Here is a 144,179-nt window from a genome sequence, read left to right as displayed (position 1 = left end):
TGAGATACTATCAAAAGAGAAATGTTAGACTTCCCAGATTTGTGACACATATCTCAAAATGATAAATCACATGAGATTATAAGACATTATTTGAAAATCAACTTTTAAAAAAAGAAAAAATTAAGATGTATAGCATTTTCCCTACCAAAAACTTACCCCAAAGGCCCAAACACAAGACATTTTCTTGAAGTAGTGTTATTATAGAACATAGAGCCTTCAATGCTGTATGTTTACGTTGAGAAGCTTAGGTCAATTTACTTCATAGGTAGTCTTGATATATATAGAGAGTAAATCTATGTGAGATACTTATACTTCTTCTGCTGCATTAATATTATATATCCATTGGTTTTGTTCTTTGTTAATTCCATGTAAATGAACATTGAACAGTCTTTTACTATCTAGTTGAGCTCTAGAGTTAATAGCATACACGTGCTATACATCCTACTCTGATCTTTTTCACATTCTTTAACTTTTTAAAATCACCATTAAATCTATGAAATTATGTGTGAGATCCATATAATTAAACCCTACATATATATCTAATGGTGATTTTGAAAAGTAAAAATATAAGAAAATAATTATGGAAGAAGATAAATCATTTCTCTACAGAAAATATGGCAGGTTAGCATACGTTGAAGTTCTGCCAGTCCCACCTTTGCCTGCAATTATGCTCGTGGAAATATCTTTTGATCCTGGTGTATATGTAATATCTCGTACATATATAAAGAATTTAACATATTTTAGCATTGAATCCCTCTTTCGATCTTTCTACTTACAAGAAAAATAGCCAATCTTTTTCTCTTTTTTATAACAATTTCTCATCTGCCATCAATTTTATCCCATGATTATAAATATAACTTTCTAAAAAACTAGCTAATTCAAGAAAATGAAGCTCAACCAAAGACTTTGTTCAAGTTTCGCTCATGCAAACTAGCGGTTTAAACGGCTATTGGGTTAGTCAATCTATTTGTTGGAGAGTGATGAACGGCCAATTAAGGTGGCTATTAAGTGGAATAGGATGGTTATGATACTTGTTCGCCATATCAAATCAATTTGGACCGTCAATATTAAGTCTGTTATATAAATGATCACCTACAGAAAACATGGCAGTTGTTCTTTTTAATGGCTTATTCTACACATTTTGCTTAAGTTTTGAGACAAGAGACTAAAGAGTTGGCTTCGTGAGGAGTGGCCCTGTTGAATACAAAAAGATCGTTCGGTAAAGGTAACAAATATGCCTGTTTAATTTTAAATTTTGCACATATCATTAGTCTCATTACTTCACTTATCATCCATATATCTCATTTAAGATGCTTTTATATATGTAATAACGATAAATGATACGATTAAAATTAGCTTATATACAATTCTAAAAGAGAACATATATATAAGATTTCAATGATATCCAACATTTAAATAACCATTGTGTAACTAAATTCAAGCTTTTGATTTAGTGACTCATAAATAAGCCACATCATTGATCATTAACTTTTTGTTAAACTCTTAGGGATATTCTCGAGGACTCCTTTAATAGTACCACCACATGTCACTCCCTCTATCCCATCACCAAACATATCTTTGTTACTTTCATAGACATCATCATCATTTTCGATGTACACCTGAGCAGATATTAAGAGCGTGCATTCATGGATGGAGTTAAAAACTCTTATGTGCATGAGCTAAGAGACAAAAAAACAAATTATTAGTAGGGGTCAGTAGGCTAAATTTTATTTTTTTTACCGTATAATTTTATTTTTTACCTAATATATATCTTTTTGTTGTTTTTTGGAATTGAGGGGGGGTCATTGCCCCTGCCAGCCCCCCTTAGATTCGTCCCTGCGTGCATTCACTATCTACACATGCGAATGCGATTACGGTTAACAAAAATTATTATCCGCACATGTGGATAGCGGTTTTAAGATATGCGGTTGCGGTTAATATATATATATATATATTGTATTTAATAAATTTATCAAAACGACGTCGTTTTTGTGTTTAATATCAAAATAACGTCATTTTGGATTAGGTATAGGTTATGTTTACATTGGTTTGATTGACTGTGTTTCTTTCTGGTGTAACATTTGTGTAAAAAGAAAAAAGTAATATGAAATTAATATATTTTCAAAAGCTTATGGCTTTAAAAAAATTAAAACATGCCCAAAACGCTAAAAATTATTTAAATTATTTTTAAAATCATTTAAAATATGTCTTAATAGACACAAAGAAGGTTCAAAAGTATTATTACCTAACATACATATATCGGATAACAACTACAATTATCACACAAATGCGATTAGTAAAAATATGAAATTAATATAAATACAAATACCTAAAAAGAATATTTATATTTTATAAATATCGTAAATGATCACACCCGGTTTCCATGAAAAACCATACTTTTCACTGCCATAATTCCAACACTTAGGCGGTGGCAGTCGCAATTTTGAAATAGACAACGTGTTATTAGAACTGACTTATTAAGGCTGTCATGTCTTTGGGAATAATATCGTGTTTTGCGGATGGTTGACAACATAGAGAATGATGATAATAAGTGAGGTCGACAAAGATATATGGGTAGTGGTGGTTAGAGAGAGGGAGGGAGCGGATCATGTTGGAACTTGGAAGAGATGATGCTGACGGAGATAGATAGATAGAGTTGATGAGGTAGTGGAATATTGGTGGTTGTGGAAAGCAAGCAAAAAGAGACAACAAAACAAAAGAGCCTAGAAAACCTCGCTCATTTTTACACGCTTTAAGAGATATATATATATATATATATATAAACCAAAATATAAGAAATATAAACTATAAACAAAATAACGCAAGAAATAAGCAAGAATGACACCAACAAAGTGTTTATTTATTTATTTTTTTAAAAAATGGCCTAAATATATAAAATCATACAAAAGAAAAGGCGATCGAGAAATATAAAGATATAAAAACTAAACATTCTGAACTAATAACAAACTTACAAAGAAAATTTTAATCTTTTCCATTTTCCATATGGGTTTAGAGATAGTAAAGGTAAATTATATACTACCTCCATAAACTCTCACCCTTGTGTCACTAACTTTAATACTTAAAAATAAAAAAATAAAAAATAAAAAAATCAAGTGGGCTTTTGCACAAGAGAAAAGCGCGGTTTGGAGAAAAAGCCTAACGAAAGAGAAATGAACTCAAAATGGGCTAATAAAATTCATCAAATTTGGAAAAGAGAAATAAATTGGGTCTAGCTTTTGGATTTAAGTTCCATCAGGCCCAAAAAGAAAAATATGTTTTTAAGAATAAATCAAATTGACCTTAGAAACTTTAAATGAACTCTTAAAGAAAATGAGTTGTAAATTCTCTAAAATTAAAGAGAATTGTTTATTCCAATTTAAAATTAGAAAGGATTATAGAAATTGGACTTTGGCCCATTTAAAGAAAATATTTTACCAAAGTAAAGGATATTTTGGCCCATTGAAATTTTTTTTTGGACTTTGGGCTAAGGAAAAATTGTGTAGAACTAGGATTGGGCCTAACCAAAAGTTTTGGCCCATTGAGACTTATTGCAAAGAGAGATAATTCAAGTGGATAGGAGAGTGACACATGGGTTGACATGTGTCACCCCATCAAGCCACCTATGCAACCAATTACCATGGTTACATGAAATACTGACCTAGCTTGTGGTGCTTGTATAATCATAGGCCAGGCTTAAGGTTGTGATGGCCTTAAAGTTATAGATGTATAATTTTTTGTCACTCTAAAACATAATTATTGACCACATTTTTCATGTGGTAAGATGCTCTCCTAGCTAATTTTACGGTTTTTTTTTTTTTTTTTTTTTTAATAATAATAAAAAAGAGTAAAAGTAAAAGTTGTCACGTGGACAAAGATGGCCAAAAATTGTGTCTTAAAATGTCAATGTTTCATACCTCAAAGCCATAAGACATTATAAATAAGGGATTAAGATCCCTTCCTTTTTCAAGCGAAATGGAGTAGAGACATTTTATGGCCTAGACTATATTTTATAGATCTAAGAGCACTCCCAATGGATTATCTATTTGTAACTTTAAGCTAGAATAGATAATAAAAGTGTTAAAAAGAGACTCCATCAACTTATGTATTCCAACTCTATAATAGATTTTTCTTAATTCCATAAATAGTGAAACTCTACATGTAGAGTTATACTATTCACTTATCTATTTTTTTTATTCTTTATCTCCACTTTTTTAGCTTTGCTTTTTTCCTTTTTCCTTCCACCACTCAAAGTTTTTTTTTTTTTTTTTTTTTCTTCCTTTATAGTGGAGATTTAAGAGAAAGTGTGCAAAGTAGTGGAGTTATAAAGCGGGACCCACGTGAAAAAAATACTATAATGAAATAAATAAATTAAAAATAATAAAAAAATAATATAGAGTTAAGAATAGATAATCGGATGTATAGTATATTTAAATTCATTAGCTAAACTAGATAAAATAGATTTTGATTAGCTATTCTAGATTGAAAAATACACAAACCATTGGGAATGCTCTAATAGTGTATATGTTATGTTATTTAAAAGTTTAAATAACATTACATCATCTATGCCGTTAGATGTAACAAAACAGAATCTTGACTGAAAATTGATCCTTCAATCACTTGAAATTGAGAGAATCCTATTCCTACAAGTAAGAGGGGGTGTCGGCTAACATGAATAGAGAGAGAGAGAGAGAGACGAGAAAGAAAATGAAAAGATGAGATAAAAAGAAATAAGAAGGAAATAAAGAAAGGAAAAAGAGAGTTTCAGCCTATCCAAGAAGCGGAAGATATAGCTCTGATCCAATTAAAATCACATGATTTAGTTTTGATTTTACTAAATTGTCAGTTTGAAATTGTTGAATTGTTTGTTCATTTATGCTCTGGTCTTCGAAATCGAGGATCAGTTATTAGGTTTTTGGTTTCATGAATCAATGTTCTTAATAAATTTAAGAAAATAAACAAATTTATTAATAAAATAAAAATGTCATATAAATGAAATTGGCTTTTAGAGCACATATCCTAATAAAAATGGGCTTGATATTTGCATGGAAAGTGAGCTTGTTCATTTATGCTCTAGTCTTCGAAATGAAGGATCAGCTTGTTCAAATGTGTACGGATAATCCCAAAAATTATTCTCACGTAATCGTAGTTACTTATACTTGTTGGACACAGAGCTCTAGCTCGTTCCCCGTTCTAAAATAAGTTGTTCACGTAACAGAACCCCATCCGCCAAAAAAACTAATCCTCGCCCAATCACAACGTGAAACCTGTCAGAAATCGACCTTTTATTCTGCGTGTCGATAAGCAATTGGATGAAAAAAAATAGAACCAAAGTTATTACCCGTAGGTGATTGTTGCCATTGCCTAGATATATAAACGGAACACAGTCTACTTTCCCGTTCTTTGAAGTGACTTTCTGCTTTGGCTTTCTCTTTCTTTCACGTTCTCTTCCACCGTCCCTGTGCGTGTGAAAGGTATCGCCGGCGGTGACGTCGGAGACTCAGCGGAGGACCGGAGACTGTACGGAAGGGCGTCCTTGAGGAAGATGAAGATCTTCGTGAAGACTCTCAAGGGTACTCACTTCGAGATCGAAGTGAAACCCGAAGAAACAGTACCGATACATCTCTTAATCTCTTAATTATTGGATTTTATTTATAGTTTTATCATCAGTATACTGACAATAGATTACTGTTGTGTAATTAGGGCTTTATGTTGTTTTGCCGTTGGAATTAATTATGACTTAGGGTTTCTTTTCCTCGTGAATTATCTATGCAGATGAAGCTTAGGTTCTTATATTTTTTCTAGTAGTTGATTTTGTGTGATCTAGAATTTGATTAGGACTTTTGCGAATTGTGCTTGAATTCCGCAACTTGTACTCTTGGCGTGAATTGCAGATAATTGTTTTAGTTTAATTTAGTTCAACTTCGGACATTTTGTATTTAAAGAGTTTCAAGTAGGGAAATTTGTGTATTATCATGTTAGGGCGTGTTAGTAGTGCTTCTCTGATTATCGGCGTCCATATTAAACTGGATTTATTACGGAAGGGGAAACATTCAAATTTACCTACTTCAAATCTCTACTCAACAAAAATATTGTATAACGTGCCAAATGTATAATTAAGTGTTTTTCAGGTGCTAGCTCTTAGCTATTTTGTACCTGAAACGACTATGAGTGTTGGCTTTGTTAGGATTTGACATCTCTCTTTGGATGCTCTGTGCATATACATTATTGAAGTTTATTTAAGGATGGAATGTGATGTAGTGCTCTAGTTATGCAGAGTGAATGCACATTTTTGTTAACATTGTGAACTACCACTATCCAGGACAGTGTCTATGTTCTTTGATATTCGTTCTGGATCCTATTGTTTTTTACCGCATTTAATAACCTACTAGTAAGTTTTATACGAAGATATCTCTATCGTGCAGGTTTTAATTATTGTATTATTAGTTTGTGTAGTATCATGTGGCAGTCCTTGGGCATTGCTTATTTGATGTTTGACCTACCTTAAAGGAAGGGGCATTGCTGCTTTGATGTTTAGAGCTACAACAATGTTTGTTTGTCTTGATCATTGACTCTGTCAAAATACCCAAGCAGCAAGGGGATACCCAAAAGACCTGTACTTTTTCTTGTGAGCATAGGTTAGATGCAGCCTGGACATACAGAAGAGCCTGTTGAAAATATAGAAGGAAAACAATTGACAAGCGTTTAAACAGTGACGTAGATAGAAATACAATCATGAAATAGATGAAAGTGGTTTTTGCTGGGTTTTTTGGGTTTTCTGTTGTGGTTGGGTCTTTGTGGATTTTTTTTCTTGTTTCTTTGCCCTTTCTGTTCTTGTGTCCTTTTGTATACTTCCTGTATGTTTAGGGGCGCCTCCGCTTTTTATAAAATTTATTTGATTACCAATAAAAAAAAATAAAAAATGACAGCTGTCTCTCCCTCTCTCTAGCTGGATAGAGTTGCTCGATATTAAAATATAAAATTAAATGAGTAAATTAAACATTTTCTATTAGCTTAAGTTTTTAAAACAAATGGTGATTTAACATGATATCAGAGCCAAAAGTATTGATTTCGAACATTGATTTTTTCTTTCACCTCACATTTCAATTAAATATTACACGTATTGGGCCTCACTAATTAAGAGAGAGTTTGAGCCTACACGTGAGTGAGAGCATTAGAATATAACTTAAAATGATTAAATTAACCATTTCTTATCGGCTTAAGCTTTTGGGATGAGTAGTGATTTAACACTTGGATCATATCTTTGCCGCATTTTATTGGCCAAATTTTACATAAGCATGTCTTTTTCACAGTTTAAAGCATTATTAATCCCGTTGTAAAGTTATCAAATGATAGTTTCTTTTTGTGCACATAAAATTACACTGTTCAATTTATTATGAATCTCACTAACTTTTACAAAGTGGTCAATTGTTAGTTTCTTCTTGTGGAATTCGTTTCCTCTGCTAGTTTCTTTCTTTCTTTCTTTGTTTATTTATTTTATTTTTCTTCCTCGTCATGAGTTTCAGTTATTGCTCCAATTTTTTTTTTTCACGACATTTTCAGGTTGCTGGTGTCAAGAAAAGTATAGAGACACTGCAGGGTTCTGATGTTTACCCTGCCTCACAACAGATGCTTATTCATCAGGGGAAAGTTCTGCAGGACGCCACAACTCTGGAAGAAAATAAAGTTGCTGAGAATAGTTTTGTTGTCGTCATGTTGACCAAGGTGAATTTGGTTATCTCCTATGGAGTTTATTTTTCGTATTTTAGAAATGAGAGGAAGGAAAGGAATGTGGAGAGCTATAATTTAACTTATTGAGAAAGCATTTATCTTATATTTTGTAATAATTTGTTATTAAGGGGGACAAAAGTAAGTATATGACTTTAAAGTTGGAAACAGAGCAAATTCTTCTGGCTTCCATTAAAAGTTTGTAAACTAAAAACCTTTATTCCCTACTATCTCACCTCTCTTCATTTTTTTTTTTTTTGGGGGGGGGGGGGGGGGGGGGGGTAAGAAATCACATTAAAAGATGGAGGTAAAAGGAATAGAAAATGGTAGTAAGACAATCGTTTTCATTTAGGATCCACTCGATGTAGGTGAAATGATTTTCATGAAAGTATCTTCCTCAAATCTTCTCTCGGATTTGCATGTCAATTCGTCTACTAGTAAGCCTATCTATGAATTTGTTATATGCGTTTCGAAGGAACCAACCAATATGATCCTATGCTACTTTATTGAACTTTTCAACTCAACAGAACCTTGTACGATAGAATCAAACTTTGGAATTTGGTTAGGGGGTAACTCTTAGGCTCCAATTTTTCTATGAAAAATATGAAAAAGAAAAAGATTACTTGTGGTTGGATTTAGTTTTTGCTAGATCCATGTGCTTTTGTTATTAGGTGTACAGATTTTTCACTTTTATTCTTATGTTGGTGCCTACCTCATTACAGCCTTCTTTTTCATTTGGGATGGGACTGTTCTGCAACAGACATGAGCTCTGAACCCAACACTTGCTTTAGTCTCTGTTTGTAGTGACATAAGTCCCACCCTACGAATCATGATATAACAATTCTCGCAACAAGGTGTACTGGACATGAATTAGGAGTTAATAAAACCTTGGAATCCTTTCACAAAATAATTAACTATTGTATTTAAAGTACGTATAGTTTATGTCCATAAATAGATAGTCATTATCCGGTGCTGATCTCTCTTAGGTGGGATTTTGGGCGGGCTTAGATGTGGTCTTATGCATCAACATCTCTTTGCATGGAGTGGTTAATCTCAGGTTTCCCACTCCCGAACTTGTGCTTGAAAACCATTTGTACCCCTTGATTCACAAATTTTTAGTCTCTAAAACTGGAAACATCACTTTTGTGGAGAAATTTCTTATTTATTCACTTGTCCTCTTGTTTTTCTTTTTACTTTGATGATGGTGGTTTTCTATATTGCAAGAGATGATGTACAAAAAGTTCTGCAGGTCTCTTATAGGCTCTTAAAGTTTAGTTTTTAAAGTTGCTTCCTTTTAGAGACATTAAGCATGTTAGTTTTTTTTTTAATTAGTAATCGAGATATCATTAAAAGCATAAGGCGGCCCCTGGTACACATTAAGCATGGTAGTTGAATTTGTGTTTGCACTAATGTATCTAATGTATGCAATATTGAAATAATTGTAGAATAAGGTCTCATCAAGCGGAGCCTCAAGTACAACAGCTGCTCCCACAAGCCAGGTAAGTATGGATGATTTCTGCTTAGTGGTTGTGGTTATGATTGCCATTTGAAGTTTATCTAATACATGTGTAGGCCAAACCTGCAAGTTCTTCGCCTCCTACCTCGACACAACCAACACCAACATCTCAACCTCCTCCCCCAACTGCACCAACTCCAACATCTCAACCTCCTCCCTCAACTGTAGCTCTGTGAGTTCATATCCACCCTCTTCTCAGAGGCTTGATATCAGTTTGAAGTTCTTGTACTGTATGTACACTTCTGACTGCTTAACTAACTTTTCTGCTTCTCATATTTTTGTATTGTGCAGGCCCCAGTCTTCCCCTGAGCCCACTACTGTTGCAGTCCCTCTTGCTTCGTGAGTACTGATGATCACATTTTTGAATATAAGTCCCATGCTTGAAAGTTAAGACCATGTGTTTTAACCTTCTGTTCTTTCTAGATTGTATGTCTAGAAAATGTTACTTGTATGATTTTTATGTAATTAAAGTGAGGTTGAATTATGTGATATTTCTCTGACTATATTCTTTTAGTTATTTTTCTTATTTTGGGTTTATGCAGTTCAGAATCAGATGTCTATGGCCAAGCAGCATCAAATCTTGTTGCAGGAACTAATTTAGAGGCTACTGTTCAGCAGATTCTAGACATGGGTGGGGGGAGCTGGGACCGGGACACCGTTATACGTGCTTTACGTGCTGCCTTTAATAACCCTGAAAGAGCTGTTGAATATCTGTATTCTGTAAGGCTTTTTCCAGTCTTTGGCTTCATTATTCATATTAGTCCACCATTTGAGTGGACTTAGCTCGTCAACTGGAAATGATTTTTTTCCCTCAAGCTATACATGTTTTTCAACCCATTTAACTATAGGCTTATGGCAGTTTCAGTATACAAATTTTAGGATTGGTCAATTTACAATGCATAGTTTTAACGGTGTAACTTGCATGTAATGGAAGTGAAATAGACGTTGACTTGGAATGTCCTGTGTCATGACCCTCCCTCATATATAAAGTTAGGTGAATGATATTTTCTCATAAGATTTTCTCCTTTTAGTTATCTAGGTGTTTTCTTTTGTATACTTCTTGTATACCTGTGAGCGCCTTACGCTTTTAATGACATTTCAGTTACTTATAAAAATAATAAGACTATCAAGCTCGTAAGATTAAGCCTTAGATAAGCATGATTAACTTACAATTCACCAAATGATAAACCTCAAAATATAATAGAACTCCAAACAAATAAACTTACCTTATAAATATCTTACAATTTTTAAAATATCCTTAAATGAAAACCTGTGAAATATCATAGCCCAACATTTAAAAACAAACGAAGTCTTACGAGCAACTCCAATGTTGAGGTTTTCTTAGAAGCGGAAGGATGCGCAGCTTAACAAGAGTTTGATTGCTAAGTCTTTGGCGGCGATCACCGCCTCTCCTTCTCTGTTGGGTCCTCATTCTTCGCCTCCTATGGAGACCATGGCATTTAGGGAGCCTCCGGTCAGCTTTGTTAGGCATGGGTTCCTTCTTCCATGCAGTCCTCCTTCTTCACCAATTGAGGTGGGAGAATCTTCAAGGGGAGGTGATTCTGAAGAGGCAATTGGTTCTCTTGAGGCAGTGTTCGATGCTACTTTGTGCCTTCAAGCTGTGGGTATTTCCTTTGAGGGGAACAAGAAGGTTTTTTTGGATTTATGGCTCAAATGGTTGAGGGGCAACATCTTGAGGTCCCATTTTCCCCTCCTAAGATTAAAGGGAATAGAGAACTACATAACCTTGAGTGCAATATCAATTATGATGCTAGGAGTCTTGGTTCTACTCGGGACAAAAGCAATAGGGCTTTGCTGTGATGTAATATTGTCGAGGGTTTTTGGGCTGGTTTTTGCTGGGGTGTTTTGGGATTTCTGTTGTGGTTAGGTCTTTGCGGGTTTTTTCTTGTTTCTATGCCTTTTCTGTTTTTGTGTCTTTTTGTATACTTCTTGTATGCTCAGGGGCATCTACACTTTTTATAAAATTTCTTTGATTATATATATATATATATATATATATATATATATATATATAATTATAAACATAAGCGGTTCAAACTCCCGTGTACTTGGGTTACTACAGAATATGCAGATTACTACATCCTCCAATGTAGGTTGAGATTGCTTAATAATATTGAATACTGATAGAATCTTTGAGGCCACCTTTTTGTGGGGTAGTTTGTCCCAAACAGTGGTGCATAGATGTTATACGAGTAGAAGAGGAAAAAATTTTAGGAGATGATTTTGCAAATGGTAATTTAAACAGTCGAATTTTAATTGAGATACATATGAGCTTTGGTCAAGGTAGTGAACGGATGGCAAAGGAACTTAAGGATTTCTTCTTTAAGACTATCACTGGACGGCCGCTGTGGACTTAAACATTTCTAGCTTTCATGTTTTTCTTGATGTTTTTTCTTCTACAGCGAGGGGTTTCTCTTGTATACTTCCCGTATACTTGGGTTACTACAGAATATGCAGATTATTACATCCTCCAGTGTAGGTTGAGATTGCTTAATGATATTGAATACTGATAGAATCTTCGAGGCTACCTTTTTGTGGGGTAGTTTGTCCCAAACAGTGGTGCATAAATGTTATTCGAGTAGAAGAGGAAAAAATTTTAGGAGAGGATTTTGCAAATGGTAAATTTAAACAGCCGAATTTACATATGAGATTTGGACAAGTGGATGGAAACTGGGGAACTTAAGCTTTGGCTGTTCAAAGCCAAACAATCCTGCCAACTGGGGAACTCTCTGGATTTCAGTTTGTATTTTGTACCTGTTCGTATCCAACCAGACCAGCGCATTGTCTTCTGTGGAGTTTTGCTGATCCTAAATAATAACTATGTTGCTCATGTGAAAAATATGGTCTTTACAATCAGTTAAGCATGATCATATGGAAACTATTTTCATGTTGAGATAAACATGATGTTCATTTTGCTATTCTCTTTCTATGTTGCTGTAAGTTGGATTTAAGCACGTCTATCTGTGGGTCATATCATTAGATTGAGATGAAAATTAAATTATTTCAGGGCATTCCTGAGCAAGCAGATGTTCCGCCAGTTGCTCGAGCTCCTTCTAGTGGGCAGGCAGTAAACCCTCCAGCCCAGGCTCCACTGCCAGCAGCGCCTGCTAGTGGGCCCAATTCAAACCCCCTAAATCTGTTTCCACAGGTAGATAACTTTTGATCAATAGCTTATGAACTTTATTATAATTGTGTAGTAATGGATTTCAAATCTTCCTGAATCAGGGCCTTCCTACTATGGGTTCAAATGCCGGTGCAGGCACCTTGGATTTCTTGCGTGACAGTCAACAGGTATTTTATCTGAGACTTTCGTATTTTTTAATCTTGGGTTGGGGCAACACAGCAATGAGTAGTTCGCCCCAGGACTCCACCCCCTCGAGAGCCGAGATGGAGCTGGAAGCCAACCTGTACTTTTCTGGGACTTGCTTTGCCCCAACATCTAAATGAAAGGCAGGCGTTGAAAAGGAACAGCCCAGCCTCTTCAAGAAAGCTCTTTTTGGCTTATTGTTTACTAACTTACTTGAGGTTTCTAAAGCGTTTTATTCTATATTTCAGTTCCAAGTTTTGCGAGCTATGGTGCAAGCAAACCCCCAAATATTGCAGGTACTCTAAATCCTGTCTGCTTCTTTTTGTTGTCAATTTGGTCATTCCAATAACTTGTGGGTTAACATTGCTGACATCCTTTTCCACTGCAGCCTATGCTTCAGGAGCTAGGAAAGCAAAATCCACACCTAATGCGCCTGATTCAAGAGCATCAGGCTGACTTCTTACGCCTGATAAATGAACCTGTTGAAGGGGAAGGGTGAGATGAATATGATGCATTATCACTTGCTGTCTGTATATATATTGTTGAATGCACGGATGCTTATGTGCATATTAATGTATATTCAGGAACCTACTGGGTCAGGGGGCTTCAGCAATGCCGCAGTCTGTGACTGTCACCCCTGAGGAGCGTCAGGCCATTGAACGTGTAAGTTTGTCAGCTCGTGTTACTTATTTAGCTTTTCAATTTAATTGTCAATTGTCTTTGTACTTGAAGAGTGGAATCAGTAAGGGAAGGATAGGCCTCATGCCTTGAAACTCTTGTCAAATTTTAGCTTATGTATTCCTTCTCTAATAAATGTGTTATATAATCATGATAAAACCTGTTTACTATATCATTCTTTATCAACATTATGAAATTATCCTATACGCACTTGAAGGGTTTCCCACACACTATAGTTTGAACTTTTTTGTTTTGTTGAATATGAACTTTTTCTACACCAAAATTTCTGGATGAACTGATATGGTTGATTTCCTTGGTACCTTTAGCCTTGAAATCTTCAAGAAAACTTGACTAGATTATATGTGAGCAATGTGGGACAAAATGTGACAAATGTGTTGTCTCCAATGTTTTTCCCGTGAATGATTTTCATTAGTTCATCTTTTTGTTTTTGTAGTAAGACTGTTTAGTTTAAATAAGCCAAGTTGTGTGAGGAATTCATGTGAAGCTTGGACTATTCATGTAGGTCTTTCCTAACATTGCAATATTTTTTGGCAGCTTGAAGCAATGGGCTTTGATCGAGCCCTAGTATTGGAGGTCTTCTTTGCATGCAACAAGAACGAGGAGCTGGCAGCCAACTATCTTTTAGATCACATGCATGAGTTTGAGGACTGATCAAAAGTGGTCGTTATTTTATATTTCTCCTAATCTTTTTATGTCAGACTTCTCTGCCTTGTTGGTTGGACATTGTTTTATCTTTCGATGTCTATTCCACTTATTTGTCCTGTGGAGTCTTTGGAGCAGAGACGCTGTCAAGATGTTCATGTCCCTCTTTTCATCCTTTGAATTCCATAGCATTGCCAAATATCTTATTAATATATTCATTTCCATATTACATAATTTTGTGTTGGAATATGGGAATAATTGTTTCTTTTTTCGTGGCCAGATTTGTCTATCTTTTAGGTAGCGACAAGACATCTAGACCTCCATGCACAGATGATCAGCATTGTAACAGCAAGAAATTTAACTGAGGAAGTTCTTAACGTAGTTGGAACGGCAGTCGTTCTAAATTTCTCTAATAGGTTGAGAGAAATCTCAATCGAAGCTACGAAAGCTTGTGATTGGCTCTTTTGGTAATCTATATATGTTAATATTTTCTGTAAGAAAAGAAGAAAAAAATAAACATAAACAAAAAGTTGAGCTTTTAGATAGAGTAACGCTCTATATGTAGGACGATCTTCTCATGTGGAAACCCTTTCTAAATCCATGGGAGCTCTGTTGTGTTGATGTCACACAAATCCTGGGACTCTATCTATACTTCTAAATATGTCGGAGGTCTACACATGAAGAAAATGTATGATATCAACAGAGCTCCCATAACAAAGCTTGGCCCCGAATATTCAACAGAATTCCAATAATTTGTGGATTCAGGCTTGGAAGAGGTAAATACCTTGCTAAGAACTCTTTTCATAAAGCTCGGACTGTGATTTTGGCCTTCTGGATTTGGAATGGTTTCCTGAAAATTAGATGCTTAAAAATCAACAATGGTAGGAGTATTAGAATATGAGATGATCCTTGGATCCATAAATTAGGAAATCTTAATCCATCCCCAAACGAAGGATTTGACTCACAACTCTACAACCTAAAGGTGTCAGATTTACTTCTCCCTAACCTCAATTCATTGGATGAAAAGGAGGATTAATCATCTCTTTGACCGAAGCTCGGTGGAAAAAAAATAAAAATTCAATACTCATGTCTCTCAAAGCAATTGAGGATATGATCATTTGGATTCCGGACATAGAGGGAGTTTTATAGTTAAATCAGCCTACAATCTCATTCTCCAGGAGAACCCATCCCCGAATAATTCTTTGGACTCTAAAGCTCGGGAGAAGCTGTGGAAGGCGAGGATTTATGATAGACTTAAGCTTCTATCATTTGATCTAGCTGGTGGAACAAGCTAATAGACTTTATAGAGAACATCTAATGGCTTGGAGCTCAATCCATATTAAGAGGTTAAAGAATGAAAAATGGTTGCCCCTTACAGAAAATTGTCTTAAAATCAACTTTGATGTGGCGATTCAATGTGGTGATTCGTGAGTATTCCTCCTTCGGAGCAGCTACCTATCAGGACTAGCTTCTTTGGAAACTATCTTTTTGCTAGGACAAAAAAGCTCTCCCAGGAGATCCTTTAGGGGGCAAGGTTAGGATTGATTTACTTATGATCAGACAGGCAATGTCGAAATGCCTCAACAATATTATATTTAAGAGTGATTCTCAAATTGTAGTATCATCGTAATGCCAATTGACCTATGTAAAACCTCACTAAATGGGCCGCCTCTACTGATCTAAGTAAAAGCATTCTTATTTTTGCTATGCCTCTTGTTATTGTGGTCCCAATTAGTGACATCAACCCTTCTTAGGTTGTATATTCCCCGATTCTTCTGTTTTTCTTTGTTTCTTGAGTTAAGTACTTTTTGCCCCCATGAACTATCACGCATTTATAAGTTACCCCATGAATTAACACACTTAGCCGCATTGAATTAGTTTCAAATTTTTTCAGGTTTATCCAAACTGATTCTATCATAGAGGCCAACGACAGACAATAACTCGCCATAACACGACTTACATTAGTGAAACAAAAATACTTGTACAAACCAACAAAGTAACACCATCACCAACGGCCCAAAGATTAATAAGGATTCCAATAAGGGAAATGCTAAAGATGAGACTCTCATCCTTCCTTCATCACCCTTTTTTTTTTATTAAAAAGTTGTCTCTGATGTCACTTCAGAGACAACTTTTTAATAAAAATCAATTTTTTTATTATCAAAGGGGGATGAAGGGAGGATGAGAGTCTCATGTGTAGAAGGACTCTTGCAGAAAAGTAGCCCACTTGTTTTTCGAGAAGAGATGAGAAACATGCTCAATATCATTTGATTTGAATAGTTGGCCCAGCTACTTGCTATTTGAAAAAAACCTCCATTTCAATAGGTATTTTTTCACAAAAAGCAAACATGAGATAACAAATCCAGTCTTTCACTAAGATTTCAAATAGTTGTCCCAAATTTAAGTTGATTATGTTTCTTTTCTTCCTCAGAGAAACACGATTAAACAATCCTCAATCTGTTGATAAATGAATTCCAATTTGTTGACTGTTACTTATCAAACGTCAATGAAGACGTGTAGGTGCACTATTACGCGATTACCATTTTGTTACAACCCTCCACCGTTTGAAAATCTCATTGAATAAAACAGAATATGCTTTCTTTAGATATTAAATCTCGTTAAATGACAGATATGCCCAAAAATAAAATAAAAAATTAGAAAAACTAAAAAAAAATACAAAAGCTAGATAAAAAAATAAATTAATAATTAAATAAAAATATAAAACTAAATAACTAAATAAAAAATAATCTTAAACTTTTTTATTTTTATTTTTTAAAAAAGGGGTGATCATTGAACCACCCTAAGTGTTTAGGGGTGGTATAAATATAATTTTTTATTATTCTAAAGTAATGTTTTATTCAAATATTAATATGTCTGATTAGTTAGTTGGTGAAGCAATAGCTTACTAAAGCGATGATTAGTAGCTGTTTGAGCCACCTTCGAAAGTCATGGAGGGTGGCCGAGTAACCCCCAAATCACACTGACACGAGGGTGGCCGCTAAATGCTTGAGCCACCTCATATGACTTTCGGGGATGGTTGATTCACCTCTCGAGGGTGCTTCGGCCACTACTCCCAGATAATTTTTAATTTTAAGGGTATTTATAAAAATTTAATTTCTAAACTTAACGTATTTTTGTCATTTTACCTTTTTTTTTTAATGATTTTGACTAATGAAGGGAGAGGAGAGAAGGGGAGTTGTAACAAAATAGTAATTCAATGCGACTAAGTGTGACATGTATCAATTTATGAGATAACTTAAAATCGTGTAGTAGTTCATATAGGCAATAAGGCAAAAGATAATTAACCCTTGTTTCTTTATCTTTTTTGTTTGTTCTTTTCGTGTATTTCTTCCTCAGAAAATAAAGAGCCTGAGAGTTTGTAAACCCTTGTTGGTCGCAAGTTAGTAAACTCACTCTCATTACCTGTGGAAATAGGCATAATTCACCGATTCATGTAAATTATTTATTCTATTTATCTGTTACTTTTTGCACAATTATATGTACGTCATGGTTTGACTTTCATCTCCTTTCATTTGGAAACGTGGGCAATGGCTACAGTCTACAGAGACCATTGCCCAGGTTTCCAGGGGCTTGCGACTTTTCCTATATTTCCCATTTTCTTCTGGAATGTCGACAGAATCTTCCTGAAATTTGTCTACAATGTCAACATAATCCTCCTGCGTTGGCTGCTCATTGCTGCAGCCAAATGGCGTTTGTTTAATAAACCCTCTAGCAGTCATTTTCTTTGCCTTTTTCTTGGTTTCTGGAATATCATTTTTATTTCTGGCTTATTGATTTAATCACATGAAAACTCAATACATTTTGGCTACGAAAGATTCAATCAAATTGGAAGAAATCACATGATTTAGTTTCAGTTCTTTTACTAAACTAGCCAGATGCTGGAGGCTCACGTACCCCTACCGATTTAGTAACATGAAAACTTTATAATTTGGTCCTGAAAGTCATAGCGCGAAAATGATACTTGGAAGGGTGGAATAGTCTTTTCCTAAACCAAGAGTAAACAACGGTCGTTTTGGTACTCTGCCTATGCACATTTTCTCAGCCTCCAGGTGCAGAAGAGGTCAAGTTTCTGGGTTTCTTCTAAAAACACAGAAGCTTCCCAAATACCAAGAACTGGCCATGCTTTGGGGCAGAGGTGTCAATTTCCAATCAGTTAACTTTTTCTTATTTCGATCCAACCGACCGGGCAGCACGGTCAAATTTAAAAGTGTATAAAAAAAAAAAAGGCAGTTCCTTGGCTTCTTACTCCAGGAGATGTTTGTGTTGTATAGGGCAGCAGCATCAGCAAGGGGGCAAATATGGGTAGGAAGCTGGATGCTTTGCTTGGAAGGAATTCCAACATCTCCAAACTCAAAAACCTTGCTAAAATGGCCATCTCCAGGATTTCCATCCTCAAGAACCAGCGCCAAGTCCGGTGCTCACATGCCCAGTCTGATGTTATTGAACTCCTTAAACTTGGTCATCAAGAAAGAGCTCTCCTTCGTGTAATTTCTTACCCCTCTCTCTCTCTGTCTCTCTCTCTCTCTCTATATATGCATGATGATTGATGAGTTTCAATGGATCTCTCAACAGGTTGAGCATGTGATAAAGGAGCAGAACATGTTGGATGCGTTTGGCATGATAGGAAACTACTGTGATCTCTTAATAGAAAGGGCTGTGCTACTTGAAAACAAGTTAGTTTCTCAAGTTCTCTATAGTTTCATACTGCTATATATATGGTTATTGGAATCTACTGATTCACATGCATACTCGTGCGTTTTTACAGGGAATGTCATGATGAGCTCAAGGAGGGGATATCAAGCCTGATCTTTGCAGCTTCAAGGTGTGGAGAATTCCCAGAGCTGCAAAAGATCCGTCAGATGCTCACTTCAAGATTTGGGAAAGATTTTGCTAATTGTGCTGTTGAGTTACGCAACAAATGCAGAGTGAATCCTAAGGTAAAGAGTTGGATATTTCTTTTTAAGTCTCTCATTGCCGGAATATTTCTCTTACAATACCTCTGTCTTGGGATTCTCTAGATCGTACAAAAGCTTTCAGCAAGACAACCACACTTGGAAATCAGATTGAAAGTCCTAAAGGGTATTGCTTCTGAGATTGGAGTCACTCTGTATTTAGAGGAAGATGCTCCTGTGATTGCCGCCGAGGTAGGAAAATTTGTAAATTACATAATGAACACAATTTGCATCAAATAAAGTTTTGATATTTATTAATTTTCGAATGATAAATGCAGGAGAAACTGGATGTCAACCAGAAGCAGAAGCAGCTGGAACCTAAGAAATCAGCAAACTTGGAAGAGATAATTGAGGATGAGAAGTTGTCTGAATCTGTAAAAGCAAGGAAGAAATACAGAGATGCGGCTGCTGCTGCTCAAGAGGCTTTCAAAGCGGCAGAATATGCGGCAGCAGCTGCAAGAGCAGCTGTTGAACTCTCCAGGTCTGAATCAAGAGACAATGATCCAGATGAATATGGTGGTTCTGCTCATCAGCAAGGAACCATATCCGACTCCGATGGGTCAATGACGCCTAAATTCTGAACCGATGGATATGCAGCTTCAAGGGAGATTAAGCACTCAAAAAATAGATTGGGTTTTGACAAGATCCATCCCATTGACAATTTCAGTTCAGAACCAGATGCAAACAAATCGGCAAAAACAACCATAGCACGAGTAGAATTGACGAGAGAAAAAATAAAGCACGAATAGAGAGGAAACTTTCTGCTTCAAGTTCAAATTAAGCTAAGGCAACATGCACCACGACTTGGATTCTGCAGAAATCTCAAGCTGATCCCATTGTGCTTGAGATTTCTGCACCAGTTCGCAATTGTTGTAGAGCACTTAATACACCAAACCAATATAAGTACGTAGAGGAGGGATTGATTTCTTCTGTAGAAAAATAATGACATATATGTAAATTCCATACCATGATATAGCATTGGAAATGAAATTGAAAATTCTTGGGCGTGAAGAATATTTGGTTGAACTTGCAATTACTGACAGTCAGTAGAGAAAAACTTGAAGTGCTTAATCTAAGGTTACAACTCATGATTGCAACAACTACATTGGTATAAAATTATGGGAAAAATACAACAAAAAAAAAAAAAAAAAAAAAAAAAACAGAAACAGGGAAAAAAAATTTGGGATTGGCCGGAAATGGCTATAATTTTTTTTATGGGAAAATTGGGGCATTTTGGACTTTTAATCCACTAGAAACCCACGTGTGACGCACATTTTTATCAAAAAAGACGGAAATGACTAACGGATGAGCAACATTAAAAAGTCAGAAACTTTGGAGGTGTCTATTATAACTTTTTAAATATCAGAGACAAGATGATAAAATAAAATAAAAAGAGAGAGAGAGAGATAAAAGAAAAGAAAAGAGAAAGCGTGTATACCATGGGGGAAGGGGTAAAATGTGTTTCCTCGGGGGGGATGGGGAGGGGTCAAAATAATTAATGGAGGAAATGATTTTTAAAATAATTAAAATCTAACGAGGTTTTTTTTTTTTTTTTTTCTTCCTTTTTTGTGTGTATGAAATATTCAGTTTTAAAAGATTATTTAGTTGATGGGTAAAATACACTTAGCCCCCAAAGTTACATCCATTTGACACTTATACCTCAAAACTTAAAAAATTGATACTTGACTCCCCCAACTACCGCTCTGTTACAGTTAACAACCTCCACTAGTACCTTTCATCAAATTGGATGAAAAATATGCCATGTGCAACATCCGTAAAATTTTTAGTTGAAATTTTCAAAATGCCCCTAAATATTATTAAAAAAATTAAAGGGTAACCGAACCATTGGTGGGGTTGTCAAACCACCCCTTTTCAATTTTCAAGGGTGGCTAAACCACGCCTACATCCTTTTCAAGGGTGGTCAAACCACCCCCACAAGCTGTGGAGTGGTTCACTACCCCATTTATTTTTCAGTTGTTTTTTATTTTTTTCATATTTTTAGGGACAATTTTGGCAAAGCAGCTTTAGCCAAGGGCATTTTGGAAAATTTTGTTGAAAAAGTCAAATGCAGGTCACATGACACAATTTTCATCTAATTTGACAGAAAAATGCCGGCGGCGAGTGTTAACCGTAACATAGTGGTAATTGGGTGAGGTTAAGCATCGCTTTTCAAAATTTGGATGTGTAAGTACCAAAATTGGGGAGCTAAGTGTATTTCCCCCTTAGTTGATTGTGTTACTACATCATCAATATTTTCATCAAATTGTTCTATGCAAGCTCCAAGCAATAATTCTCCACCCCTATCTCTTGTCCTGGCTCTCCCTCTCTGGAGTTTCTCCAGAGGCTTTCTCCCCAATTATGCCAAACATGAGAGAAGGGAAGGCCCCCCGTGAAGCCTTTCCTCTCTTCTCTTTGTGGAGACTCTCCATCTCCTGGTGAGAGGCTTTTTCTCTCCCTAGTGAGTTCAGACATGGGAGGAGGGAAGAACTCTGCCTCCCCCCTCCTCCCTTTCTCCTTCATCATCTTTTCGTTTCTTTTCTTTTCTTCTTCTTCTTTTTTTTTTTTGGGTAAAAAAAGAAGAAGAAGCTAGATCTACTGCTCGGTCCGCTCATTTGTCCCCTCATCCACCCAAGTGTCTCTTTATCATCTTTGTTGATTGCTGTTCCATCCACCGCGAGTGCAACCCACACGTCGCCATGGCGCGTGTGGGCTACACGCACCAACACCTTTATTTTGGTTCATGTGATAGATCATTGGCTCCCCTTCACCTTTTCCTCTAGATATCCTTAATCGTAGGGGCAGAACTAGTTGGTCGTCCCTCCAAAATTTTTAAAATTTAACTTAAAATATATAAAATTATAAAATTGTTCCCCCTAAAAAATTTTCTTTATATTTTGTCTCTCCAACCCACTTCCTCCCCTTTGTAGAGTCTGCACCAAGCCAACCCTTCAGAGCTTTTTTTTATTATTTTTTTTTACCCATTTCACCTCTGAAAAAGCAACTACACCCATCTGACCATCTCTTTTTCTCATTTTCCCACGCGTGGCATCCCATTGTAGCAAAAGGCCTCGATTCTCAGCAAACCCCATTTTAGAAAGCGAGAGAGCATTAAAGCACCCAAATTTTCCACAACAATCCCAAACCCCACAAACCCAAATCTATGGACTCTGTTAATTTCCACAACAGTTCTTGCCTCTTGGTCTCATCAAATTCTTAGACTTTGAAGCACAATAACGTGTGCATGATGAGTGGTCGTAAAGTTGGTGTGGTGTAGTGGTGTGGTTAGCCTGGTTAGGGTTTCGGCTTCGGGGATTTTGTTAAGAGAAAAAGTCTACGCTCAAAGGTAACTTTTTTCTTGGAAACTATAAATTGTGCTTAGTTTATTTTACTAGTACTTTATACTATAAATTATGCTTAGTTTACTTTACTAATACTTTATACTATTACTATTGTGTGTATGTGATATCATAAAAATTTGAAATTATAATTTTGAATTGAATGGGTATTTTGATGTAAAAAAATTATGTAAATTCGTCCCCCCTCATCAAAAATCTTGGTTCCGCCCCTGCTTAATCGGTACCCTTTTTGTATGTGGAGACTTCCAGATCTAGACATAGATCCAATTGTAATGTCCTCTAAGCGTCCTCCAATTATTTTCAGTGTTATCCCCCATGTTGTAAATTCTATGTTCTCTTATAGTTGCAATAAGCATTTTTCCATGCAACCTATCCACTGGGCTGCCTCAAACATCGCCGTTTCCAACTGCCCCTTTCTTAGATTGTGTTCTAAGAAACTATTGGCCAAACCATTTATTTTGCCCATTCCCAGATGTTATTAAGTTTTATTTTGCAAAGTGACTTTTGTTCTGGGCTCTTTACTGGGATTCCCAACTCTCTCATTTTGTATTTTCCTTTCTTTTATTAATGAAATTTCACTTGCCCAAAAAAAAAAAAAAAACTAATATCAACAATGGCTCGTATTTTTAAATCTGTGTTACTGCAAGTCTGCAAGGGTTCTCCGTTGGATTTTCCTTGCTGCTGTCGCGATTTGTTGTTGTTGGACTTAATTGTTGGGGTTGAATTTTGCTGTAAGGACTCTTGCGCTCATCTCATGTAATCTATTTTTTGGTTTAATGTAACTTATTTTATCCACAAAAATACTAACATCAACGGAATGTCAAGATAATATACTTTTGTGAACAGAGATAAAGTGAGGGAGGACAAAGAGTAAGATTAGAGATTGATGGAGTAGGAGCTAGGTGTCGTCAAAGAAAAGAGGAGAAAAATCTTACTAGTGCTCATTAAGAGATTGGAGTTTTAAGAGCCAAGCTGAAGGCTTCTAAAGCACACAGCTTCGAGCTGAGCTGCAGAAATTGCAAATTTGGAAGAGGAAATGGAGTGCAGCATGATATTGAGGCTAAAACTGCAGGAAATAGATATGGTGATAGAAAGAAATTCTTAAGGTTGGAGAGGGTGGACGACGACATGGTGACAGATGTGGTAGAGGATCTGGTTCTGGTTGTTAAACTAAGAAGCTCTTCCTATAAGAATACTCTCTTCTCCCTGCAAAAGCTTAGCTAGGTAAATGAACTCACGATTGGTTTGTATGCCTAAGAGTTCATCCACTAAACTAATTCTAAGGAGATTACAAGTTAAACTGCATCATCAAGCGCACCCCGTCATGCGATTTCCGATGCAAATGAACTCTATACAGCTAAAAAAATTCAATACTAATTCAAATGACTAATTGAAACCCAGTTCCATTTAATTTAGCAAGAAGCATATAAGCAGTTCGAAAAGAACTCTTAACACAAAAGTTACAACAGCAATAGCCTAACAGTCATGAGGAATCAACTTATATAACATAATATGCTGAAGATCCAAAAAAAAACAAAATTTACATTGAAAGCTTACGCCAGATTGCCACCGCTCTGCTGCCACAAATTGATGATGTCCGTAGCCTGATTGAGAAGAATGATGATCTGCTTTTGAGATATCCAGGGCTTGCTTTCAAGTAACACCTTGAGCTCCTCCCAAGCATCTTTCCTTGGCCAAAAGTAGTAGGGACTCAGCGGGATGGTGCCATGTCCGGGTATCATCTGGTCGAGTGCAATTCCAATGTTCTTCTCCATCCAAATAAACTTCAATACAAGCCGCGGTTTCTCCACTGGCTTCACAACCACCCCAAGCTTCTACAAATATCAAACAAATAAAGCACTTCAATGACTGGTGTTTTGTTTGGATGTGGAGAAGATGTGAGCAACAAAAGGATCAAGTTTTAATGGGTTTCCATAAAATAGGAACCCCAGCTTACTTGTGCCAAATAGCTGTATTAGGCTCTAAATTGGGTGCAAGTTTTGGCTCTTTTTATTATTGGGGGTGTCCCTGAAAAGCTCTTAATCATAGTGTTTCTAATATTTCTTATCTACCCAGAGAAAAAACATATACTTTTCACTAAATTTTCTGTTTGTTAGAGAAATTCAGACGAAAAAATACAAGTTTTTCACATTTCACATTACATTTCAGCAGCCAACTAAAAGCTCCCACTTTTTTTTTTGATTAGTAAAAAAAATATAATCAAAATATCACGTCCCCTTCCCGAGGTTACTACATGAAAACCAGAGCATTTCACTAGGATGATGGCACAAAGGGGACTTGAGTAATATTACTATAGAACTAAAAGCTCCCACTTAAACTCACATAATTGATCTCCAAAAAATAAAAACACTGTTAAAAATTCCCTTCTCCAACGAAAAAGAAAACACAAACTTTCCGATTTGGTTTTCCTCCATTTTCTCAGAAACCAAACATAGCACCAATAAAAACATTAACCACACACGCACAGAGAGAGAGAGAGAGAGAGAGGTGGGACCTCCTTATCCGGAGGGGATTCGGAGGCGGAATCATCAGCTGCGCGAGTGTCTTCAGTGACCGGTGCTGCTGCTTCAGCGGCGACTGTGGCCGATAGTTTGAGGATTCTCGTGCTGTGACTCTGGCGATTCAGGGGTTTGAACCGGGAGAGCGAGAGTGACTGCGGCCTTGCAAAGATTGAGGCTTTCTCAAAGGAGTTGTGGCATGGGAACGCTACGGGCTTCAGAGACACATTCAGGTTTGGTTGAATTGCCATTGGTAACATCTTTCAGTTTTTTCACACACACACACACAAACTGAGAAAGAAAGAGAGCCATTTTAAGCTTTCGTTTGTTTTATGCTCTGCTTGTGCTTGAGGATAAGGAGAGTCGGACAATCGGATCCGGGTCAATTTGACACGAATCACCTTTCGGATCGGTTTAGCGCATCCAATAACTTTTGAATTAACTCTACCTACCTTTATACTTGACAAAATAAATAAAATACATTTACTCTGTTAGGCTGTAACTCATTGACACAAATAAAACTTCACGTGAAATTTGCTTCCTATATATTATTCCAGTCTCCTCTGGTGAAATTTGCACTTAAATGTTCGTAGCCAAGAGAGACATTGGAATTTTTAGGTTGTGAAAGTCAGACTCTATGAAAAATCTTTTTACTTTTGAGGCACTAATAACTGAATCAGACCTTGTTCTAAATATTTTTTCTTTTCTTTTATTTTTTTTTTTCCTGACGGGCACACCTTGTTCTAACTCAAATTTGAGAAAAAAGTATTTCATGTCTGATGCATTTGCCTCAAATTTCTTTTCTTTTCCACTGCTCAGTTTCTGAAAGTATAGAGAGAAATTTGCTTTGGATTGCGGCAGATGCGAACCCACTTCCTTAAGAAAAAAGATTACTTTCTAGCTTCAGGGTTTTCCTTATAATTAACTGCCGGAATAACGTTAGATTCAAATAATCTTATTGAAGGGTCTACAGAACTCGCTTGTTCCAAACAGGTGAGTCTACAACCCCTCTATGTGGCGCTGTCCAAATTGCATGCAATTCAAACAGTCATATTGCATGATCCTTATTCCACTTTCTATGCAAATCAAATGGTATATTAAAAAAATGTAATACAAACTTACTTTAAAACCTTCGCATAAACCAAGATATGACAAGATGGCACCTCAACCCTTTTCTTTTTCTCTTTTATTGACAATAAAGAGCCATAACCAATGGCAATTAATATTAGTCTTAACTTTTGCAAACAATCTAATCCATTGTACAATATTGTACAACTATCCCAGATGCTTTCTCAAGCATCCAATCACCTCAACTTAAATTGCTTCTAGTATAAACTTCAACTGAAACTCAATCTACAACATTCCCTGCAAAACTGGTGTTTCATATTCCCATAACATAAAGAATAAAGCCGAGCTCAAGACCAAGCTTCAACATGATACTTGCCAGCCTTTTCCAGTGCCCTAAGCCACCTCACAGCAGATTCCTTTGGAAGCCCACTTTCCTTGGATACAATATCCTCAAAGGCAGACAATACGTCGGAAGGCATTTTGGTAGATGAACCTGCAACATAGATAGCAGCTCCCTGACTAAGTAAATTCCATATCCTCTGACTATTTTCACGCATCTTATGCTGCACATAGACCTTCTGTGGCTGGTCCCTTGAGAAAGCAACAAAAAAACCTCCACCCTTAGCTTCCGAAAGTACCCCACCATTTTGTGAATGCGACAACCAAAAGTCTCTGTATAGGAAGTCATTATTCTCATTCCAGCAACCAAAGAAGAATATAACTGGGGCAACTGCATCAGATTCACTTTGTATCACTCTTTCTTCCACAAATCCGCGAAAAGGTGCGCAACCTGTTCCGGGTCCAATAAGAATGAGCGGAAGCGATGGTGGTGGGGGATAAAGGGTACCTTTCCGAAACCATGCTGGAACATGAGTGCCTGTTCATGACAGAATAAGTATTGAAGTACATTAACAGGCAATATACATGGTTGCTTAATATATAGTGTGCTTTGATAGTCTCATTTATGCCATACTTTGTTCAGGATCAAGCTGGGCTAGCCACATTGAGCAGAGCCCACTTCGCTCCCTTTTAAAAGGTGTTGTCCATGACACTACATTGACAGTTAAGTGCACTTGATTGGGGTGAGCTGAAGGGGATGAAGATATGGAGAAAGCTCTGGTTTTCAATGGAGGAACCAACTGCACCAGCCATTCAAATGGCATTTGAACAGATGGAAAATCCTCTAATACCTATTTTACAAAGAAAATCAATTCATTAAAGAGAGAGACTGATCTCACCTTAAGCATGTTAGAGAAACAATGAGAAAATTATGAAGATTGTTTGGACAGTTTAGATTTAACAATTATAAGTAACTAATTAAACAGAAACAGAAAACTAATAAAAGGATAAACATTTTCCTTTCAAGCCGATCAAGCAAAGAAAGAAGGCCGCTCTCAAAAGAACCTTAATCCGCCAAATATTTTTCCAAGGGAAGGGAGTGCCATCATTACGAACAATGACATTGTAGAAAGATCTAACATCGAACAACCTTCTTTTGCAAGGGGCCCGGCAAATCTTGTCTACAACTCCCTGTTTCACTCTGAAGGAGTACAACAAATTGAAGAACAAGGCAAAGACAACCACCTTCCAATCACGAGCTGCTCTAATAAAGATTATGTTCCACTGATGGGATGCATCCTTAACGCAAGCAATACTATATAAATTTGAAAAAGCTTCCTTAAGGGCCTTGTCCCCACACCACAGATCATGCTAGAATCTAATCTTATAACCATCTTCTACCTCAAATCTGGTATGATTAGAAAACATCCTCCAACCCCTCCTGAGATTTTTCCATAATCCCACCCCAGACGACCCAAGAGACTCATTAGAACACCACCCACCACAGGAGCTATCATATTCAGAATCCACCACAACTCTCCACCAAGCCTCTCTCATGCATATAGCGTCATGACCATTTTTCTAAAAGGGCACGATTGAACATCAGCAAGTTCAACCTCCAACCCTCCTTAAGAAATCGGAGAACAAACCTTGGACCAGCTTACCAAGTGAAATTTGAACTCTTCACCTATCCCACCGCATAAGAAATCCCGGTGAAACTTCTCTATGCGGTTTGCAACACCAGTAGAGAGAGGGAAAAGAGACATGAAAAACTTAGCTTCCCATTCCAGAGAAACAACAAACCTATCAATTCTTGACTAATAAGGGGACTCCCAATTATTAGACCACGTAAAAGTCCCCCTGACAAGAGGAAGGTCTATGAGACACTGCTAAAAGATAAAATCAGAGAACTCCATCATAGCGGTACAAAACAAGCTTCACCCGATCTTTCCTTAGAAAAATGGGTGACATTGAAATCTCCCCCAGTGCAACACGGGAGATTCCACCAAGCAAGCAAGTCAATTCCTCCCATAGAAACCTTTTATCACAATTGGAATTAGGCCCATAAGCCCCCGCTGCAAAAGCCCAAGAGAAGCCATCTTTGACATTTCTAAACGAATAGGCAACAAAAGAATCCCCCATACTCTTTGATATTCTCCACAATCCCCCTATCCCACATAAGCAAGATACCACCAGAGGCCTCTCTAGAAGCTGAGTAATACCAATCCACATGTTGACACCCCAACAAACTACGCATAACATTGCTGGAAATGAGCTCCATCCTAGAATCCTGCAAACGAATAATATCCGCTTTCCATTGTCTAAGCAAATTTCTGACTCTTAAGCGTTTATCCTCATTCAACCCTCTCATATTCCATGACAACAACTTGGGCTTCATAAATAACCACCTGAAGCCCTCCCTTCACTCTACCACGGCTAGCACTACCACTGTTCGCATCATAGTTAATGGAACAAGATAACCTTCTTAATCCTCTAGTACCTTTTTTCCCAAATTCGAGCAAGAGGCTGACACCTAATTAGAGTGGCTTTCTTCAATCGCTGTAAACAAGGCCAAAAGCTCTCTTCAAAACCCTTGCACTTAAGCCTCACACAATGGCGAAAATCCCTCACTTATATAAGGAAGATAAAATTTTTTTTAAAGGTTTTGGCACAAAAAATACCACATCTTCGACACACTGTTTGCATCTCATACAGCGTTCAACAGAATCAATAAATAATTAATAGCAACACAATACCATCACGCAACACAGAAAAATGTTAAAAATGGATGTAACCATGCAATGCATCAATCATATTCACTTAACAGCACCTCAAGAACAGTTCTTCGTTCCTTCTGATTGTATTGGTATAGATCATCTCTTCCTTCAGCTGAAGCAAAATATTGAAGTCTTTCCTTTTCATGTGGAGCTGTTGCAAAATAACTCATGACCTGCCAAATTGATTTTATCAGTATGGAAGACAAACAGAAAAGCACAAGCATCTCTAAGAACAACCAGTAGAATTTTGGTATGGAGAAGCCATTTTTAGGATGAAACATGACTTTCTTGATTTCTTTCCTCCAAAAAAGGGAAAGATTTTAAAGAATTAGTAGTCATAAGTCTGAATTTGTACCATTATTAAAATTCCAATCCAATAGGGTGTTTTATGTAAATCATTTTTTTTTTTCTGAGAACAAGCTTTCTAGTAAAGAAAATCAACAAAATTGTTCGTTAACGAAACTTTTGTTTTATAAAGTCACAAGACTAACTTCAAATTTTTGTTCTAATTCTGAGTTCATTTTCTAAGAATCTGAATCATGTAATACATCTAAAAACTCATACATAGATGAGCAGTAAAGATCATTATGCATACCCAATAAGATGAAGAAGAAAACCAAACATGACATATAATGTAAGCTGGCAGTGGCAATTTTCTCATGAAACTTTCCACTTAAAAAAGCGACAAAAAAAAGAGAGACCAAAAGTGTTAAAACATACAGGGCTCTTGCCTCAAAAAAATACCGTCGAGGGGAAGCTGATGCAACATCCATTGTCAATGCCACGAAAGCTTTCAATTTGATCGGGACTTTGGCAGTTGTACAAGTATGAAGAAGGTGATTGTCCATCTCTCTAGGATGAACCTACGATCAAGAAATTTGCAGCATAAAAAGGTTTAGGGCTTGTACACAAACCAAATGGATATAATATGATTGAAAGAAATAAGAGACACTGAAGTATGTATGCATATGATGCATCAATTAAATAAAAGGTGCAAGGCATTGTAGCAAGCAAGACGTCTCATATGTTTAATCGTTGCCTTGGCCCAAAATTTGGGGTTGGTCCAAGGATCCTGTTTTGTCAATCTGCTACAGACAAAAGCTACATCTATAAATTTTCATTGAGTACTACTGCGTCATCTCTTTTTTGATGAATACCACTGCATCAACACTCTGCTCATGTCCTTTCAGGCTTGCTGATTTCCTTGGAGTGCCATCAACTTGCACTATCTTGATCAAGTCATAATGGTTCAGTAATTGGAATTTATTGCATATGAACAATTTTTTTTTTTTGATAAGTATTTATTGCCTATGAACAATTCATCTTGTTACAACCACTAAACCAAATATGCACACACAAACCATCTCAGCCTAGTGTTCCCATTGTTGCCCAACAGCGCAACTGTAGTACATTAAGTCTAACGTGGCGTTTGGTTCGCAGAATCTAACATTCTCCCCAGCATCTACATTCCCAAGAATGTGATGCCTGAAAATCTGGATTTCCAGGAATGAAACCATTCACAAGTTTAGGAATGATTAGGAATCTGATAGGGTTATTAGGAATATGAGATTCCCAAGTTTGGTTTACTCCTAGGCATCCTGTAGGAATTATTTGAAGAAAAGTTTTTCATGTGATATAAAGTTGAGAAGTATTTTTGGTGGGATCCAATTTTTTTATTTTTTTTTTTGATAACGAGGGACCCCTCCAAGGTAGGACCACTTTATATATCCACCACTTTTGAAAAGACATTTGGTAAACTAAGGAAAATTATTTGGTAAAATTTTTGGAAAGTGTTTTATTTTCAAAGAAACAAACACTAAACATTCAACACCAGTTTATAACTTTATTCTTACTGATTAAAAAAATGGGGAAAAAAAAACTAATTAAAAAATTAAGAGAGTGGCTGCGCGGCCACCCCCAACAGAGGAGATGGGTGGGTACGCAGCCACCTTTTACCATGACACATATCAGCGGTGGAAGAAGTATACATGGAACCTCTTGAGCTTGAATTTCCCTCTTCTATGGGTAAAGTGTGAAAACTGAAGGTGTTGTATGGTCTAAAATAATCTCTGAGAGCATGGTTTGAGAGGTTTTTTTGAGCTATGCAGAGATTTGATTATAAATAAAGTCAAACTGATCATACAATTTCAATCTAATATTCTTCTCAGGGAATGGTACCGGCCCTTACTGTATACGTAGATATTATAGTGACAAGAAATTATCATGAAGAGATACGAAGCTTAAAAAACTATCTTGCAAATCAATTTGAAAAAAAGACTTGGGCAGTTTGAAGTATTTTTTGGCATTGAGGTAGCGAGGTCGAAACATGGTATATTTATTTCCTACCAAATGTAAAGCCATTGATAATCCAGTGGAGATAAATGTTAAGTTGGGTGAAAGTAGTAACAATCATCTGGTGGAAAAGGGTAGATAGTAGCGATTGGTTGGCATGTTAATATCTTTGTCTCACGCTCGTCCCGACATTTCCTATGCTATTAGTGTAGTAAGTCAATTTAATGCATTCGCCACGTGAGTCTCAGTCTACCGAATTCGTCATTACTTAAAATCCTCACCAGGTACAGGATTGTTATTTTCCCAGCATGATTACTGGAAAATAGAAGCCTACACAGATAAAAATTGGGATGGATCTGTTATGGACTGACAGTCCACATCAAGATATTGCACATTTATGGGAGATAATTTGGTTGCTTGGTGTAGTAAAAAACAGTCAATGGTTGCTAGATCCAAGGCGAAAGTAGAATTCAGAGCTCTACTCATAATGTGTGTGAAATGTTATGGTTAAAGATAGTGCTGATAGAACATGGATAGGATTCCAAAGACTCTACGAGAATATTGTGACAATAAAGCTGCAATACAATCCAATCCAACATGACCGAACCAAGTATGTTGAAATTGACAAACATTTTATAAATAAAAGAAACACTACAAGGGGGTTTAGTCTACATGCCATATGTGAAGACAGGGGAATAACTTGTACATATCCTGACGAAAGGAGTGTCAAGTAGCGCCTTCCATACAATCTTAAGCAAGTTGGGCATGCGGGATATCTTTGCCTCAACTTGTGAGGGAGTGTTGATGTGTTATTTTATTATTATAATATTAGAGGGCATTTATGTACTTGTACTATATGTGGCCATTATAAATAATACATAAGCTGGAGGAGAACCCTAATTTTTTGGCATGCTCTTTTCAGACTCCTTTTTCTTCTGTCTTAATTTTCTCCCTTTCTTGGTATGTTATTTCAACTTGTTATGTTCTCTCTATCTAATTATATAGTCATGCATTGAACACACAACACACTTAAAATATTTTTTTCCAGTTTCACCCTGCTCCAATTCCATGGCCAAAACATATCTTTTAAAATACCTCTTAAGGATAACAACAAATAAAGAAAGTGGTTGTTCATGGGCTGGTTTAATCTTCAGAGTTCTCTAATTTCTCCTACCCTACATCATACAGCACTTCACATCTTCTATCTACATCAAATTCTTTTCACCTCTTCCTTGACCCTTCTGGGTGGTAAAACAAATCCTGTACTTTTATGTCCTTTTGGCACGAATATATGAGAAACTTTTACTCCTTTTTTTCTACAGGGAAACTTTATCACCTAACCTGAGATATTCAGCCCATAAAAAAAAATGTCCATTGTACGTATCTGAAAGGCACATCTGAAGTTCATAACACAAACACAAATGTGAATGTAACTGTTTATAAAGTATACAAACATATGACTATGGCTTCATAAAAGCAGTTTATTTAATGCCCAACAAGGGTGTGATTATAGGCAGGCAGTCAATGGCTCCCAAGAAATAAAATATAATGAACCAAAAATAAGAATATATATGCAGCTTTACGGATAAAATACTAAACAAAAATGTACACTAAGCAATGAAAACATGTGAATAAAGCAAAATATAGAGCAACCGTTTTCAAGCAATAAGGAAACTTCGGTCAAGCTGACGACATGAAGATAGATGAGTCCAAAGATTCGAAAAGTTCAATTAAATAATGAACAAAGAAAGCACATAAAAGCATCAATCAGAAGAGGTAAGTGCAAGTTGAAGGATTCGTAATGGAGTTGAAAAAATATGCGTATTAATTGATAGTGTTGAAACCCCATAACATTAACTAAAGAATGGATGACTTATGAAAACAAGACCCATCCTTGTAACCACAAATACTAGGGGTCAAGACCGTGTATTTATTAGCATATATTTATGTAAATACATTACTAGTTATGCCTCAGAATCAACTTGTGTGCATGGACCATGCAAATGAGGAATCACCCAGGTTCAGCCAATAAACAAGAGAACTGCTTACAGTAATGAATGCATCAGGGTCCAAATTACATCGCTCTATGAAAGCATCTACGGCAGAAAGATTCTGACTGGGGAGAACCTCAAGAACGTCACCAACTTCATATTCAATAGCCTGAAGATTCAAAGAAAAGAAAAATGATGACTCTTTAGTAGCATCGAGAAATAATATATGGACATAAAGTGACAAGGGGCCTTGTCTGGTGCAATGGTAAAAGACCGGTCCACAGATAAGAACATAAAGTAAACAACTTACGGATGAAACAAATTCAAACTCAAAGTGGCGCACGTCCTTTTCACATCCTGCTCTAGTCAGTGGTTGATTTTTTATCTACATAACCAATTCCAAGGAATTAAGAAATTCAAGAGAATTACTTATACTGGGGGGGGGGGGGGGGGGGGAGAGAGAGAGAGAGAGAGAGAGAGTACAAGTCCAAAGAAAATATACAAACAATACAGAGTTAAATCTAGCTCTGAAAAAGTATGAATCATCCACGACATAAATTTCAAACCAGAAGCAGTAATCAAATCTTAAAGAGTATATGGACAAGATGCAGTTGAAAGATGCAAAGATTAAGTATCTTGAAATTGGAAAGGATCCAAATCTTAAAGAGAATATAGATATCTCTGCAGAAGACTAGCTTACAAATAGAATGATCTTATATGGAAAATTATGCGGAAATCATCCATTTCGCTTTCTTTTTTTTTTCCTTGTTTCTTCTTGGAAACAGGCTCAGGGAGTCATTCTGCGGAGCACAAGAAATCCACTAACCTAGGTTCAAACCTTGAAAAGAGAAACTATAATAAACTTTGAAATATTCATCATACATAAACAAAATGAGACAATCTTTTTTTGTGCATTTTCTTTTTTCTCTTAAAGTTTTTTCTTCTCTCTAGATCCTTCCATACAGGAACAAATTGAAATGGTTACTTTCAATTAAAATGTAGAACCATTGCATTTTCAGGCTAGTTCATACATCCAACAGAACTGACTTGCAGTTTAAGCAATAGAGAGCGATTTCTTTCATCATCTTCTCCCATTTTAAGTAAGGAATTAAAAATTTCAAACTTAGAATACCATAAAGAAACAGTAACACATTGCATTGCACTATATATATTGACTGATTCAGTAAACAGTTAGTGAAATTGTGTATCGATAGAATACACCAATTTTTTTCTGTTGTGCTAAAACAGCATGGAACCAATACCATTTTGAGAAAGCAGTGAGGCCTATTCTTGTCCGGGGTAAATTTTCCAGGAGACATTGAGCGAGCCCTCTCAATTTGCATCTCAATCCATTTCAAATCTGAGACAACCAAAAGGAATATTTGTATGTCAGTTAAAATCCAGAAAAGCGCTACTCAAGTACAAAGGGAGTATGCAGGAGAAACACAGCAAATTATTTGCAAATTATAGTTCTCTGATAGAAATTGTATAAAAAGATAAGCTTATTATTATTACTATTATTTTTTTTGATAAGTAGAAATTGTATAAAAAGATAAGGAAAAAAAATGGAAGTGCATGTGTTGTCAAATACATCCACTTTGTGTTGATCTAACGCATAACCAATCACAAATTAGGTTCATATATATATATATATATATATATATATATATATATATATATATATAAAAGTAATCGAAATATCATTAAAAGCGTAAAGCACAACCCGAGTATACAGAAAGTATACAAGAGAAACATCTAGCTGGAAGGAGAAAAAAGAATAAGGAAATCATGCAAACTAAGCCCCAAAGGAGATACAAACATAGTTGTCCAAATATAAAGAGTATTTAAAAAAAAAAAAAAAAAGACTTGAGCTCCACCAATGTCCTATCACGGTCCTTAATACTTCTATCATTTCCTTCCCTCCAAAGTTACCACAAAAGGCAAGAAGGCATCATCTTCCACACAGCAGCACTCTAAGTGCTACCAATAGTAAGCAAACAAGTCAACTACTCGTCTAGACGTAACCCAAGACAGCCCAAAACGATTGGAAAAAAAGAAAAAAAAGAATTCCGTAAGTCACAAACAACCGCACAATAGAGAAGAAGATTGTCCACGGATTCCCCATTCATGCTGCTTCCTAAGGATGTCCATGGTAATGATCTTCCATAGGGCAGCTGACCAAGTAAAAAAATACTCTTCCAAGAGAAATAAATGTCATCATTACAAACAGGAACACTGTAAAAAGATTTAACAACGAACAACCTTTTTTGGAGGGAGCCCACCAAAGCTTGTCTTCACCTTCCTGTCTCACTCTAACTGAATACAACAAATTGAAGAACGAAGCAAAGACATCCACCTCCTAATCATGAGCTGCTCTAGCAAAGCTTACGTTCCACTGATTGGAGCCACCAAAAAGCTCCAAGTGAGCCGTTATAAAAGCATCCTTCGTGCAAGCAATACCATATAAATCTGGAAAGGCTTTCTTTATCCTTGTCCTGCCATTACAAATCATGCCACCAAAATCTAACCTTGGTACCATCTCCCACCTCAAATCTGATATGACTTGAAAACACCCTCCAACCCCTCTAGATATTCTTCCATAACCCCACCCCATACGACCCAAGAGGCTTATTGGAACACCACCAATCCCATGGACTGCTAGATTTAGAGTCCACCACAACTTTTCACTAAGCCTCTCTCATGCACATAACACCATAGCCATTTTCCTAATAGAACACGATTGAACATCAGCAAGATTCGAAGCCCCAACCTTCCCTCAAAGATTGGAGAACAAACCTTGGACTAGCTTAACAGGTGAAATTTGAACTCTTCACCTAGCCTATCCCATAAGAAATCTTGATGAAGATTCTATATGCGGTTTGCAACACTCGCAGGAAAGAGAGACATAAAGTACGTAGGCAAATTGAAAAGCGTGCACTTTATAACGGTAACCCTACGACCCTTAGACAAGTACATCAATTTCCAACTAGCTAACCGACACACTATCTTTTCAATAACACCGTCCCAGATAAACTTGGCCTTATAGGAGGCCCCCAACAGAAGATTAAAATACTTCAAAGGCAAAGAAGAAATCCCGTAGCCCAGAATGCTAGCCAACCTATCCACATTATCAAAACTACCCACAGGAACTAATTCCGACGTAGCCGGGTTAATCTTCAAACTGGAGACAGCTTTGAAGCATAAAATAAAGCACACAGAAGCGAAGGTGTTCAGGCTTGGACCCACGAAAAACCAAAGTGTCATCTGCAAACAACAGGTGAGATATGTTAACCATACCAGAGTGCCTAGACCCCACATGGAAAGTCCTAACTCATCATTTAAAACCTCATGAGCCGTGCAAACCTAAAAACAAAACCTATGTGATCCTTATATAACATTCCTACAAACAATGAGCAAAATTATGGCTTACTTCGGTGGTGTGAGCAATTCTCTTATTACCAAATGGATTTCTCTTTTATTTTTTAATTCTTTTATAGAGTAGTTGTCTTTTACCATCTCTCCTTTTTTTCTTGGTCATTATCTCGTTACAACTGAACAATTAAGAACAAAAAAAGGCATGTGCCATGGAATCCCCATAAGCCCCTAATATATAAATATCATGTATGAGATTTCAGCAGATTCTTTTACTGGTAAGTAACATGCTACAGAGGGTAAAACTTACTGGCTCAGATTTCAGCTAATGTTTGCACTCACTACAGGGAAAAAAATATGAAGAAAGGAATCTGTGGACTAACCAATTTTTAGTAATAAAGCATCATCTTGCACTATGCGAACCATGAACAAACAAAAATATATAGATTAAAATTAAATATAAATATTGTAGGGCCGTCGAATAAAATTACTCAATCTAGCACTAACGACGATAAACATATATAATTCACAGCATAATAACTTTCTTGCTTTATTTTACTATTTTAGGCCTTTGTTAGCAGCACAAAATAAACCAATGAACAAAGAAAAAGTAAACATCTATCATGTTTCTCCCCATATCACTACCAAATTGATCCTTATCACTGATTCCTGTAAAATAAGCAGTTGGCTTATTTATTCTCTTTGAAGCTATTATGGAACAGCAATAAAGGGTAACAGAGGCTCTATGGCGTTTGGTGATTGACGCCAAATTTGGGAGCCTAAAGGGTGGGTGGTGCTCTATTGAGGTGTCGGGTTCCTATGGAGTAGGGGTTTGGAAATATATTAGGAAAGGGTGGGAGAAGTTTTGTAATTATGTTCGGTGTGTGGTAGGGGATGGCTCATATATCAGTTTCTGGCATGATCGGTGGTGTGGGGAGATTTCTTTGAAGCTTTGTTTTCCAGTTCTGTATAGTCTTGTGAGGAACAAAGCGGCTATGGTGGTAGATAATATGGCTGTTCATAATGGCAATATTCATTGGAATGTTCTCTTTACGCGGCAATTACAGGACTGGGAGTTGGAGATGGTGCTCTCTTTCTTCGAGCGGTTGTACTCCACTCCGATTCGACAAGGAGAGGATGACAAGTTAGTTTGGAACCTCTCTTCAAGGAGCTATTTTGAAGTAAGGTCATATTATGAAGCACTTAGTCGGAAAGAAGGTCCATCATTCCCGTGGAAGAAGATATGGTGTGCTAAGGCTCCGACAAGGGTGGCGTTCTTTGTATGGACTGCAGCTTTAGGAAAAATTTTGACTCATGACAATCTACGAAAGAGGAATATTGTGGTTATTGAGTGGTGTTGTATGTGTAAAAAGAAGGGGGAGTCTATTGATCATCTGTTACTTCATTGCGACACCGCCCGTGAGCTTTGGAGTTTTGTGTTTTCTTTGTTTGGAGTTGAATGGGTCATGCCACAATCGGTGATGGGTTTGTTGACTACTTGGGGTGCTTTTCGAGGGCATGGCCTAGCAAAAAATGTTTGGCGTTTAGTTCCTCACTGTGTTTTGTGGAGCATTTGGAGGGAGCGGAATGCGAGGCTTTTTGAAGATGTCGAGACGGTAATGGTGGTTTTAAGGAAGCGTCTTCTTAACACGTTATATCTATGGATAGCTCCCCATCTTTGCCACCTAGGTGTTTCTACTTTTGTAGACTTTCTTAATTTATTAGTTGTTCCTCCTGTTTAGGGGCTCTCTTGTATACTTCCCGTGTATTAGGGTTGCGCCCCTCTGCGCTTTTTTATTGAATTTTAAATTACTTATCAAAAAAAAAATAAAGGGTAACTAAACAAAAACTGTATAGGAAGGGAAAGCATTGACATTCTAAGGGGTTTTTTTTATTTTTTTTTATTTTTTATGTAAGTAATTCATATCATTGAAAAGCACAGAGGGGCACAGGAACTTTCTGAGTTATTATTGTGCATTCATTATGAAAAGAACTCTACCAACCAAGTTACCTGAGTTTGGATGAAATTGAGGATCCACCTTGTCATTGCAATGATATGTGATCTGAACTTTTGGTTGATCAATCAATTTCATATCTGGAATCACAAAATCTGGACCTTGTGGGAAAAATTTATGATTGATTTGATTTAACATACTCCACAAAGATGACATCCATGGATCCAGTGCAGCCTCATACCTTCGAACAGAAATCAATCTTGAGCAAACTTTTTTTTTATAAGTAATTGAAATATTATTAAAATCATAAGGCGCCCCCAGATACATAGAACTATCTGGAGCAAACTTAATGTACATATGTATTTTAACAGCTGTCGTGCTTAGGAGCATGCATCAGGTTTCTGTTCAATTAATCAATACAGGATGTGTTTTCTATAAGATTGTACATTCACATCATATTGGGTTATGCTGCATTAGCAGGTGCTAGCTGGTCTAAATCAATTGATCCTGTTACATCTGAAGAAACCAAAAAGGAACATGAAAACCGAAAATTCAAAAAGAGTAATAAATCGTTTTGTCAGTTTAAGCGAAATTACGTTCATTAACATATTCCAGCATAATCATACCCTGATGGGTGCTGGTCATCTCCCAAACCCTTTTCAATAATAGCCATTGCTCCAAGATCTGAAAGTCTTTTGTCAAGCTTCTTAGCAACAAACTGCAGCCATCAACATGGACAAAAACAAACTTTATTTCATCAAGCATAAAAGTTACCAACTTATGATTTAAATATAATTTATAAGCATGCAACAGGAACATGATTTTTGGAACAAACACTTAAGAAATTTTAGCAATTGATGCAAAATCCACTTGACAGACAGCTAAACAAGTAGATTAAGATAATTTAACAAAGATAATAAAAAGGCATGTAGTTTTGGTATGACCTGTGAAACATATATTGCTGTTATGTGAATAAACCCACTGAGCTAGAAGACCATAGATCTATTTTATTTTATTTTATTTTATTTTATTTTTTAATAAGTAAGCAAAGAAGTTTTATAAAAAAAAATGTAGGCGCCCCTGAGTATACAGGAAGTATACAAAAGGACGCAAACAGAAAAGGCAAAACATATGAGAAACATGAAAAAAAAAAAAAAAAAAAAAAAAAAAAAAAAAAAAAAAAAAAAAAAACACCCACAAAGACCCAACCACAACAGAAATCCCAAAGCACCCCAACAAAAACCCAAAAACCCTCAGCAACATTACATCAAAAATATATCTTTCTACCAAGATGGTATAAGAACATAAAGAACCTTATAATGATCCCCTTGTGTGGCATGCTTAGATATGAAATTTCTTTTTCTTTTCTTTTCTTTTTTCTTTTATGCTAAGAGATTTTGGATGGAAAAAGCATACTCTTCCATGTGACAGTCGGCCCCAGCATCAATATATGATCTTTAAATTTGAGTGATGGAAATGTGAGACAAAAGAGGAAGTGGTTAATACTAGACAATATAGTTCTATTAAAATACTGAAGAATAGAGGAGGTTAAAAACTTCCTACTTTTTACAAGAAAGTGATTAATGACATAAACGGCATAGCAAACCCATGGATGTCAACATTTATCTAGTTTCTAAATAATGACTTAAACTCTAGAAATCGTTACATTATATTTCTGGTAACCAGAATCTCCCAAGCCAAACAAAGCATAGTGAACACCTTCCAGCCAATGCTTACTTAAACTTCTCTGCAGAAGAAACCTCCAAAAGACCTGAATACATATGAGGGCAGATTAGAGAAAATGGAGAAGGCAAGGGGTTGGCCCAAATATAGACATCTGAGCTTCTCCCAAAACATAAATGTAATGTTCATAGCAATTCCATACAACCTTCATGGAGTCTGGCGTATCTCCCTGGCCTGTGGTAGAAACAACAAAAATGACTGTGTCTTCATGAGGTAAGGAACTCTGAGGCAATAAACAAGTAACATGCTGATAAGCAATGCTTTCAGGCATCATAGTAATTGTCATGATGGTTTTAGCAATGGAAGGCACAGGCTTTCAGTACTTAGTAGTAGAAAATTATACAGATCTCTTATAACAGACAATACTGAGAATTCAGGAAACATAGAAATGATTCTTCACTAGAGGAAAAAATAAATTAAAAAATTAAGACTCCATTGAAACTCCACCCAAAATGTCAAAACCAACATGCACAAGGTGCAAATGCTGCTGATCCTTACTCAATACTCCTTTATTAACCATCCTTTCAGCCTCACTTACAACGCATTTCATCTCAATCCACTTCCTCTCACTAAGGCCGACCAAAAGGGTTACAATCTCAGCTATAACTGCATCTTCCCAACAGAAAAGGAGAGCTAGGGTTGTGACTGTATAATTTAATGGCACATGAAAACAAAGATTGAATATTAGTCTCCTCCTTTACTAACATATGTCAACATACAACATAAACCATATGTAACAGACAGTAATGCTTCTCTATCAAGGTGAGATCCCATATTGAGAAGATAACCACATAGAGCAGGTGGTTTATAAAAATACTTATGCGTGCTAAGTCTCACATGGGCCACATTACTTACTTACTAGGTGAATTTGAGCTTTATAAGTGATTCTATGGAAGCTCTAAACTGATTAGTTATTTTGGGGTGATAGAGCAGGTATAACTAGTACTTTTTTTTGGGTCGTTACAAATAGTATCAGAGTTACCTAGTAATGGCATGTGGTACTACTAGCATCGCATGACGTGACCCTGACAAAGACGTTAGGAGTTTAAGTGAGGGAGTTTGTAACGCCCCGGTCCCATATTAGAAAGATGGGACCCACATAGAGTGAGTGATTTATAAAGATATTCCACATAAAGTGAGTGGTTTATAAAGACATTCATATGTGCTAAGTCCCACATTCTTACTTAATAGGTGAAACTGGGTTTATAAGTGATTTTAGGGAAGCTCCAAATTGACTAGTCATTTTAGGGTGATAGCGCAGATGTGGCTAGTGTTTTTCTCTGTGTCGTTACATTGAGCCCTCAGGATTTTGACATTGGGTCAAAGACTTGAAATGAATTCAAGCCTATTTGGAGTATAGTGATTAGATGACACCAGAGCCAACTCCTGGAGCTAGAGTGGGTCTTTAGCTTAATAGGAATTTTATTAACATTCATTCCCTTTGATGATCGTGTATTCTTTCCATGTAATTCTTACTTTGTTGCTGTTTTCCAATGGAAGTTTAGCCATTCAGTTTGTAAATACCAGATTCTCTACGACTACATCCCCTATCAAGAAGGAGAAACAAAAAATAATGTATTCATGTAACACCAAGCAGCTGAGCGATATATTTAGGAGTGGAATTCTGTAAAACATGATTGTAACCCGAATGCACATCGCTTCTCATACATTTCCCACCGTTTGACAAATCAACACACTAACATGCCACCATGCTACTTAGATGATGTGCATGACAGCCCCATAATCTGCGGTGAGGTAAGTTCTATTTATTTAGTGCCAGCTGAACTTTCCTTCCAGCACAGCGGTTTCTATTATCCACCCCATAACAATTTACTCTCCAACTTAGATTGTCCAGCCGCGAAGGTCCAATCTCTGAGACTCGAACTCAGTATGCGGGATGATTCTTATACCAACACCCACAACCCAAAGCCACATGATCAGCGCCGCTTTTTCGCATTTGAGATCACAATGACACTGAAAAAAAAAAAGAAGCAAGCTAACCATGTATGTGTAACGCTTTTGAATTGTTTCAGATAACAGGTTGAAGCCCCTTCCTTTTCAATGAAAAATACTAAATTTCAATCAATCAATTAAAACCAATACATGGGGGGAAGAACAAGGAAAAGCAACAACAACAAAATGGGAGACTTACGGCGTCGTATTCGTCAATAGAAAGAAGGTTGACAGGGCAACGTCGGCGTTCGGCTTCTCGAGCCATACGCTCCGCCGCGTCCAACGCGTTACCGGTTTGAGTTGCGTATAGTATCAGGAGCTTAGCTCTGTCTTCCATGCCTCTAAGACGCACCTCAAACCGTATACGTAAACTCCTTTCTAGAAAAAATTAGAATTGATAAGTTAATAATCAGTAAGAATAGTTATAGAAAAATATTAGGGTTTAATTATTCAATCATAGAGACTGCTACATTTGCTCTGGAATTCCAGAACCAGAGCTAGCGAGAGAGGGAGAGTGGTTTCCATTATTACGGGTCGGGCTGGGCCGGACTTGAAGCCGGGCCTCTCGGGTTCAGTCCCAAGGTTTTGTTCTTTCTCAGAGGCCCGATTCGGCCTTTTACAGGAATTAAAGCGCACTTATATTAAGGAAAAAAAAGAAGAAAAAAAATCATTTCAAGAAAGTCGTTTCATTCCTCCATGTTTGAAGGAAAAACATAAATCTTCCTCCGAAGAGAATAAATTGAATAATGTTATATATAAGACTTATGTTTTTTATTATATTTTTCAAATATGACGTGACTTTTAAAATTATAATTAGATGAAATTTTAATAATGATTAATATCAAATATAATAATGATTTTAAAAGTCACATTCTTACGTATAACATTACTCCCTCCAAAAGTTATTGATAATTTAGATAAGATTAATCTAATTTTAATGAATTAAGAAAGTTATTGGTGTAATGTATTGGTAATTAATCCTAATAAATTAGGATTTTGTCGAAAAAGAAGTAATGCTAACTATCACTAAATCACCTATCAACGAGGAATCTTTCTAAATCACTTTGGAAACTATCACTAAATGGATGCTTTCCCTCATTGCAAGTCTTGTTGTTCCCGCATTTTTAAGTAGAATTTTATAGACTCTCCCTCAAATTCTATTTGAAACGTAGATGATTCCCCTACGAATGTTAAGGAAAGTTTCTTAGCATGGCAAAATGATTATCTTGAACTATTGAGAATGAGAATTGGTTTTGATGCACGTGCATTCTATTGACGTATAGATGCATTCTGACCCTAGAACTAGGTATCTTCCTCTTATCATCTCTGCCCAGACGCCTCTATCCGCCCCCTTCGACCCTTTACTTGTCCTCCCCTCCCTTTCTTTATCGCACATGCTGCCCATGAGTAGTAGATTTGCTATTCTTCATCAATTTCCTTCACCCACACGCCTCATCCTTGCACTTCCAAACCTCCTCTCCACCCCCCACACTCCCTTGCTCTGTATGCACGTCCCATACATTGCCCCATTTGTGTGTGAGTCCCACACGCCATCTTCCTCTAGCACCTCCCATCCAAGCAATAGATTTAAAGCTTTTATGTTGATCTCTCTCTCAAAGTCTCAGAGAGAGTCTCTCCGTAGCTGGTGCCCCCGTTTTGCTTATGCAGAGATTTGCAAATAATCGATGTCTCCTGTACACTAACTACTAAATAGTTCTCTCACCGGACGCTATAATACGGTTCCTCCACACTATTCTGCCCCAATTAATTTCAGTGCGATCTATCCCGTTGTGTCAATCAAGATTTCTAATTTTCACCGTAAGTGTCCTTCCAAGTGGCCAATACATTGAACTGCTTAAAAAATCATCGTTTTCAATGGCATTTTCCTCGGCTGGGCCCGGTAGTTCAGAAAGTTATTGGACTAAGTCCTTTTTTTGGTCCTAACTAGTTTTATTTTTACTTTCAAAAAAAAAAAAAAAACTGTTTTTATTTTTATTTTTATTTGGCTCTATTGGGAAGTTTGTTGACGTCCCCCACCCCTTCTTTGTTTATTCTGATTCTTTTTAGTTTAATGAAATTTTATCTTTCCCATAAATAAATTAAAAAAGAAAAGAAAAAAAAAAAGCAAAGACCCGGTTTTCCAACCCAAGCAAATTTGAAATGTCAAACATATGCAACCAGGCAAATGGAGCAGTGACATTAGTACAACGGCAGAATCAAATGGAGACTTCATTGATATCAGACTAAAGTAATCTTCAATTTAGACTTGACTCACAAAATTAGTTGCCCTGTGGTTGGAGAAATAAAAATCCTACGCACAATTTAACAATTTAGTCATTCCATACGCTTCATATCCTATCAATCTCACTGAATGATCATGGCTTAGCACTATCTTCTTCACTTTTCGGTATTCCCCAATTGCCAACCCTCTTTTGCTGGTGGTCACTGCTACTATATTCAACAATCATTTTCTGTTGAGCATCTTCATCAGCATTGTGCGGTTCTGTGTCTATCAATTTCCTTCTCCACGAGTTTTATCTGAAACTTCTTCAAGAGGAAGAGAAGATTCTGACAATAACTGATCAATTTTGTTATCTGGGTTCTCCCTTCTCACCTCGTGATCCTCCACAACATTCACTTTGTCTAATCCTTCTGCAACTTCAACCGGTTGAAGGTCAGATGATATCTGTTCATTCTTTTGGCTTGAAACTGCTGCTTCTTCACGCTCTTGGCTTTGGACCACTTCCTCTTCCTTTTCCTGATGTTGATCAACATAAGGCTTGCTGACATTATTGATGGCTTGGAAATCAAGGACTTCATGCATCCCCCTTCTGTTGCTTGGTACATCACTCTGCGGAGACACCTGACTGCCAGGGGTATCAGATATGACATCTTCACCAGCCTCTTGATGATCTGCATTGTTGATCTCCTCCACATTATTGAGAGGTTGATCTTGAAAGTCATCACTCCGGGCATTAATTTCCAGCAAAGAAGGGTTCTCAACCAGGCCAGGTTCTTTTGCAACACTCTCTACTTGTGACTCATTTACAGCTGCACTTGCAGACGCAGGAAAAGACTGGAACGCATCCCAATCATCTTCATCCTCTCCATCCTCTTCACCAATATTCTTATCTAAGAGTATCGTGGTGGCCGATTGCGGGGAATGTTTCTCTCCACTTCCATCACCTGGCACTGGTAATTTTATCTCTAATAATGGCGCCAAAGGTTTCATTTGTGTTGCATTATGATCTTGTGTTACAGAAGCACGGATAACCCCCTGAAAGCAGAGAGGGGTAGTCAAATAGAAAGATCCTTAGTAAGCATTGGCCAAACGAGTTTATTATTTACAAGTTAACAGCTCTAGAAGATAACATTGCTGACTCTTAAACTGCATCTGTCACAATATTCTAGGCAGTTTGTTTTTAATAATGCTTTTTGGCAGGAATCTTCTAGGTGGTTTTGAAATCATAATAAAGTTCATCAAACAAAATTGATACCTCCTCCTTTCTTTCTTTCCTTTTTTTTTTTTTTTTCTTTATGGGAACACAATTGCCACTGCTGGCTGCTAGTGAAGTTAATTATGAGAGATACATACATGAAAGATATATATTCCAATAAAATTTGGGAAAACCAAATAGAAAGAGAATAAGGGATTTCAACCTAATTTCCAATTGGACACTCGTTTTTAAATTTCAACAATTAAGACCATATAATTTCACGACTATTAAAGTAGGCCCCAGCTGTCTCCACTAATTAAGACAAATGCATGGCCAAGATGAGTTGCAAGAGGGACACATGTTTGTTGCCTAACGAACCCAAAAAACAAAAGAAAAATAGAAATCAATCAATAAATAAAACCCTCTGCCAGCTCCAGAACCCCCTATGCCACACCACTGATCTCTCTCCACCCTCCCCACCTTGCTGACTCTCCTCTCCCAATCATTCACACGTTGTCTCTTCCACGAGATGTAATTTCACACCACTACCACCACTGCCACCATCACCACCACCAAAACCCAGCATTTTCTTCACTCCCGCCATTAAACACACCCACCAGTCTCGCCATGTCAACTTATAACGCCGCATTCTATACCCTATTGCCTTATCTCCACCCTCAACTCCTCTTCTCCCATGCTCATCACTTCCTCTTTTTTTTTTTGATAAGTAAGAGCAAATTTATTAAAAAAATAGCGTAAGGTGCCCCTAGTATACACGGAGTATACATGGAGCAACAACCTCACTACCGACCCTACAAAAACAGCCCACAAAACAACTCAACCCTAAGCTCCTAGAGCACACACCAAGCTCATCACTTCCGACTTGTACAACATCTTCCCCACGACAACGCCTCCCCATTAACAATCTAAGTGGGCCAGAGTTTGTATGCCCAAATCAGGATGGTCCATTGTTGTGGTGGGAAGAGGAGGGACAGGATTAGCAACTTGGATTGGCAATTTCACCAAGCCCCATCATCTGTCCATATTTATATATATATTTTTTAACCTTAAAGCGGTTTTTTTGGTTTTGGAATTTGGGCCAAGGATTTGATTTGGTTAGTGAATCTTTCAGCAAATTATCAGAATGGAAATGGTGGACTGTTAGTTTGTTTTATGGGGGAATTTGGGTGAATGATTGGGACTTGGAGGTGGGTATGATGAATGTATTGGTTTTCTATTGAGATTTGGTTATTAGGATGTGTTTTGGATGGCCAAGATCTTGTAAGGGTTATGTAAGATTGCTGTGTAGGTAACAGAGCCGAGAGGCAGGGAAGGTGGGAGGGAGGAGAGGGAAAAATATTTTATGGTCCATTGGATGTGTTGTCTCAATTACCGAGACTAACAAAGGGGCAAAAATTGAAACATTTATGAACTATAGGGTTTCAATTGATGAAATTAGAAACTCAGAATTCAATTTGTAATCAGGTCAAACCCTGAAACTTTCGTAATTTTGCCTGAGTTATATATTTCCGGGTTATATATATATACATAGCATGAAGAGCACCTGGAGTTGCTGCCTGTGCATCGGAGGCATTGACAACAAGACATCCTTGAAATGAACTGCTGAGGCAGGGATTTGAGCCAGATGAGAAACAAGCTTTACAGCGATGCTTCTTACGTCCCTGCCTTCCTGTGGTTACCATACAAAATTAGAAAAATAATATGATGAAAGAAGTGTAAAATTTCAATTTTAGGGGTCCCTTATATATATATATATATATATATCACCTGAGACAATTCATCTTCTGTTGCCAAGAAAACCATGACAATGGCTTCAAAAAGCAGATTCATAAAACCTCTCTGGGAGTCGCTGCCTTTGGACACTGTCTGCAAAAGCACTAAGATTCTCAAGCACTCACCGACAATAGTTACTGATTCTTTGGTTAGAGGTTTCTGTCATTGATAGAAAAGAACAAATCCATTAGAGTGATAAAACACTGAAGTTGAACAAGTGAAAGGGTTACAATCTCTAATTCAGAGAGAAAATTGAAACATAAAAAAGAAAAGAAAAGACCTTCAACATCTTTTGGGTGATTGAGAAAATATCTCTAATATGCTCGCCAACCAAAAATATTACAAAAGTATTCTCTTCAATGTTCATGCCTTTCTGTACCATATTTTTTAGCACTTGTAACCCAATTGCTTGAACCTGTGCAGAAGAAATTTCCATTAGTTGTTCTGATCTATGTAATACATATGACAACACCTAGATGTTTCACGGATTGTGATCTATTTACCTGTATGTTTGAATCAGCAAGCAATGTTCGGATACATTCAGTGCAATACTTGAACAGAGTAAAATAGATAGGATCACTGCCTTTGCTCTTTCCAAGACATTGAATTTCATGAGCCAGCTTGGCAAATGTTATAGTTTGTTCAACACAGAAAACAAGTTTCATTTGAAGAAGTTTGCGTGATGCTAATCTCTTATTCTCCAGTAGATGGATGCCATCAATGCAATCCTTAGTCAAATTAGCAACCATATTCAGACAAGTTCCAAGAACTGCTCTCAGATGGAGAATACCATTATCATCAAGTTCAGGATTTTCTGCAGCACAATTTCTATCAGCTTCAGATAACCACTTGTAAATCACACCAGAACAAACTAATCAGAATAGTCTGGCGCACTGTAACACGTAACATGTATAAGCGCAAATGTAACTTTTGGATGCATCTACACATGTTTGATTGGCATGTTGGATCCTAGCAAAAAAATGATTGGTGGCATGCTCCACACCTACTGAAACATGATGGACTGGTCTGGCCATTTCGAATCCAAAAAACAAAATCCCATATTCAATTAAATGGATAAAAAAAGTTAACAATTTTAGACTGTAAAATAATTTCTGATGAAACAAGCTAAAGCAATATAAGTTTTTCAGCTATACTTGAGAAAGATAATAACTAAGAGACCTGAATTGTGATCGAGTAAAATAATTCCAATATAAGATCTTATTCAGATTATTATAGTGACTTAAAATCATCTGACAATTATGCAATAACTAATGAATGTTGGACAGGCAAGGATAAAACAAATATATAGGTAATAAGCAAAGAAAACCGTGTATGGCCAAATCAGTTGCAACTGCACAAAGCTTACCACCGATAAGTTTCTCCAATGAGAAATTACTGCATTTGACAAAATCATCAACTGTTGAGAAGCATAATTCAGTAGAGGCTTCTCTAATGCACTTGTAACCAATTAAAAGAAACACCAACACCACTGATTCCAGCTGCTTCTGCAACTGAAGACATGCAACTAATGAGAAGGAACTCAGCAGTTGAGACAATTTATGACAATGACTGACAAGGCATATCTAGATGTTAGAAAAGCATGGATCTGCCATGCCTCAAAGAATAACCCAATGGAACAAAGACACCATGATCAAAGAAGCATAAAAAGTATCTGACGGTGGACACACTTAACCCACCTTAGTTTCTATACGCTTCAGTAGTGTCTTTGCAGTAAAAAATAATGTTGATATCAATCCCTCCCAGTTTGGCTGATCTGGTGAAGTTGCATCGGTACTGAAGCTCAAAAGAGTTGGAACTAGTTAGCCAACGATATTTCTAAGAATAAACTTCAGTTTTTTTTTTTCAAAACTAAGACGAAACCAGATCTTCATGGTATGTTGGTTACCTTTGAAACATTTGAAAGAGATAAGCTAAACAAAGCTCCATTGCCAAATAAGCAAAATTTTCTGTTTCAAGAAAACCTTCAGGACAGTTTTGCACAATCTGTTGTAAGAATTTGAAGCAAAGGATTCAGCATCTCTGCCTGAAATTCAAGCTGGCATATATATGCAAATAACTCAAAGAGAAAAGGTGATTCTCAGATATGAGAGAAAAAAAAAAAATGATATAACAGTCCATAATAGATATGCAAATAACTTTATTCTAGGGCCTAATCAGATTGAATCCATACAGGCTTCATAAATCTTACATAGCAGCAGCTGGAAAGTGGATAAGGATTTTAATAATATATTTTCATGGAGCACTGGATTTACAAAATGAAACTGGAAGGTGCTACAGTGAGACTATCTGCTGACCAAATCATCATTTCTGAAAGCTAAAAATGGCGATTCACTCTGACTCAATTGGTCATACAGCCACAATGCGCATTATTTGCCTAAGCTTTGGTAATATTGTAATAATGGCAACATCAATGCTGCTTATTTATCAACTTCAAAATAGTATCTCAAAAGAACTGCTAATGTTTACCTGTGATAGAACAGATATTGCAAGACTGTTAAACGAATTGTCCATGTCTGTGGAATATAAGAAAACCTGCATCCATTAAAAGCTTCTTAAGCACCCTTATGAATATACCCCTTAATTTAAATATCAAAGAGATAGTCATTCTAGCATCACCCACATAAGCAGCCATTCATCCTGGTCAGATTTGAATTAAAACATGGTTTGAATAAAGGCAACATGAAGTGAGAGACGAAAAAGCAGGTGAATTTGCATTTTCAAAAGACAAATAAAAGTGTGCTAGAAGTTTACATAAATTAATTATTCAGAATGTCATATTTGTATCTACCTTTCACCAGTATTGGGATTAAACCAAGGGATACAAATATAGGGTTGCAAAAGTAGCCAGTGGAAAACCCAAAGGGAACTAATTTATTGTTGCTGTTCCATATCACCCTAATGTATTGAGGAAAGAATCAACAATATAATTCAATGGAAACACATTTCATCCCCATTGACTTCTCATGGATTCGTAGCTCAATGAATATGGCCCCAACATTACAACACAAAGAGGCTTACCACAGTTGGCAAGTTTTCGACATGCTTTGCTTATGTTTCAAATCATAGTACTGTTGCAACCATGTGTATGCCTTCATAAACTCTTTCCTATGAGTTAAGAAACTCATAAACTCACTTAAGGAATTGTTTAAATGTTGGAGAGAAGCATGCATTAAAAGAAAGAAATTTCAAAGAAAAAGGTAATTGTTTAGTTGTCTTCAATAATATGTAAAAAACATTTGATCAAATAAATCTATCATAAAAATTGGGCCCACTGAAGAAACTTCAGCCACCACAGACATTAATGGCATGGGATCTATTTATGATTCCATGAAATGCCACCATTTCAACTACCACCAACTGCATCAATCATTGTCATTTCAAAAATGGCCTAATTCAAGATGATGAGTTCAAACATAAAATTCCTATGAGGCTACACGTGGCAATTCAGTTCACATTAGATGCACAAAACACACACCCTTCTTTACACAAGTTTTAAGAACAAAACAAACAGAGAAAGATCACCACCTGTAACAATTCTCTGCTAATATCCATAGTAAGAAATCCCACACTAAAAAATCTTTCAGCAGAGAGACACTGGAAAACTGGTAGCACAATCTCATATAAGTTCAAGCCTGGGGGATCCATTTCTTCAATTGGTGACTCTTCGCCATGTTTTGATTTAGCATAAGTCAATGACAATTTAGATTCACCAAGAGTTAGATATTGTCCCTGAAAAAGAACAAGTAGAGCAAAGCCCCATAGATACCGAAATTCTATTGACTCCAGTTCAACCATGCTATATCCCGATACTAAGCTTCGTGCTAGATTTTCCACAGGGGCTTTGGAATGTTCATTCACATCAAGACTTGAAGGAACTGCATCCAGTGCAAGCGCTTGCAAAATTACTGGCCAGGATTCTTCCAAACAAGGCTGCAACTTTGAAGACACCAGAGGTGATTGGATTCCATCAAGGAACTGATTCCACTGTAAGAAGTGGTGCAACTTGAATAAGTATGTCGTAAAGACATTAGAGAGGCTTAATCTATATGAAACTTTAATCTCTCTAAGGTGAAAGATGTTATGATAGAGAAAAGAGGAAAGAGGAAGCTTACATTCTTCTTGAGATGCAAACAAAGGCAAATATAACTGTAATCCTTCAAAATTCGGATCCAGTACTTTCCCAGTATACTTGAACTCTTTGCAAACAGAGGTAACAATGCTAGATATTCATCTGGAATCCCACTATGGTGTCTCCTCAAGAATGCATATGTATAACACTTGAGAGAAGCATGAGCAGCGAAAAGTCTTATCTTGATCTAGTTTACAATTAAGATATAAGAAGAAGACTCGTCTTAATGAACAGCTGTATTCAGATAATATAAATCGGAAAAAGAAAGAAAAAAAAAATACAGAGACTTTGCTCTACACAAACAAATCTGAAGAAAATGGTACTAATATACCTTGCATGAGACCCATTCAGCAAATGAAGGATAATAAAGTTCTTCAAAATCATTCAATGGGCGTGAAATCAATGAAAATATGCGTTTAACTGCAACTTGATCACCACTAATTATTCCGCTCGTCAGTATCTGAAATTTTTTTTGTGTCATTGCATCTCATATACATAATTCAATTGGAAAGTAATAAAAGAAAAACCATGTCTTTACTCTTAACCTTGGTAGCCAGTTGCAAGCCGGCCTCCAATAGAAAAGGGCCAGCAGATGTGTCTAAGGCAGTGCGAACTGCAGATACTAGTTGGGCCTACATAAAACCTCAATAAATATGAGATCACGAAGCTCAGAAATTATAAAACTAAATACACGATACAATATTCTCTCCAAAATCTTTCCAAGAAACCATGAGTAACGTCTGATAATTTAAGGTGTTGACTATTGGAATAATATGCAAGTGGAAAAAATAAAAAAATAAAAAAATTACTGTCAACATACCTGATACTGTTCCAGTAGAAGGTGTCCTGGAAGCTCAGGATCAGGTATCATTTCAAACTGTATGCAAAAATCACAAGACAAGCAATTTAATGTTTGATAGATACAAAATTTACAGCAAAAAGCTAAAACAAAGAACAAAGTGGAAATTACGCTCCACGATAAAGCAAGATATTTCCTTAGAACCAATTGCCAAGCAATTACCAGTACTCATACCACCTAGTTTCCTGGAAGTATATTAGTCCTTAACTTGCTATTTTCATCTCATGAAACATTATTTTCTTTTTTTTATAAGTAATTGAATTATCATTAAAAAGTAGTTAGCTAGAAGGGGAAAAAAATAACAAGGAAAATCTCATTTAACATTGAAATCTCAAGTTAAGCCTCAAGTATCAGAAACCACTGCCTGAAAAGAAAATTTTGAGTTTATCATGGTATTTTGGATTTAGAGAAGAAAGATAATAATCAATCTATGTTGCCTCCAAATAGGTGAACTTCATTTAAAGACAGAAAGACAGTAGAGGCATATCCAAGGCAGCACAACCTACCACTGATGATGGTTAGCATCAAAACCGCAATATGGAGTGACTATTAAGTTTGATTCTCTAAAGTTATTCAAATTAGGTTTGCTTAATAGTTTGTTTTTCAGTAACTGCTAGAACCCACATCTCTGACACTTCCATGTGGCATAGAGATTAAATCTATATTTTCAAAATCCTCAAGTTATTTATGATATCTCAAGTTTAACAGGAGTTGTTATAGGATTTAGAGATATTTTGCATAATACTGCTTACTGTACCGTAGTGCAGTAGCTTGAATATATATAGAACAATCTGAGAAATACAAGTATACATCAACTAGGACAATATCTAACAGCCGTGTACTCTAGAGACTAAAGTAATATAAATCAAACACTTTACTCTTCTGATAAGATAGAAGAGATCTAACTCTTATCTAACTCTATATCTATAGAATCACAAACTAACTCTAGATAGAAGAGATCTAACTCTATATCTTTAGAATCACAAACTAACTCTACATCTTTAGAAGAGTCATCGGTTGAAGAGTTGTTTGTTCCAATACGCCTCCTCAAACTCAACGTTGTAGGCAACCGAACGTTGAGGTTGGTCTTGAGAATGATGAATCGGGCTACAGCCAAAGGCTTCGTGAGAATTTCGGCAAGCTGGTCTTTTCTAGAGATAAACTGAACATTAAGAGCTTGTGAGGCAACCATGTCCCTTACAAAATGATAGTAAATTTCTATATGCTTAGTGCGAGCATGATAGATAGGATTTGACGTGAGATATGTAGCTCCAATGTTATCACAATACAAAATTGGAGGTCGTGAAGATTGTACGCCAAGGTCACCAAGAAGAGTCTGAATCCATGTTAACACGGCTGAGGCATTTGCAAGGGCTTTATACTCGGATTTAGTACTTGAGCGAGATACCGTTGGTTGCTTCTTTGAACTCCATGAGAGGATGTTTTTGCCAAGAAGAACATAATAACCAGAAGTTGAACATCGATCATCCGGACAGCCAGCCCAGTTAGGTCCGAGTAGGCTATGAGCTGCCGTGAAGAATTCTTGTGAATGCAAAAAGTATGATCAATTGTAGACTTCAAATAGCGCAGGATGCGTTTTACTGCAGACCAGTGAGAATCCCTTGGATCTTGCATGAACTGTGAGACTTTGTTGACCGCAAAAGCAATATCAGGCCGAGTAAGAGATAAATACTAAAGAGAGCCGACTGTGCTGCGATATATAGTATCCGTAATTGTTGAATCACCAAATCGACTAAGAGTTGTAGAGATGGACATTGGAGTAGAGACAGGCTTGACAAGAAGCATATTTGTCTTTGTGAGAATATCATGAATGTAGCGCTGTAGAGAAAGATGTAAACCATCCTCATGCCAAGTAGCTTCAACTCCCAAGAAGTAATGTAGAAGTCCAAAAGCTTAAGCTCATAGGAAGAGGTAAATTCAATCACTTAATCAATACTTTAACACTCCCCCTCACGTGTGGGCTCAAATTTTCTTTTAATAGGTGAGGCCCAACACGTTGAATATTTAATTGAAATTGGAGGTAAATGATGGAGGTTTGAACTCAGAACTTTTGGGTCTGATACCATGTTAAATTACCACTTGTCTTAAAAGCTTAAGCTAATAGAAAAAGGTAAATTTAATCACTCCATAGAAGTTTTGTCCCTCGAGAAAGGGGACCATCAGAAATTGCTAGAGGAGGTAGTTGTCTTGACTAAGCTTCTGAGATACATGATGATGAACATTTTGTATAGCTGGCAATGCTGGAGAGATAGTGGGGTGGGAAACCGGGGGGGAAGTTTGGGTACTATCCTCAGAACCAGAACTGACTGGAGTAGCCATAGACGGGGGTCTTTAGATTGGCTCTGATGCCATATAGGATTTAAAGATATTTTGCATAATACTCTGAGAAATACAAGTATATAGAACAATCTGAGAAATACAAGTATACATCAACTAGGACTGTATCTAAAAGCCCTGTACTCTAGAGACTAAAGTAATATAAATCAAACACTTTACTCTTTTGATAAGATAGAAGAGATCTAACTCTATATCTATAGAATCACAAACTAACTCTAGATAGAAGAGATCTAACTCTTATCTAACTATATATCTATAGATGCACAAACTAACTCTACATCTTTAGAAGAGTCATCAGTTGAAGAGTTGTTTGTTCCAATAGTTGTCACTTCTCATCATCATAGCAGGACAATGTCAATATATAATCTCTAATTTAAAAATGCTGAATTAGGTCAATTGTAGAATTTATTCAAACAATCATGAGAAGAAAGAGTACCGACAGACGATAAAAATTTGCTGCAGTCAATGGAGTTAACGAAGAAGGAGATAAATTGCAGAACTAGTATCTTTATCCACTATTTTCACAAACATTTACCTTATCCATAATTGTACATAGAAGCCCCACACCAATTGGCCGCATGCTTTCAAACTGTATTGTGCTTATCTGAGACCAAAGATATACCGAAAAATGTCAACTTTAACATGCGTTTCTAGGCCTGAGGTTTTTTAAAACTAACATAATAATATGGTAGTGAGTTCATGTTAAGCACCTGATACGCAAGCGATATTAACTCTTGTACATGGAGTACTAGCCAGCCACTGGAAAGCTGTCTATTCAAAGCTTGTTTCCTTGCCAAAGAGAGGTCAAAATGAGCTGGATTCTTTCCTACAGCTCTGGGTAGGTGACTCAAACACCTATGTACCAACAAATAACAAAAATTAGATAACCTTATGGTATATAAATACCTACACACACACCCACACACACACACACACATTTATATATACACATGCCAATACACTAGTTGAAATTAAGGTCACAATTATGGTTTGAAAGGTGGGAGGGGTTTAACCCTTCAAGGAGGGTATCACGTGCGCATTAAGACACTATATATCTTTAAGGCATCCATACTGTAATTGCTTTAAGGCATCCACAGAATATAGGTTTTGGCTGAAATTGTGATTGTTTGGTAGTTGGCTTTTGGGGGGGGGGGGGGGGGGGGGGGGGGGGGGGGGGGGGGGGGGGGGGGGTGGGTGGGCATTGACATTGTCCAGTTTCAGCTTCGGCCCTCCAGTTTAGAGGAGTCTATAGACGCCGAAGCTGCGATCGTGTCATCGACAGCCGCTACTCTTTTCTCGTCTGTTTTCAGGGGTTTTGCAGGTCCGGCAATCAAGTTTGGGTTGCTGTCGGCAGGGTCTGGGCAGGTTTCGGTGGGGTCTTCTCCATCAGCTTCGTTCTCCGGTGACCTTTCACAGGCTTGGAAGCCAAGCAGTGGGTCAACTTTGTCAAGTGTCCTTTTAGGGGCGGCAGCTCCCGAGTCCCGTGATGTCGGAGGCTGGGGCACCTCTGTATCCATCGAATTCCAAGCCAACGTTGAGGTATTCTCGGAAGATGAAGGATGCGAAGTTGATCGGATTGATTGCTAAGTCCGTGGAGGCATCCATTGTCTCTCCTCCGGCGAAAGGCTTTCTTTGGCGGGGGTTTCTTGGTCCATGTCCCGCTATGCAAGTTATCTCGTTTCCTTCTAAAATGGGAGAACCATCTCAGAAGGATCATGCTTCTGTTCTTAAGACTAAAGGGAGTAGAAAGGTTAAGAACTTAGAATATTCGATTAAATTTGACACTAGGGGTGTTCGCTCTAGCTTGGGTAAAGGCAAAAGGACTATTCATGTAATGTAGTCTAGGGTGTTTTTTTTTAGGGTTTAGGGTTTGGGCTTTGGGTCTTGGTTTCTCGGCTATTTGTGGGGTTTGAGGGTTTTCTCTTTTCTTTTTTGTTTTTTTGCTTGCTCGTGTTGCTTTCGTTTTTTACTTCATGTATGCTTAGGGACGCCTTACGCTTTTTTAATATATTTCTTTGCTTACCTATATATATATATATATATATTTTGGTAGCTTAGAGGGGGGAGGGACATTGACACAATTGGTAGTTTGTGAGGCACATTGACAATGGAGTGGTAGTTTAAGGGGGGTATGTACTTTTCCCTTTTAAATTCATACTATTTAACTCTGACTAATGAGTCTTATAACCATAAATTTCTTAAAGTACATGATGCAATTATCTCCCCTATACACTTATTTTTTATTTGGCCCCTTCATTCATAAATTATTACCTACCCAGTGGAATCTAGCCCTTTTTTTATGGGCAGTATATTTGGGTTGTGGCCATCTATGCTTCTAAGGAATATTTCTCACAAAGCAAAAAAAAGAAGGAAGTGAACTGTCCCGTATTAGCATCAACTTCAAACCATCCTAAACTTGCATTGACAATTGAGGACATACTATCAACCAAAGAACTGCACAAACATTCCTCGACTAGTAAAAGTGAATCAACTATAATCTAAACTAAGAAATATTGGCATTGCTATGACTGCAATTGACACAGAAACAGCTAATCTTATAATCCACTATTTTATTAAATTTCTTGGAGTGAAGGTATAAACAAGAAAACCGAACATATGAGACTAGCATATATTAAAGGAAGGGTAAAAATCAACTTCTACGGAACAAAGAAATTGGATTATGCGGCATAGAGACCAGGGCAGACAATGATTCATCACTAATGTTCATTCAAGCTCCAGAATTATCTTCCAATATGGTGTCTATGACAAAATAAATAGAAAATGAATGAAACCCCCAAATCCTGACCTAGATTTACTCATTTCATTTCATTCTAAGAGAAACTGAATGCACATAGGCTAGAATATGCATGCAAAGATGTCTTTGAGTGTGAAGTGTAAGAGGAATTGAAATGTAAACTTCATGAATAAAGAAGTATAAGAAAGACATCACATACTCAGCAGCAAAAACTCTGGTTCGATATCTGAGGTGCTTCTCTCTATTATGCATTATGCTGGAAGCCTCAAATCTATAACCTTGTCCTGGCATGCCTTTGGAACTAGAAACCATGTTTTCATCATCTTCTCCAACATTTAGCCTGGTGTCACCATCTTGATCACTTGAAGGATCATTTACTGCATTTTTATTGTTTTCAGTTATCCTTGTTGACATAGCAAGAACCTGGACAAAAGTTTAAACAGCCCATTTAACTAGTGCTCATATTGCGGTAGCAAAACTACATATTACCATCTTAAAGACACCTCAGGTTTTATATTGCCTCAAGGAGTCAAAATATTTTTTAACATTTAGGCAGGCCGCACCTACCATGCAATAAAAGAGGTGCAGCATCTGAGGAATGTACACCTAACACCGTGTAATCAGACCATGACCAATTCCTTAACCTCAGTTTTAAAATATATAATCGTAAGATTATTTTCAAGATAATGTAAATAGTGTAAAAACATCTACCTAGGAAATGCATTAAAAACAATGCATCACGTCACAAGTGAAGGCATCAGTAAGTGCATATTTAAATCCCCAAATCTGGATTCTCACCACTTATGAACACATTTTGAGATATCAAAGCCAACAATCTAAGAACCCAGTCAACTGAGAAGAAATAGGCCCACAGAGGATAGCACTAAACCTATGTTCACAATAGGGAAGATTATATGGATTCAAAATATGCACTTAATGATAAAATAAGTTTTTTTTTTTTCGATAAGTAATTGCAATTTATAAAAATAGCGCAGAGGGGCGCAATCCTTATACACGGGAAGTATACAAGAAAACCCCTAAAAGGGACGGACAGAAAATAATTTTAAAAAGTCTACATAAGTAAAGACACTCAAGTTATGATGGGACGCTATCCAAATATATAACGTATTGAGCAACCGCTTCCGTAGCTCTACCATAGATGTCTCTACATCTTCAAAGAGCCGCGCATTCCGCTCCCTCCAAATACACCACAATAAGCACAAAGGAGCTAACCGCCAAGCTTCTTTAGCACGACCACACCCAATCGCCGCCCCCCAACTATTCAACAACTCCAACACCATTCGTGGCATAACCTACTACACCCCAAATAAAATAAGAATGTAGCTCCAAAGATCCCGAGCGATTTCGCAGTGAAGCAACAAATGATCAATAGACTCCCCACTCTTCTTACACAAACAACACCACTCAATCACTATAACATTCCTCTTACGCAAGTTATCATGCGTCAATATTTTGCCTAAAGCAGCTGACCAAACGAAGAAAGCCACCCTTGTTGGAGCTTTAACACGCCATATATTCTTCCAGGGAAAAGGCGGGCCATCTTTCCTAATAAGCTCTTCATAGAAGGATCTCACCTCAAATAAACCTTTTTTAGAGGGATTCCACACTAACCTATCACCCTCTCCATGTCGAGCCAAAATGGAGTATAGTCGATCGAAGAAAGAAAGGACCATATCCATCTCCCAATCCTGGATTTGTCGCGTAAAAAGAACATTCCACTGAATTACACCATTATAAGTTCTCACCTCAATAATTTAGATTTTACAAATGGATAAACCTTCGTGAGCAGTAGCATAAAGGAAGATGGTACGGAAGAGGAATTGAACTAACTAAAAACATCACCAGCCACGTTTTCATCAAAAAACAATATTTGGGAAAATGGGTGATCAATCAAATTTACAAATTCTTTAAATCATAAGAAAACAAAACTAACCTCAAGATGGCATTAGATATCTCACACAGTTCACCTCAAATTTTCTCCTGCAAGTTTCAAATCTCTAGGTTCTTTCTTTAAACGCAATGGATCATATTATTTGGTTGTACAATTTTAAAGCATTGAATAACAGGTGCAAGAAAAATCCCTCACTTCGGGCTAGGAAAAGAGCTTACCAAGTTACGACATATTGATAACCAATGAGATGGACGTGAAGGACACGATGCATAAAGCAACCGCATAATTGTTGTACGTGCCAGATTCCCGATCCTACAAGATTTGACAGAAGTTATAACCCAAGAATTACAATAGAAAAATATTACTTGTACATTCCAATGGCTTCATGGCAGCCATTTCTCTTTCCTTCGCAATTTTTAGATTGAAAGATAATGTAGTTTTATATAACTAACAGATGACAGAAAGATTGATCAGTGAGACAAACCAACAAAACTAACTAACGAAAGTGTTGTTCAAAAAAAAAAAAAAAACTAATGAAACAGTGGCTGCAAGAGCAGAACTGCTTCAGGCATGCATAACAAGATAGATAAATATAACATGCAAGTCAAACCAAAGAAGAAACACTAAAGAACAATAAAGAAAGATATATATCATATTCTCAAGCCAAGCATGCCTACATACACTGACTACAAGAGAATATATAAATGCAGGAAGCTGAGCAAACTAACTTCATAAGGAGCTATATATCCCACACCACTTTATCTTTCTGAAAGTTGATACTAGTTAACATAAGTGAATGTTATATAAAATATGTTGCCTATGAATAAAATAGGAACAACATAAGCTAGAGGAATTGGCCAAGCAGAATCCTTGGGATTATTTTTGGATCTTCTTCCATACAAAGTTTTGTTGACAGGACTGATAGAAACACTGCGGCAGCTACTACGCTTTGTATTCACATTCATTATCTATATTTTCCTCTGTTTCTGCATCTTTTCTTCTGCTTCTTCACACTCAACTTTTTCATTTTCTATTCCTAGGCTAATGAAGAGAAATATCAATTTTATCTAGCTGTATGCCACTATTTGCTTCTAAAGTTGAGCTTCTTTCCCTTCTAGTCCATGAAATTCTAAAATCATGTACATATTACATCCCTTAGTCTTTGATTTCCTCAATCCTTTAAAGCCAACTTACTCTCATTGGTCTCCTTAAAATACCTAGCTTCAGATGGATTTAAGCGTCCAAAACTTGATTTCTGGCTATGTGAATAACCAAACTATTTAATATCAAATGGCAAGACCCAAAAGAAGGTGGGGTTTCTCACAACAATGGCAATAGAATACTTAGCAACAAGCAACACGAACTAGTTCAGAATATGCAAATGCTCCCATGTTACCTCATAAAATACCAACTACATATATTTTACCATCCACGACCTTCCGCGCCTTCATTGAGGACAGCAATATATTACAAAAGAATCTGAATGCATACATAGCCTCATTGCTTCACAATCCTAACATATTATCATCATAATATCCTCAAGGTTATAAGATGCTTGGTAATCAATAATTTCCTGATGCACAAATTAATCAATAAATAAGCAATTCAGTTGTTCAAGCCTTCATAACTGAAAATGCCTAATGAATGCTATACCAAAAAGAGGGGCAAAAAAAGGCATGATAAGAAAGTGGAACATGCACACCATATGTGTTCATATTGGGCAAAAACAATGATATAAAAATAACGACAATAGGAACCAGTGAGACAACAAACAAAACTATTTATAGTCCATATTAATTGCGAGCTGGCTACCGACTGAAATAGGAATCTGAGAACCAAGATCACTCTCATCTGCAGGATCTGCCCAAGAACAACTGTCCTGTGGTGAACACCACACAGAAATCTATAACTGCCAACTCTGGATTCACAAGTTCACAAGACGTGCAGGATAGTATAAATTGACTAGGGCTTTTAAGTTCTCAAGTCTTTATGCGTATACAGCACAATGTGACAGCCATTTCATTTACCCAACAATTTACAAAGACTTCAGAACTCTCTTTTCAAGCAATATTGGATTTAAATCTCCTTAACTAACAGAAAATATGCTAAAAGCCTGACGTAGATTGGAAAAGAAGAACAAGTTCTTACAGTGAAAGATCATTGCCAGAAGGCATATATCAACATGTAGGTACAAGTAAAACATTCTACTGCAATCATCACGGCGAAAGGTACAAAGATAACCAAGGTAGCAACACACATATAATTCTAACACAAAAGGAAAAAGAAAGAAAAAGGAAAATAGAATCATTAGACATTTGATCACAGATTTATGATGGCAACACAAGTGTTATATTGACATACTCAAGAGTCAGGATAAAACATACTCAGAGTCGGTTTCTTCATCCAGCATATGGAACAAGTTATCTTCTATTTGCTCATTGATCATGGAAACCTGCAAAAAATTGTATCAGTACAAAGATCTGACACATCGGGATGAGGCTTAGTAGGTTGGAAAACAAAAGATCTGGGACTCACTGGATCCTTTTCTATGAGATGTCGAAGAGTAGAGACAGCAAGATGCCTTAAAGTGGGCTGTTCAATTTTTTTTTTTTTATTTAAAAACAAATTGTATCAGAGAAAAGAAACAAACAGATAGCATTCAAGACTTCAATTCATTATCAAAGGAATAAAACCTGTCTTGAGGATAGTGTCGGGAGAAGAGTTTGCACGTGCGAGTGTACAGAAACAGCTTGTGGTGCAAAAAGAACAAGTTGTTGTGTGAAGCGGACACTCCTGCAAGAATAATAGGTGAGAGATTATAAGCTCAAAACAACAATAAAAATATAACTGAAATCATCCCAAAGGATTGAAACAGTTGCAGAAAATAATTTTAAAGAAAGAACAAAGAAAATAAAGAAAAAAAATTTGAAACACATACTCGAGCATTGTTGCTGTTTCTTGCCAGGAGCTTATCTCTGCAACAACAGACTGGACAAGAAATTTATCAAAAGTATGTAATCACAGTCATGAACTAAAAAGTACTAAATAATAACAATAAAGACAACAAACGGAAAGGACAATGATGATAAGTTCAGCTTATAAGAACTTAGCAAATAGCTCAGTATGTCTCCATAAACAACATTTCAAAAGGATTCAAACACAAAGTTCTAAGGTAGTTGACAACTCCAAAGAATAATACCTTGCAGCGTGAAAAGAAAATGCTGCCTGGAGCAAGTTCAGGACCAATAACAGCAACAATAGCATTTATGAGGCGGCCAACTCCTTGCTGAAGTTCTATCCATCCATTCTCCTCGGACAAAAGAATGTCCATGGCAAGGCCAAGTGTTGCCTATGATTGAAGAGAAAATGATAAAATAATTTTTTTTTTTTTTTTTTTGATAAGTAATGTCAATTCATTAATAAAGCACAGAGGGACGCAACCCTAATATATAGGAAGTATATAAGAGTGCTCCTAATAGGAACGAACAGAAAATAAATTTAAAAAATCTGCATAAGTAAAAACATTCAAGCTATGTTGAGATGCTATCCAAATATACAACGTGTTGAGCAAACACTTCCTTAGTTCCACCATCGATGTCTCTACATCTTCAAAATGTTGCGCATTCCGTTCCCGCCAAATACACCACATTAAACACAAAGGAACTAACTGTCAAACTTCCTTTGCTGGACCATATCCAAACGGCGCACCCCAACTAGTCAACAACTCCAGCACCTTTCGTGGTATAACCCACTCTACCCCAAATAAAGTAAGAATGTAACTCCATAGATCTCGGGCAACTTTGCAATGAAGTAACAAATGTTCTATTAACTCTCCACTCTTTTTACACATACAGCACCACTTTATCACCACGACATTCCGCTTTCGCAAATTGTCATGTGTCAAAATTTTACCTAAAGCTGTTGTCCATACAAAGAAAGCCACCCTTGCAGGAGCCTTAACATGCCAGATACTCTTCCACGGAAATGAAGGGTCATCTTTCCTATTTAACACTTCATAATAGGACTTCACTTCAAATAAACACCTTTTGGAGAAGTTCCAAATTAACCTGTCATCCTCTCTGTGTCAAATTGTTAAAAAGAAAGGAACTAGAGTGGTGGGGTATCCCTATGAATTGTCCATTGGTAAGGTGTCCATATGAGCCCCTATGAGTTGTCATATAGTGAGATGTCCGTATTTTAGAATATTGTATTTGTCCTAAATGGATTGTGAGGGCCAGGAATATAACAATGATCCTGGGCCACTCTTTTTTGTAAAATACACTAATCTTAACATGCTATCACAGCAAGATTCTAGGGTTTAAATTACTGTTTAGTCCCTTTTTTTGGTCTTTGTCTTCTTTGTTTTCTCCCCTTTTGCAACAGTGTCAATGCTGTAGGCTAAGGCCCGATACCCATGATTGGAGGATGGTAGCGACCATCAACCTCATCAATGCGGTGGCTGATTCTGTGGTGGTGGTGTCTGCATTGTCACGGTTATTGCGGCCTTCATTTGTTTCAATTCTTACTATGTTTTCGTTGATTGTGTTTTGATTACCAGCTGTGTTTTGTGTTGTTTGGTTGTGGTTAACGATAGTCTAAAAGCCAGAGAGCCCACCCTTGATGGTTGCTGACAGTGAGCATCTATCGATATTGGCGAATATAGGGTGGTTGCGATGGTGGCCCAAAGTTGGTTACGACATTGCTATAGTTTTCTGTTGACACCATTGCAGTCATTAGTGGTGTCTGTTCGTGTTCCTGTGGTGGTTGTCTGCGCCATCTGATTGTCGACGGTGAATCTCAAGCCGAGTCAAGCGTGTTTCAAATAAGAAAATGGGCATTTGGTTGTGAGTGCACGTTATCCCTATTTGGGATAAGGCTAACCGAGGAGTGCTTACAAAGTCTGTGTCAATAAGAGTTCATTTGTTACAAGATGAGCTTATATGATATATAAGCTCTAACTTAAGAGGGAGTGTTAGAAAGAAAGGAACAAGTATCCCTATTGAGAAATGCTCCACTTCTCAAATCTTCTCTCCAAAATTTGGTTCCCAAGTAAGGTGTCACCATCCCATGAGATGGTGACACATTTCCCAAAACAATACATCTCATGGAATGGTGACATCTCACTTGGGAACCAACTTTTGAATAAAAAATTTGGGAAGTGTAGCATTTCTCAGGATGTAATATAGGATGTAAGGGTAGTATAACCTATTATTTGTTGGAGAGTATAAATAACAGAATTCCAACTCATGTTCAGTTTTTCAGTTGTAACAGAATTTCTTTGCCAATAACAAAGCATAGGCTCAGTTTTCTCTGATTTCTAGTTAGACTATTATTCTCGAAACCCTAAATCTCTCTCTTTCTTCTTGAATCTGAAAGTTTGAAGCATCAATATATATTTATATCAATGGATTGTGAGGGCCAAAAATATAACAGTGATCTTGGGTCACTCTCTTTTGTGAAATATACTAATCTTTAACACAAACAACAGAGGTGCGGATCAATATGATGGGTACACTGTAAAAATGGAGGACACTAATCAATGTATTTTAGCACCCAAATAGAGAAACCTTTCTTGAGCACATTCTTTCATATATCACATAACTATCAGAGTCTACGGAAACTCAAAATACCAGTATGAAAAACAAAAGTTCCATAAAAGTGTAAACAAGAAATTTTGTAATTGATCAAGAAACTGCATTTTGATTCCAACTCTATAAAGTTTAATCATATGAAAATTAATGTATCTATCTGTGTCAGATATTCATTTGTATGCAAAATTTTCTTTTCTATAACAAGTTTTATCAAAAAAGAGGAACAAGCAAAGCTCAATGTGTAATAATCCCACAACAACAAAGAAGCAAACCACCAATGATCCTCGAATCAAGTTTGTAAATATCAGAGAAACTACGTCTTTAGTATCTGAAGTGGATTCTTTCCACCCTCTAAACATACAGCTATTGTGCTTATCCCAAATTTACCACATTAGACATAAAGGCACAGCTCTCTGATTCTTCTTATATCTGTCGATGACTAGTGGAAGTAATACTTATGGAGAGGTATCCCCATCAACTCAGAGACACTGAGAATTATAGGTTTTTTACTCCAATCTGACTTTTCTGAAAACTCATTTCAGAGATTTAAGAATCTTGAGGCATTTCAACAAAGTATCTTTCATGGAAACAAAATTAACCAAACACGTACCCCCACAAACAACACCCCCCCCCCCCCCCCCCCCCCCAAAAAAAAAAAGAAAAAAAGAAAAAAAAAAAAAAAACAGAGAATTATATATGAGTGCCCGTCTAAAGCAGCTTGTTTGTGACCAAAGATTTTGTAATGAGAAAGATATAAAAAGGTTGAATTTTCTAAAGTCTGGTACACTATTGGGAGTATAGCCAGCATCTGAAGATTTAGAGTAGCAATGGAAATAATAAGACAGTCAAATAGGTCAAGATACACCACATGACACTTGATGAAAACCATTTTCTGAAGGCACTACAGTGGTAAAGAATTGGATTACCTGGACATGAGACACAAAGGATAAACCAGCAGCCTCAATGGTCAAAAGAAGTCCATGCAAAGACCAAATCTGTAAACTAGCTACCAAACTTTTAGCTAGCAAAGTGATTGAGCTCACAGTTGCAGGCACCAAAGTTGACAAAGCCATTCCTCCTGCACTGCAGGCAGAGTATATAAGATGGAGAAAACTAAAAAAAATCTAGAAACCATAAATGTTTAGATATGGAACCTACCATCAACAAGTATCATGACACAAAATGTAGTATATTTTTTTTTATCTAAGTAATAAGATTTTATAAAAAGCTTAAGGCGCCCCTAGGTACACAGAAAGTATACACAGGAACAACCAAACCAATCCACAAGAAGAAAAAAACCCAACAAACCCTCAAAAACCCAGGCCTTCAAAACCGAACCCTCAAGAAGCACTCAACGTTACAGCACGTGAGCCTTGCCTTTCCTTTGCCGGGAGCACGCGCTTGCATCACCGTAGTTAATGGAGCTTACCAGATTCAGCACCTCCCTCCTACCTTTGATCTTTGGACGCACAGCCTTAACTCCCCAGTGGAAGTCCTCTTCAATGGCTTCCAAAATCGCCAAGGATGGATCCACATCCTCAACACCATCCATCTCCCAATCCTCGGCCAAGTCGGGAGGTAAACCACCCAACGGGTAAGGGGAGTCTTCAATCTCCCCATCCCATACCACGTCCCCATGGTATAATTAACAAGCTGAAGTTTCAATAAATTTTTAATATATTCTGGAGAACTAGCAACAAGCATTCCCAACCACTAGGGAGCCATTACTTTCAAATATGTATTGTATTAAGGACATGTCTTTAATTAGTGTATCATGTGTCATGACTTGGAAGATTAATTATAAGCGAGAAGTTTCCAACACTAAATTCAAACACATAAAGACACAAGGCACATCTAAATAGAAAATTAGAAATCCAATAATCAATCATCCTTCTAAAAGAACTAGGCTTTTAGATGGGATAGATTCTCAAATACAACTTCATGTCGCATTCAGATGTGCAAACAAACATGATTCAGTTTGGGAGCTAAAAATAAAATGCAACATGAATTAGTTCAGCAACACACTTGTATTTCATTGTTCTCAATTATTTTATGTACAACATACTAGTTTGTCTTTCATATATTATGTATGATTATTGGTAGGTTTTCATACTTCACGTTATATTCTCAGGGATAAAATATTGTGGTTAGTAATTAGGCTTTAGGATAGAATGCTCTCATATTTTGTGAGCAACACAAAGGGAAAGTAAAAGGAGAAAAAGAAAATGAGGGAGAGATGTTGAACTTATTCTTTAAGTACCAGAAAAATTACTTATCTGATCCCTAGATTTGCACTTGTACCAAATTGATCCCTGGGGTACCAAAATTACCCTAAAGATCCATGGGGTAAACTATTTATCCAAAATGGTACTTACTTTCCAGCCATTGATGGAAACCGTTAGACGCACACGTGTACCCACATCACAACCAATCACCAATTGGCACGAAGCATAGGAGATGAGTCACACCCCTTGTTGCCATAGTGGGAGATACACATCCATGCCCAACCCATGTCCACATCATTAAAAAGCTGATATGTCAACATCTTGCCTTCAACCAAAATGACAAGTACGCATCTTGCCCAAACATGGCCATTCTTCATCTTAAGCAAGAGTTTCATGATCTTGCACTCGCTATGCTTTTTAGGGGAAAATTCCTCCTCATGTTCCTCATTCAACAATGCAAAAAAATAATGGTAATCCTCGGACTTCATGAACAGCTACTCAACTTGGTGAATTTGAGTCCACAGAGCGCTTTCTGAGTGTCAGATCGATTTTAGTGAGCACAAGCCTCCAAAACAGAGGTGAATCAGCTCTCGACTCCAGCGCCATGGCAGACAGTGGAGTTTGCGACACGTGGTCGTGGCTCCACGAGAACCGCCGCACCAGCTCAGCTTGGAGCTCGTGCGAAAATGGCTTGCCTTTGGCATCACCTCCGCTCCCAATTCCTACAAGAACTGCGGAGCTAGCTCGATGAGCTCTGCTTAATTGACGTTGATGCCAATGCCTGAGCTCCAGCTCTGGCACCTCCTTTGTCATTGACCTTAATCACAGTTGCCGACTTCACTCACCAAAGCATGATCGTGTGGTCATTTACAAATTGTGTAAATGGTGTCATTCAAATACACACCTAATTGGCGTCATTTTTGTTGAAGGCAAAATGCTTACATGTCATTTTGGTTGAAGGCAAGATGCTGGCATGTCATTTTCTTAATGACGTGAACTTCTTAAGAAACATGGCAATGACATGTATCTCCCATCATGGCAGCAAGCAGCAAGACTCATCTGCTATGCTATGTGTCAATTGGCAATTGGTTGTGACGTGGATCTACATGCGTGTCTAAAGGTTTTTGTTAAACGGCTAGAAGGTAGAGACCATTTTGGACAGATAGCTTTTCCTACGGATTTTTAAGGATAATTTTGGTACCTTAGGGATCAGTTTGGTACTAGTGCAAATCCTAGAGATTGGATAAGTAATTTTCCCAAAGGTACCTTCAATAGAATAGTATCCTAAAAATAAAAGATAAATAAATCAATAAATAAAGCATTAGATTGGTTTCTCTTCAAAAACTATAACAAAAAATATAATTCACAAACAATCCATATTGTGTGTATTGTATGTATTTCAAAAGGCCTTAACTTTTGTGAAATGTTTATTTGAGAATTATAAGGCTCTTGCGGCATGAAATCAGCCTCCAAGGTTGCCTGCCCTTCAAAACCAACTTTCAGCAAGTTTTTACATTATTTTATCCAACCCAAAACGAGCTTCTCTAGAGGCAGCCTTGTGCATACGGATATCTAATGATTGAGAAATAGTGATAATCAACCCAACAATTATGCATTCCATCCAAGATCATCGCAGCTTCTGTCAATTCAATTAAACTATTTCCTCTCATGCTTGAAAAAGGAAAATTAAACTATTTCCTTCCTTAGAGGTTTGAACAAAACAAAAAGTCGCTTTTTATTTTATTTTTAATTTCCTTTTAGTGGTGATATATTAACAGTCATTAGCAATAAGACCTAAAGAAAAGATAATCAAAGCCTTTAAGGGGCATGGAAAAGAAAAAGATAATAAAAATATGAAATAGAAGCTCAATAATCACCTGCGGTGGAGGCAGCCAAGTGCAATGGCAATTGATCCAGCATAGTTTGAATCCGTTGCTCCAGTTAGGTCACTAAGCAGTGATCTGGTCTGTTTAACACCAAGTATAGCATGTGTGTGAGAGAGAGAGAGGGGAAAACAAATAGACAGATTGATCGAACTCTTCAGGGGGGGGTTCTGCATTTTTACATCAACAAACACAACTACAATAATAACAGGATGAAATTGTTTCTTGGACAAGAAACTTGGAGCTGACCATTCTTGCTGTAAAGATATCATTTCCAAGCCGAGCTAAAAGACCCAGACCTTCAGACGATGCTCTACGTTGTGATGGACAAATGTCTCCCTCAGCCAGAATACCCTGTCAAAATAACATAAAATTTATATGGAAAACTGACGATATAATAAGGATATTAGTGATAGTAACAACACCAAATACAACAATAATAATATTCACCATCATCATCTTGATCATAAACATAGCTAGTACCTGAAAAATAGCGTGCGCCAAACTTAATATTTCTTGTCCTAGTGGTTGGGGACGCAAAGAAAGCAAAGCCTGAGCAAGAGCATGAGATCATGATTATTAAGGTGAGACCCCACACGATGGAGTTTGAGTATATCAAAGTAGGATAAAAAGCACCTTGAATCCAGCTAGCAACCCCACACATATATTGGTGACACTGGCTGCATGCCATGATTGTTTCTTTCCAGCTTTCAGACACTGCTCTATCATTCCGAGAAGTGAGAGCATCCCACTACTATCCTGTATTTAAGTCCGGGATACATCAATAACATCCAGACATCACTAGTTCGAAAAAAGAAGCAAAATATGCAAAGATCAAGCAATTAACTACATTCCCCTACCTGAGAAGCAAAGATTACTCCAAAGCAGAGAAGCATCTGGTTCACTAATGTCTTGCTTATCGTCTCCGGCTTCATCGTTAAATTAAATCCTCAGTGTATGAAGTTAAGTGTAACAAGGAAAATCAAGAAACAATATTTAAGAAATTTAAGAATACACAAATCAACAATGATTGGGGGCTTGTTTCTTTGAATCAAGTTGATCAAGATGGTTTTTTGGTTATTTGGCTGTTTCTGGGTTTATTTATTTAAGAAACAAGGACGTTTCACTAGCAGCAGTGAGATCTCCATTGGCTGAACACAGTATTTTTCAGAACAGGGCAAAATCGGCAAGTCATTTAGGGTAATGACGGAAATTGACAGGTAAGCATGATCCAAAACGACATGTCGCACAGCATTGAACAAGACAAGTTGTTCTGCAGCAGGTCAAATGACAGGTAGGACCCCTATACGACAAATCATTTAGTAGCTCCAAAAAAATAAAAAAGATGATGCTTACTGGTTGAATGCAATGTTGTGATATCTGGATTAAAGTTTTGATATTTGTGGTGAATTGGTGTTGTATGTTCAAAGGTGTGCGGAGTCTATGAATTATTTTTTCTCTACTGTGAAATTGCTAGTGCCTTATAGAGTGCTTTCTTTAGTCATGCTAGGCTAAATTGGGTAATGCCTAGAAGAGTGATTGACCTTTTCGCTTGTTGGAGAGGGTTGAGTGGCAATCCCCAAAAGCAGCAGTGTGGAAGAAGATTCTATTGTGGTGTATTTGGAGGAAAACAAATTATAGGAGTTTTGAAGACCGCGAGAGGACGGAGGTGGATCTAAAGTCTTTCTTCTTCAATACTCTTTACCACTTGGCAGCTGCTTTTAGACTTTGAGAAATGCTAGAGATACTAAATCTTTTATTAACAGAAAGGTACTAAGATGATGTAGAGCTTATTCATTGGAGATGATTAAAACAATTCATAAAAAGAAATGCTACGGATACCAATGAATAAGCTCCACATCATCTTAGTACCCATCTCTTAGTAAAAGATTTAGTACCTCTAGCATTTCTCTTTACACTTTCCAAACTTGCTTACTTATCATGATTTTTTTGACCATTTTTCTCTTTCTAAGTAAGTGTTCCTTTGTATACTTCTTGTGTAGGTATACCCGAGTTGTGCCTTTTGCGCTTTTTAATGATATTTTGATTACTTATCAAAAAGAGCCTCGTGCCAATCATACTTCTTTTTCCTTTTTTTTTTTTTTTTTTTTTTCTTTTTACCAGATCCTAGTTTTACTTATGATGACACTGGTGCCCTTAGCAAGGAAGACACTTCGTTGGCTTATGTCTCGACAAGAAACATTCACTATTGCATCCTCCTTTGCTCAAGCAGGTAATTTAACCATTGCGCTTAATGCATCTTTCACTGACCCTTGGGTCATTGACTAAAGGGCCTCCAATCATATGACTAGTATATCTCTTTCTTCCTATAACATTTGTTCCGACAGAGAAAAAGTTAGAATAGATGATGGTTCTCTAATGCCCGTGTCTGGTAAAGACCATTTTTGTCACACCTTCTATAAGATTGTCATCAGTTTTTCATGCACCTAACTTTGCAGCCAATTTTATTATATATTGCATGTATTACCTTTGAATTGAATTGCAAAGTCATCTTTTATTCTTCTTCTTATTATTATTATTTTTTCAAGACCTAATCATGAGAAGGATGATTGGAAGTGGTAGCTTGATGGAAGGTCTTTACCAATTCTTCGCTACTTCAAATCCTCACCAGGTAAAGATTTGTTGTTTTCCCGACATGATCACTTGAAAATAGAAGCTTATACATATGTAAATTGGGCTGGATCGACTATGGATCAACAGTCCACATCATGATATTGCACATTTGTCAGAGGTAATTTTGTTACTTCGCATAGTAAGAAACAGTCGGTAATTGCTAGATTAAGTGTAGAAGTGAAATTCAGACCCATGGCCCAAAGAGTATGTTAACTGTTATGGTTGAAGATATGTTGAAAGAACTTGGGTATGATTCTAAAGATACCATAAGAATGTATTCTAAAGAACTCTGCTATGGGCCGACTTTTTTTAGTACTCTCTGCTCTCATGAGTAGCGCATGAGAAGCTGGGGAGGCGCGTGAGGAGTGTAGTGTAGGAGTTTTATTCAGATTTTACCATGAGTTATGTCGGATTTTTCTACGTTGAGGCGAAATCCTTTGAGATTCGATCTGAGTTTAGTGTTGGGGATGCCATAAGGTTAGCAGAGAGGAGCAAAGGTCTCTTCAAGGCAATGTTCTTCAATAAGTTAAGTTTAGGATAGTTTAGGAGATCAATGGAGGAATTGAGGCAGGGTGGGGAGATACGAGACTTTTGCAAGACTTTCCGGGTGGGTTCTATGGTGTATATCCTGCAACGAAGAGGAAATGCTCATGGAAGATTTTTAGAGCTATCAGAATATAGCTATGGTGGTCGACGGACGTGCGTGATTTTACTAGAGGGACGAGAAGGTAGCGGCTGGGCCAATTGTCTTGCACAATTGAGGAAGTTAGAGAAATATTTTAAGAAAGCTGCTGGGGGGAAAATAGGTGAAAAGCTACCAATTGCCCCGACGAGGGTGACGAAGCTGGCGATCCATGACGGCCAAACATTTGCGGCGGTGCTAGTAGGGCAAGGCAGTGAGCTGGAAAACGAAGAATCAAGCAAGGGCACTTTGGGAACTTCCGGAGAGCAACCCATGTCAATTTTGGCAAGAACGGAAAAGAAGGCGACGGATATGGCGGGAGGAGATTGCATGGAGATTGCTGGAGTGCAATTCATGTTAAACGGCTCTGTGGAGAGGCAACTACAACTGGCAAATTTTAAACAAATGCTGGTCTCTATTCGAGAAGAAGTTACTAGATGGCTGGGTTTACTCAAATTGGGCCTGTTGAGGGATGAGGCCAAGCCTACCGAAAGCCCAAGACAAGGTCAAACAGACAACGAAGTGGGTCCGGAAGGATTGGGCCTTAAGAAGCAGGACCAAAATGTGTTCAAGGCTAAAGGAAAAGAAATAACCCACCAGGAGAACAGTGGAAGTTTGGTGATAACTTATAGTCGCTGGACTCAGCCCAGGCAGATGGTCCAGACTGAAGTGACGACTAAGACGTTGGCTGAAACTGTCGAGCAAGGTCAGAAGACGCTGATGACGACGCTGGAGGTGGTTCCCGAACCAGAGCTTACGGGTACCGGGTCTAAAATGTTGGGGAATAGTGTTGTGCGACTGGTAAAGATAATGGAGAAAAACGGGGCTGAATCAGAGGGTATCGATGGTGTCACTGGGGGTTTGAGGAAGGCCAGAGAGGAGATTATATTGCATGAGAACCATGATTCCTTATGTACAAGTCCTGGAGTGGCGGAAATAGAGAAGTTGGAGGAGCAGATTCACGATGGAGGTGAGACTGGCGTTGCGGGTAAGTACCAGCTGGTTTCTGTTTTGAGTGTTGGTGTAGGAGAGGATAGGGATGAGGGTGATCAGGAGAGTGAGAGTCTAAGGAAGGCAGAAATTGATTTTGGTTTGGGAGAAATAGAATCCCAGAGCAAGGAATTAAAAGTGCAGGGAATTAGTGGGGAAGTGGTTGAATTAGGGTGTGAAAATGAATTATGGGAGGAGGGTGAGGGAGATAATATTTTAACTTTGGTGACCCGGGCAGATGATGTTATTGGGGGAAGTGAGATGCTGGATATACAACCGTTGGCAGTTTTGGAGGAACAATTAGGAGATGACCCTATGTCCACAGAATGGGTGATTGAGAGAGTTAGAGGTTTTTGTAAAGTTGTAGGAATGTCTTGTCCAGGCTTTGAAGATAAGTTGATGGATTTGTTCAATGATATTGAAGCACATTGGTATTCCGATAGGGTAAGGCACGACAATAATTTGAGGGCTAAATTTGGAAATCGTGGACAACGTGAAGTGAAGAGGTTAGAATGTTCGGTGAATTATGATGGGAAAGGAGGTCAATCGTCTAGGTTGACTAAGAAGGGGAGGGTTGGCAATTGTTAATGTTGAAGCCAAAGATAATTTCATGGAATGTTCGAGGCATGAATGAGCTCGAGAAAAGAACGAAGATTAGGGGTTGTTGAGGGAGAATGGAAGGCAGATATTATGTGCTTACAAGAGACAAAAATGGAGGTAATTAGTAGGGAGGTGGTCTATAGTGTTTGGGGTTGTGTTTATGTGGATTGGGTGTATTTGGGTTCTAGAGGGGCTTAGGAGGCATCTTGTTAATGTGGGATAGAAGAGTAGTCGAGAAGATTGAAGAGTAAGTGGGGAGGTATGTGGTAGCTTGTGCATTCCGTAGTGTGTCAATAAATTTTGATTGGGGTTTTGCGGGTGTTTATGGACCTAATGATGATGGTGATAGAAGAGGGTTATGGGATGAATTGGCAGGTTTGAGGAATATTTGAGAGATGCCTTGGTGTATGGGGGGGGACTTTAACATCGTTCGGTCTCCGAGCGAAAGAAGGGGGGAAGCAAGATCATCTCAGGCTATGGTTGAGTTTTCTGAGTTTATTTTTGAACAGGGTCTCATCGATATTCCTTTGGTTGGGGGGAGATCCACTTGGTCAAATTGTCGCACTTGGTTCAGAATTGATCGATTTTTGCTATCTACAGAATGGGAGGAATATTTTCTAGATGTGTCTCAAAGACGTCTTCCTCGAATTCTTTCGGATCATTATCCTCTACTTTTGGATTGTGGAGTCGGGAGACGTGGTAGGGGGTCGTTTAAATTTGAAAATATGTGGTTGCAAGCGGAAGGATTTGAGGAGCAGGTGAAGAGATGGTGGGGATCTTATATGTATGAAGGTACACCTAGCTTTGTGTTTGCCAGTAAGTTAAAAGCATTGAAAACTTATCTTAAACAATGGAATGAGGAGGTGTTTGGGAATGTAGGGGTTCATAAAAAGAAACTGGAAAAGGGTCTGTGTGAGCTGGATTTGATCGCAGAGTATAGGCCGTTATCTGAAGAAGAAAAGTTTAAGAGAGAAGAGTTTTCTAGAAACTTAGAGCAGCATGTTCTTCTTGAAGAAATGAGTTGGAGACAGAAATCTAGGGCATTGTGGTTAAAAGAGGGTGACAGTAATACCAAATTCTTCCACCGGCTGGCTAACTCTCATAGAAGACATAATACGATTGAGAGGCTCTAGTGGTGGATGGACAATTGACTGATGATAGGACAGTTATCCAAGATCACATTGTGGAGTTCTACAAAAAGCTGTACAGTGAGCAATATCAGTGGAGACCAAGAGCAGATGATTTATCTTTTCTTTCCATTGATGAAGAGGATAGAATATGGATGGAACGTGAGTTTGAGGAAGATGAAATTTGGGCGGCAATTCAGAATTTCAAAGCCGATAAGGCTCCTGGGCCTGATGGTTTTACTATGGCATTTTTTCAGAAATGTTGGGAGATCTTGAAGACTGATATTATTGCGGTGTTAAAGGAGTTTCAAAACAGTGGAAAGTTCGAAAAGAGCCTTAACGCTACCTTTGTGTCGCTGATTCCAAAGAAAGCTGGAGCGGTGGATATCAAGGATTTTTTCGACCTATCAGTTTAATAGGTGGAATGTACAAAATCATCTCAAAGGTCCTGGCAAATAGGTTGAAGTCGGTGTTGGGGAAGGTTGTTTCCCATTCTCAGACTACTTTTATCAGGGAGGCAAATATTGGATTCTGTTTTGGTGGCAAATGAATGCGTGGATAGCAGGATTTGATCTGGAACTCCGGGCATTATTTGTAAGTTGGATTTGGAGAAGGCGTATGATCATGTAAGTTGGGAGTTTCTGCTTTATGTTTTGAAGAGATGCGGTTTTGGGGAGAGATGGCGTGGTTGGATTGCTCATTGTATTTCTAGTGTTTGTTTTTCCATAAATATCAATGGGTCGCCTTCAGGGTTTTTTCGTAGCTCACGGGGTCTTCGACAAGGGGATCCTTTGTCTCCTCTTTTGTTTGTGTTGGTGATGGAGACTTTCAGTCGGATGATATATGCGATGGTGGATAGTGGGCGCCTATCGGGGTTCTCAGTGGGACCGAGTACGCAAGATGCTATGATGGTATCCCATCTTTTATTTACAAATGATACGCTGATCTTTTGTGATCCTATTGCTGACCAAATCCGAGACTTGAGGTGTTTGCTGCTTTGTTTTGAAGCAGCTTCGGGCTTAAGAATTAATTTGTCTAAATCTGAGATGGTTCCGGTAGGTGAGGTAGGGGATGTGGAGGAGTTGGCTAGTATTCTTGGGTATGGTGTGGCCTCACTTCCGTTAAAGTATTTGGGTCTGCCGTTGGGTGCTAAGTATAAAGACGCTCATATGTGGAATAGCGTTATTGAGAAGATGGAAGCGAGATTAGCGGGTTGGAAGAGGTTGTATTTATCTAAGGGTGGAAGGTTAACTTTGATTAATAGTACTCTTTCAAGTTTACCTACGTATTTTCTGTCTCTCTTCCCTATTCCAGTGGGAGTGGCAAATCGTTTGGAAAAACTTCAGAGAGACTTCCTTTGGGGTGGTATTGGAAATGAATTTAAATTTCATTTGGTTAATTGGCGTACGATTTGTTATTCAAAGGTTTCGGGGGGACTAGGAGTGAGAAATATGGTTATGTTCAATAAAGCTTTGATGGGTAAATGGTTATGGAGATATGCTTTGGAGAGGGAGGCTCTGTGTAGAAAGGTGGTGGATTCCAAATATGGAAGTATGGGGGGTGGTTGGTGCTCTAAGGAGGTTGGGGGTTCTTTTGGGTTTGGAGTTTGGAAGAGTATTAGGAGGGGATGAGATGCTTTTGCAGCTCATGTGAGATATGAGATCGGGAATGGTTCGAAAGTTCTATTTTGGCATGATGTGTGGTGTGGGGAGATTCCTTTGAAGACTCTTTTTCCAGAATTGTTTCTAAATGCTAGAGGCAAGGATGCTTGGGTGGAGGAGAATATGCAGAGACAAAATGGCACAATTATGTGGAATATTTTATTTTCTCGCCCAGTTCATGATTGGGAGGTGGAAGCGGTTAGTAGATTTTTTGAGATGTTGTACACTCTTAAAATTATAAGTGAGGGAGAGGATAAAATGTGTTGGATTCCAGCGCGAAAGAAATCTTTTCAGGTGAAGTCTTACTATAAGGTTTTATCTAGTCCTATTCAGTCTTCTTTTCCGTGGGAAAGTATTTGGAAAGTTAAGGTCCCCCCGAGAGTGGCATTCTTTGTGTGGACGGCAACTTTAAGGAAAATCTTAACTTTGGATAATTTACGAAAGAGAAACATTATTGTGATGGAGTGGTGCTACATGTGTAAGATTTCTAGAGAGTCTATTGACCATTTGTTTCTACATTGTATGGTTGCTATAGAATTGTGGAGGACGATTCTGCAAATGTTTGGGGTGGTGTGGGTAATGCCGCGATCGGTGAAAGATATGTTGAGGAGTTGGAGGAGGCAAAAGGGTAATCGGACTTTGATACCGATTTGGCGCATGGCTCCATTGTGTTTGATGTGGTGTGTATGGAAGGAACGAAATGCACACTGTTTTGAAGATTGTGAGACTAATTGATGAACTTGAAGAAAATGATGCTACAAACGTTGTTTATGTGGAGAGAGAAAATTCAGTTTATGCATGAGTGTTCTTATTTTGAATTTATAGATAGGTGCTCACTTTTTTCTTTGAATTAAGGGCTTCATGTATACGTCATGTGTACTATAGGTTGCGCCCCTTTGCGCTTTTTGAATATACTTTACTTACAAAAAAAAAAGGTTTTATCTAGTCCTATTCAGTCTTCTTTTCCGTGGAAAAGTATTTGGAAAGTTAAGGTCCTCCCAAGAGTGGCATTCTTTGTGTGGACGGCAACTTTAGGGAAAATCTTAACTTTGGATAATTTACAAAAGAGAAACATTATTGTGATGGAATTGTGCTATATGTGTAAGATTTCTGGAGAGTCTATTGACCATTTATTTTTGCATTATATGGTTGCCATAGAATTGTGTAGGACAATTATGCAAATGTTTGGAGTGGAGTGGGTAATGCCGCGATCGGTGAAAGATATGTTGGGGAGTTGGTGGTGGCAAAAGGGTAATCGGACTTTGATACCGATTTGGCGCATGGCTCCATTATGTTTGATGTGATGTGTATGGAGGGAACGAAATGCACGCTGTTTTGAAGATTGTGAGACTGATTTAATGAACTTGAAGAAAATGATGATACAAACGTTGTTTATGTGGAGAGAGAAAATTCAGTTTATGTATGAATGTTCTTATTTTGAATTTATAGATAGGTGCTCACTTTTTTCTTTGAATTAGGGGCTTCATATATAAGTCCTGTGTAGTATGAGTTGTGCCCCTTTGCGCTTTTTGAAAATACTTTACTTATAAAAAAATAAAAAATAAAAAGAACTCTGCTATTCACATTGCTCACAAACTAGTCCAACGTGACCAAATCAAGCATGTTGAGATTGACAAGCATTTTATTAAATAAAAACTATATACAGGACTAATCCGTACACCATGTGAAGACAGGAGAACAACTTGCAGATATCCTGAAAAATTGAGTGTCAAGTGGAGCCTTTCTTACAATCTTAAGAAAAAAAAGGCATGGGGGATATCTTTTCCTTACCTTAAGGGGGAGCGTTGATGTGCTATTTTATGATTACATTATATTATAATTTTGGAAGCCATTTATGTACTTGTACGAAGTGAGACTATTATAAATAATACATAAACAGGAGGAGAACCCTAATTTTGAGAGTTCTCTTTTCTAGACAAGCTGTCTTTCTCTTCTCCGTCTTTTTACTTTTATTTCTCTTAGAAGAGTATTTAAAAAGTTAAGGCTCCATCGATAGTGGCATCTTTTGAGTGGACGCCAGCTTTAGGGAAAATTTGAACTTTGGATAATTTAAAAAAGCGGAATATTATTGCGGTGGATTAGTGTTGTATGTTTAAGGAAAAAGAGGAATCTATGAATCACCTTCTTCATTGTCAGGTTACCACAGAATTGTGGAGTACATTTTTCCAATTGTTTGGCGTTGTATGAGTTATGCCTCGAAAGATGAGCAAGTTATTGGTGAGTTGGAGGGGACAATTGGAACACCGTACTGTTCTGAAAATGTGGAGGTTGGCTGCTCTGTGTTTAATGTGGTGTCTTTGGAGAGAATGGAACGCAAGAAATTTTGAAGATTGGGAGACTGTGACCTTAGAGTTGAAGAAGATGATGTCCCAACCCCTTTATACATGGAGAGTAGCATGGAATAGTTTGTCTGTTTCTAACTTTTCTGAGTTTTTGGATTTTTGTTATCTGTTCTAATTTTAGGAGGTTTTTTTGTATACTTCATGTGTGCTAGGATTGCGCCCCTCTTTACTTTTAATAAATTTGCATTACTTATCAAAAAATAAACTTTTCTTTCTCTTTCTTATTATGCTATTTCCACTTGGTATTAGAGTAAAAGTCCTCAGTTAGAACCTTAATTCCACAAGTTAACCCTAATTTCAGTTAAATATTCTACGTGTTGGACCTCACCTGTTAATGAGAAGTTTAAACCCACACATGAGGAGTGTTATACTATAATCAAAAAATTAAAATCACCCTTTTCGATAAGCTTAAACTTTAGGGATAAGTCGTGATTTAACTTAAGGAACTAACTATTCTCCTTTTTCCAACTTTTCTTTCCTCTATCTTTTCCTGATATAGCACCCATATAACTAAATAATTGGTTTTTCTTCTTTCCACCAGCGAATTTGCTGGAGCCTAATATGTTATTAAGAAGTTTGAAAATCATACCTTGAATTTGTAAGAGAGAAAAACAGAAACTAAGACAAAACAACTATTACCTGAGGAAAGCTAGAAGGCTCATCCTCCCATACACAAGGCATTAGGCCATCTTTTCCACCTTGGAAAGCCCGAAGTTCATCTTCTAACCAATCCCTAAGTAAACGTAATTAACAAGAAAAAAAAAAAAAAGAATAAAAGAATCTGAGCTTGCTGCCAACAAAAATAAAAAATCTGAGCTTGCCAAAAGGGATTGAAATAATGATACACTACGCAAAAATATCAAACTTGTAAAGACATTAGTCGGGAAGCTAAACCAACAGAAATTACCAAGGTTCAACCATTATATAAAATCAAAGAACCCATGAAATGAAATGCTAAGCACCTTCCAGGAATCCAGGGACCCAACCATGCATCCCTCTTGTCTAACAGCAACCTCAAGCATGAGCTTTCCTCACATCCAGAAGCAACTCTTTTATTTTAACCCAACAATATGGAATAGAGAACCAAATCAGTCACACAAAACGACAAAGAGAAATTTCAATTTTGCAAGTTAAAGGAATTGACATTTAAGGAGTATTTAACCCAAAAATAGAATAATAAAAATCTGATACAAAAGTAAAGCAACATGAGCAACTGTAGCATATCATTACCTATATGGAGTTGTGCACAACTGAATAACCTGGGGGTGGTCATTCTTATATGTCAATGGATCAGGAAGGGACTGATAAGCAATTAACGTCTTGATAACAAATATGTCTACTGCAGGCTTCAGATTTGGGATCTCTTTGGCTCTTGCCACTGAAATATAGGATAAAGCACTGCTTTCCAAGATACGTTAGAACATTTTAACTAATACAAGAACAACAGAAGTTTTGGCCTAAGATATTCGAAGTATTGGCAGACATACCAACTAAGGTATACAAGCACTGGTTGAAGTAAAATTCCACTGTTCACAGCATTGGGAGCAACAAAGCACCTTACGAAAGCGGTGAGTGCATCAACTGCAGCAGACCACACACTACAAAAGGCAAAAGGAGAACAAAAGATTAATAAATAATCATAAATTACACTCAACCTCATTCAAGACAACCATTATAATAAACAATTTTTTGATAAGTAAGAGAAATATCATTAAAAAGCGCAATCCATTATAATAAACAATCATAAATCATTTACCATAATGACAAATTATTATAAAGCCAACAAATTAGGGGACCAGGAAAATTATAAATCCAAAACAAAGGCAATTAAAATCAGAAATCAGTCCTTCCATTTTTTCATAAGTAATAAAGAAAGATTAAATTAAAAGAAAACAAAATGAGAAGTCAGGTAAACCAAGAGACTTCTCCTAGAAGTTACAATCTAAAATTTACCCAAAAACGATTAGACTGAAGGCTTCGAATCAAACAAGGACCTTATAGATAAAGACTACCTAATTCCAATTTACTCAACACAAGTAAAACATTAGAGAACTAAAGAATCATAAACTTTCCGCCATAGAACTCCAATAGTAAAATTTGTATTACTCAGAAAATGCACATGATTTAATATGTCCACCTACTCAGCTTATTACATCAATTGTAAGTATCAGCAGACAAAATAACACTATCGTGGAACAAAAACTCGTGACTGTTTGGTCAAAACAGATGGGCAATACTTACAAATATTACATCACTGTTGAATTAAATGTTAAGTTTCAACAAATAAGTATATGTTGACCTTTTTCTTTTGATTGGTTAGTTACACACACCCAGAGTGCCATGTACAAACACATTATAGAATACAAAAACCAACATCATGTGATTGGCCATAATTATTAGTCTTTTGTTTCACTCTCTTTGCCAAAGACGGTGACATGCCTGGCAACATACACATACATAAATACATACATGTAGACATAATTATCTATCTTTTGTTTTAATGTATATGTATGCATATATATGGCAGCTTGCAGGTCTGTGAATTTGTGTGCATGCACAAAACGTCAGTAATTCCCTTAAGAGGGACAAAATATACATAATGCATGTAAAAGAAATAGTCGGAAAAACAAATGACTCAAGATTATAGAGTTTTCTTCCATCTTTCAAATGAAATCATAAGTTCCCAGACATCTCTTCATCTATCATTATTTCTTTTATAATTCTTTTTTTTAATATAAGTAATGTAAATTTAATCAAAGCGCAGGGGCGCAACCCCAGTACACAAGGAGTATACAAAAGAAGCCATAAATCATAGAGAAAGAACAACATAATTCTAACAAAAATTAGGAACAGGCACACTATCCCATGCCACTCTCCATATACATGGTGTGTAGCATCATTTTCTTCAATTCTAATAATACATTCTCACGATCGTCAAAGCTCCTTGCGTTCGGCTCTCTCCAAAGACATCACATCAAAAACAAATGAGCCAACCTCCATATGTTCAAAATATTACGGTTGCCCAATTGTCCCATCCAACTCCCCAACAAATCCTTCCCCTTGCGAGGCATAACCCAATCAACGCCAAACAACTGAAAAATCAACTCTATGGCAACCTCACAATGAAGGAGTAAATTATCCATAGACTCTCCACAAATCTTGCACAAACAGCACCACTCCATCACAATAATATTCATCTTTCGTAAATTATCCAAAGTTAAAATTTTCCCTAAAGCCGCCATCCACACATAGAAAACCACTCTTGGGGGAGCCTTAACTTTCTAGATACTCTTCCAGCGAAAAATGGAAATTGCAAGATTAGATAATACCTGATGGTAAGACTTCACTTCAAATAATTTTATGGGTCTCGGCTCATCATAGCCCGAGTCGTGTTACGTTTGCAGAGTTTTTAATTTCTTGCTCTTTTGTTTCTTCTTTTCAAGGGCACTTTGGTATACTTTTTGTGTAATTGGGTTGTGCTCATCTGCGCTTTTTAATGATATGACATATCAAAAAATAATAATAATCCTTATAGATGAAATCCAACAAATTGTATCCTCGCCTCCATGCTTGACTCTTTGAGAATACAACTCAAAGAACTTAGAGACCACTTCCACCTCCCAATCGTGTACAGATCTAGTAAATAGAATATTCCAATGAATGGTTCCATTATGGAACTGCATATTCTCCGCCACCCACGCATCCTTACCACACGCAATAGTGAACAATTCAGGAAATAGGACATTCAACAGTGTTCCCTACACCAAACATCATGCCAAAACAACACTTGAGCTATCTCCTACCTCATAACGCACATGATTAGCAAAACCGTCCCACTTCCTCCTTATACATTTCCACACTCCCACCCCATAGGGTCCCCCAACCACCTTTGAACACCAACCTCCCCTCATACTATTATATATAATGTTCACCACCTTTCTCCACAAAGCATCCCTTTCTATAGCAAACCTCCACAACCACTTGCTCAAAAAGGGCCCAATTACATTGAATCAAACTTTTCACCCCTAACCCCCCCTAAAATTATTGGAGAACATATTTTTTACCAATTCACCAAATGAAACTTAAACCCATCTCCAAAACCTCCCCAAAGAAAGTCCCTCTGAAGTTTTTCCAATCGATTAGCCACTCCTACTAGAATAGGGAAAATGGACAAATAATACGTTGGTAAGTTAGAGAGAGTACTTTTTATCAAAGTTAACCTACCTCCCTTTGATAAATACAGCCTCTTCCAACCCGCCAATCTATGCTCCATCTTCTCAATAATGCCACTCCAAATAGTGGAAGCCTTGTAGTGAGGGTCTAAAGGAAGACCCAAATACTTCACCGGAAACGAAGCCACACACACCCAAGAATGCTAGCCAAACCCTCCACATCGCCTGCTGGAACAATCTCTGATTTAGACATTTATTTTCAACCCCGACGCCGCTTCAAAACATAAGAACCAGATTTCTTTTATGATTCAGAATCGTAAAAAGAGTTGGGAAAGCCAAGGGACACAGGTTGCCCACAAAAATCTCCCAATAAAACTTGTCAATGCAAAGATTCAGAATATCTAAAGTCCTAAACAGGAGAAGAGTCTTGGATGAACATACAACAGATAAAACAGAGATCTCAAGAGCAGCATCTTGAGACAAAACATCAAGATGTCCACAACCTCCAAAGCTCCCCATATTCCTTTCGGCCTAAGTATATCACATTAAACAAAAAGGTGATGCAATCTAATCTACAACCCTATAACTTTACAAGCCAACTCTCTCACCGCCTTTGAACAACTCAAAAACTGACTTGAGAATTCAGCCCAAAAAGCAAACACCAAGAGCAAAGCTCATGGCGAAAACACACCAGTTTTCTCTTCTCCTAAAATATCGCAATCATATTGTGTTTTGTTTCTTTCTTAGTTTAGAAACTATTTCAAAATGAAGACACCTCATTTTCTCTTTAATTTTAACTATCTGAAGATATTTAAAGATCCAACTGCAATATAACCAAAGTTATGTAACAAGCACACTATAAATCTTAAAAGCTTGTAAGGAGGATCAAGAGATTGCAGCTTCTGTGCAGTGATTACACCTAATACAGATATTTTTCCAATAAATCACAATACATAATTGCAAAACCAATTTAATACCAACCATACTTAATATACTGACTTACCGTATACTAGACGTTAAATCTCCAGTTTGCTTCATTTCATGTTCAGGATTTCCACTAAAGAGAGTAGCCCACAAGGAAAGAATATCAAAAACCTGATCTTCAAGCTCCTGCTAGAATAAAATTAGCACGACAGCATGCATATAGTTCTTACACCAAATGAAAGATTACAGAGATGACTATGTACCTCCTTTGGCATAGAATCCAACAGTGATGATAAAAGTAACCATCCAGCTTCTTTTTCAACTGTGGCGGCCACAGGGTTCCGACTAGATTCTATCAGCATCTTCTTTGAAACTTCGAGCACTGATCTGGGCAATCTGCACAGAACAACAAGATACTACTGATTATGACAACCAAATATTAAAGAACCATCATTTATCATGTACAACAATTAGCATTTAAATCCTTTCCCATTTGACATGGTGACCACAAGAAGAATGGCTCACAACATAACATGGCCCCACCAATATGCAAATTCAGGGCACTAGCATAACAAAGATACAAGAGTATGGGTTGTAACAAAATAGGTTAAGTAGATATATATATCCAAACAATGGGCAAGGGGATCTTTGGAGGGCAGCAACCAAGAACAAGAACTATGATGATAAAACAACTCCAACAAAAGTATGGAAGATAAAAGGAAGCATAAGAAACAATATAACATAAAGCTGAAATATTCTAAGTCCAGCACCATATCTCATTTCTTAGATCTACTAAGGAATTAACAGAGTATCTGCATATGAACCAACATGACAATGCCAGGACTCAAATTTAACATCAAAGAACAAAGGCCTGTAAATTAAAATGAAATAGATATTCTGACCAGTAAAGGCAATGTCCACTGGAAGGAAGATATTAATGAAAAATCTAACCTAACCAGCAACAAATGATAAAGAAATTTACTAAGATAGCCAATCATAAGAAAAAAGAATTGCATTGTAAAACTAATAAGCAAAGCTGAGGAAAAAGATAAACAAGAACATCTAATACCAATACATGAGATGATAAACATTTAATATCCTCTATGCACCAGGACACATCCATCATGTAGGCTATTGAACCAATCATGCTTCATTTTGATATTCGAAGACATCAAAAATTGACCTCTCCAATCATGGCATGCATATAAACCTATATCTACCAGCTCATGCATGTCAATTCAGACTGCTATACTACAAGAATCTTTGTTTTAGCTTTTCCGATTTCCTTGTTCGTTTTTCTTTGCCTTCTTAGGCGTTTCCTTGTATATACTTCCAGTGTACTTAGAGGGGCGCCTTACGCTTTTATAAAATTTCATTTACTTTAAAAAAAAAAAAAAGAATATTAATAGAAGGACATATCAAAAGAATATAAAGAGAAGGATAAGGAACCCTTCAAGCAGAGAGAAGAAAGACAATGGGAAACAAGACAAGGCATTTGGGAAACAAAAATGAAAAGAGTACAACTTCAGAAGTACAAGGTTAAGAGAAAGTCAAACATAGCCTACCATCTTTCTTACCGCTCCTTCAAAAATAATCTAGCTAAATTTAAGAATCAATAGCAACTGTTGGGCCTCAATATTGTTTCAATGTGGCAGTAAAGGAGAAACAAGTCCAAATCTTAAATCACTTCAACCCACTTTATTTTATGTTAAAATAGTCAATCAACCAATTGTACCATGTTAAGACTATATGTTCATATGGTGTGTTGGCATATTCCGTTGACAAAAACACTGTAAAATTAGATATAAGTCCTAAGTCTAAGTGAGTTGTTTTGAACGAAAATTGAAGACATGTTGCATGCTAACATGTGTTAGAATATAAATTTAATTATCAAGTTCATCATTTCCTATCAGCTAAAGCTTTTGAGAGAATTGGTGATTTAACATGGTATTAGAGAAGAAATTATGAATTTGAACCGACTCTACAATTCACCCCCTATTTTCACAACAAGAAGGGCCCTCTTGCCTTTAACCCGGCTAAAACCAACACCACTAGCATCGAAATTGATCGAGCATTCTAGATTCTTGAGCTCTCTTTTCCCTTTTTGCTTAAGAGCAGAGACAAAGCGCTACCCCTCATCAACTAAAGTCAAGAAATCTAGAAAACCCTTCTCAGTCCCCCGGTAAGAAACCCCCATCGTATGATAACACAACCTAGCAACTTGCATTGCCTTGGGGTATCCAACAACCCCTCCCTAAGGATCATCCCCATTCAAAGATTCGCCAACCTCGAAGACCCAAGAAGACCGCTGGTCCCTCCAAGACATACCAGGTAAAAACTGGGGTGAACACCTATTCACTGAGGAGAACGGTCTAGACAAAAACAAAACCCACTGAAAAGAGGGAGGAACCCCCCACGCCAAACAAATACGAAAATGCAGGCCCAACACCACCAGACAAGGGCTGCGCCGTTGTGGACTGGACCACGACCCCAACCGAGGGTTGAGAAGTTACACCCAAAGACTGTGCCATCGGAACACTAATCGCCCTCACAGCCTCAACAATCAGAGAAACGTCCACCTGTGCTACTGTAATGGGGATTTCTAGAAATGTAATGAAAAGGAGAATGGAGAAGACAAGGGAATTCTGAATAGTACTGAATAATACCGGAGGGCTCTTGGAGAGGCCCGATCTCTCAAAAGTTCAGCTACAAGGATTTTTTCAGTCTGCTCTCTACCTCACTATTACCTTCTATATATAGGCAATTCAGTTAGAATAATTCTAACCGAATTCAGCCTATCACTATCATACCACAATTAACTGAAAATGCAGAATAAAGATGCTTATATCGCATCTGGATCTAGGGGTACAAAAGGAATTAACATATGTTGGGAAACCCTTCTGGATCCTTCCTAAAGAGTCATTCCCTCAGCTATCCTTCCTAACGGCCTTACTGTCCACTGCTGTCCACAGGCCGGTCCATCTCATAGGCCCATAACACCGGTCCATCTTGTAGGCCCATAATAGCTACTATGCCTTTCTTCGCTTTCCAATAAAATCCATAACGTACAAATATCAAGTTCAACTATCAGTTATGTTTATAGGATTTTAGAGAAGTTTCAAACCATTTTTTGGTCCTTCTCACTTCACCTACCTTCAAGATTATCTCAAATTCCTAATAGTCTCACAAAGTAATTTATGCACATTCAACAGATCTAAGATGCTATGCATCAACTTGGGTGCTAGAACTCAATGATTTTATGCGGTTATATACCCCACACACACCCGCACCCAAACACTAATATAATATTATATTGTGAGTTACGTAATCTTGAAACTTTTTTTTTTAAAAAAAAAAAAAAAAAAAAAAAAAAAAAAAAAAAAAGGAAAAGAAAAGGTGACCAGTACCTAGCTGGATAACCAAGAGGTAACTTTTGCGAAATAGAAACCAAAGCAGCCAACACAGTAGCTTGCCCATGCAAGGAATCAAGCTCGAATTGCAAATTACTTCCCTGCAGATAACATAACAGAACCAATTAATTAAACGTGCTTTGTGCGCAAAAGAAGCATACTAAAGAAAATTAACACACAAAGAACCAAAAATCAATCAAAAGCTTTTGATACAACACAGTCACTACAATTCAGAGGTGGGAGTGGCACCTATTAAAGAATAAACCGAGGAGAATCCTAAGATTTCCTGGAAATGTGCAATGAATACTGATGAATGCGCAAGCAAGAAAGAGCAATTTGTAAGAGACTATTTAACTTAACAGGAATCTAAAAGAAAAAGAACTCGGAACATTAAGTTCAATTACAGATGGAATACTATTAATTTCATAAGATAAGCTACTTGCCTATCAGCAATTTATACTTGAAAGTTAGACCTATGGCTTTAGATTAGAGCCACAAGACAAAAGGGTAGGCTCAAGAGCATGTTGGACAGATTTAACTAATCTTCACAAATGAACTGGCTATTTAATATGAGATTGCAAGTCATGGAACACACTCCATCTTCACCAATATAGCACCCTATGTCTGCATGAGATTGCATCTCCCAATCTAAATGCTTGAGAATGAAATTCTTGAGTTCATAAACTGATGAATTTGAGACCACATCTTTCCCTCCCAAGTTTGTATTGCCCATCAGTCCCAAGACAATTACTATTCAACTAATACCTACCCTACTCCCTTCTTCAGACAGTGGCAACATTACTTCAGCTGAATTTAGCTACAACAAACAACTTAGAACAAGATAACAGCAATAGAGAACTACAGCAGAACCAAATGATTCACAAATTGCATCCCTTTTCCGCATTTTTAATAAATTATTGGCATACTCATCAAAAAAATATTATAGAAAAAAATACTCAAGAGAATATGTTGATGAAGCAGCAATCCAATGAACAACCACAAGGAAAAGCTACTAATAGCAGTGACCGATACTGTTGGGCTCAGGAACAGATTAAAAACATTACACCTTGTAGGGAATATTGTTCAGCAAAAAATGGTTGGATATACAAAGTACATGCTGCTAAACTCATCAAAGTGCGTAAACTTGATTAGGCATTATGACTAGTGACAGAGTTCAAAAAAAATAAAAGGAATAGAGCTAAAAGACACCAGATAACTACCTTTTTGTAGTCAAATTATTATAGAAGAACAGGAAGAAGAAAAAGCAAAGGACTTGTTGGGTTCCGAAATCTAAGCCCAACCCAAGTGTTTCAACGGCCGATCTGGCTACGCCTAAAGTTACGCCTACAGTAACAGAACCGTTGGCAGTGTCGGGTTCCGGTGGACAAGAGAGTGTTCCGGAGGGAGCGTCGACTTCTGACGGGTTCTGTCTTCCTCCTACGACGATCACGTCTTCGGAGATCACACGCGTCGAGTCTGCCTCCAGGCCAGAGCGGGGGTCTCGTCCTGTTACCATAGAAGCGGATACAAGGGAAGAAAAGGAAGAGATGGGTATAGCCAGGAGTGCGGTTCAGTCTGCGGGATGCACAGAGGCTGACGGTGGTGTTTATGCTCCTCTCGAAATCCAAGCTCCGGTATGCAACTCCAAGCTGTTGGAGTTAGGTCCCGGGCCACTCATCAACGTGGTGGACACCGGCATTTGCCCACCTCTGCTCTGCGCCGGAGGGCAGACTGTTGTCCCTGCCTTGGAAAGTTTAACCTCCCAGCCGGTTCCTTATAATGGGTCTGAGCTACCCGGTTCTAGGCTGGAGGTTGTACCCAAAATTCCGGAAGTCCCTACCACAGTTCGGATGGGTTCAGACTCAGTGATGGTTGTCTGGGCTGGTCGGAGTTCGTTGGATCCTTTGATTCCTTCGGGCTTTTATCCCTCGGAGTTAGAAGTTGAAGATGCCTCTATTACTCTCTTCTCCCCTTCCGGTTTGGGGTCCACGTATGGAATGAAGCTTATTGAGCCCCCGGAGGAAGAGCCGGCTCCTTTGTGTTGCTGTCCGGGTGATAATTTCAAGGGTTTTTCCGGTAAAAAATCTCCAATGGACTTCTTGAAGGCGGTTCTGGAGTATAGCCAGTCGGTGGGGGTCACGTGTGATGGCTATGAAGGTCAGCTTTCAGCCGTGTTTGAGGCTATCCTTGCTGAAAATGACAAGAAGGAGACGGGTTCTTCTCTGAAAGCGGGCAACAAGTTCAATAGAGAACTTAATAGATTATCTTGTTCTATTAATTATGATGCGAGAAGCGGAAGCAGCTCTCAGAGTAGGTGTAAAGGGAGGGCGATTGGAGGTATTTTATGAAGCCAAAAATTCTCTCGTGGAATGTCAGGGGCTTAAATGAGGGTAGCAAGCAGTTGAAAGTTAAAAACCTAATTAGACAATGGAAGGCAGACATTATTTGCTTGCAAGAAACCAAATTGGAGTTCATCTCCAACAGCTTAGTGAGGCGCCTTTGGGGATGTCACTTCGTTGATTGGTGTTACTTACCCTCATGCGGGGCCTCTGGTGGTATCCTTATCATGTGGGATAGAAGGGTTGTTGAGAAATTAGATATGTATGTGGGGGAGTTTGTTGTTGCTTGTTCTTTTAGGAGCGTTGCCGATGACTTTACTTGGGCCTTCGCGGGGATATACGGTCCTAACCTTGACTCTTTTAGAAGATTGCTCTGGGACGAGCTGGCTGGCCTTGCTTCTTGGTGGGAGATGCCTTGGTGTATTGGGGGCGATTTCAATGTCATTCATTTTCCTGCTGAAATGTCTAGGGAAGGCCGCCTTAACGCTGCTATGATGGAGTTCTCAGACTTTATTTTCGAGCAGGGCCTCATGGACTTTCCTCTCGCTGGAGGGACTTTCACGTGGTCCAATAATCAGGAGAACCCCTCCTGGTCTCGTATTGACAGATTTCTTGTCTCTCCAGATTGGGAGGTCAAGTTTCCAGGGTCTATTCAGAAAAGGCTTCCTAGATTGTGTTCTGATCATTTCCCTATCCTCCTGGATTGTGGTGGCATTCAATGGGGTTCCAGACCGTTCAAGTTTGAGAATATGTGGTTGAAGGCTGAAGGGTTTGTGGATAGGGTTCGGCTTTGGTGGGAGTCTTATCGCTTCCAGGGTTCTCCTAGCTTCATCTTCACTCAAAAGCTTAAGGCCTTAAAGGTTGATCTCAAAAGATGGAATGAACAGGAGTTTGGCAATGTGGAGTTTCGCAAAAAATTGCACATGGAAGAGCTAGGTACTCTTGATAGGTTGGAGGAACAACAAGGTCTATCTTCTGAAGAAAAGGAGAGGAAATGTGCGGTCATAAGAGACCTGGAGAACTCTATCTTGCAGGAAGAGATTAGTTGGAGACAGAAGTCTAGGGTTCTGTGGCTGAAAGAGGGTGATAAATGCACTAAATTCTTTCACCGAATTGCTAACTCGAACAGGAGGTCTAATTCCATAGAGTCGCTCTCCATCAATGGCTCTGTTTCTTCCGACCAGCAGGTCATCAGAGAACATGTGGCTCAATTCTATGAGTCTCTCTTTACAGAACCTTTCCCATGGAGACCTAGAATGGATAATATTGCTTTCGACACCTTGGATGCAGCTGAGGCCTCTTCTTTAGAACTTCCTTTCGAGGAGATGGAGGTCTTAGAGGTGGTGAAAAGCATGAATCGAGACAAGGCTCCTGGTCCAGATGGGTTTTCTCTTGCGTTTTTCCAAGACTGCTGGGATGTGATCAAGACAGATCTTATGAGGGTTTTCTGGGACTTTCACTCTCAAAGCAAGTTTGTCAAAAGTGTTAACGCCACTTTTATTGCTTTCATTCCGAAGAAGTCTGGGCTGTGGATTTAAAGGACTTTCGTCCTATCAGTCTTGTTAGTGGTGTGTACAAGATCATTGCAAAAGTCCTTGCAAATAGACTTAAAAAGGTGGTGGAGAAGATTATATCATCCCCTCAAAATGCTTTTGTGAAAGGCAGGCAAATTCTTGATTCAGTTCTTATTGCCAATGAGTGCTTGGATAGTCGAATCAAATCCGGCGAACCAGGGTTACTTTGTAAGTTGGATGTTGAGAAGGCCTACGACCACGTAAACTGGGATTTCTTACTGTATATGTTGAGAAGATGTGGCTTTGGGGAGAGATGGTGCTCCTGGATAGCGCACTGTATTTCTACGGTGCGATTCTTTGTGCTGGTGAATGGCTCCCCAACCGGTTTTTTCAGTAGCTCTCGTGGCCTTAGACAGGGTGACCCACTGTCACCACTATTATTCGTCATTGTGATGGAGGCTCTTAGTAAGTTCTTCTTCGCTACTGTTCAAAAGGGCTACCTTTCAGGGTTCTCTGTGGGTTCTAGCAACAGCGAAGCTATTAACATTTCTCACCTATTGTTCGCAGACGATACTTTAGACTTTTGTGGGGCTAATTCTGATCATCTTCATTATCTTCGTATGCTTCTTATTTCTTTTGAAGCTGTGTCAGGATTGAAGATTAATCTGGCCAAATCTGTTATGGTTCCTGTGGGTGAGGTGGATAATATGGACGGTCTGGCTAACATATTGGGCTGTGGAGTGTCCTCTCTTCCTATAAAGTATCTTGGTCTTCCGTTGGGAGCTCCTTTCAAGGCTAAGTCTTGTTGGGATGAAGTTGTAGGGAAGATTGAGAGGCGGTTGGCTAGCTGGAAGCGGTTGTATTTGTCGAAGGGGGGTAGGGTTACCCTTATAAAGAGTACTCTCTCCAACCTTCCTACATATTTTCTCTCTCTATTCCCTATTCCCTCCAGTGTTGCTAGTCGCATTGAGAAGCTGCATCGTGACTTTTTGTGGGGTGGCATAGGCGACGAATTCAAATACCACTTGGTCAGTTGGTCCAAGGTTTGTCATCCTACTTCTGAAGGTGGTTTGGGCATACGAAACTTGAGAATTTTCAACAAGGCGCTGTTAGGGAAGTGGTTGTGGCGTTATGCTTATGAGAGAGAAGCTCTGTGGAAATCCGTGGTGGATGCGAAGTATGGCTCTACTAGGGCTGGTTGGTATTCCTTAGATCCCCTTGGGTCTCACGGTGTGGGGAGTTGGAAGAACATTAGGAAGGGGTGGAGCTTGTTTTGTAGATATACCAGACTTATCTTGGGCAATGGGTCGAGGATTCGTTTTTGGGATGATGTTTGGTGTGGAGAGATGTCCCTCAAGGAAGCCTTTCCAGTTCTATATGATATAGCTTGTGTCAAGGATTCTTTGGTAGAAGACCATTTGGTAGTGGTAAGTGGTTCCTATCAGTGGGATGTCAGATTTTTCCGTGATGTTCACGATTGGGAGGTGGATGTTATGGCTTCCTTTTTCTCCTTACTGTATTCATCCAAGGTGGCTCAAGATGGGGGGGACCGGCTTTGGTGGACCCTCTCTCGCAAAGGGTCTTTTGATGTTAGATCATTCTATAAGGCTCTTGCCTGCAAAGAAGCTTCTTTTTTCCCCTGGAAAAGTATTTGGCGGACCAAGGCCCCATTGAAAGTGGCCTTCTTCGCTTGGACGGCAGCGTTAGGGAAAATCCTCACCTTGGACAATCTCAGAAAGAAGCGTGTCATTGTGATTGATAGATGCTGCATGTGTAAAATGACCGGGGAGACTGTGGATCATCTTCTCCTTCATTGCGAGGTTGCACGCGCTCTTTGGTACGTCATCCTTAGCCGGTTCGGTCTGTATTGGGTGATGCCTTCTCGGGTGATAGACTTATTTGCATGTTGGTGGTCGGGGGGACGGTCCCGCAGTGCGGTCGTGTGGAAGATGGCTCCTTGTTGTCTTATGTGGTGCTTGTGGACGGAACGCAACGATAGACAGTTTGAGGACAAAGAAAGAACCATAGAGGAGCTCATTTCCTTTTTTCTTCATTCTTTGTACTCCTGGACGGCTGCGTATTTAGCACCTCTAGAGATTAGTTATAACGATTTCCTTGTATTGCTTTCTTCTTCTTCTTCTTAATTGTCTCTCTTGTATACCCCCTGTATACTTGATTGTGCTTTGCGTTTTTCTAATAAAATTCTCTTCTTACTTATCAAAAAAAAAAAAAAAAAGTCCATATATATAATCAAAACAAGGATAAACAAACATATGGATAATAAAATAGATGGTAGCAAGACAAAAATGTAATTTATCAACTATACCTTTTCAAAAGAAACATTCTCTCTTAGAGCAGTTAGCGTGGTCACCCCATAAGAAATCAAACCACCAACACAAGTGGGATCAACCTCAGCCAATGCACGTAATGTCAAAGCAGCCTCAATGCGTACCTAACCATAAATGTATTTAATGTTCAGCAATCTAAGATCAAAGAGCAACCAGATGAGTTAAGAGTGATGCCATGAGTTAAGAGTGATGCCATCTAAAGTATAATTAGAATATTATTAAATTGCCATGCACTATGTCTCAACATCAACGCCATTGGTAGATAACTTCATAAAAGGCAGATTAAAAAAATAACATTCTAACTCGTTATATCAAAACCTATTACAAGTTGAAGCTGAGTAAACAGTAACAGGAGAAAAGAAGATGAAAAGAAAACAAGGAAATAAAAAATCCAAACATTCAATCTCTTTTGAAGCTACATCTAAAAATAAATAAACATAGTCAAATATTATGGAGATTGGAATACTTCACCCTCTTCATACAAAAAATATACATTTACAAACACTCTGGAGGCATCTAGACTAGCAGCAAACTTATAACTGTTGTCTTGCAAGTCGCATACTCATTCCGGTTACTCAGATGGCAACAGGTATCGAAACTCCTGACCCAAATATCTCAACAAGTTTGGATTGCTAAATGAGAAGTTGCAGCAGGCAGGTAAACCAATGAATACGAACAAAGGATTAGATCATGAAAAAAACAATTAAATAAAAACAAAACAAAAAAGAAGTCACAAAAAATTGGAAAACAAATGGCCAAGAAATCCTTATTTAACAACAGGTACTGCTAAAAAGATATTTCGCATGGAGTAAGGCCAGCACTAATGGGCTTTCAAACAAAGCAGGTGGTCTTACCAAATAAACAAATGGCTAAGTAATACCAGGATTATATACAGAACCCAAGGGCATCTGAAATAATAATTTTTTTTTTTTTTTTTTGATAAGTAAGAAAACTTTATTAAAGAAAGCGTAAGGCGCCCTTAAGTAAACAGAAGGTTAATAATAATATTAACCTCACTTCCTTTCTCGTAATTCCTTTTGTCAACATGCGTACGTAAAGAAATCCTCCAGCCCAACACATAACACTACCTAGAACCATTACCATTAGTTTACAAAGTCTCTACTTTGAATTTTATGATTCTGAATAAAAAGTGCATGTGGGACGTGATGGATGGGTTCAGACTGTAGTTGCAAACAAAGTCAAACCTTTATCATTTCTATCTTATCATTCCAAACAAACGATAAGTGTCTTGAAATTTTATTGGCAACTATATAAAAACAAAAGAAATTCGACAAAAATAAAATGTGAATCTCTGAACGGTCCCAAATATGTTTAAGCTTCAAATGCTGAACAAAAACAAAATCAAGAGCTTACAAGTTGTGATGGATAAGATACTGCCGCCATAACCGTGTTATCCAGAACTTCCTTGAATTCAAATGGAACCTACAAATGGGAAGATCGAGCACCACCTAATCAGTGGTAATATTTCTTGACATACTCTATGATGTTAAAGCAGATACATTATCCACATTTAATAACTCTACCTGTTTCTGCAATAAAATAATAACACTATATACAACTATTAATTCATCTCAAGAACAAACGAACCTATCATATAAATCAGCAAGCTAAAACCAAACATATAATTGTGTCAGTATTTTCTAGACAAGTTCTAATAGTTTGCACATATGGCTTTTCCTCCAATTCAGGCAGGACAGCATTTAATTACCAATTCAAGGAACATAGCTATCATCTACACTACTTTAGTTTATTAGAAACTAAACAGGGCTTACTTAATGAGCACATCAAGAACTTGATGTAAATAGGAAGTACATTCAAACTCCATCAGAATCCAAAAGGTGATCATGTCAACATAATGAAATGACAAAGCTGCTGCAGGATCCATATTCTATTATCTATTGTGTTAATTAATATCCCAAAAGCTTAAGCTGATACAAAAATGGTGAATTTAATCATTTAATTAATATCCTAACATAATGCATGTTAGTACAATGATTGCTAAATTAGTACAACCATGGATAATCTTAAAAGGGAAATGCTACACATCCCAAAAATTTTCTCCAAAATTTGGTACCCCAATTATGTGTCACAATCTCATGTGATCTATTATTTTGAGAAATGAGTCACAATCTCATGGGATTATGACAAAATTTTGGGAAGTCTATGAGGCGCCTTACGCTTTTTCTATAAAATTGATCTCTTACCTATCAAAAAAAAAAAAAAATTGGAAGTCTAGCATTTCTCATCTTAAAAAACGGCTCGTCATTGTGGTTATTTGGTGCTATTTGTGCAAGAAGAACGGAGAGTCTGTGGATCATCTTGTTCTCCATTGTGAAGTTTCTTCTGCCTCATGGAATGAAATCTTCAGTCGTATTGGGTTGTCTTGGGTTATGCCTAGACGAGTAGTAGACTTGTTTGCTTGTTAGAGGGGGGCTTTTGGTAGCATTCAGTTTGCAGCAATGTGTAAGATCGTGCCTACTAGTCTCTTGTGGTGTTTTTGGAAGGAAAGAAATGATTGAAGTTTTGAAAATCATGACAGGATAGTAGTGAAACTAAGGGCCCGTTTGGTTCACAAAATAGACCTATGGTAGGGACCTACTCCTAGGAGAAATAAATAATCTCTTACGAAATGAGAGGAATAGCTATTCCTTAAGGAATAGACAATGTTTTCCGGAAAAATAAAATAATCTTTTTTTTATTAACCCTTCAACGCTTAAAAAATATAAAAATAAAAAAAGTTTGAAACGTTGAATTGTTGTTGGTAGCTAGCCACCCATTGACCACGAGGTACTCCAGGGGTAGTGCTCCCACCCCCGGTGAATTTTGGGGTGTCCGCAACCACCCCCGGAGCCTCTTAAGGGTGGTCGCGGCCACCCCCAAGCATCGTCGGGGGTGGCCAGCCACCCACAACATTTCAACATTTTTTTTTTAAACAAAAAATTGAATTTTAGAAAAATAAAAAATCATGTGGGGCACTTTTAGTAATTTTGATTCAATTCCAATTATGACATATCTTTTGTCACCAAACTGAGTAATAGGAATAACTATTCAATTTCACTCTCCTTAATTCCCAGTAATAACTATTCATTTTCCTAATGGAATACCCATTCGCGTACCAAACGAGACCTAAGTCTTTTTCTTTAATACTCTTTGTCGTTGGACAGTTGTGTCTGTCTATCCTTGTTTGCTTAGTATTCATGACTTTCTTATTCTATTTTCTCCTTCTAGCTAAGCGTTTCTCTTGTATACTTTCTATGTACCTAGGTTACGCTCTTCGCTTGTTAATGATATTTAGATTACTTACAATAAAAACTTTGAGGAGAAAAAACAGGAATGTCTTTTTTGTCTTTCTTATTGTTATGCTACAAAGAAACAAGAGGGTTTTGAACCAACAACATCACCCTCCACCATGTTCTTACAGGGGTAGGGTGCCATTTGAGCTACAGCTCATTGGCATGGTAGAGTTAGCACGGGATTAAATGTTTCTGCTTCCCTTCAGATATAGGCCACCCATGATGTACTAGTCATGTCAATCATGCCACCCACTTTTGTTAATAGGTAAATACAACTCAAAAATCCGAGCAAAATTTAGCTTGTGACCTCCCACCCCCTGTTTGTGGGGGTAAGAGATGCCATAGAGATCTGGTAGGGGGAAAAGGCCTCTTATGGACAGCGGTACCAAAGAAGATCCTAATGGACAATAACCTCAGATAGCATATACTTCTCTCAACTAGTGTTGAGATTAGGGTGAGACAGTGAATCCTTTTTATTTCATGCTAGGAAACTATAGTCAAATTTATAATCATTGTCTAGAGTTATGTGGGTTCTGTCCTGGATGACATCTGTTGGTTTGTCAGAGAAGCCACTTTGGTAGGCGCCAGACTAATTTGAAATGCTGTTGTCCTCTTATGCCTCATGCAATGCATTTGGATATAAATGAATGCTCAAAGCTAAGATGGTTGAGCTGTCAATGCCAAAAATGAAGCTTCTACTTTAAGATTGCTCCATGAGTTGGCTTCTAGATGTTTAACTCTGTTCCCTTTGGAGTTTTTTGATTTGTTAAATTTTAAGAATTTCATTTTGTTAGGCACTTAATGGTTCATCTAAAGAAGATCGAGAAGCTTAAGCAAAATGAAGAGACTAAGCACTTAACCTTAATGTTTAAATGCATTGGTTGCAAATCAGTCTTAATCTTCTTTCAAACTAGGAAAAAAATAAATAAATAAAAGTTATTCAAAACATGTCAAGCTTGGTGCTCCATGCAAAACGAGTACAATACTCGGCAGTTACAATCCATTCAATCTTCTCTAATTGGAAAAGTTATATATATATATATATAAAAGACCAGAAAACCAAATATAATCACCAAATGGTCATGCCTAACCTCTCCCAGCGTTTTCAGCGTATATGACAAGGTACGTAAAGCAGAAATTTTCATGGATGGACTGGCATCAGGGGACTCAAGCTGCAAAGTATAAGAGTAATTTTTCTTCACTATAGATACCCAAAAAATAAAACTTCACAACAATTGAAGACCCAGATGATTCACTTCCACAAAACCTGCTTTCCCAGAAAAACCAAAAAGCTCCTTTGAGTAGGTTCCGTCATCTGATCGGTTATGCCAACCCGAAGGATATATAGAACACATGCCTTCAGTAAACCATGAAACAAACTGGTCAGTAGCTTGATTTTGCAGAACATCGCTTAGGAACTTAATTATAATATAGCAATTAAAGAGCCAATTATAATCACTTATACTGTTCATTCTAAATTTATACTACAAAAAATTTATGCAGACACTTTTATGATTTACAAGAATTCAGTTCAAACTTATCAAACTTGTGAGTTCCAAACAATAATTTTATCCATGTGCTGCATAAAGAGAACTACCATAGAACCCCGTAGACTCTAGTAGCCTTATCCTTTTCAACTCTAGCAGATCCCACAGAGCTTAATTATGACATTTCTCAAGTAACTAAACTGTATGTGAAATGAGTCAGGTCTCACGCATCAACTGCAGCACCGGCAACCTATCATTCAAACCCTTATGTAAGAAGTTGAACTCTTATGCTATGACTAATAAGACAAATTAATCTTGGTCTTATTTATGTTTCCTAAAGGGAATCAATGCAGAGCATATCACCAAAATCTTGATCATCTTTCTTACATATGTGCAGCATAACTTCATGGTTCTCCAAAACGACAATATCTTTCCCGAGAATGGTTTTGCTTCAAGGCACCACATGAGTGCATGAAGTAATGAAATAAATTTTCACCATTAATTAAACTACAAATTTGAGAAAAAAAAAAAATCAGACAACTAGGTCGCATAAGAAAAAATTAATAAACAAGGTTAAGTCATGTGTCAGTTCATCTTATCTTCCATTTAATTCATTTCCTGATTTGCTTCTTTCTTGGCCACCACTAAACAATATGAGTGCAGAACAAAGCTTTATTTTTATAAGTAATTTGATCTAATTAAAGCGCAAAGGGACGCAACCTAAGGACACGGCGAGTATACAAGAGAAACGCCCACTTAGTGATAAGAAAAGGAACACATCTGATAAGCGTCGAATGTTGCACATTCAAGCCCCTTAACTTATATATGTTAATTCCTTAGTATTATTATTTGTTTGATTTTGTGTTGTTTTATTGTTTTCAGGTTTTAAATAAAAATGCAATTAATTCCATTGATTTTGGGCTTAAAGCACACTTTGAGAAGACCTAGAAGATATTGGTAAGCTTAACCAATCATAATAGAAGACTTATATGATGTGGTTAAGTTTAATCAAATCAAGAGAAGGATTAAATCGGAATTTCTTCACTAAGAATCAAAATCGGATTGGATTCAAATTTAGATTCTGCATATGTCTCAGTGTTTGAATCATAACTTTTGCGTCAGATATTGGATTGCATTGAAATTGGTAGCGTTAGGAAGCTAATAAAAAATAAAACAAATATGTCAGAAATAGTCTTTCCCTAATTCGGACGTTTACTATGTCAAAATCGTCTCTCAATAAAAGACCGCAATTCTAGACGAATTTGGAATCCTTTTCCTACTTGGACAAGAAGACTCAAGAGACTATTTTTCTGGAATTCCAAGGGCTTCTAGAACTTGTGTGCTCCCTATAAATAGACTCCTAAGCTTCAAGAGAAGGGGTGCTTGGTGCTTGGGCTTGTACTTAGATTTAGACAGAAAATTCTTCTCGGAGGCCTGACAAGTTGAAGAGGAGAAGAACATGGCAAGAGGCCATCCCAGCACTACGATGAGCGGCTAAATTCCTAATAGGGTGTTGATGTAACCATTTCCAAGTAACAATGGTTTAATTGTATTTTAGTTTGGGATTTTCTCTATGCATGATGGTTATATAACTGTGAGAATTGATTTTAATGTTTATATTCAATCATTATGAATTTCTTATCTTGTCTTAGAAAGTCTTTTATATTGATTGAACTCAATCCTTCATATTTTCTGTGATTATGTGAATGATTGTTATACAACGGTTTTAATTGATATATGATCAAGAGGATTAGATAGACCATGCCTAGGGAAGACGGATTGTACTACACCCTAGTTTAGTGTAATTTAGGTAGACAGTCCGTGCCAACCGAAGATGGGTTATATTATTCCATTGATTGTGTGTATATCCTATTAAAGACGTAGCTAGTCCATGCATAGGGAAGACGGGTCGTACCGCATCTTAGTGGTTAGGTGGACGGTCTGTGCCAACCGAAGATGGATTATACTTATTCTTTAGAGGTAATTTCTTGACTACTCGAGTAAGACGAGTCCTATATCATGCATAGTATGAATTTTCCTTGTTAATTTATGATTGACCATTGTTATGCGGTGAGTGGTGAAATCAATCCCCTATTCTTTATCTCATCCCTACTATCTTTAAATTTATGTCTTTTACTTTTATGTATTTATTTTAAAAAAAAAAAAAATCAAATCAAACATATTTTAAATTAAGTTATTTTTAATCTCAAAAAGCTTGATAACAACACATACGCAGTCCTTGAGGTTCGACACCCTCTCTATAGCCTTATCCTACAAGGATTCGTCCTATTGCGAGTGATAATTTTATTATTGATATATATTGGTAAACAAAAAACCACATCAACATCCAAAAATTCTACAAAGTTAGCAAAGCAAGAACTTTTATTCTTTTTTTTTATATAAGTAGTGCATGTCATTAATAAGTGGAAAGGGGTGCAACCCAAATACTGAGGATGTATACAAGAGATAAACCCCCCCCCCCCCCCCCCCCCCCCACCCCAAAAAAAATGATTAAAAGAAAAAATGACATCCACAAATTCAAAAAAATTAGAAAAATGTGAAATTACATTTTTTTTTATGAATAATTTAGATCTTATTAAGAAAAGAAAAGGAAAAAAAAAAAAAAGGTTAAACCCTCGTACACGAAAAGTATACAATAGGGACTCAACCCAATAAACTACTACAATGTAAAAAGCTAATCAAATCAACCAAATTGTATAGAGACAAAGTTAGGAACATTAACAAGAATCCAATCCAAGAGAGATCACAAAAAAGAAGCTTTTAGAAATAGCACATTTGTTTCACTATCCTCGAAAATACGACAATTCCTTTCTCTCCAAATGCTCCACATTAAGAGGGCAGGAATAACTTTCCAGATAGCCTTTTTGGGATGTCCCCTCCCTTGTACTATCCAGCAATGAAGAAGTTCTTGGATTTTTATTTTTTTTTTGGATAAGTAATTGCAATTTATTAAAAAGCACAAAGGGGCGCAACCCTTATACACGAGAAGTATACAAGAGAACCCCTAAAAGGGACGAACAGAGAATAAATTTAAAAATTCTACATAAGTAAAAACACTCAAACTATGATGGGCTGCTATCCAAAAATATAATGTATTGAGCAACCGCTTCCATAGCTCCACCATAGAAGTCTCTACATCTTCAAACAGTCGAGCATTCCGCTCCCTCCAAATTCACCACAGCAAGCACAGAGGAGCTAACCGCCAAGCCTCTTTAGCATGACCACACCCAATCGCCGCCCCCCAACTACTCAACAACTCCAACACCGTTCACGGCATAACCCACTCAACCCCAAATAAAATAAGAACGTAGCTCCAAAGATCCCGGGCGACCTCACAGTGAAGCAACAAGTGATCAATAGACTCCCCACTCTTCTTACATAAACAACACCACTCAATTACTATAACATTCCTCTTACGCAAGTTATCATGCGTCAATATTTTGCCCAAAGCAGCTGACCATACGAAGAAGGCCACCCTTGTTGGAGCCTTAACACGCCAAATATTCTTCCAAAGAAAATATGGAACAGATGGGCCATCTTTCCTAATAAGCTCTTTGTAGAAGGATCTCACCTCAAATAAATCTTTTTTAGAGGGATTCCACACTAACCTGTCACCCTCTCCATGTCGAGCCGAAGTGGAGTATAGTCGATCGAAGAAAGAAATGACCATATCCATCTCCCAATCCTGGATTTGTCGCGTGAAGAGAACATTCCATTGAATTACACCATTATGAACCACCAAATTATCTGCCACCATCGCATCTTTGTTCCTTACTATACTAAAAAGCGCTAGAAAGCATTGCTTCAAAGATGTATCCCCACACCACCAATCTTGCCAAAAGCTAATATTTGATCCATTTCCCACTTCAAAACGAACAAAATTGCGAAATTTCTCCCACCCCCTCCTTATATGTTTCAATACACCCACTCCAAAAGAACCCGAAACCTCTTTCGAGCACCACCCACCCTTTAAACTCTCAAATTTGGCATCAATCACCAAACGCCATAAAGCCTCTCTCTCCCTAACATATCTCCACAACCACTTACCCAAGAGTGCTCGATTGAACTGGATGAGATTATGAACTCCCAACCCACCTGCATGCAAAGGTGTACAAATCTTGTTCCAATTCACTAGATGAAATTTGGTCTCATCACCAATGCCACCCCAAAGAAAATCCTTTTGAATTTTATCAAGACGATTAGCCACCTTCACTGGAATAGGAAACAAAGATAAGTAATAAGTGGGGATGTTGGAGAGCGTACTATTAATAAGAGTCAACCGGGCACCCTTCGACAAATACATCCGCTTCCAACCTGCCAACCTCCTTTCCATTTTTTTCAATAACACCATTCCAAATAGAAGTGGACTTGTAAGAAGCACCCAACGGCAAACCCAAGTAAGTCATCGGCAAAGAAGCAACCTGACATCCAAGAAGATTAGCCAACCTTTCGACATCCTCTACACCGCCAATTGGAACAATTTCTGATTTTCCTAAATTAATTCTCAAACCAGAAGCTGCCTCAAAGCCTAAGAAGATACATCTCAGATGTCGAATTTGTTCTTCTTGAGCACCACAAAAGATCAATGTGTCATCAGCAAACAGCAAGTGATTCACAACTAAGGCCTCAGAATCCCTAGAACCCACCGAGAACCCTGTCAAATTACCCTGATCCAATGCAGCAGTCAGCATCCGACTCAAAGCCTCCATAACCACCACAAACAACAAAGGAGAAAGAGGATCTCCTTGTCGCAAACCACGAGAGCTACTAAAAAAACCGGATGGGGTTCCATTTACAAGAATAGAGAATCTCACCGTAGAAATACAAAAACGTATCCAATCCCTCCATTTTTCCCCCAAACCACATCTCTGCAGCAAATAAAGTAAGAAGTCCCAGTTCACATGATCATAAGCCTTCTCCAGATCTAGCTTACACAAGAGTCCAGGTTCCACTGATCGAATATGACTATCCACACATTCATTTGCAATAAGCACAGAGTCTAATATTTGTCGACCACCAATAAACGCATTCTGAGTGTTGGAGATAATCTTGCCCACAACAGACTTAAATCTGTTTGCAAGAACCTTTGAAATAATCTTGTAAATCCCCCCTACCAAACTAATAGGACGAAAATCTCTCACATCCATGGCACCAGTCTTCTTAGGAATCAAAGAGCCAAAGTAGCATTCAAACTCTTTTCAAACTTGCCTCGAGCATGAAATTCTGCAAAAACATCCATAATGTCAGTTTTTAAAAAATCCCAACACTTCTGAAAGAAAGCCGCAGTGAATCCGTCAGGACCCGGCGCCTTATCTCCATTCAAATCCCTGATTACATCCCACACCTCCTTCTCCTCAAACGCTCTTTCTAGCCAGATGATCTCATCCGCATCAATGGATAAAAAAGATAGACCCTCCATCCTAGGCCGCCAAGAACAATACTCCAAGTACAGATTGTTGTAAAAATGAACTAAATGCTCCTTAATCTCCGCAGGATTTCTGGAAATTATACCATTAATATTCAAAGAATCCACTTGGTTGAATTTGCAGTATGAGTTGGCCACCTTGTGAAAAAATTTTGTGTTCTTATCCCCCTCCTTTAACCACAAAGCTCTAAACTTTTGCCTCCAGCTCATTTCCTCAAAAAGAAGGGCCTTCTCCATCTCTCTCGCCATATCTACCCTTCGAACTTTTTCATCCTCCCCTAGGCAGCGGCGTTCTTCGATTAACTCCAGCTCTCGAATACCCTCCAATAATTCTTTCTTCTTCTTCCCTATATCACCAAACACTTCTTCATTCCATTTCTTCAAATCAGCATTCAAAGCCTTCAATTTATTGGCCAAAACGAAGCTTGGCAAATCAGAAAACTCATAAGACATCCACCACTTTTTAACCTGCTCAACAAAATCCTCGAATTTCAACCACATGTTTTCAAACTTAAAATACCTGTTTCCTCCTCTATTTGTCCCACAATCCAATAACAAAGGAAAATGATCGGAGAAAATTCTTGTCAATCTCCTCTGTGAAACTTCGGGAAATCGTTCCTCCCACTCCGGAGAAATTAAGAACCTATCTATTCTAGACCAAATATGATCTTCCTGACCATTAGACCAAATAAACTGGCCATCTTCAAGGGGTAGGTCCACCAAATTATGCATGAATATGAAGTCTGAGAACTCTTCCATAGCTACAGAGAAGCCAGTACCACTAGATCTCTCACTAGGAAAACGAACCACATTAAAATCTCCCCCAATACACCAAGGCATTTCCCACCAACTCATCAATCCAGCTAACTCAACCCACAAATCCCTCCTCTCCCTGTCATCATTCGGACCATAAACCCCCCCAAAAGCCCAGACTACGTTATCTCCAGTGTTGCGCAAAGAACAAGCAACAGTGTATCTACCTATACACTCCTCCACTTTATCCACCACCCTTCTATCCCACATTAACAAAATTCTACCCGACGCTCCGTTGGCACCCAAGTAACACCAATCAACATGAAAGCAGGCATAACCCACAAGACTCAAAAAGATTAAGCATCAATTGCCAGAGAGCCAAAATATAATCACAATGGATGAGCAGGTGATACAAATAATTCATTTCATTGAAAAGCGCAAAGGGGCGCAACCTTAGTACACATGTATACAAAGATAAGGCCCCACTAAAGGCGAAAAGAAAAACAAAACTCCACAAAAAGAGAGAAGTTAGAAATCGAAAAAAAAATATTAAAAGCCCATGTCCAATTAAAAAGGGATTTGACCAAAATGTTCTTGATCTCGTCCTCTGACTTTTCACGATCTTCAAAACATTTGGCATTCCGCTCTCTCCATATGGTCCACATTAAGCACAATGGGGCTATTCTCCACATAACTAGAGCTGAACAAGTGCCCATCTGACCTCTCCAACATGCTAACAAGTCAATCACCCTTTCAGGCATAACCCATGTAACATGAAAAAGAGTAAAAAGCACACTCCATAAGTTACGTACCACTTCGCAATGAAGAAGAAGATGATCGATAGATGCTTCGCTCCTCTTACACATGCAACTCCTCTCTTTCGCACATTAGCTAAGGTCACAATCTTCCCAAAAGCTGCCTTCCACACAAAAAAAAAAAAAACTCGCACGCAAAGGTACTTTAACTTTCCAAATACTCCTCCAAGGAAAAGAAGAAACCCCCGAAATATATAACTCATGAAAAACGACCGCACCTCAAACTTCTTCCTCTTAGAAGGAATCCACCGAATACAATTCTCCCCACCTTGTCTCCATTTGAGAAAATACAACATCCCAAAAAAGGCAAGCACCATGTCTACATCCCAATCTTGTACAGCTCGAAAAAAAGGAATGTTCCAATGCATAACACCATTGGAAACCTGCAAATTATCCATGACTCTCGCCTCTTTACATCGTGCAATACAAATAACCCCCGAAAGGTGACCTTCAAAGAATGATCCCCACACCAAATATCATGCCAAAAGCTAATTTGAGAACCATCTCCTACTTCAAATCTAATAAATCTCGAGAAAACTCCCCACCCCTGCCTAATATGTTTCCACACTCCAACACCAAAAGGCCCATCAACTTCCTTGGTACACCAACCTCCATTCAAACAACCATATTTTGCTTTCACAACCAAACCATTTACCCAACAGTGCTTGAATAAACTTACACAATTTTTTTTTTAATAAGTGATTAAACTTACACAAATTTCGAATACCCAACCCACCAAACTGCATAGGAGAAAAAATATGAGACCGTTTAACTAAATGGAACTTAAACTCATTTAGACCACCCCAAAAGAAATCTATTTGAAGTTTCTCCAACTTGTTTGCCACCCCCAAAGGAATCGGGAACAATGATAAAAAAAAATATGTGGGTAAATTAGACAAGGTACTTTTAATCAACGTCAACCTCCCTCCCTTCGACAAATAAAGCCTCTTCCAACCCGCCAACCTCCTTTCCATATTCTTGAAAATACCATTCCATATATTAGATGACTTACAAGGCACCCCCAAAGGAAGACCCAAAACTTCATCGGTAACCGTGCCACACTACACCCAAAAAGACTATCCAAACTATCTATATCATCCACCTCACCAATTGGAATAATCTCTGACTTCGACAAGTTAATCACTAACCCTAATACCGCTTCAAAGCACAAAAAGACATCGCAAATTATGAATATGTTCACCATTTGCGCCGCAAAATATCAACGTATCATCTGCAAACAACAAATGCGACACAACCATACCTGCATTTATTTCTCGATCCCACTGAAAAACCATCAAAAAGACCCATGTCTATTGTGGCCGCCATCATTCTACTTTTTTTTTGATAAGTAATAATAGTTTTATTGAAAGCGTAAGGCGCCCCTACGTACACTAGAAGTATACAACAGGAAACACCTAACTAGAAAGCGAAAAAGAAGCAAGAAATTCAGCAAAGCTGATTGATAATAGGTACAAATAAGCCATCGACCAGACATACAAGGTATGGAGAAACAACTCTAACACCTCCTCTAGGGAGCTCTCTAGATTCTCAAAACACCTAAGGTTTCGTTCTCTCTAAATACACCAAAAAAGGCAAATAGGCACCATCTTCCAAGAAGTAGCGCTCCCAGATCTCCCAGACTTCCACCAACAAGCAACTAAGTCAAGCACACTCCTAGGCATGACCCAAGAAATACCAAAGCGAGAGAAAATGTTGTTCCATAGAGCTGAGGCCACATCACAATGCAAAAGAATATGGTCCACTGATTCCCCATCCCGCTTGCAAAGACAGCATCTATCAACAATAATTATGTGCCTCTTCCTGAGATTGTCCAAGGTAAGAATTCTGCCCAGAGCTGCAGACCAAGTGAAGAAAGCTGCCCTCGGAGGAGCCTGAGACCGCCACACACTCTTCCACGGGAACCGACTACCTCCAGAACACATCATAGAACCAAAATAAGACTTCACCCTGAACACACCTGTCTTGGACGAGACCCATATAGGACAATCTGCCCTCTCAAAATTCACCTTGGTAGAGTCCAGTACCTGGAAGAAAGAGGCAAAAACATAGACTTCCCAATCATGAGCCTCTCTAACAAAGCTCACGTTCTATTGAATGGACCCGCCCAAACTCTCCAAGTTATCAGCCACTGACGCATCCTTCACCCGAGCATTGCCAAAGAGATCAGGAAACACTTCTTTCAGAATCGTATCTCCACACCACAAGTCATGCCAAAATCTAATCCTACTCCCATCCCCCACCTCATATCTCAGGAATTTGGAGAAATTCTCCCAACCTTTCCTTATAAACTTCCACAACCCTACTCCAAACGCCCCAGCAACCTCTCGGGAGCACCACCCACCCCACAAACTCCCATACTTGGAATCCACCGCGACTCTTCACCAAGCATCTCTATCCATGCCAAAGCGCCATAACCATTTGCCTAGCAATGCGCGGTTGAACATAACCAAATTTCGAATGCCAAGCCCCCCATTCGAAATTGGAGTACAAACCTTCTCCTAACTCACCAAATGGTATTTAATTTCTTCACCCATTCCACCCCAAAGAAAATCGCGTTGTAACTTCCCAATGCACGATGCAACACTCACCGGAATAGGGAACAGAGACATATAGTACGTAGGTAAGTTAGAGAGCGTACTCTTGATAAGGGTCACTCTCCCTCCCTTAGAGAGATATAACATTTTCCAACTAGCCAACCGTTTTTCAACCTTCTCAATAACTCCATCCCAAATACGAGTAGACTTGTAAGAAGCCCCCAAAGGAAGACCCAAATACATTACTGGCAAATAAGCAACTTCACACTCCAAAATGTTAGCTAACCTTCCCACATCGGCGACATTCCCCACTGGAATAATACTGGATTTGGCCAAGTTAACCTTAAGACCCAAGACAGCCTCAAATAAGAGCAAAAGACATCGCAAAGACCGAAGCTTGGAGGAGCTAGCATCACAGAAAATCAATGTGTCATCAGCGAACAAAAGGTGGGAAAAAGAAGCATCGCCCACTCTGAAACCATCCAACACACCCCCACTCACCGCCGCAGTAATCATACGACTCAGCGCCTCCATAACAAACACAAACAAAAGGGGAGACAAAGGGTCTCCTTGCCTTAGGCCTCGAGAGCTACTGAAAAAGCCGTTAGGCGAGCCGTTAACTAGCACCGAAAACTTTGCAGAAGAAATGCAACGAACTATCCACGAACACCATTTACCCCCAAAGCCGCATCTCCTCAACATATACAATAGAAAATCCCAATTAACGTGATCATAAGCTTTTTCTAAATCCATTTTGCAAACGACTCCCAGCTCCCTTGATTTAATACGACTATCAAGGCATTCATTCGCAATAAGGATTGGATCAAGAATCTGCCTCCCTTTAATGAAAGCACTCTGAGATTTGGAGATAACCTTGTCCATTACCGTCTTCAATCTGTTAGCCAAAACTTTAGCAATAATCTTATAGACACCTCCTACAAGGCTTAAGGGCCGAAAATCTTTGAGAGACAAAGCTCCTGGAGTCTTAGGAATAAGAGCAATAAACGAAGCATTCAGACTCTTCTCAAATACTTCTCCAGCATGAAACTCAGAAAAAACCTCCATAATGTCCAAGCGCAAAACCTCCCAACAAGCTTGGAAAAAAGCCATAGTGAAGCCATCCGGACCCGGCGCTTTGTCGCCATTAAAAGCAAACACTACCTTTCTAACTTCCTCCTCCTCAAAGGCTCTCTCCAACCACCTTGCTTCTGACTCTAAAATAGCGTCAAAGGAAAGATCATCCAACCGAGGCCTCCAACTGTGCTTCTCAGAGAAGAGATCTTGATACAACGGAACCACATGCTCACCTATCTCTGCCGGATTAGAAGAAATGGAATCTCCAATCAATAAGGAATCAATAGAGTTGTACCTTCTGTTTGAATTGGCTATAGAATGGAAGAATTTTGTGCATTTATCTCCTTCTTTCAACCACGTCACCCTGGACTTTTGCCTCCAGCAGACCTCCTCCAACAGTGAGCATCTCTCCATCTCACTGACAATTTCCAGCTTCTTTTGAATTTCCCCCTCACCCAAAGCCCTACTACCTTCCACTGAATCAAACGCCTGAAGCTCCTCAAGAAGCTTTCTCTTGTTTCTCTCCACATTACCAAAGGCCTCTACATTCCAAGTCTTCAAATTAGATTTGAGGGCCTTTAGTTTACATGCAAACACAAAGCTAGGAGAGCCATGAAAAGAGTGTGAATCCCACCATTGTTTCACCAATCCCACAAAACCATCCACCTTGAGCCACATATTCTCAAACTTAAACGGCCTACTTCTTGAAGTAGAGTTAGCACAATCGAGGAGAATAGGAAAATGGTCAGAGTAAAGGCGGGGAAGCCTCTTCTGAGACGCCTCAGGAAATCTATCTTCCCAATCAGGAGAGACAAGAAAACGATCAATTCTGGACCAAACAGGAGGATCACAGGAAATTGACCACGTATAAGAACCTCCAACGAGCGAAAAATCCATAAGACCCTGCTCAGAGATAAAATCACAAAAGTCCCTCATGGCAGACACACTACCATCTCCAGATCTTTCACTAGGGAACCTAGTAATGTTGAAATCTCCCCCTATACACCAAGGCAAGCTCCACCAACTCAAGATCCCAGCCAGCTCATCCCAAAGACTCCTCCGACCAATCCTGAAATTCGGACCATACACGCCCACAAAACCCCACTCAAAATGATCATCAACATTCCTAAAGGAAACTGCAAGTGTAAAAACCCCCACGCACACATCCACCTTTTCCACCACCCTCTTATCCCACAAGATAAGGATACCCCCTGAAGCCCCACTAGCATCCAAACAACACCAATCCACATAATTACACCCCCAAAGACTACGCACAAAATTTCTAGAAGGATCCTTAACTTTTGTTTCTTGGAGGCAAATAATATCCACCTTCCAATCTCTGAGCAAATTGCAAATCCTTAAGCGTTTACTCCTATTATTCAGCTCCCTTACGTTCCAAGAGAGAATCTTCGGCTTCATGGCACTACTACTAGCCCCCTTGCCCTCCTTTTACCGCTAATCAATCCAGAACCTTTAGCATCATAGTTTATAGAGCTCTCCAAATTCTTAATCTCCCTCATACCCTTCGTGCGTCCTTTACCCATGCGCCGCTCCTCTTTCCTCTCCTCTTCTATACAAGTCAGAAAAGCTAACAATTGCAATTTATGCCCCACAACCGTCATCCCAACAATGGGATAAATCTCGTTAGCACTCTGCATCACCCACTCCGAATACCCCAAACCTCCCAAGGCTGGAGAGTAAGCATTGAGAGGAGAACCCACATCATCTGCCCCTTCCCCCTCCTTGAACTCCACCAAACTAGCACCCCCGGGAGTAATGCTTCTGGATGCCTCACCCAACAATCCAACCTGCAGACCAGAGGACTCTGATTCCACAACTAGCCCCCCCAACCACTCACAACCCTCCCCTCCAGCCCTGTCATAGCAAGGAACAATCGCCATATCCACCAACGGTTGATGCCAAAACTCATACCCTGCCACCTCCCGGGGCACATTCAGAACATTAACACTTCTCCACTGAGAAAGTGCCGAGTCCTTCACCCTCACAAGACCACCCTCTAAACACAGGACAGGTATTTCACTACAGTTCAACTGAACCTGCTCCGAAAATAGATGTTCCCCTGCTGCACCGGACCCCACTATCAGCTCCCCCTCCCTCCGCTGACCCGGTTCCTCCAGCAGCACCGACTCTACCTCCACCTGCAACTCAGAGCTACTAAGGGGCGAGAAGCACCTTTCCAGGAGCCTAGAATGTCCTTGGAGTTGCCCGGTAACTAAACCCAGAGAAGGAGTCAGAGAGCCAGCGACTAGGCTCTGAGGATTCTTCTGAGAAACATTCCCCCGTGCGGCTGGATCTGTGCCTAACGAACCCAGCGCAGATGAAGCCCTCATCGGCGAACGATGCTGGTCGTCAAGAGACGAGATGCCGGCGACTAGTCCCAGAGACGGAGCCCCCGTTGAGGAAGACGCACCTGGCGTGAATATCCCGACGTCCAGGCCCGGAATCGAATCAGTCCGAAGAAGAGGAACTGAACTCGCAGGGGCCCAAGGGGGGCGGGAGCCTGGACCCTCCTTAGCCCTCCACTCCAAAGGCTGGTCCGGACAATCCAAGATGCCTTTTCCTTTAGAGGCCCTGGCTGATTTGGTTACGCCAACAGTTTTCGATCTGGGCTTGGATTTGGATTTGGGCCGAGCCACTTTGAAGCCCACCGCCCGGGCCCTAGATGAAGATGCACGATCCAGACCCCCAGCAGCAACCATGGCCAAACCCTTCAGACAAAACTCAATTTCCTTTTGCATCCTTTCTAACGACTCTCTGAAGGCACCCACATCGAGGCTTTCACCAGAATGGTTGTTGCGTGCTGTAGGGAGAAACTTAGCTTCAGCTACACCATGCCTAGTGACAGACGACCTTCCCAACGCACCAGAGAGTCCAGCTTGAGCCGAAGTCGTGGCCGAATCCAGAGCCGGAGCTTTCTCACCCGCCGCTGTTCCTTTCCTCGCCAGGACCTTCTGGACCGTCTGCATGGGCACACGTTGCCGATTCACAGGAACCCATGCATGGTTCTTCTTCTCCTCAGCACAGAACTGCTTCGCCGGAAAAGGCTCCATGGTGTGATGATCTTTCGCCATACAAAAAGCATCACTCTTCGCCGGATTATGATAAACTTTATTCCCCTCTGAGCATTCTCTTACCCATCTTGGCACTCTAGCTACTAGGCCGGTAAAATCTCCAAAGGCACTTCCAGCGAGGATGTTGTCTTGGCCAACGCCTCTGCATAGCTTCTCCTCCCTCTAGGATTCGCGGGAAGCTCCGAGTCAACCTCCCTGGCTCTGGACCCAGCTCTGAAATACTCAGAAACCAGGCGTAATTCCTCTCGAAAGCACTTCCAGCCTTGGCCAGCTTTTCCCTCCGGGATGAAGATCGAGTCCTTCCTCCGATCACCATTAAATTCTTCAATAACCATGAATCCACCATGTCTGTTAAAATGCCGTTGCGCAATGATCCGCGGGAATCCATGCCGAGACTGATCCCAAAACACCCGAGAGTCAGCCACGCACACCAAAGACTCGAAAGTTTTTAGTAACTAGGCTAACTCAAATCTATCCAGCAAGATCGAACTATTTCTACCCTTACAACTCTCCCTGATTCGAAACCCTGAGTCCCCTCCTACTACCACCACTTCAAACTCTTTAGCTTCCACCGACCAGCTACTCGAGAACCCCAGCCTCCATAACAATCACAAAGAGCAAAGGAGAAAACGGATCCCCTTGACATAAACCCCAATTGCTACTAAGGAATCCAGAAGAGGCTCCATTAATCAAAACAGAATAGCGAACTGTAGAAATACAAAAAGCTATCCAAGCTCTCCATTTCCCCCCAAAACAACTTCTTTGCAACACATTACAAAAACTCCCAATTCAGATGATTATAAGCCTTTTCTAAATCCAGTTTACATAATAATCCTGGTATCCCAGATCTGAGGCGACTATCAATGCACTCGTTAGCAATCAAACCAAATCCAAAATCTGTCCCCCCTGAATAAACGCATTTTGCGACCTAGAAATGATCTTTTCCAAAACATGTTTCAATCTATTCGCTAACACCTTTGAAATTATTTTGTACACAACGCCCACAAGAGTGATAGGGCGAAAATCCTTCCGATCCACCACTCGGGCTTTCTTGGGGATGAGTGCTATGAATGTTGCATTAAGACTTTTCTCAAAACTCCCTTTGCTGTGGAATTCTCTGAAAACGGCCATAATTTCCTCTTTAAGAACTTCCCAACATGATTTAACAAAACCCAAAGAAAAGCCATCGGATCCTGGGGCCTTATCTCTGTTCATTGCTTGAACCACCTCAAACACCTCTCTTTCCTCAAAATCTCTTTCCAACCATGGACCCTCCTCCACACCAATGGAATGAAAGAAAGTACATCTGGCTTAGGCCTCCAGCTACTCTGCTCTAAGTACAATTGGGTATAAAACTGTACTATATGCACCTAGATAGTTCCAGCATCTGACGACAACGATCCATTGATAGATAAATATTCTACAATATTATTTCTTCCATTAGAATTCGCCACCCTATGAAAGAACCCGTGTTCTTATCCCCCTCTCTCAACCAAAGAGCCCTAGCCTTCTATCTCCAACTCACCTCTTCACATAGCAGCAGCCTCTCCAATTCCCTATAAAAAATCATCCTTTCTCACCCTTCCTCATCAGTCAATGCGCTTCCTTCCCCAATGACATCAAACTCTCGAACACCATCCAACAAAGCCTTTTCTCGCTGCCCTACATGCCCAAACACTTCTTCATTCCATTTTCACAAGTCACCTTTCAAAGCCTTCAATTTGCACACCAACACAAAACTAGGACAGCCACGAAACTAATAAGGCTGCCACATTAATTTCACCTGATCCACAAAACCCTCAAATTTCGGACACATATTTTCAAACTTAAAATAACCACCACTTCTATTCGTCACCCCACAATCAAGCAAAAGAGGGAAATGGTCCGACAAAAGTCTAGGAAGTCTCCTCTGAACTACATTAGGAAATTGTTCGTCCCAAGAAAGACGAGATAAGAATCTAGAAAATGTGAAATATTATACGGCCCTATCCATATATAAAGCGAATTGACCAAGATGGTCTTGAGCTCTTCCATCGGCCACTAACAATCTTCAAAACATCCTACATTATATTCTCTCCAATGACTCCACATTAAGCACAAAAGGGACATCCTCCAAGCGGCTAAAACTGAACAACCACCCAATTGACCTTGCCAACAATCTAACTCTATCTCCCTTCTAGGCATAACCCATTCTACTCCAAAAAAGGCTAAAAATCACATTCCATAATCCTCTAGCCACTTCGCAATGGAGGAAAATATGGTCTATGGATTTCCTGCTCCCTTTACACATACAACAGCATTCCACCACTATTACCTTCCCCTTCCTCAAATTATCTGAAGTCAAAATCTTTCCAAGAGACACCATCCAAACAAAGAAACTCACTCCCAAAGGAACATTAACTCTCCAAATACTCTTCCAAGGTTAAGATGAAGCCCCGAAGTAGATAACTCGTGATAAAACGACCTTGCTTCAAACATGCTTCTCTTTTAAGGGATCCACCAAATACAATCCTCACCACCTTATCTCAATCTAAGGAAATACAACAAATCCAAAAATTTGATCGCCAAATCGACCTCCCAATCCTATACAAATCTTATAAAAAAATAAATTCCACTAAATATTACAACTAGAAAACTGCATGTTATCTGCAACCCACGGCTCCTTGCAACAAGCAATACTAAACAACTCCGGAAAAGATTCCTTCAATGGTTGATCTCTGCATCATAAAGCATCCAGAACCTAATCTCAGTTCCATTTCTCACTTCATATCTGACAAATCTCGAAAAAAAAACTCCCCACCCCCTCCTAATATGTTTCCACACACCAACTCCAAGGGTCCGTCTACCTCCTTAGAACACCAACCTCCACTCATACTGTCATATTTTTCTTCCACCACCAATCTCTACAAAGCCTCCCTATCTGTAGCAAAACCCCATAACTACTTAGCCAACCAAGCTTGATTAAACTGATTCAAGTTTCTTACCCCCAGTCCACCAGTTCGCTTCGGAGAACAGATCGTTTCTCAATTAGTTAAATCGAACTTAAACTCTTCACTATTACCTCCCCATAAAAAATCTCGCTAAAATTTCTCAATCCTATTAGCCACACCAATAGGAATAGGAAACAATGACAAATAGTAAGTGGGCAAATTGGACAAAGTACTTTTGATCAAGGTCAACTTGCCTCCCTTTGATAAATAGAGAGGTCCATCAAGCCCTGCTCAGAAATGAAATCAAAAAACTCCACCATAGCTAGGCATAAACGAGCTTCACCCGATCTCTCATTAGGGAATATGGTAACATTAAAATCTCCCCCAATGCACCAAGGCAAATTCAACCAACTAAGTAAACCAGCCAACTTATCCCAGAGGAACCTTCTATCCCCATCAAAATTAGGGTCATAGACGCCAGCAAAAGCCCAAGTCAAATGATCCTCAACATTTCTAAAAGTGACAGCCACGGAGCATTCCCCCACACACTTGTTGATCTTCTCCACCGCCCTCCTATCCCACATAATCAAAACACCACATGAGGCCCCTCTAGAATCCAAACAACATCAATCCACATGATGGCAACCCCACAAACTACACACAAAACTACAAGACATGACTTCAAGCTTAATTTCTTGGAAACAAGGAATGTCAACCTTCCATGCTCTGAGTAAGTTTCTCAACCTCAGATGTTTATTTCACTCAACATGGTGAGTCAATTTTTCACCATAATACTTTCGAGTCTATGGCCTTCTATTGGTGAAAGACACCTCAAAGGAAGCTACTACCCCTCGCAGCTCGGCTGCACAACACCTCCAAGCCCTCCCTTCACGATCCTCTGGAATAATAACAAAGCCTTTATGACCACCATCCCCGTACTCTGCCAACTATAGAAGACAATAAACTCCTTCGGCCCCTCCCCTCGGACCAGCGCCTCGATGCACGCCAACAACCACTCCACAGTCACCTTGCCCATGTGCACTGCTCGGGAAACCCCTCTACTTCTCTTGACAAAACGCAACACCGAGCGCCCCTCCACGACCAAAATCTTAAAGACCTTAGCTTTGGTGTAGAACCACTTTAGAAAACCCATCACTGAAACTCACAACGAATACTAGACAACAACCAAACACCGGTAGAAAAGAAACTAGAGAACTGAGATAAAACACGCTCATACTTGCCGACCGGGGGGGAAGGAGAGAGAGAGAGAGAGAGAGAGAGAGAGAGAGACATCTCGGCATATTAAGTGCAAGTACAGGAATTTTTTTTTTTATAAGTAGAGAATTTTATAAAAAGCGTAAAGGCGCCCCTAAGCATACAGGAAGTATACAAAAGGACACCAAAAAATGAAATAGAGGGGAAGGGGAAAAACACCCGAAAAACCCAAACCCCATAAAACCCCTACAAAACCAGCCCACAAAACCCCGAGACTAATACATCACATTAGTACAGGAATTAAAGTTAAAAACCAATCTTTGTCTTCTTCCCTTTTCTTTTATTTTTTTTGTGTGTGTGTTGGGGGGGGGGGGGGGGGGGGGGGGCAAAGTTGAAGTCATACGATAGTCAAATATCTCACATTCTTATCTAATTGGGAAGAAGAATGTAATAGAAAAATAGAAAGCAGCAAATTTAGCTATGAAATACCAATGCATGGGCATCAACAAAATTATCAGCACGTAGCATGTCCATAACCGGCAAAGCAAAGTTTTGAAGTTCACTATCTGGATGCAGATACTTTAGACGGATTGCCTGCAAAAGATATTTTAAATAAGAATGAATCATTATTACCCAAATAACAAGGTAAACTTATGTAACTGCAACTCCACTCCAGAATTAGTACGCTATGGACAGCAAATTCAGAGATGACTACACATATGACAAACATTATGTGTTGAGTTCAAGCCATATAGAATGCTTTTCCAGACAAAACAATCTTAAACTTAAGACGCAAACGCTTCCAAACTATTACCAGTCAAAAACCTTGAAATATGGAGAACTGTCACTTATCTTAGTCTAACAATAAACTAGAATGAAACTGTAACAGCTTGACCATGAAAGATATGTTATTTTGAACAATTGAAAGAGATAGGAGGAATTGATCGTCAGAATCTACCTGTAAAAAGAATACCCAAGACAAGGTTAGGCCAACTCGTATATCCTTCGAGCGAGCTCCACTTGCTGCTATTTAAACAAATATGTCAGAAATAGTTGGACACCAAGAAGCATGCACAAAATTTCATAAATGAACCAAAAAAAAAATAAATAACCATTTGTTGCTATTTACATGCAATGCAAATCAAACAGAAACTCAGAGGAAACTTTTCATCTTCTTTTTTTATAGGTAACTTACACACCCATACAGCTCGGGATTAGGCCCGTTGGCCCAGCCCTTGTTTAAGTTTGTTTTTTTTTTTCCCTTTTTTTGCGTGGAAAGCAAAAAAAAATTCATTTTCCGTTAGATGAAAAAGATTCCAACAGCAAGATATAGAAAGTATCAAATGGAAACAAAACATTTAAGAAATGTGTATCACTAAATTCTCTTCGAAACAAAATTAACACCACACCTTATGATATTCTACACCAATATGACCTCAAACAGGGAAATGCACAAACAGCAAAAAGCCACAGAACTAGTAAATCGGGAACAGCCTCAACTTTTCTATTCCTGTCCTTCCAAATGGCCACAAGATCACAAATAGACCTTCAACCAAAAAGTAAGTCCTCTGGATAAACAAATTGATTTGGTTCTAGCCATTTGCTAGGTGTCAAAGTGAGCAAGGTATAACCCAATAGATCTAAATCCAACTGTAGATTGCCCACCCAATCACTCTGAAAGAACAATAAAAGAATGAGGCGACCAACTGACTTGGAACAAGAAACAAATACACTGGCAATCTCAGGTGTCTATAAAATTCCCATCATTGCAATTTAAACCAAAGTTTTATAACAATCACAATGTTGAGGGAGAGGGCTTGCCGCGTTGGTTGTAGGATAGAAGTCTTATCACTTCTCTATAAGAAGAATAATTAAAAACACATCGGGATTCTACGCAAGTACACAAGTATAAAAGAGAGGAGGAGATCCCATGACAAAAACACAAAACAGAATAGCCAATAAACATTAAGGTTATAATAGTCAATAAACTCTAAAAAAGGCAAATTACTTATGGGATCTGAGCCCATCATTAAAGCATACAATGGGCACAGAAAACTCTGAATGCTCTACTGCATTGAACGTGAGACTATTACATTCCAACTGTAAGTAAGAACCATAATAAGCACAAAGGAGTGATTTCAAATTGAATAAGGTCTCCAATTTATGAAACATCAACACTAGCAGTATCTGATTAACTGATTCAGGTAGAACCAAATTCACAGCCAATAAAGCAAAAAAAGACACCGACTCCAAGCTACTAGGTAGCAATAGCATAGCTGAAAACCATAATGACTCCTCATCGCATTTGTACAAGTACAAGCCTTATCATTAGGTACATTCATCCCGTTCATTTTTTAAATGAACACAATGCAATTAACATAAGCAGATTCCTCAAACAAAAGAGGTACAAACAAGTTTTAGCTGATTCATCAAACAAAAGATGTGCAAATAAGAATTGCACATTCCCTTCCTTGTTTTCCAAATTAACCTATCCATCTTTAAAATTACAATGTCAGGAAACGATCCATCTAGCTACACTCAAATAGTGTTTAGAAATGGCACTTCACTCATTAAATGTTTGCTTATTCAAAGAAATTGTGTTATTCCAAACACATTCACTCACCTAGTCACCGACTCACCTATGCTCTAAGACACACCCGATATTCAAGAGGCACCATCTACGGAAGTTAACCAAGATGAAAATTAAACTCGTAAAAGAAAATTATGGTCTGGGCACGACTATACCTTTTGCGAAGGGCAAAGCCAAATGCCTTTGCAAACCACCTTCTAATTTCTTTGCTGGAGGAAATGGACCTTTCCCCCTCGGTTGAACCTAGTAAGAGAAACAAACTGTGAGATGGCACAGTGATTAGAGAGAAAATGCCACAGAAAACAGACATAATACCTGCGCCTCAGGATTCATTCCAAGAGCAAGCAAGGAGCCCAAAGCTTCAGCGAATGCATCCCGAACAGATGAAACAGGATCCTCAAGCGCCTATTAACAGCAGTAGTATAAAGGTTGAATTGAAACAGAATCTCAAAGATTGAAATAATATGTTACTTGCAAAAAAATAATAATAATAATAATAATAATAATTAAAACAAAAAAAAAATGAGGTAAACATGATGAAGAAGAACACCTACCTTGACACAATATGAGGCTGAATTGTCAAGTTCACCCACTCCTAAACCTGGCCCTCCAATGTTGGCAAATGCCTTCAGACATCTTGCTGCAGCTATTCTAACAACAAATGACTTATCCCCAACAGAAAATCGCATGATGAGACGGAATGCTTCAGTATATGCTGAAGAAGCAGCACTACCACCAGAGCCTTCCAAAGCATTTTGAAGCATATGTAGAGCCTCTTGTCTCACAAACTCCTAAGTATAACGAATTTAAACTAGAATTTAAACAACAAAGGAAAAGAAAGAAACATGACCAGGAATTATATAACACAAATAACCATAGCTTCAGTTTCAAACCCCACAACTATCTGAGCACCTAAAGATTGCCAAAGTTTTAAATAGATGAAACCAGCAAGTACTAGGACCTATCACCAGTTACCTAAGCCTCAGGAACAAGCGTTGTTTACTTCACAAGTTAGGCTCTCGTGGCTTCATACTGGGGGACTCCTTTATTCCCTCTACGTTTTGTTGTTATCATGGAGGCCTTTTGTAGAATGTTGTCCACCATTGTGGATAGGGGGCTCTTTTCAGGTCTTTCAAAAGGGTCTAGGAATAATGATGAGCTCCTCATGTCTCATCTCTTATTCACGGATGACACCTTGATTTTTTGTGAAGGAAATCTTGATCATCAAATCATTTGCGTTGTCTTTTCTAATGCTTTGAAGTTGTCTCGGGGTTGAAAACTAACTTGGCTAAAACAAAGTTAGTCTATGATAGCGTTGTGGAAGATGTTGGAGGCTTGGCTAGAATCCTTGGTTGTAGGGTGTCATCTTTTCCTATGAAGCACCTAGGTCTTCTGTTGGGGCTTCGTTTAAGGCAAAATCTATCTGGAACGATATTATTAAAAAGATGGAACTACATTTAGCAGGATGGAAGTGGTTTTATTTGTCAAATGGTGGCAGGATCACTTTGATTAAAAGAACTCTTTCCAATTTCCCTACTTAATTTTTTTCCCTTTTCCCCATCCCTATTGGAGTTGCTAATTGTATCAAAAAACTTCAGCGGGATTTCTTATGGGGCGGAGTCAGTAATGAGTTTAAATTCTATCTAGTCAGTTGGTTAAAGATTCGTACTCTGCTTTCCTCAGGCGTTGGGAAACCTACTTTTGTTTAACCAAACTCTCTTAGAGGAATGGTTATGGCGTTACGCCACGGAGGAGGCTTTGTGGAGATCGGTGGTGGAAGTTAAATATGATAGCATGAAGGAGGGTGGTGTTCTAATGTGGTTTTTGGGTCCTATGGGGTTGGAGTGGGGGAAAACATTAGGAGTGGGTTGGGGGATTTCTCTAGATTTGTGAGATTTGGGGAGATGAGTTCAAGATTAGGTTTTGGCATGATGTATGACGTGGAGATTAGACCTTGAAGGCAGCTTTCCCACTGTTTTTTAGTATTGTTCGCTATAAGGAGGCCTCAGTAGCAGACCATATGTTGTTTTCTAATGACATCTTTAAGTGGAATATCACTTTCATCAAATCAGTGCATGACTGGGAGGTGGAGATGGTCACTTTGTTCTTTAATCTTTTGTATTGTATCAGGTTGAGTCAAGGTGGTGAGGATAGAAGTTGTTGGATCCCTTCCAAAAAGCAGACGTTTTAGGTCAGGTCTTTTTGTCATGCGCTTAGCCCCCTACTCGCTTTTCTTTCCCTTGCAAGAGCATTTGGAGAAACAAGGCTATTCGAGAGTGGCATTCATTTTTTGGACATCAACACTAGGGAAGATTTTGACTTTGGCTAACCTAAAAAAGAGGCACGTCATGGTGATGGATTGGTGTTGTATGTACAAGAAGAGCGAGGAATCCATCAATCATCTTATGCTCCACTGTGAAGTAGCTAGAAATTTATGAGTATCGGTTTTCCTTCTTTTCTGGATAAAGTGTGTCATGCCCCAATAGGTGGTGGACTTGTTGGCTAATTGGAGAGGCCAGTTTGGCAGCCACCATAATATAGAAGTCCATAGGATGGTTCCGCTATACTTGATGTGGTGTATTTGGAGAGACTGCAATGCTCAAAATTTTGAAGATTGTAATAGAACGGTGATGGAGTTAAAAGCTATTTTGTTCAAAACTGTTTATGGGTGGATGGTTGCTTTCAATGGTTCTCACGTTTCTAATTTTCGAGAATTTCTAGATTTGTGCTCCTCCCTCTAGTTGGATGTCTCTCTTGTATACTCCATATGTACTTGAATTACGCCTCTTTGCGCTTTCTAATAAGATTGAATTACTTATAAAAAAAAATGACATAAAATTCAGCAATAAAAGCAAATCTCTTTCGTGTAGGTTCCCAAAACAATAATATGATATCTCTTCCGTTATTTATAAAATACCCCAGCTTCTCCATAGTCTCAGATTTCCCAGGGTGCTGCAGTCAAAGTTTAACTCTCAAAAGCCAATAGGAGAACCCGGAAGTGTCATTACATGCTAACAACTAAAAGAGAGGATTGAGACCAAATCTAACATAATATCAGACCTAAGGAATACATTGGCAATGTTTGTTTGTGTTTTTGTTTTCTGTACTTTATTTTATGCTCTCAAGACAAACACATTAACAAACAACTCAAAACACAAAACATTTCTTATAGACTTGTCTTGTTTCCTAGTTGTAGGAATATTTTCACAAAATATGAGCTTAACTTTTGCAGGGTAGGAATAACTTATTATTTAAAAAAAAAAAATTGATAGGTAAGTAGATAAATTTATAAAAAGCATAAAGGCGCCCTTAAGTATCCCGGAAGTATACAAAAAAGACACAAAAACACCCGCAAAACCCAAAAACAAAAGGAAACCCAAACACCCCAACAAGAACCAGCCACAAAAATGCAAGGTAGAAAAGCCACAAAAATCCTGCTCCTTTTCTAAGCCCTAAGTCAAGATAGAAACACATTACTTACAGCAAGTCAAGAAAACTACCAACTCAATATCAACTCAGAAAGATGAAAGGTAGAAAAGCTATGGTCCTTTACTAAAAAATAGATCTTTGATACTTCCTTGGTCCTTTTTTCAATATCAAGCTTCATGAACTATGGGGCCCGTTTGGTAAAGAGTTTTGTTGTGGGTTTTTTGTTTGAATAGTAATAAGAAGTGATTGATGTAATACAAAAGTGAAAGAAGATTTGAATTTTTTGTGATAGAAAAGTGAAGAAAGTTGTTTGGTAATAAGAAAAAAAAAAAAGGTGACTTTTTTTTGGGAGGAATGTGTTGCCAAACACACCCATGGTCCTTTTCATGACTTTTTATATCTCTTTTCTTTTTTTGGTTAGGTGTTTCTCTTGTATACTTCCTATGTACTTTGGTGTGTAGGCCTTTTGGTTTTTAATAAATTTCAATTACTTAAAAAAAAATTAAAAAAAAAAAAAAAAGAAATAAAAAATAGAGAGAAGCTATCAAACACCTCACAGTACCAATCTTTAATTTCAGTCTCAAAGAAGTGAAAAGCTCCTTCCCTAACCTTTATTCCTATTCCTTTCTTAATAAAAGCTTCATTTCTTATTAAACAAAAACAAAACAAAACAAAATTATATCAATAGAGATGTAGATTGAATGGACTACCTCATGAAACTTGATTAGTTTTGTTGCAATAATAGTGGTTTCAAGTAAACCCGAAGTAATTCTTCTCCCAAAATGCTTATATAGTTCTCCTAAGCATTGTGCAGCACCTACAAAGATTGATATATTCAGAAAATGATAAGTGAAAGACAGACTAGGTAAAAGTCTAAATAGACAATAAACCATGAAGCAAAGAAAAGGCTTAAATCCTGCTCCGCAAGAATATGACATATGTCTTCTAGAAGCAAAATGTTCATACTTTATATATATCAAAGAGAAACATGTAGCCTAAACATTATTTAATTGAGTGCATTACCACACTAAAACAACATTGACAAGAATAATTAAGATAAAGATTAGAATGTACCATAATATATTCTAACCTCGTCTAAAAAATCATAAAAGTAACATCAAATAATGTAGTAAAGTTCCTTGTACACTTACACCCCTCAAAAGAATAACCTCCCAACCAAAAGCACAAGACAATTGATCAGTGTTAAAGTATTAATGTGATTAAATTAACCTCCTCCTATCAGCTTAAGCTTTTGGGACAAGTAGTGATTTAACAATCAGCAAATTTTTTGAGCTAAAACGATAAACTTAAGCTCCTCATTGAAAAGCATCCTCCCGCATTAAACCTGGGAACTTTTCAGACACTTCCTTCACTTGCCGATCTCTTTCTCCTCCCCAAATCAAGATGTGTGGCTATATCTGATCTCACAATTTCTTCAAATGGTAACCAAAGATGGAAAATCAGCACTATTCTGTTTCTCCAACACTATACTCTCGTTTTAAACAACCAGTTCTCAACTAAAATCACTGCTCAACCCCTGCAGGCATTGGCACAGACCCATGTATAGGAATAATGCAACTTTAGGATGCTCACTAACAATCTAAGTGAAACTTAACTTGGCTCTAAGTGTAATTAATTCATTACAGCACCGGTACAGAGGGTGCCACTAATGCCTCATCTGAAGGGTTTGGCGCCTTTAAGGCCCAGCAGCAGCCAACGACCAAAAATGGGCTGCATACTTATACCCAACCTTAGGTTACTAGAAACAACAAGCAGAATAGTTATTTGCCTCTCAGGCATAAAAACTGCCCAGCTATTGGGTCAATGGACTCTTCAGCATTAAAAAAAGCTGAAGAAGTCCCATTTTTATGAAATAGCAGAACACTCACATCCCTCTTAAACCAGATAAAGGGGGAAGCACAACTCATTAGGTCAAGGCAGGCAACCAGACCAAGTCAGGACCCTTTAGCCGTCCAACCAAACAGTTCATTGTGATCCTATTCCAACAAGTATCAAGATGCTCCATTCTTGTAAACTCCTTGGGTATTATAACAGCAACACCTTAGTATCATTTTTAATAAACCATTACTTATCCCAAAAAAGTTTTTTAAAAAAATTAATATGAAGAGTATAAAGTTTGAACTCTAAAAGCCTAACCCCATTCCATGCAAGTATCAATCACCACAGTACATAATATAAACAAACTGGGCCATCTATATCCACAAACCAAAAGTTTGTTTAACCAACAAAATTAATTCCAACAAGCATCAGTGCATCCCCATACTATGCAATTTTATTGCGATCATAAAAAAGATAACCAATGGGATATGGGGTATCATTAATTCGTAGTAATCAGACACAAAAATACAAATCAAATTCAAAGATATACGCCGCAAAAAAGAAATCAAATCATACGCGTGACTATCTAACCACAGGTACTTTTTTAGTGTTTATGACCAACCAGCAACTCTCTGAGGCTCGCTCTTCTTCCCATCAGAAAGAAACCCTTGGAGACTGCTCACTCTAGAGTATATCGAAATGGCATCTCCCTTGGATATAATCTTCGCCATTGCTACTGACGCCATATGACGCACAGGTCGTCGAGCACCAAGAATCAGCAAAGAATACAGCGCGTCCTCACATTTTCTTTGCCACAACAATATGGACTCCTGAAATGAATAATTGTCAAATATTTCGCTTGCCACCAGAGCAAAACTCAAGAAATCAATCAGACTTTTACAACAAATACTCATATAAATAAACCAAAATTAAATGTTAAAACAATTCCTGGTGTTGGAGGAAAATCTTGAAACTTCGAGGTCTTGCCAGAAATTTTCTTCGGTTTGAAGTTGGAGATGGAGGTCGAATCCATATGTAGATGGATAATTGGCATCCTTTTGGAGCCTTGGTTGAGAGATTTGGGTTTAGAATTGTTTATGACACCCATAGCAAACTGGAAGCCAAACTGAATTTTGTTCTGAAGAATGGTGTTTGGTGTTGGAGGCCAGCTCATTCTGAAGACCTTGTAGAGATAGAGCAAGCTCCCTGAAGTGCAGCTTGGTGAAGTTGACAAACGTATTTGGACTATTGCCCGTTATGGCACTTTTGTTAGTGCAAATATCTGGAATCATCTCCGGAGAAAGAAGGCTACTGTTAGTTGGTTTGGCACCCACATGCTATCCCGAAGCAAGCTTTCATCCTTTGGCTAGCCATTCATAATCGGCTCACTACTGGAGATCGGTTACTATCTCGGGGATTCAAGTGTGATACAGAATGTGTTTTTTGTCATCATGGTATGAAAGCCGGGATCACTTGTTCTTTGAGTGTGGGTTTAGTTTTCGGATTTGGAAGACCTGTTTGCAAAGATGTACTGTTTGGGATGATTTGATTGAGGAAGGTTGCAGCCATTGGAAAACTAAGTCCATGTTGGGGGTGACTTGCCGACTGGTTCTTAGTGCTACTGTTGTGTTGGTTTGTTGCTTGTTTCTAGTTGGGTTTCAGAGTTATTCTCTGATTGTAATGTGTTTGGAAGTCTTATTTGTACAGTTGATTCTTTTTGTTAATAATAGTTCTACTTATTCATGAAAAAAATTAAATGTTAAAACTCAAAAAATGCAAATTGTAATCAATGCCATTGGTTTCCTCCAAGCAAAGCCACAAAAACCAAGGATGATGTAATTGTATACGATCGTAAACACGTAAAAACCCGAACAGATATTAAAACCTAAGAGATTCATGCGAATTGAATCAAAATAAGAAACAAAGCAAGCAAATTGAGTCCACTTTTGAAGAAGAGCGCATTGTGGAGAAGAAGCGGTCGTACAGATCTGAAAAACAGAAAGAAGAGGTTGAGGAAGAAAAGAGAAAGTTAACCTTGGGCTCTTCGTCAATGGCGGAGATAAGATCGGAGAGAAGATCGAAACAGAGGAGAGCATCCGGAGGCTGCTGAACCGCGGAGGCCACTATGGACTCCAACTGCGCCACCAGCACCCCGAACCGCGAGAGCGGCACGCTCTCTCTCACGTACTTCTTCGCCATTCATCAACAACAACAACAACAACAACACACCACACGTTACAGAGAAACAGACTGAAGAAGAAGAAGAAGATTAAAGAGAGACAGCTTTGGCAAAAATGAAACTCAGTCCAGCGTGAAAAATAACCCAGATAGATCCGTCGGGTTATCGAGTTGATAATGGATCCGGGTCTGGGACTACATTCATATGAGTATTTAGTAGATTGCATCGATCCCTGCAATACGACAATCATTCAACTAGTTAATCAGAATCAGCCCTTTTAAAAAAAAAATTAAAAATAAAAGATAAAAAAAATTAATAGTTAATCCTTTAGATCCGAAGGTTAATGATCATCAATCCTACAGATTTAATAATTAATTTATAAAAAATATGTATGAGAGATGTACAAAATATGTAAAAAAAATTATTTTTCACATATAAATTCTACATATTCAATAATTAATTTCACAAAATATATATACAAAAAATGTACGAAAAAATGCACATGGTCGATTCAAATAAGAGTGAAATTTTCTCACATGCATGAGCTTATTTGTGTGCCACGGTAATTTTCACAGCAGCAATGGGGAAAATTTTATTAAGAATTTAAAATGTTAATTAGGGGGGGATCGAGTTTGATCGTAAGGCATTGATCGAGTGTATGTGTGAATTGTTATACACAGCAACATGCTGTAGTGGTAATTATTTCTAGATGTCTTGTGTTGTCTGATTTTATTTTCTTTTCTAATTAAAATGGCAAGTAGGAGATACTAACTATGACTATTCTACCTGAACGGACATGATCATAGTAGCACCTACCCATTGAGAGCCGCACAAGATAAACCTAGACGGTACGAACCATATGCGCTTTCTCCAGTATAACACCCGCTAAAGTAAATATGTACATATTATTAGATAATGGTTAATCGGATCGACATATTATATATATGATGTCCATGGCCAGCGACTGATCCGTCCAGAAATGGAGATCAATCGACGCAATAGTGCATAGCAGAATACACGTAACAACACCTGTCAATGATTTTTATTTAGGAGCTCAGTCCATTTCTAAAAACACTGGAAGGGTAAAAGCAACTAAACATAACATAATTAATAGATTAATGTCGGTTTAAAAGCATCTAATATGTGCTATATAGGAAGCTTCATAAAATCAAGACAAGGATTGTTGGGTGTAAAGGGGAAAAATCAAGTGTTGTCCTTAATGGAAATCTATAGGTGTTGTCTACAGGGTACGTAGTTGGTAGTTAGGCCCTTTAGTATTCCTCAAATTCCCTTAAACGATCGATTGGACTCATATTCTTTCAAGGAAATTTTGTTTATAGATCCATCAGTAACTAGGCCCAGTTACCTCCAGAATTAATCTTGCATGAACTTTTTTCCAATGGTTGATATGGTTATTAATTGTCGTTCAACTTTTTTCAACAACAATGAGATATTAATTTCCTACCGTTATGCAAGAGGACGCCCGTGAATAACATTAAGATGTTGTGCTTGCTTTCATTGATGTTAGAGAAGATGGATATTGTATCTTTTATCAACTCTATCATCAGTAATAATGCATTTGGCTTCTTTAGACCATGCAAGGCCCTGCTACAAAGATAATACTCTTTCTCAATTGTTATTTATATCCTTGGCTTCGAACTTTTCTCTCGTTTGCCAATGGGAGAGCATCGAAGGGGCGTGTATGCTTCCCAAGCTCAAGGTAAATAGAGGCCCGTGGCCAAAGGATATTTTCTTACCACCTCATTAGAAATAAGGAAAATGACTCTCGTACAACTGTTGTACAAGGTCTTAAAGACATGGGATAGGTCCCATGTAGTGAGTTTCACTACATGAATCCCACGTGAGACCCATTTCATATATCTAGAGTGGTGCATAACAATTACATAACTGTTGTACACTAATTACTCTTCTAAAATTAACTTATTCGTTTTCAGTAAAACCCACCTAAGAAGTAGAAACTATTGTTTCCCACCTCGCCCCCTATGATATTAGCTCGTTAGGTAAAGCCACAAACGACAAAAATCTAGTTTATCCTTTAGCAAAAACACAAGGCCAAGCCCTTGATCAGCTTTCAACTGCTGATCTTCATCGACCGGAGAAAACCCAATCGACGTACACAGTGCCTAGCTCGGTGTTAATTAAATAACATCTTATCTCAAAAGATTGTGCTAACAAGAAACGGGAAATTTAAACAATATATATTTTAACACTCTCCCCACATTTGGGCTCAAAATCATTTTTAATAAATGGGTTCAACGCGTGAAATATTTAATTGAAATGTGAGATAAACTTTAAAGTCAGGATCTGAAATCATGATCTCTCGTTCTGATACAATATTAAATCATCACTTATCCAAAAAACTTAAGTTAATTATAAAAAAAAAAAAAAGTAAATTTAATCAATACTTTAACACTTGGCCTCCCTTTGTTTGTGGCCAACAAAAAAATATTAGCTTTTGAGGACATAAAATATAAATTTTAGAAGGAATTAAATAAGTAAGTGGAAAACAAAATCCTTATTCCAAGCTATCTAGTAGATACTAAGAGTGTACAAGCGAGCTGTTATTAATCGTCTAATAATAGCTAACCGCATAATAAGGGTCAGTTAGCAGTTCTAAGGGTAGGTGGAAGTGATTAATAATCACTAACTGCCTATATATATATATATATATGTGTGTGTGTGTGAAGAACAGGCCTGTTAATCAGGACTCTCATTTTAAAGATGCATTTGTAGTATTTATTGGTTTCTCGATCTAGACCATTAAGTTTTTTTTTATAGGATGAGCTTGGATAAGAGATTTTACTACTTTTTTTTTAAAAAAAAAAAAAAAAAAAAAAAAAAAAACTATTTTCCAAGTATTTTCTATAGTCCATAAATTATTTTATATAGTCTGCATGTTTTCATTTTTCTTTTGAACCGTACGTCTAACAAAGCTCGGCAATGATTGATCTACATAATGCAATATTCTCTTTAATTAATTAAGTCTCTCACGTCCTTTAGGATGCAAATAGCGTCCGAACCTTTTTGAGTGAAGTCTTTGCATTTTGTTATTTTTAAAACCCCACTACAAGTTACGCATCATAGAGTGCATGAAACCACACAAAAAATGATATTTGCACAGTAATATTGTGCACCAATCACTTATTGAAGCACAAATAAATTTTAGGAGAAAAGTTGAGGAGCAGTAAAAATGAATAGACGAGGCTACTATCTTATCAAGGTTTATCTATTAGATAGAATTGTACAAGTGGTTGCGATTATTGTCTCTAACTGCCGACCGTAATCGCCTTAGATTGTTATCAAATTTTCGTAACTGCATGCAATCGTTCTGCCTTAGGCGATTAGCAGTGAAAAATAGCTACCGGTTAGCAGTTATTGAAACTCATAACCATACTGCATAGCCAGTTTTAGAAATTGACATTTTAAGCATATTTTAATGTTTTGCGTATTCATTGAGCCTCTTTTATGGCCTATTTTAAATGGTTTTGGACATTTTTAAATTATTCAAAGTATTCAAAATATAATAAAGCTCAATATTATTATTATTATTTTAATAAATAAAGATTATTTTCTTTAAACTCAAAACAAAAATACTATATCAAACACACCAAAACGTAGTTATTTTATATATATATTGGGAACGATGCATGAATCCTTGGATATCTAGAGAAACCTATGGATCTATATATAAACTCTGTAACTTTAAAACCTTGTCCCGGTCTAAGCTCACCTGGCCTTGAGCTTCTCAATCCAACATACATTTAATTTGGGAGCTGATCAATATCTCTCATAAAGCCCTCGACAAGACTACGAGACAATGATAAAATTAAATCAAGCATACTTTTGACCTGGAAGTATCGGATGACATCTTAAACGCACTCTCAAAAACTCTCAAAGGACATTTTTATTTGGTTGCCAGACAAAAAATAACTTTTCTGAAGGAAATTAGCCTACAAACTAGATCAACAGCACTGTTCTCCGATCCCTATATAAGCCTCTCGATCCCAAATAGCAGTCGCGCGAAGGCATTGTGGAAAGTGAAAATGAACAAAATATTGGAATCATGACTATAACTTATAATTTCCCATGCCTTCTTCGATCGTGATAGGGTATGATAGAAATAGACGAATACCTATTTCGAGCTACAATTAATATGTTAGGATCACCAAGGCGTCCTCTGCCATGTATGCTTAGCTTCACAAAAGCCCCCTAGCTAGTTAATCCCACCAATGGGGAAGTAAAAACCAGTTTTCATGGACATCTTCGAGGCAAATTCACTAGGTTTAATTTGGATAATAGACTTACTTATCGTGCATAATTCAGACAAGAGTGCAACTTCTATCAGGTCTGGGCATAAATGAGCTAGTTTTTGCCCTCCAATAATAACATGCCACGTCAGTTTAATACACCAGAACACATCAAAACACTATAACCTGAAAACACCCGATCACACCAAATTCATGAAAAAAAAAAAAAAAAACTAAAGCTCCTGCTCCCCAACCTGTCAAACTCGCCGTCAGCCGCGCCGCCTCTTCCCTGTCGCCGGCCGGCCGATCCTCCAGCCACAGAGATCTGGCGACAGAGAGTCTCAGCAACCACCGGCTAGCCTCCAGATCCTCTTCCCCGCGACCTCCCGACACCGTCAACAGAGATCCAGCCTGAGCCTCGTCTTCTCCCGGGATCTCTCCCTCTTGCCGGCCGTTCTCCCCTCTCACTCCTATGGTGGTGTTTGGTCCTTGGGCTGGCCCATCTGGACGGCGGCGGTGTAGGACCAGACGATGGTGAGGATGGGGTCGTTGCTGTCGATGGGGGGTAGGGAGAGGTCGGTGCCGTCGGAGTCGAAGATCGAGTCGGACCGTGGAGAGGAGCATATAGGCGAGGCGGTCCACTTGGTTGGCCAGCCCTTCCCGGCGGCAACAATTAACGGGCATAAACACTCCTTCTCGGCGGCAACAACAACAAAATTTAACATACAATTAATTGAACCAGAAGATCAAAATTAACTAAAAACACACTTCACTTTCTGCTTCAGCCACAAAATCAAACAAATTATCCACTAATTAACCACAAACTCCCACCAAAATCCTAGAAACGCAACAAGTTCCCAAAACGAAAAGCGTTCACAATCACATCCCCACTCAAAGTGAAAATCAAAGTTCAGAATTCTGTTCCATAACAAAAGAATTAAAGAACTAGTATAGAGACTACATCATAAGCTGTCGGGGTCAGTGGTCAAGGCTAGGTTTCCGGCGTGAAGACGCCCGTCTCTCTCCCTCGATCTGTTCATTTGACTGCAAAGAAATAGGGTGTTTTGTATCTATTTCATTTTCTTGTTCCTGGCTTATGTGTCCACTTTTCATTGGCAGGCAAAAAAGGCTTAATTTCTGCCTAAACCGAATTGAAGTTATCCCCTTCAGACAATCCAAAATCGGGACTACTTGGGATGAGAGTTCAGATCCATCATCATATATATTGAGCTAGTGCTTTCTTCTCGATCACCTTAACTAATTAATAGTCTGTCCGCATAATGTATAGATATTATAAAATTTCAGCGCATAATCTTACCCAATGTTGTTATATATCTGATTCCATGCCAATTTTCACCCACATTCTCTTGGATGACAACTGAAAAGGTTCTTCCACATCCATCATAAGTGTAGTTGATAGTTTGTTACTTGCGTAAAAATTAATTAATAAAGCCTTGTGTAAAATGAGATCTTAACTAAATTTTTATTAATAATATTGGCTAGTACAAGCACACACTATTCAAACAACACGCGTTTTAGGTAGTTGGCTGAAATTTATATCATCAACCCTTAAAAAAGCACTAAAAAAGATAAAAAGAAAAAAAGAAAGAAATTAAGAAGAACATCCCAGTAGTTATTCACTGATGAAAGCCTTAATTTGAGACATCATCTCATGGGTTCGAGGTTGAGAGAGCTGAGAGTTATGCAGAATTTGAAATGAATGCCCTACGCCTTTGTGCATCACTGTTTCCACCTTCTTCCCCGCACTAGTCAAGGCGTTGCAAAATTCCAAGCTTCGATCCTTCAGTATATCCATCTCCGATATGCATATCATTGTGGTTGGAAGTCTGGAATCACACAACTTGTCTGTGCCATTTGCGAGAGGGTTGCACCATGCATGGTCTCGATTCGCCCCTGGAGGTAGAGATAAGCGCCAATATGCATCGGAAACTGATAGGGTTAGCGCTGAATTAGGCGGTTGATAGGTATGCTTTTCAGACCAAGTTCGTGCCTCTCCTCCAAAGAAAGGTTGGATCAAGATGGTACCTTTGAGACACAACGGCCTTATAATGGTGGATTCGGATGAGCCGCTTGACCCTAGCCGCGTGGCCACATTGTAAGCTATGTTGGCTCCCGCACTGTCACCGGCTAGGTACACGCTGGAAAGACTGCAATGCTTCACCCACCATTTGTGCTCCTTAGAGCCACTCAGAACTTGTTGTTTCACCCACATAAGAGTGTTGATACCATCCTCATATGCAGCAGGGAGACGGTTCTCAGGGGCTAGACGATAATTTACAGAGATAATCACGCAACTCGCTTTGGAAGCAAGCCTGGACAAAAACTCGTTGTAACAGCTCCAAGCAGCAGAGCCGACACAAAATCCACCTCCATGAAAAAAAACAAGCAATGGAAGCTTGCCAGGACAACTCGGGAAATACACGCGTGCCCATAAGCCGTTGCACTTCTCGATTACAACATCTTTTGCTGTAACACCACACTCTAATGCCATGGTGCAGGGGACGATAGAGACAATTGGCGGCCTTTCGACGTGTCCATCTATATACACTCTAATGAGACCTTCAATCTCTTCAACGGCTCCTCCATGTTGGTGATTGTTCTTGCCAACTTGGAGGTTAAACCTTGGATCAAGGGAAACGACAGCCATTCTTTTTGTTTTCATGAAACGAATTGTCTTTGTGGTATGAAAATGTTATTGCCTTAAGGGGTCTTTATATAGGAAACAACAATGTTAGGCCGAATAAAAAGCCTAGCTAGGTGGAAAGAAGTTTGTCTTCACGTGGCTGCTTCTCATATATATGATGATGCAAAAGTACTTCACATTTCTCAATCCTTTTGTTGCATCTCATGTTGCTTTATAATTGCTATCTAATTCATATTTACACCTTTCTGGGCATTAAGAGCTGCATCTAACCCTAGTCAATATCTCTATATGGACTTTACAGCAATCAACCCGAGTACATTTTATTCTTATCTTATCCCTCAATGTGACCAGTACTGGAGATAACCAAGCATCTTTTTCAAGAATGGTTGTACACTTTTACGTAAGAATTCCCCCATGAAGAGCAATTCGATCATTAAAAAGATTAAATGCAAGAAAATATATACTGGACTGCTTATTCTTCCCAAATATTATTTTAATGTTTCTCCAATTCTCCTGGAGGATGAAGCACTTTCCAGTCCCTCAATATATATATCTTATCGATCAGAATATATTTAGGAATTATAATCGATCGAGTTCACTTTTTATTTGCATGCAGAAGCCACCGGCCGCCTCCTCACTAAGTATATATACCATGTGCGTGACATCAAACTACTTCATAGAATAGTCACTTGATTAAATGTGCGTTCCGCTAAATGCGTCCGTACCGCAAAATTCTGATTTGGATGATCAGTTTTTAGGATAACACTGTAATGACTTATGAAAGCGTCACGAATATTGTTTCTTCTCATCCACATATAAACAATTTCCCTATACGGTCGTGAGTGCATTGTTGACTGGAAAAAAAAAATGAATATTCTTCAAAATTCTACGTACATGCAAATGGACTGTCAACTTTATTCTCCAGATATCCCCACTTTCTTCTACATTGCTTTTTGACTGCTTATTTTCTAATTATTCCTTCCCTAGCCTTTTTTTCCCCCGGTAAGGCATGCGGGGAAAAGGGGGCCGGGGCAACCAGATAGAAGTCAGTCTTTAAAGACCAATGGTGTGCACATGATGAGGTTTGCAAGCTTTATTCTTTCAAATATATATTCCCTTCTTTCTTCTCCCCTTTTTTGACCACCTCTATCAATCAGGTTACAGTATTAATTAAGTTACAGGATCTAAAATTAGCATTAGCCTATAAAAGCTTAAGTTTATAGAAAGAAATAAATTCAAGATGATTAGCCGGATTGGTACCCTTCATTCGGATTCTTATTAACCACCTTATATTAATTTGTAGTACTCCTCCCAATCCTTATGCTCGAGGAAAAATAGGGTTTCTAACACTGGAACTGTAAAATTAGGCCGGTGCATGCATGTAACTGGTCATCATCTGCAGAGCTAGAGATAATCTCTATCCCAGGCCTACCGAGAAGGTTCGATGATGAAGATCTTGCAGTTGCTATTGAGAACTTCAAGACCCAGATTGGAAGTGGAATTTAATTTTTTTTCTAGAGGCTAGTGTGGATGCTTTGGTACCATATACTCTCTCAGACAAAAGTGTTGCGGCGGTAACGAAGACGACAAACAGGAAATAGAGGAATAAAAAGGTACGTATTCCTGTAAAAGCTAATCAAACTACGGAATAGATATTCAATTCTAAAGTCTATTTGCATACCAAACATGCATGTCCTTAGGAAGATGGTATATTGTTGCTTTCCACATATATTGCGCCTTTTCGTTTATCATTTGTTCTGTTACGTTTTTAAGTTCTCTCTATTTATTGCTCCAAATGGTATGTATCAGACTATCAGTGGCATAGTGTGCAGTGTTGAAGGGCTATCTATGGTTTCTCAAGTGGGAATTGGTGGCATTTTTTTAGAGTTCTTGTATGGGAATTATGGCCGGCCATACATGTCGTTATTAACCTACTGATCGAATACTTAAAAAAATAAATTACCATAATGAATAACTATATAGATGCAAGCTTTATTCTTTCAAATATTCCCTTCTTTCTTCTCCCCTTTTTTGACCACCTCTATCGATACATTGAGATAGAGGAAGAGTAACCCAAGAAAAAGAGAGAGGAGCACTGGATTCTTAAATTCAAGATAATGAGCTCTCATCTCATTGGACTAAATGGGCCGGTACCAAATGGCATTTTTTTTTCTTTCTCCACAACTGAGCCAGTGGTCCACTCCGAAATAATGTAGTGATCTAGGAAAGTTTGATACATGTTACGATGCTAAGTGTCTCACATAGCTTAAGTACAAGCTTGACTTTGCGTATATAAGCTCTTTGGTACGTACCCTCCTCTTACGAGCCGGTTATTAAGAGAGAGTTCTATTTAAGATTTGTATCAGAATTAGTCATCACGTCGAGTATATAGGATCAAAGGGACTACGGCTTTGTGGTTGAATCACGGAGGGGACAACCTACAGGCTAAATTAAAATGTCTTGGTATTATGTATAGACATAATGTTAAATCATTGATCAATATATACTGATAGGTGAGTGGAACCGTCAAAAGAGAAAATGTTATCATCGGGTCAGTGTCAATAGAGTAGGTGTTACGTGATTAGATTATGAGGAAACCTAGATCTTTTCAAACATAAGGTTTTGGATTAATTTCTGCTTACTTTTTATTAATCACTCATGCATATAATTAAATAAGATAATTACAAAGACATTGAATAGGAGATGATCGAACTCCTATCTCTACCCTAAGATAAACTTCTAATACAAATAAACTACTTTTAGATAACTCTACTCTAACTCTAAGTTGGAGAAATCTGCTACTAAATAACTTTTGTATCATAGTGCTACAAATAATTAAAAGATTCTAACTTAAATAGATAACTATGACCAGTGACAGAGGGAGGGGGGCTGGCAAGGGAGGGGGGCTGGCAGGGGCATTCCTCCCCCCCCCCCCCCCCCTCCCACCCAAAAAATTTCTTTTAAAAAAAATTATAAGGTTGGGAAAAAAATTGTAAAATATATATATATGGGGTAAAAAATAAAAAATTAGCCTATTGGCCCCTACAAAAAAAAAAAAAAAAAAAAAAAAAAAAAAAAAAAAGGTGCTAGCTCCTGCTCATAAGAACTTTTGGCTCCATCCCTGACTATAACTATCTTTATTTAATTAAATACGATTACTCTAAGATAAACTAATGCAAGTTATGTCAACGTCTTCTACATGTTGTAGAATTTTACTTTCATAACATTCTTTTCCCTTTAGAATAGTCCTTTGTCCTCAATGCCAAAATCGAAGAAAAAAAAAATCATCTTTTTCATTCACTTCCTAGGTGGGCGTTCTGCAGGTGGGTTCACTTCCTCCTCAGAAAGCTGCTTTAGTTTTTGTCGCAATTGGCTCTCCATCTTCGCCGTGGTTTTGTCTGCAAGTGTCATGATTTGTCCAAAAAACTGATGTTGAACATGATGCATCTTATGGGTCTTCTCAAATAAAAATTATAGTAGTGACCCGTGTTGATGGTACAAACCATTTTATTCAGACTTGGACGCCAATGCTGGTGTGGCCTTAACGACACAGTGGTGCAGTATGTTCTGTGCTATCAGATTTTCTGGATGCTGAGGGCATTGAACTTCATTTTTGTTTGTATCCAACACTTTCTTTAAGAGAAGGCTACGCAACTTGACATTATTTTCTTCCATCTTCTTCGTCAAGCCTTCGAACATATCCATGAGGCTAGCAAATTGCTTCTCCAAGGGATACAACCGATCCACCCTTAGATCTGCCATTGAGCAAGAACTTAGCTTTAATACCAAATTGTTACGTGAATGATTTCTCGAACATGCAACGGGATAATTTGATAGGCTCCGAAGAACCTAAACCTTAGATTATAAGGGAATCTAGACTTTTTAGATTCTAATAAAATCTGTACATTTTCAAATACAATGTTTGTGATTAATTTTTGCTTACTTTTTATTAAGAATAATGTTTATTGCACAACTTTTACGCAACTCTAACAATTTTTTGTTAAGATCAACCATTGCATATTTAGGGTCCACATGTAGGAAAACAAATCTAATGGTTGATCATAAAAAAAAAATAAAAAAAAATAGTTAGAGTTGTGCAAAAGTTGTGAAAGAATCATTACTCTTTTATTAATCACTAACTTATATAAATAAGAGAATTACAAAGATAAAGAATAGGAGATGAATTCCTATCACTACCCTAAAATGAGAAATGCTAGAACTCCTTCTAGCGTTATTTAATTTTTTTGCTTAAAAAAATTACATTTTGTAGGTCACCTTTTGAGATAAATTTTTTATTTATTTATTCAACCCATGTCATCTAGAAAGACGCTAGAATGAGCTTTAGCATTTCTCACCCTAAAATAAACTCTTAATTCAAAAAAACTACTTGAAAGTTATAACTTAGAGAAACTTACTACTAAATAACTTCTGTATGCTACAAATAATTAAAAGACTCTGACTTAGATAGATAACTATAACTATCTTTATTTAATTAAACTACGATTACTCTAAGATAAACTAATGCAAATTATATCAACGTCTTCTACATGTAGTAGAATTGTACTTTCATAACAATGGGTCGCCATAAATGTACGTTGGCTAAACATAACTTAAGTACAAGATTAATCATGTATATATATATATATATAAACTCTTGAATACCCTTATCTTGTAAACCGATTTTTAAGGAACAATTCTGTCCAAAGTTTATATCAACGTACACTTAGCGAGTCACCCTAGAGAAAAATATTAAGCAATATGGGTTGAAACTGTACGCCTCCTGCACCACAAGCAATGCTGCCCTTGCCTCCCATAGAAATGGTTCAGATTTTGGAAGCAACCTTATCCAAGAAAAAAGAATATTATATATCTATATATATGGCCATAATACTCCAGCATGAGGCGGCAACTACGTGCATAAAAGAAATCCCTAGCTCACAGCGACGTTAAAATTAACCTTATTCCCTGGCCGGCCTACTCGATCCTTCCTGTAGCGGGTGCCACACCGAAGGAGTTGTTGCTTTTACCTCAATCCATGCATGTCGATGTCGACGATGTGCTGTGAATGTTATATAATTTTAACATGTTCGATCTATCAACTGGAGGGCCTGAGGAATCAAACCATGATGGATTACTTGATTTCTAGCGAACTGATGGGGGTGGAAGAGGGAGGAACTGAAAGGAGATGATTAGAAAATTTAGAGGCATGAGAAAAGGAAATAGATAAATGGGAGCCTTGCTCAATAGTAATTCATAAATTAATACAAAAAATGATTTGATTCCCTCGTAAATAAGAATGTCAATAGTCAACATAATACATTTCACAAAACAAATATAATTAACCAGGACTAGCATATAATTAATACTAAACTTTAATTCAAGCTAGGTAAGATAGATTCATTGATTAAGACGGATCTTAATTTCTCGTTTTCTTTTTTCTTTTTTATATTTATATTTCTATTTATAATTATAAATTATTATATTTTATGTTTTTTATTAAATAAGAAAAGCGCTTTGTTAAAAATTTAATGAAAGGTGGACATAAAAATCTATTTGATAAGAAAAAGGGCTCTCTCTCTCTCTCTCTCTCTAAAAGGTTCTAGAGACAGAGAGGAAATTTTCGAGTTTGTTCGCTGGGGGGGAGGCTTCACATCTCCCCCTCCTGGCGTTGGTCTTCCCCCTAGCTCGTGAGGGCTAGGATGGGTTTTTTTTGTCCTCCCACTGGTCTCCAATGGTGGGTGTTTTGTTCTCCCAACCTTAGGGTTGTGGAGCCGTGGTCCCTCTCGGAGTTAGATTCGATAAGGTTAGTATTTTTTCTTTGTTGTTTTGTTTGTTGTTGGTGCAAACTGTTGGATCCAGGCTCTGGCCTGTGGGAATGGCGGATGTTGGCGGGCTCCGGCGGAGTTGTGCTTTATTTCTAGATCTATAAGCCTCGGCTGTGTGTTCGTTGACAGGAGCTTTTCTATTGTGGTCGCCGCCCTTCTCTAGTGTCGGTAGTCACTCGATGGAGCTGTGCGGTGCTTTCCTGAGCGGCGTGTGGCCTGCACGTGCTGGGGAGTGTCCTCCCTGGTTTAGCGTGTGTGGGTCACGGTTTGTATATCCGACTTCGTTTTGTGTCGATTCGGGCTGTTGGAGGTCGCTCGATGCTGGAAGGGCTCCCGGAGTAGGTGCGTGCTTTTCACAGCCGTGCTCCGGTGGCGGTTCTCATGGTGCTATTGTTTGGTTTTCCTCTGTTTGTATTTGTTATTGTACATTCTTTTCTTTGATCACAGTCTACCCTTTTGGTAGCTGCTTCAAGTCTGGATTTTCCGAACTTTGTGGATGGAGTTTCTTTAGCTTCATTCACTGCATTGGCCTACGGGCTTGTTGTTGCCTTCGGGCAGAGATTTCAGCTTCTGTACTCCTGTATTTGCTCTGTGGCTTTGGCCTTGTTGTATTCCCCTTTGGGTTTTTTTTTTCTGCAATGAAGGATGCTAGAGTTTGTTCAGAAAAAAAAAAAAATCTATTTGATAATAGTTATAATCTTAAGAAATAAATTGATAACTTTTATACGTACCTTAGATAACGATTTAATAAAAGGTCCTACATAAAATATAATGTAGCATTTTCCTCTTTTTAAAAATAGGCGCAACAGGCGAAAGTTAGGAAACTCTATATATATATATATATAGCGATAATAATACATTCTTGTGGTCTATCAGAGTTTCCTTGTTCTCGTTAGCTCATATTTGAGAAGGCTAGATAGAAGGAGTTGAGTGTTAAGGCATTCCAAAGTGGTATAAACCTAGAGACTGGAAGACAAGACAAAGTAGGAAAGGAGCTCATTCAAGACTTACTAGAAATATTACTCAACAGAAAATAAGAGTTTTATTTTCAGCTTATCGGGATAGAGGTAGGCAAAAGAGAGATTTTCGTCGTTTGTGGATTACTCGGATAAATGCAATAATTCACGGTAAAAGCACATACTATAGTTATAATAGATTAATACACAATCTGTATAAGAGGCAGTTGCTCCTATATATTTTAAATATTTATATATTTTAAAAAGAATTGAACTATCGGCCGTTTTGAGAAAATGATACTGAACTATCAACGTTTCAAACTAGTGTATCAAAGTTTCTAAACGTTTAACTTAAGGGTATTCCATTAGGATTTGCAGTTAAATTCTGCCAAAATTTTCAAAATAACCCTCATTTTTTTTAGGATAAAAAAAAATTGCTAAGATTTAGATGTTAGTCAGAATTTGCAAAAATTTCCATGCCTAAATCTTTGAAAATTTTTATAAATTTTTTTAAAAAATAAACACGAGGGTATTTTGAAAGAAAACATAAAGCTAAAAGAAAATAAAGCGGAATAATAAGAAATAGAGACAATGATTTTATGTAGTTCGGTCTATGACCTACATTTACAAGATAAAGCCCAAAGGGCTACATTATGCTTTTATTGAATTATTGAATACAAAGAATGCTCTCTTATTTATAGAGAGGAGAGTAGGAATGAGCCTTATATCTTAGCAATGTGGGACTATCAACATATTATCTTTAACATTCCCCCTCAAACTCAAGGTGGAAACTTGTGAAATCTTGAGTTTGCTTCTTGAACACAACACTGAAGAAGGTGATGGCGCTAGATTTGGCTCTTGAACATCGGCATCTTATGGGCCGGAACGGGCCAACTATTGGCCTTACATGGAAGCCAACTGAAGGCTGAAATGGGCATGGGCTTAAACAATACCACATATGCCAAATTACAAATAATGTGCCTACTATGGACCAAATATGACAGTCAACAATGGACTGAAATGAGCTTGGGTTTGAAACAATACCACAAAGGTCGAATGTAAGTAATGGGCCAACAAATGGCCAAAACAATGTGGACAACTTTGGCCTCTTTAATGGCTTTTTTTTTTTTTTTTTTTGCCTCTTTTATTATTATTTTTTTTGAACGAGAATTCTTTCTTTCTTTTTTCTTTTTTTTTTGTTCTCTCGTTTTTTTTTTTTTCACTTTTTTTTTGTTTTTTTTTGCTGTCTCCCTTACAATCTTTAGGGTTTAACCACACTTTGAAACCAAGAAAAAAAAAAAAAAAAAAAGTGACGCGCCTCCGGACGAAGCACTTGAAGCCAATGAGCTTTTTTTTTTTCTTCTTTTTATCAGATTACAGCAAAATAAAATCAAATACAAAGGAAAACAATCTATGGCAGCGAAACGATCCCCTCCATCGAAAAAACTTGATAGAAAAATGTATTAATAGAAACGATCACCTGACCAATGTGGCTGAAAAAGTCGTAGAGTTACGAATCGACCACGTTCTATGTAAGATCTCCGACGTACAAAGGCGTGGACACAAACTAGCCCACTTTGCATGAAACGACGCTAGGCAGAACGACTCGACACTTTTTTTTTTTACCAAAAAAAAAAAAAAAGAAAAAGAAAAAGAAAAATCTTACTGTCTCATATGATTTTACCGTATGATATAATGGGATGATTAGAGACAGAACCATGAGAAAAATAAGGAAAGAGAGGAAGAAGCACAAGCCTTTCCTAAGAGCGCGCATAAGCATAAAACATACAGAGAAGAAAAATAAATGCTATTCTCTGTGACTCTGAGAAATATGGGCAAGAAACCAGGGAACAATACTAATTAAAAGGATTTTGTGATTGTGAAAACAATCCAAAAAATGAAAGAAAATTACAAAAAAAAAAAAAAAAAAATAAGGGTTTCATGATTGTGAAAACAATCTGAACCAAAAAGAAATAACAGGGAAATAAAAAAACAAAAAAAATATCAATAAATAACTAACAAAAAATATTAAAAAAAAAAAAAAAAAAAAAAAAAGCGAAAAAAAAAAAAAGACTTAGCCCATAATCTAACAATTGGCGTTAACCTATTAGCTCTGATACCATGAAAGAAAACATAAAGCTAAAAGAAAATAAAGCGGAATAATAAGAAATAGAGACAAGGATTTTATGTGGTTCAGTCTATGACCTACATCCACAAGATAAAGCCCAAAGGACTGCATTATGCTTTTATTGAATTATTGAATACAAAGAGTGCTCTCTTATTTATAGAGAGAAGAGTAGGAATGAGCCTTATATCTTAACAATGTCGGACTACCAACATATTATCTTTAACATATTTTAGAAATTTTGGCAAAATTTAAAAGCAAATCCTAACAGAGTATCCTTAATGATACGTTTGAAAACTTGAATACACTAGTTTGAGACGTTTGATAATTCGGTACCATTTTCTTAAAACGGCCGATAGCTCGATACCCTTTTGTAAAGTTACTCTTTTCTTTTTTTTCTTTTCTCATTTTTGGTTTTTTTTGGGGCTATCCACAAACTTTTATTTGAATTTGATACATAAATTATCACATAAACAACGAGAAGTACATATGCTTGACCCGTTTTTGTCATTTTCTTAACTATTTTGTTACCAAAACGAACTAGAAAGTTAAGAAAGTTAATTTTAGGGGGAGACTAATAAATTTTTTTAGGGGCCAATTTTTTTATTTTTGAAAAAAAAAAAAAGAGAAGACCTAAACTGTGTGTTTTTTTAACAAATTTAAAAACTACAAAAATGAATTTTTAACAATTTTTTTTTTGCTAGAGCGGGGTTAAAGGGTCCATGGCCCACACTAGCTCCCCTATAGCTCTGTCACTGCTTGTTACCATTATCGTAACAAGAATAACTTCAATCAGGACATGGTGTAAACCAGGTCGACTACAAGAAATTTGCCCATTAGGGGCAACACTATTAGCGTCGACAAAAAGTCGACGCTAATAGTAGACTTTCAGCGTCGATGCTAATAGTCGACTATCAGCGTCGGCATCTGAAACTATTAGTGTCGACAACATAGTCAACACCATAGTCGACGCTAATTGTCCAACAAAATGCACTATTAGCGTCGACGTTGTTGTTGACGCTAATATATCGTTGCTAATAACGTGGCGGGAAATTTTGCATCATGCGGGTAGAGAAATAGCAACAACATTTTTGTATTAGCGTCCACTTTAGTTGATGCAATAAATAACTATCAGCGTCAACACAAAATGTCGACGCTGATAATGGGTTATCAACATTGACTCTGAGGTTGACGCTAATGACTCATGTATAAAAAAATAAAAATAAAAATAAAATAAAATTATTTTTCTTAAAAAAAAAATAAAAAAGTATCAGCGTCGAAATATAATTGACGCTAATAATAGTTTATCAGTGTCGACATGCAGGAGTGAACGCTGATAACCTATTAATGAGTTTGTATAACAAAAAAAATTGAAACCTATAGAAAAAAATTCTTCTTTTTATATTTTCACTAAAGTTTTTCTATTTTTTTAATTTTTAATTTTGTGTTAAATGTCATTTCAATCTCTAGGTTTTTAATGACTTTTTTTTTTTAATTGTTAGATTTTATTTTGTATCGTGAATAGAATTTATGTCAAACCAATCAATACCTACCACGTGGTCATATGTCTCATAAAAAAAACATAAAAATGAAAAAAAAAAAAAAAAAAAAAAAAAAAAAAAAAAAAGAAGAAGAAGAAGAAGAAG

The 144,179-nt window shown here is 38.0% G+C and overlaps 6 protein-coding genes across 9 annotated transcripts; 2 read left to right on the top strand and 4 right to left on the bottom strand.

The window, feature by feature from the left end:
- Positions 1 to 5,387: 5,387 nt before the first annotated feature.
- On the top strand, positions 5,388 to 14,144 carry LOC133859247 (ubiquitin receptor RAD23c). The gene is made up of 12 exons (XM_062294581.1): positions 5,388 to 5,608; positions 7,561 to 7,722; positions 9,171 to 9,224; positions 9,298 to 9,413; positions 9,533 to 9,580; positions 9,784 to 9,961; positions 12,270 to 12,410; positions 12,488 to 12,553; positions 12,818 to 12,865; positions 12,958 to 13,064; positions 13,154 to 13,232; positions 13,803 to 14,144. The coding sequence occupies exons 1-12, from the start codon at positions 5,543 to 5,545 to the stop codon at positions 13,917 to 13,919; spliced, it is 1,182 nt and encodes a 393-aa protein (XP_062150565.1). The 5' UTR covers positions 5,388 to 5,542; the 3' UTR covers positions 13,920 to 14,144.
- Positions 14,145 to 18,193: 4,049 nt separating this feature from the next.
- On the top strand, positions 18,194 to 19,853 carry LOC133859354 (uncharacterized). The gene is made up of 5 exons (XM_062294743.1): positions 18,194 to 18,415; positions 18,504 to 18,604; positions 18,697 to 18,868; positions 18,950 to 19,075; positions 19,162 to 19,853. Exons 1-5 carry the CDS (start codon positions 18,230 to 18,232, stop codon positions 19,462 to 19,464), a joined length of 888 nt encoding a protein of 295 aa, XP_062150727.1. The 5' UTR covers positions 18,194 to 18,229; the 3' UTR covers positions 19,465 to 19,853.
- Positions 19,854 to 23,626: 3,773 nt separating this feature from the next.
- On the bottom strand, positions 23,627 to 25,078 carry LOC133860825 (small ribosomal subunit protein cS23-like). Its single transcript, XM_062296449.1, has 2 exons — positions 24,755 to 25,078; positions 23,627 to 24,074 (listed from the first exon to the last, which is right to left on the bottom strand). The coding sequence occupies exons 1-2, from the start codon at positions 25,016 to 25,018 to the stop codon at positions 23,793 to 23,795; spliced, it is 546 nt and encodes a 181-aa protein (XP_062152433.1). The 5' UTR covers positions 25,019 to 25,078; the 3' UTR covers positions 23,627 to 23,792.
- An 829-nt stretch (positions 25,079 to 25,907) lies between these two features.
- Positions 25,908 to 42,751, bottom strand: LOC133859246 (NADPH-dependent diflavin oxidoreductase 1). Of its 3 annotated transcripts, XM_062294578.1 has the most exons (12): positions 42,448 to 42,751; positions 40,441 to 40,518; positions 40,219 to 40,323; positions 39,179 to 39,270; positions 38,609 to 38,793; positions 34,488 to 34,585; positions 33,536 to 33,610; positions 33,284 to 33,394; positions 29,674 to 29,805; positions 28,996 to 29,115; positions 26,800 to 27,016; positions 25,908 to 26,703 (listed from the first exon to the last, which is right to left on the bottom strand). In XM_062294578.1, the coding sequence occupies exons 1-12, from the start codon at positions 42,583 to 42,585 to the stop codon at positions 26,174 to 26,176; spliced, it is 1,881 nt and encodes a 626-aa protein (XP_062150562.1). In that variant the 5' UTR covers positions 42,586 to 42,751; the 3' UTR covers positions 25,908 to 26,173. The 3 variants fall into 3 exon arrangements, with proteins under 3 accessions (XP_062150562.1, XP_062150563.1, XP_062150564.1); XM_062294579.1 differs by lacking the exon at positions 42,448 to 42,751 and having other exon boundaries at positions 40,290 to 40,323; positions 40,441 to 40,503; XM_062294580.1 differs by lacking the exons at positions 33,284 to 33,394; positions 33,536 to 33,610; positions 34,488 to 34,585; ... (3 more) ...; positions 40,441 to 40,518; positions 42,448 to 42,751 and having other exon boundaries at positions 29,687 to 29,805.
- A 1,710-nt stretch (positions 42,752 to 44,461) lies between these two features.
- LOC133859245 (protein SWEETIE) lies at positions 44,462 to 126,857 on the bottom strand. Of its 2 annotated transcripts, none has more exons than XM_062294577.1 (48): positions 126,550 to 126,857; positions 125,138 to 125,345; positions 123,387 to 123,493; positions 119,802 to 120,038; positions 119,563 to 119,652; positions 119,403 to 119,490; positions 117,616 to 117,680; positions 117,147 to 117,251; positions 98,558 to 98,647; positions 98,382 to 98,462; positions 95,351 to 95,419; positions 93,955 to 94,080; positions 87,773 to 87,876; positions 84,629 to 84,761; positions 84,445 to 84,551; positions 80,757 to 80,867; positions 80,500 to 80,667; positions 80,232 to 80,318; positions 79,909 to 80,002; positions 70,073 to 70,141; positions 69,849 to 69,971; positions 69,696 to 69,764; positions 69,462 to 69,566; positions 69,207 to 69,295; positions 66,031 to 66,187; positions 62,713 to 62,862; positions 62,452 to 62,501; positions 62,207 to 62,306; positions 62,049 to 62,105; positions 61,898 to 61,965; positions 59,732 to 59,825; positions 57,801 to 58,024; positions 55,557 to 55,701; positions 55,382 to 55,450; positions 52,450 to 52,506; positions 52,175 to 52,261; positions 51,961 to 52,089; positions 51,613 to 51,816; positions 51,026 to 51,484; positions 49,967 to 50,032; positions 49,386 to 49,483; positions 49,177 to 49,273; positions 48,846 to 48,984; positions 47,983 to 48,293; positions 47,760 to 47,894; positions 47,474 to 47,638; positions 47,250 to 47,375; positions 44,462 to 45,525 (listed from the first exon to the last, which is right to left on the bottom strand). In XM_062294577.1, the coding sequence occupies exons 1-48, from the start codon at positions 126,712 to 126,714 to the stop codon at positions 44,761 to 44,763; spliced, it is 6,642 nt and encodes a 2,213-aa protein (XP_062150561.1). In that variant the 5' UTR covers positions 126,715 to 126,857; the 3' UTR covers positions 44,462 to 44,760. The 2 variants fall into 2 exon arrangements, with proteins under 2 accessions (XP_062150561.1, XP_062150560.1); XM_062294576.1 differs by having other exon boundaries at positions 48,846 to 48,990; positions 126,550 to 126,856.
- Positions 126,858 to 132,537: 5,680 nt separating this feature from the next.
- LOC133859410 (probable carboxylesterase 17) lies at positions 132,538 to 133,645 on the bottom strand. The gene has a single exon (XM_062294812.1). The coding sequence runs from the start codon at positions 133,643 to 133,645 to the stop codon at positions 132,596 to 132,598; it is 1,050 nt and encodes a 349-aa protein (XP_062150796.1). The 3' UTR covers positions 132,538 to 132,595.
- Positions 133,646 to 144,179: the final 10,534 nt, after the last annotated feature.

Source organism: Alnus glutinosa, chromosome 2 (assembly GCF_958979055.1).
Source record: "Alnus glutinosa chromosome 2, dhAlnGlut1.1, whole genome shotgun sequence".
Taxonomy (NCBI): Eukaryota; Viridiplantae; Streptophyta; class Magnoliopsida; order Fagales; family Betulaceae; genus Alnus; species Alnus glutinosa.
The sequence above is the reverse complement of the archived record's forward strand: the minus strand, read 5'-3'. Positions and strand labels throughout refer to the sequence as shown.

What these genes read in the sequence shown, in the direction of transcription:
- LOC133859247 (XM_062294581.1), top strand. Translation starts at nt 5,543, where the DNA reads ATGAAGATCTTCGTGAAGACTCTCAAGGGTACTCACTTCGAGATCGAA. An exon ending in CCTCCCTCAACTGTAGCTCT is followed by an intron (nt 9,414 to 9,532) that starts GTGAGTTCATAT and finishes TGTATTGTGCAG; the next exon opens with GCCCCAGTCTTCCCCTGAGC. An exon ending in GAACCTGTTGAAGGGGAAGG is followed by an intron (nt 13,065 to 13,153) that starts GTGAGATGAATA and finishes ATGTATATTCAG; the next exon opens with GAACCTACTGGGTCAGGGGG.
- LOC133859354 (XM_062294743.1), top strand. Translation starts at nt 18,230, where the DNA reads ATGGGTAGGAAGCTGGATGCTTTGCTTGGAAGGAATTCCAACATCTCC. An exon ending in GCTGTGCTACTTGAAAACAA is followed by an intron (nt 18,605 to 18,696) that starts GTTAGTTTCTCA and finishes GCGTTTTTACAG; the next exon opens with GGAATGTCATGATGAGCTCA. An exon ending in CTCCTGTGATTGCCGCCGAG is followed by an intron (nt 19,076 to 19,161) that starts GTAGGAAAATTT and finishes TGATAAATGCAG; the next exon opens with GAGAAACTGGATGTCAACCA.
- LOC133860825 (XM_062296449.1), bottom strand. Translation starts at nt 25,018, where the DNA reads ATGTTACCAATGGCAATTCAACCAAACCTGAATGTGTCTCTGAAGCCC. An exon ending in AATCCCCTCCGGATAAGGAG is followed by an intron (nt 24,075 to 24,754) that starts GTCCCACCTCTC and finishes TGATATTTGTAG; the next exon opens with AAGCTTGGGGTGGTTGTGAA.
- LOC133859246 (XM_062294578.1), bottom strand. Translation starts at nt 42,585, where the DNA reads ATGGAAGACAGAGCTAAGCTCCTGATACTATACGCAACTCAAACCGGT. An exon ending in GATGACCAGCACCCATCAGG is followed by an intron (nt 38,794 to 39,178) that starts GTATGATTATGC and finishes TTCTGTTCGAAG; the next exon opens with GTATGAGGCTGCACTGGATC. An exon ending in CTCACTGCTTTCTCAAAATG is followed by an intron (nt 33,611 to 34,487) that starts GTATTGGTTCCA and finishes TTGGTTATGTAG; the next exon opens with ATAAAAAATCAACCACTGAC.
- LOC133859245 (XM_062294576.1), bottom strand. Translation starts at nt 126,714, where the DNA reads ATGGCGAAGAAGTACGTGAGAGAGAGCGTGCCGCTCTCGCGGTTCGGG. An exon ending in AGCCTTCTAGCTTTCCTCAG is followed by an intron (nt 70,142 to 79,908) that starts GTAATAGTTGTT and finishes TTAACGATGAAG; the next exon opens with CCGGAGACGATAAGCAAGAC. An exon ending in TTCTACTGGAACAGTATCAG is followed by an intron (nt 52,262 to 52,449) that starts GTATGTTGACAG and finishes GGTTTTATGTAG; the next exon opens with GCCCAACTAGTATCTGCAGT.
- LOC133859410 (XM_062294812.1), bottom strand. Translation starts at nt 133,645, where the DNA reads ATGAAAACAAAAAGAATGGCTGTCGTTTCCCTTGATCCAAGGTTTAAC.